Raw genomic sequence first — 143,156 nt, 5'->3', positions numbered from 1 at the left:
ATTGCTCCGTGTTTAGTTCTGAAGAAACAATTACTCTGTACAACGGTTTGGTCACATGGGCTTATAACTGGGACAGAAGGGTTTCTATGGAAAGCACTGTTCTCATTGTAGTACAACTGTAGTAGCAGTATTCCCAGCACTCCCATTCATGCCCTGCCACTCTGTCTCTGCGCTTCAGGACCTTCATGAGTCGGATAACTCTGCCAGTCCAGCCGACATGGACCGCATGAGCAGGAATAAAGTGGAGCATGGGCGACAAACACACCAGGTCTTACAGGTGAGGCATTTCTTCCTGCGGTGCCACTGACTGTTTATGGCAGACACAAGTGGGGTGTTAAGTTAAATTGTAACTCGTTTTACTAGCAGCATTTGTTGTAAGTCAGCTTTATTCAGCATAACTGAGAGGTTTACACGTTTAAAAGCAGGAGCATAGCAGTAATATCAGCTTCAGATCCATTAATGCAAGCTTTCAGCGCAGACATATCTGGTTTTATAGCACAAGACTATAAGTGTAGTAATATAAGTGTGCTTTTGCTCTGACTTTTCTGACTTTCTTTCTACAACTCTTTATTATTATTTTTTACAAATATGTCTGACTTTGCTAAATAAAATCAGTCATTATCCTATTAAAATGATCCCAGTGTCTCCCAGCTGCAGACAGACATCTGGGTTGCGCACGGATTTATTTCCAGCATCACAAAATGTAGCTGGCTATTGAACTAATGCCATGTACAACACATAAGATTTTGTCCATCTGTAAATCTTATTCATGGGAGAAAAAAAAAGCCACATTACTGGGTGAGGCCTGTAGTACAATCTAACTCAGGCTTAATTACATGCTATATGTTATATTGTGACATGCTGTTTACTTCATGCATACAGATCCAAATATTACCCACTACTATTGTCTTAAACAGATCCTTATGCTGTGTAAAAACAACTCTGATGATGTTTTATTGTTTTAACAGAGCACTCCACTGGACTTGATTGAAACAGGCAAATCCCTCAAAGTCCAGGCAGAGCGCCCCCACCTGGTCAGCCTGGGAAGTGGACGCCTGAGCACAGCCATCACTTTACTACCACTGCTGGAAGGTCACAATCCTTATGTGTGTGTGTGTGGTTTTGAGAATATATCTGTGTGTTTGGTTGACAGTTAGGGTCTCAACTGGAGAATTATAATCATAAGTGGAGTCTACTGTATTTTACCGACACTTCCTTAAGTGGAATTGCCCAACGTGAGGCAATTGTTCTTCAATAAGTAAGCGGCAAAGTATGTCGAGAGTAATGACGTGACAGAGACATGTTAACTTCTGAGCGTGTTGTTGTTACTCGTACTGAGGCACAGTTACAAATGCTGCCTGTGATTTTCTTGCACCATTTGTCTCTGTCTTCCCCTGAGCCTTAACATTTCACAGGGAGAGAGAGGAGAGGCTGTGGCACCCCAGAGAAAAAAGGGGATTTGTGTGTGTGTGTGTGCTCCATTTCCTCTGTGCTAAAATATAAATATAGTATGTGTTTGTGTCAGGCTATATTTACTGTACCTACAGACAAAATGTAACTGATAACCTAAGAACAACACACTAGGGTCAGCAGATGGGTGTATTAATTTCCACTGATGAGATCCCTGTTATCTGTCAGGCTAAACACACCTCCTGAGACCTACACCTGTTACTTAACATGAGTTCATAAGCTGGTTCCATTTGTGACTCCACTCACATCATCACTGGCTTTGAACTGCAGGTCTAAGAATGTTTTACTAATGTATTCCGAACCACATGACTCTCCAAAATTATTGACAGATGTTTTTTTTTTCTTGTTTCAGGGAAAACCACGCTGGGCAGTGAGGGGACAGATATCCCCCTACAGGGCCCCGGAATCGCAGCTAAGCACTGCTACATTGAAAACCAGGCAGGCAACATCACCTTGTACCCATGTGGAAACCAGTGCTCAGTAGACGGCGTTCGCCTCACCAAACCCTATCGGCTTACTCAAGGTAGCACCGTCACAGGCTTAAGAAACTAAAATAACTGCCAAAATACAAAATCTAAACTTGATGGTTACAGATTGAGTAGGGCAACAGTTGGTTTTGCAGAACAGTAGAAAATAATAAAATGTTGAGTGTCTGAATGTCTAAATTAAGGCTACGCTGATAAAAACACTGCCAGGCGTCATGATGACAAAACAATTCCAAGACCTTCCGGTAACATGCATAGTTGCTATAAAAAAAAAAAGAAAAGACATTACAGTCCCACCCCCCCTCAGTCCCCTCTCTATAAGATCCAAGCCAGCAGCTACACCAAAATGTCATTTGAAGCCGGTATGTGTGGAGGCAGCAGCTGCTGAACAAGAATACTTCAGGCTTTGCTTCATTCAAAGGACAACTGAAAAAGACGAGTACTCGTAAATGGAGGAAATGGCTTTGTTTATGCATCATAAGGAACAATGATGCGGGTCTATGGACTCTAAAGGATCAGCTACATGTTAAACTTCGTGTGGAATATCAGTACAAAACTTCAGGAGTATCAGGAATTCTTGAAAGGCTCCAGAAATGCAAGCTAATGATGAGGAGCTGATTTCACTTTCCGGTTAATTACATGTAAGTTGAACTAGTCGGCTCATGTTAGTTAACAAGTCAAAACTTTGTTTAGGAGGTTCAAACTCTGCATTTCATCATCAAGAAATAAATAAATCTTATTTTACCACCTCATCTGTTTATGGTAGTTTGCAATGACACCTCACTCACACCTTCCAGTGCACCGATTACTGAAAAAGGAAAGCATGAATTGATCTGCATACTGTAGGACACGTGCAGTGGTCTGTAAAAAGTATAAAGCCATAAGATCTAATTTAAATTATAATGTTTAAAAAAATATATAGATTAACAACAGTCCATTTTTTGGGCTGTAGATTTATTGTGATATGAATGATGTTCACTCTTCTAAGTGGACAGCAAATAAAGCTTTGTATGTCCATGGTCGCCTCTCCTGGCAGGGTGCATGCTGTGCTTCGGTCAGTCGGCCTTTTTCCGTTTCAACCATCCCGAAGAGGCTCAGAGGATGAAGAGCATGCTACCAGAGGGGACCCGCGGGCTGAGCGCCGCAAAAACTCCATCTGGTAAAGATCCCATTTTAATGATTATTAAATGCAAACACCATTCCAACATTTCCTGTGATCCTCATATAATCTTGTTGCAACAACTGTGTGTACGAGGGTTGCACAGTTTGCTCAGCAGCTATTCTGGGCAGAGCAAATGCTCTGGGCACACAAACCACTCTGGAGTCATAATTTCCTGCTGTAAAAGTCAATCAGTTCCTGATAATGTTGAATAGGTGCCTTACAATTTGACACTGTTTAGTTTAAAGTGATTAAGAGGCCGGATGTCTGGGTAGAATGACATTCAGACATCAAACTTTAGGTGGTTGCCTTTTTAAAATACCCACAGATCAAGGCTTAGATCCTTGTTAGTGAGATATTCAGCAGTAAACAAAATTTGCCTGAGATACTTGATGCAAAAGTGAAAAAGTCAAACATTTTCAGCCCTGCTAGTCTTGAAGTTTGACTGAAATATTATTATCTTTGACAGGATGCAGAAATAGCTTGTTCAGGGCTAATTATCTGTGGCCTACATTGTGATCTACTCCACTTAAATCTGTGATTCGCTCAGTGTGTGACCTCGTTGCACAAAAAGATTGCTGTAATCTTTTCTTGCTTCTAATATGTCAGCTTTTACACTTACATTTGTGTTATGTTATACTACTCTGGCCCACCGCCTACTGTAACTGCTGCCCTGTGCTCTAGGTGATATTTAGAATCTATTCTCCTCTGACCTTACTGCTTTGGCTGTCAGTGCCTAAACAGTAAGAGCCGCCACACCCTGCCCACTGTGTTCACTCTTTCCTGACCAAACCCTGATTTCATCTGCTCTGAATGAGGTACATGGCTGTCGATGTATATTTAGCTGCTTTGGATCCCTTTAGGATTGCAGCACAGCTAAGGAGCATCCCGACCACTGGTTCATACAGGAACCTATGGGCTCCAAGACATTTATCACTATTAAGCCACTATGTATGAATGTGCGTGTGCAACAACATGCGCAGGCGGGGTGTGTTTTTCCTTGCATGGACTGACCCTCTGTGTCCTGCAGCCGACCTGAGGCATGGTGGAGGTCAAAAGGACAAAGATGTCACATTGGGTGTTTATGTGTTTGCTCAACTGTCTTCTCCCTTTATTCAGCAGGAATGCTCATGCACAAGTGTTTCTGTCTCCCTCCTGCAGACCCCCATAAGGCTCTGAATGGGAACCATGACTCCAAAATTAACAGTATGGCAAAAACCTTGCAGGACTCTTTGGTGCTCAAGACTTCATCGTCACCGGGGATTGGTAAACATCCCGTTCCCCCGGACATGCGCAATGGAAGTAGCAACTCCAAAATAGATGTCTCAATTTATGAGAACAGCAGCAGCTTCCTGGGCCATAACCTCGACAGCACAACACCTCCAGTACCTGCCCGGTTACCTCATACCAATCACACCCCTGTCCCGCATCCACGGCCCTCACTCTCTGTGGCTGCAAGTGGTACCAGTGGAAGTCTAAAGGCCCAGGAGAGTCCAAAGCCTCTGAGGAACGCAAGGGCAGAGGCAACATCATGCCCCACACAACATCTCAGGGGGTCAGGACAGAGCGCAGAAAACCTAAGCCAAAGCCACAAACCATCATCCATCAAGTTTTACCCAAAGACTCCATCAAGCCCTCAATTAAGGGGTTCCACCCTACAGAAGAGATCCCAGAGCCCCATGCGAGAGCAGGTTCAGTCTCTTTCCCATGTAGACATATCTCAAAGGGTCATTACTCCAGACTCGTCTGGGTCCACCGCCCTGAGGGTGCCCGGCAAAGGGACCTCAGGATCGCAGGGTTCGGCTCTGCCCCTTACCTCACAGGGCTTCACTGCTAAACCCATCCCAGAGAGCCCCCAGGGCAACCGCAAACTCACGACTCCTTCAAAAGCAGAAGTCATGCGGGCACTGTATGCGCAGAGTCCATCACCACTCCCTGGGCTGGAGAAGGAGCAGGGAATCAGGCAGTCAAGGCCTGCGCCAGGAAATGCCACGGTCTCAAGCTTAGGCTCGGCATCTGGCTTGTCTCCTATCGCTAGCCCTCATAGCGTAAGAAAGACTTCTTGTGTGACTGCCAAGGGAACATCCGGCAAGGACCCAAATCTTCCAAAACCATACACCCGGGAACGCAAAAACAGCATCTCTGAGATCAGCGACAATGAGGACGAGCTGCTTGAATACCATCGCTGGCAGAGAGAGGAGAGGCTGCGTGAGCAGGAAATGGAGAAACTGGTAAGTGAACATCAATACTGGTTTGGAGTTGTGGAAACAAGTATAAGAGCAGTGTTCAATCTCTTTTTAGCAGTGTTTGAATTTGTTTGATTGTAGAAAGGAAATAAACGTATTTGGTTTATTTTCCACACTATGAAAAGAGATCTTTAGCTTCATACACAGCATTGAAAACAACACAGGACTATGAATGAAGACTAAGACTACAGGGATAACAAAGTGTATGACTATAAAGGGCATAAACACAGTTAAGTAGAAGAGGCACTGCTGGCATAGCAGACTCCATGTCTGCTTTCATATGTCTTCTCTAAATCCTGTGGCATACTTCCAGCAGCTCATCTCCTCTGAGCATTACTGGAATGGTCAGCCCATGTGGCCCGAGTGACACGGAGTGAACATTCTTCCAGAAGTGTTGGGGTCCAGAGCGGAGGGTCGGGCTGTTTATTTACCAAAAGGATGAGCTGCTTTTACTTTCAAAGCTATCTGCGCTCGACTCAAGGTTTTTTCCTATTTGTACCCACACTCGATCACAGATCGCATACTTGTAATCCATCTTCAGTCTACCCCTCACACACACCTCCCCCTACCCAACCCCCATACATCAGCCCCACCTCATCCTGCCGGCTTAGTGACAGCTGAAGCGACCACCCCAGCGGCTGGTCGCTGCCTGGCCTTCATGTCCGCAGACTATTTAAGGACCCAAAGGGTTTCTGGTAACAAATAAAATAGTTACTACTTGAGCTACTCTAGAACTGTGTTGAGTCACCTGCAGTGTCATGTGTAGACAACGTTGCCTACTACCCAAGGAGTTAAAGAACATATTTCTTGACCTAAGTGTGTGCTGATTTTTTTTTTCCCTTGTGATCTATATTTGAATTTATTTATTTATAAGCCTGTCTTGTCTGGCAGCTCTTGGAATCAGAATCGGCATCTGAATTCACTATTGTGTCAAATATGCTAACGCTGGTTTATTGTCTGTTAGGTAAATTTATGACTTGTTTAAGCAAGAATGGTTGTCTGTCTGTGTGTGTCAGCCCTGTGACAAACCAACTCTCTCCCAGTGTCAGCTAGAGCAGTGATTCTCTCCTGCCCTCTCGTTTTTACCACACAGACTTGGTTCTTTAGTAGAATGGTGCTAACAAACCCCGCTGGCATGTAGAGAAACATTTTCAGGGCCTATAATAAGTTCTTATTTTTTAGTATCATAATCTTGGATTAAACCCTCAAACACACAAATTGCAGACCTGCTGGGACAGACAAAAGGAGGATATCCTCTCAGTAAAATACATTCCTATATTTGGCAAGCCACACTTTTGGCACAGTTGGCACAGATGCAGAACCCACCTATAGTCGTGATACTGCCTGCACTTTAAACCCCCATTCTGCAGGTTATCTCTCAGGAAAAGCAAAGGGCATTGTCAGAGAGGAAGTAATGCAATAGAGAATTTAATTTTAGCACCACTTCCACTGAGAAGCGGCCACAGGGTATTTTTGAGAGAGAGCTGGAGTTAATTGAGAAAGTTTCCTTTATGGCAGACATGAAATTCATGTATTTGCTTCGTTGGTTATAGTAACAACTCATACAGTCACATGGAACAGAAAAGTACACACTCTTTCAATCTTAAATCCATCGTTCTACAGTGAGGAAGATTATTCACTAGTGTAAAAACATTCAAGACACTTGCAAATCTTCCCAGGAGTGGAGATCATTGCAAAAATTACCTCATGGACAATTATTGGATAAAATACTATAAAATATCACAATTATAAAAAACAACCAACAACCATGGCTTCTGACAGTGGCCCTCATTTACTAATATGTGTGTGGAAATGTTGTTATAAAGTGCATATGCTAAATTTTCTTCGAGTTTATGAAATGTGGGCACTACTGCCGCACTCCCCATTTTTTCTATATAATGAAACACATTTACCTTTAGGTGAAGCAGACACTGTAGTGAAGTGGAGAAACTGGTCGCTTGTGTACAAAGAAGAAGTTAATAAAAATCTAGATTCTCCAGCATCTGGAAATCTGAAAATCTAAGATATTTATGTAAATACATATTTTTCCGAATAACTGTGCTCCATGAGACAACATCTCAGAGGTATTAAAATACTTTGTATTGTGCCTACTGATACAAACTAAGGGTGAAACTAAGTAAGAATTAATGTTGAATATTCAGCTTAAAACCTGCTTTACTGTGGTCACTCGCATTAAAATGTAATAACATATAGCTTTAAATAATTAGCCTTACAATCTATTACACCATTTTATGGTTTACGTTGACTTTATATCTATATATTTAGCCCCTTTTCTTAATCTAAACTGTCATTTCATAGTTTTCATACTACTGCTTCTTTCCCTCAGACAGTCTGAGGAGTAAATCTTGCAGCAACAGAGCTGGTGGTTTTAACTGGCTGATTTTTTTATGTAGCAGACAAAAGCAGAGTACAGGAAGAAGCACATTGGATACAATTGTACCTCATATTGCCAGACTCCTCGCTGGAATGATGATTACATATTCCACATCATTTTAGTATTAAAGCAAACATGCTATTGTCTGCTGTAATGAGAGACAACACTGGGCCACAAGTTCAAACCATGTGAGATGATGCAGTAGACAAAAAAATAAGTTTGTAAAAAAGTGCAACATCTACCGCAATACATTCATCCAGCACACACAGATCTTGCATTTTTGGGGATTTCTCAGTTACAGCAGACTGTGTTTTCATAAACAACTCAAGCAGTTCAGACAGGTTTTACCATGAAGCCCCCTCCCGAGAGACAGACTGCATCAGCTTCAGCCCCGCTGCTATCGGGTTACTCTTGTCCCATGCCAGCGGCAGAGGGACAGCTGCCTAAATGGGACAATGTCACTCAAGGACACAAATCTATACAGTGATCTCTAATATCAGCCGTGCTTACATTTTGCATCTCTTCTAAAGGAGCGACAGAGACTGGAGACCATCCTGAATTTGTGCGCAGAGTATAATCATGAGGACGGCTCTGTGGAGCTGGTGAAGAGTGGTCTGCTGGGTTCTGGTAGAGGACTTTGTTCGGACTCGGGAGGTGGGATGGCTCTCCCGGGAGACGGCCGAAACCAGAGGGTGAGAGAGAACGACGAGGAAATCCAGAGAGAGGAGTCTAGCAGCACAGAGAGCACGCACCAAGAGGTAAAATACACATGCTAGCATTAAATGATGTGGCTGATTTGAATTGTGTTATTTTTATTAATATATAAATCTGCACTCAGTGTGAAGAGCTGTTAGCCGGACAGGAGGAGATTTACCTGGAGGAGGAGAGGAACAGGATCCTGGCCAGGGTTGATGATTTGAAGCACAGAGTCAGTGAACTGGAGCAGCAGCTACAAGAGACCAAACATGAGGTCAGCAGGCACACATGTACACTGACGCTTATAACCATTAATGAAATATTTCACCTTTTAGCTTGAGTGCTCTTAGATCAACTCACCAACGCAGCAAGAGGAGCAGAAGCTCTTTATAGTATTTGTTTAACTTGCAGACTCTGACTCCGTATTTGTCTGTAGGTGGAGATGGAGCAAGCCCTGCTGCAGGCAGAGCGGCGGGCAGAGCAGGAGCAGGTGGAGGCTGAAAATGAAATAATCTCTCAGCTACAGCTCAAACTTAACCAGCTGGACAAGGCCACCCAGAAAGAGAAGGACAAGGTGGGCGTAAATCCAGTAGGCGTTGGTTTTACATGTACAAACTGCACGTGAATAACATGTTCTTGAACGTCTGCGCCTGAACACGTGAATCTCACTCATTTATGAATATGCAAATATTCTAGATACACTAAAATCTACATATAGACAATCTTGTCAACTGACTTGCACTGCTTATGTCAAAAACACAAGAGACACATGCACACATCTGTTTAAAAAACACAGAGTAAAAGAACAACTTGAAGTTTTGCCGAATGTGATCAAAAGTGCTAAAATTTGCTTTTGAGATATGCAGAAGCTCTTTTAATTATATTTAATAATTACATTTTACCAAATGCGCTAAACATCACAAATGCATAACAGCTCTGCTTGGCCTAACCTCTGGTTCCTCTAAATCTTCTCTAACTTGCCTTGATTAGTTAGCCTCCAAGCCTAACTGCATGAATTTGAGTTACCCGTGATTTTATTTTTCTCCTTGGTGTTGTACGTGTGTCTGAATGGGGGCATAACTGTGCGCACATATGTGTGTGTGTGTGTGTGTGTTTCTGTGTGTTTTTAGGGGAGGGCTAATGTGTCGGCTGAGCGGAAGGCCCTGGAAAAGCAGAGGAATGAGTACAATGAGCTGAAGAGGCAGTTTGATAAGTGCCCCTTGTCTCTAAGGGAACAGTTACAGGAGCAGCTCAGCAGGGTCAGTGTTCTCACGCAGCCCACAGGCTGGCAACAGTGAGTTATAATATACAGAATACTGCAGTACTGCACAGAAACGACACTGACTCTGTCTTGAAGCACTCAGAACTACTCATAAGTCTGTGCATTTCCTCATTTTCCGCTCTTGTGCTTCATCACATAAACCAGGTTTATCATGTTAATGTTACCTGTAATCGTCAGTGCACAAAAGGAAACTCATCAGCAGGTTTTAGTCTGCTGCTTATTCGCTGCCATTCCCTCATTCTGGATGCTTGACAATGTCAGTCTCAATTAGTAATAAATATTAATATTATTAACAGCTTTGCTCTAAAAATGTGCTTGCCTTCTAGTAGAAAATGAGTTTGAAAACCTTGAGTCATTTTCACTCAAACCCAGTTTGTTTAATTTCAACTCCAGTGTGTCGCCTTGCCTGTGTCACTTTTGTCAATGAATTCAATGAAAAGACTAAAAAAAAAAAAAGCAGGTCCATGTATAAATATGACCTGACCGTGCCTGACCGTGCCACCATCTGTGTGATACTCAAAAAAAAAACTTTGGTACCCATGCTAGTCAGCTAATGAAGTGTAAGTTGTTTAAACTGTTCACTTAGGTCTGAGACGTTATGCTGGGAGCCCTCACCTGCCCAGGCAACCTTTAGTGAGCCAGCAGCCCCTTCTATTGGACAGCAACAATATTTAGTTGCTATCCTGCAAGAAAAGAAGGCTGCTAGTGCTAGCATTGCTAACTTTAGCCTTAATTTAGCAAACCAATATGGCGCTGTGTGTGGGTATGTGCAAAGTTATATGTGGAAGTATCAGCAGGATTTAAAATACAATTAGGTTTTTGAAGAATGTCGTTTAATAGTTTCATAGGAGAGAAGCTCATATAAATTTGCACAAAGAATATTTAATATTTATGTCCATAAAAACTATGCTACATGTTTTCTCCTGTATTGTCAGCTAGAACCTCCATAGAAAGAACTATTACTTGCACAAAAGTAGGCCTTATTAAGTACAGTATTAAATAGGCAAATAGAAAAGGTTAAAGGGGCAAAGACAGTTTCTGTACTATGGTTTTTTAGCAAGTGGTAGTCAGACTGGAGTACAAAGGGCTTCTGCTGTGGACTATTTTCAACTGCAGATTGATTTGCAGCAGCTAAATTTATTGCTTAAACTGTATTTAACAAATGCACCTAGTCGACAGGTAACACTGATTCCTTTATAAATTCCTGTTTCTGAAGCCTCGGCTTAGGAGTTTTAGGTGGTGCTATCTTAGAGATTTGAAAGCAGGCGTAAAGGAGGTAGCTCGCTGTGAAACAAAAAGACGCTGCATGCTGATACATTAGCGAATTGTCTACCACAAAGTAGCTCACCTAAAGCATACCTTGCATCATTGTCCCTTCTGAATCTAATTGGGGCTGTGTTGTTGTATTTTGCATTCACATGAACTTGAACCTAGTGATTGAGACCATAAACACTTAAGTGAAGTGTTTACTCAGGTTATTGATCATGTGAGCAGAAGGGTGGTTTCCGATAGATATACCTTAAATGAAGATTGTTTATATTTGCGGTTAGAGAAGTATTGGAAATATTGCAGGTTTAGACCAGAAGCTACATTTATCTTTTACATGCACTGGATTGCTGCCAGATGATGCATTGACAAATAAACAAACATGTTGAAAATAAAAAGAAATGTGTCACTCAAGGGAGTAACATGTGCCAAGTTGTGAATACACAGTTATTTTTTTGGTCTTTTCAGTGTCATTTCATTAACTAAAAAACTACATAGGATATGACCAGCCTCACCCTTTAATAGCTAAATTTCACAGATTTCAATAACTTCTCTGTTTGTGCACAGAAAGCTGAAGCTCTGGAGTCTGGGACCAAGCAGTTTGAGGAGCTGGAGTTCTGCCAGCTGGAAGAGGAGAGCCGTCTAGAGGAGAAGAAGGAAGCTCAAAGCTCACAACTGCTCCAAGAGCGAGCCGAGTATCACTGCAGGGTGGCCAAGAGGAAGGTGGGGATACATGGCAGAAAACATGCACAGTTTTTGTGTAGACGCTGACCTCCAGAAGAAGAAACTGGTTGTGTTGATTTGCAGGAAAAGATGGCTGCTCTGGAAGCTCAGGTAAAGCAGCTGGGGTTACAGGCATCTCAAGACTGTGAAAGGCTGGCAAAGGACAGGACAGTGACTTTGCATCTGTTACAAAAGGTTAGCCTGTCACTGTTCAATGACCTAGTCTAAAGTGCATTGCGTATACATCATATGGTTATTCAAACATGCAATTATAACTTGTTACGCAACACCTGAATGTCCATGTTGGTTCTGGCTTTCAGGAACAAGACAGGCTGTGCGCCCTGGAGAAGAAGTACCACATGCTGACAGGAGGGAGAAACTTTCCAAAGCCCGGTGGCAGCAGCAGCATGAAAGAGGTGAGCAGGTACATGCAGAGCATCATGTCACAACCGCCAGTGGTGTCTGAGCTGGAGGAAAATTACTGCAAAGTGGAACTTTTGTTTACTCAGGTCAACTTTTTAAACAGGAATTGCTTCACATCAGCGAGCCCGACCTTATTTATGTGGATGGTTCTCCTCATAGTCCCTGTCCCTCCTCTGCCTCCTTCTCCTCCTCTCACATCCCCTCCCCCGAGCTATATCCTGTCAGGCTACAAGAGGTAAATCTCGAGAGAGCCTAACAGATCCTAACTCTTGTGTTTCTGCAATTTAAAAAAATGGGCATGACGGTGTGTGGTAGCGTTTACTGACAAACAGCAGCGAGCTTGCAGTGTGTTTGTCAGTAGGTCAACTTTCTGCCTTTCTCTACATCTGCCCTGTGATTGTTTGAGGCTTGCAAGATAAGCTTTGGTGGTTAAACTGCATGAATGTTAGACATTCATTTCAAAGACAGTGGGGTAGTGGAGTGTGTTGAAACGTCCTCGGGTTTGCTTTGCGAGTCTGTTGAATTAAGCGAGTGCCGCTCCTTCAGCCTTCTTCTGCTGTGGCTGTCGATGCAGGAGTACCTCAGGATGTCTGATGTCTATAGGATGTATGGAAATGCTTCTCTGCAGCCTCACTCTTCTTCTCCTGCTGCTCTCCACTGCCTCTCCCTCACTGTAACTCCAGCTTTGCCAACTGAGGTAGATCCCTTTTCTCCTCTCTGCCATACTCTGATATGTTTCTCTGACATGTTGTAGTACTAAAACCAAACAAAGTATACTAACATTACCTCCAATGTCTATCCTCACCTTCTTTTCTGCTCTCGTTCTGATTCCTTTTGTGTCTATGTCATGCTTCTATGTCTGTGTAAAGGAGTACATCACAGTCAGTCAGTTAAGTCAGATCTTTGGGATGCAGCGAGTCGATCCCTCCTCTTCCTCCTCCTCTATGCCAGCATTCCAACTCGCCTCCTCTGAATCCACCTTCTCATGCCACACAACTGCACGTGGTCCTTCCTCCTTTCTCTCTGCACAGGTTTGTTCATTTGCAGCCATCCACCGAATTGCTGTGATCTTCGTTTCTGTCCTAGCTTGATATTATCACAAGGACTAGCCTGTAGTCTTTCCTACCTGCCTGATGCTTCTGTTAATGATGCTGTTGCTCTGCTGCTCCCTTTTTCCTTTGCCTGAACGCTTTACATCACCGCAGAGCCAACCTGAGCTGAGCAGGAATGCATTGCCTCCTCTTAATCTTGAGCGCTGGTACCAGGAAATCATGGCAGCTGGAGAGCCTCAGCCATGCCCTCCACCACTGCCTGCAAAGTCTTTTGCCACACGCAGACACGGGCAGGTAAATTCACTTAAGCTCTCTGGACACCTTTTAGAGTCTTGCTAAAGGGCACTAAAGCAATATAGATGTCATTAGTTACGCCACTGTTCATATATTTAAGGCTAGGAAGCCCTCTAGTGGGGAAAAGGGTTAAGGTAGCCAATGCTTTCAGGCAACATATAAGCTAAATTAGGATGGGATAGAACAAAACATTTATACACTTAATTTAATGAGTCACAACACAAAACACAAAGTACACCATGAAAATCAAAATCTTGTTCAACTGCAGGTCACAAAATGCTAAACTAAAATCAAAGCATTCTACATTTATGAACTTATTGAGTAAGCGGTTTTTCCTTTGTCAGCTGTCAAAGTCCAAATCAGAAGGTGAAGTTGGACAGGTTTCATCAAACAGAAGCACCACCATGTTGCCACACTCCAGTGGTGCTACACAGGAGAAAAATGCTTCCACAAAGGTCAGTTTCACACAGCTGAACTGTAATCAGTAAACTGTCTACTCCACCTGATGCTTTTTATGTGTTTCTTAGGGGTTGCACTTAGCGCTGAGAGAGATGTCAAACCCGCTGGAGATGGACTCCAGGAGGCAGTTGGCTTTGCCGAGCAGAGGTAACAGAGTCCATTAGCTTGTGTGTCCACTGTCATGACTTATTCTGGATTGTAGAGAAAGACTATAAGGTGTGCGTTGCAATTCTGAGCTACAAAACGTCCCGTAGCCACGTTTGCTGTATTCTGGGATGCAGCAAGGTACTATAGGTGTGCAAAGGTTGCAAAGCAATTAACTGTGAAGGTGTAAAAACTCCCTTATTGTTTTACGGGCGCCCATAATTTGTTTGTATGCGCCTTAATGTGCTAACTGATAACCTAGAATTACACCTTCTCATCCAGGTATTTTAATTTTTCTCTAAATAAAACAAACAATTAGAGAAAACTGATGAAGGCCATAACGCTTACATTGCTTAAGAACAGCTCTTCAGAAACCAGTAGATGACGTCACAGTGGCTATGTCCATCTTTGACTACAGTTTATGGTGGGGCTGTGTTTTTCTGTGTCCTTGCTGTCTGGATGCGATTTTAATTTAAAAGTAGCAATGACCTGTCACCAGCAGTAGAGGGTGGTGTAAGTCTGTCACACTTTACTCTGTGTCCTCTCTGCCTGCACAGATACATCTCCCACAGTCCATCACTCCATCTTGCATCACCAGCTGCCACCCAGTGGCAACCAGGCGTATGACACCCTGAGTCTGGAAAGCTCAGACAGCATGGAGACCAGCGTCTCCACCGGCAACTCCGCCTGTACCCCAGAAAGGTGAGAGGCTGGCACTGTTTCCATGGGAACACTCAAGTCTGCCCTGTCTCTCAGGAGAAGGGTCACTGCTGCTTTGTTCCCGTGACAACATGTTTTCTTACACGCCTGCTCACGTGTCTCCTAGGTACACTGACTGTTGCTATACCAGCCACCTCTAGTTTCCAGTTATTTTGTGAAGTTAAGTTTACTGATGTTAATGACTGTGTCTCGCTCTCCTGCTGTTTCCAGTGTTTGTTTCCGTGCGTGTCTGTTTACTTTTTGTTTTTTGTCATCAAATGCTCCTTTATTCTGTGTCTTGTAGTGCCTGTGGCTTAGAGGCCCAGAGGATAGAAGAGATGGAAAAGATGCTGAAGGAAGCGCAGCAGGAGAAAGCCAGACTGATTGAGAACAGAGTGAGTTCCCAACTTTTAGTTCTGACATAAAAAAGGCTCCATTTTTAACATGGCTGAACATAAGAATCCTCTTATTTTCAAAAGCTGGAACAAACAGTCACATCCATTAATCGTAGGTAATATGGTTTAAATAATCAGCTCTTTTTGCCATTTTTAAAACTAAAAATCTTTAAATCAGATATGAGGGAGTTATTATAGTTTTTACATTTTTATTTTGTTTATTTATTTTTTGTTTCCAGATATTTTTTTTTCAATTCAGTTGTATTGTTTTTACTGTCTAACGGTCTAGTTCATTTTTCTTTTAATTAAACAAGATTGTTAGTTTTCCCATACATCGAGATTTTTTTTTTTTTTAGTTTAGTTGTCTTTATAGCTCCAATAATCTTGCTTACACTGTTGCTCAAAAACAGAAAAAAAAACTCAGTGTCTGTGTCTGTCTTCGTAGCTGCTGGAAATTACATCAGTTTAAAAAAATTGTTATTATGTTCAATTACTGCGTAAACAAAATGATTAATTGATAAGAAAATAATTGGCAGCTGATGAAATTAATGACAACAGTATCAGTATTTACAGCCATTCTTTCAGCTGACAGACCTGAAGCAATCACCTCCTCTCTGGCATAATAAACACTGTACAAGTGAAGTGTATTTATGCTATTTTTAGCTATGAGCATATAATCTATCTGCAGTATGAAAGTAATAGTAATTAGTGTTTGGAACAACTATTGAAACATGACTTTACAGCCAGGGAAACATAATAATTTCTGGTTATAGCTGGAGTCAGTCCAGTGCTGTATGGATAAAATTAAAATAACTACATTTATATGGAGATTTTTCTAGTCCTGTTTACACTACAAGCCATGTTCCTTTTGCCTATTACACACAAACACAATATGTCAGGAGAAATTTTTCTCCAGAGTTACTTCCTACCAGCTGAAGGCTGGAGGAGGTGGATAGTAAACCGCAGCCTTTGTGATCAGTCATTAAAGCCATACCAATATTCTGAATATCACAATATAATCCTGAATAATCAAAACGACGTTGATACAAAATAATTACACAGTCAGCTCTGACACACTGTATCAAAATAAGAAGCGCATCTTGCACTAAATTAAAATTGTTTAAAAAAAAAAAAGTACAGTTCTTATGATATCACTGGCTCACAGATTTTGTAAAATAAATAAATGACTGCAATCGCCAAATATTCCAGTTCCACCGAGTGACAACACATCCCAACTTTGAGTTATTGCAAAACCTCTCGTGTGGCTCTCGCTCAGCAGATAAAAACCTGCCTGTACAAAGTGATCAAAGTCATCGGTGAACTTCAGATGTGGTGAAATGAAGTTGTAATTATTGTGTTTACCTTTGTATTATTTCCTCATGTGGAAACAAAGTAGACCCATATGTAAGTTTCTGAAAGCTGCAAAGGATCATTTTACATCAGCAAAGCTTACTTTTCCATACACAGACTTAAGGGATATATTTTACAAAACCCTGGATTGGGACTTGAATTCTCACGAGCATCTTCTGACAGTCATTTTCTTTGTATTGCAATATTTGCCTACCATTAACATATTCTCCCCGTCTCCCTTTTCCCCATTATTTTTTCTTGTCTTCTCTCCATCTGCGTCTCTTTCTCCTGCCCCGACGCTCCCAGGAGAGGGAGGTGCAGGCTCGGCGGCAGATGTTAGAGGAGGAGCGGAGGAGGCGAGAGGAGGCCGAGAGGAGGCTTCAGGACGAGACGGCCCACAGGCAGAGGCTGGTGGAGGAGGAGGTGAAGATGAGAGAGAAGCAGTTCTCCCAGGTCAGTGGAACAGAAGGAGGAGACGGGCGGCGGGAAGAAGAGAGAGGAGAGGAGACGAGAGGGGAGGAGAGGAGGGGTTAGGAGACTTGGGGGAGAGGATGAGAGACGAGACACTAAAGAGAGGCTGGGTATATATGAAGATCAAAGATTGTCAAGGAAGGGAGAGACGGGGGAAACAATGGAGGGGAGGGTGGAGAGAGAGAGAGAGGAAGAACAGAGGGAAAGTTATTATTGGAGGTGGTGTGAGAAAGATATACACATAATTCAAGCTTTAATCCCGGTTGATTATCAGTGTTTATCAGCGTCCGTCACAGCAGACTCGATAAGAAACACATCAAGATCAGCCTGTTGTGAGCCGCAGGCTTTGATCTAGCGTCACAATTAGAGCTCCTGTAATGACTATTTTTAAAAGAAAAACAGATTAAAAGCCAAACTACAAACAGTTATCACCCGGCCTGCTTATCAGCAGCATATTTACATGCATGAAACAGCTGTTTCAGCTAAAACAAAAGCTCTGATACTGTACACTACTTCCTCAGGGCTAAATGTTACTGACAGACAATGGTAGTATCCATCCAGTGGGCGATTTAGCAGCCAGATATTTCTTTTAGCAGTTGGTAGACGGCTAAAAAAGAAGTAGTGGATTTGCCAGCGGACGATCATGGTGCCGAATGAATGCTAATGTTGCCTTGAGTCTTCTGGATGTGCAAAGAGCCAACTATGTGTCTGAACACATTTAAGTTTGATTTATTTATAAAACCCAATATCACAAATTTACACACACAAACCTTCACTTGGAATTAAACAAGTTCGCTTGCAAAAGACCTTTAATGATAATAGTAGTTAGTATCAATGTATTGTTTTCGGATTGTGGTTATAAAAATCACATAAGCTGCAGGTTTAATTCACAATGTTGTTTAGTTTGATCTGAATTCAGGAACAACAAAAATGTAGCATAGCCTCACTCTTAATATTTGATTAGTAAGCAAATTAAGCAGGATCTTGTTTCCTCACAGCTTTAAAAGAAAATCTTCCAGTTATCTCATGAAGTCTTGGGTCACAGAAAGCAATTATGCTGATTATTTCCAGAATTTTACCAAGCAGCACTGACGCAGTGTCTGGGTTTTCTTTACAGGCCCGTCCAATGACGCGCTACCTGCCGAACCGCAAGGAGGAGTTTGACCTGCGTGCCCATGTGGAGTCATGCGGCCACAACATAGACACCTGCCCCTTTGTCATCCTCACTGAGAAAATGTGCAAAGGCCACTTGGTGAAGATGGGCGGCAAAATCAAATCTTGGAAGAAACGCTGGTTCGTTTTTGACCGTCTCAAGAGGAACTTCTGTTATTACGTGGGTGAGGACTGAACGAGGAGAGGTTTTCCCTCAAACAATGGTTAATTTTATTTTATTTAATTATTGAATAACATCACGAGAAAGCCGAGCCTCGGTTATTTAAGTCGTTTGCAAGAGAGGTCTGCGAACAGAGCACATGTATTCAAGATAAAGAGTCAGACGAAACCATCATCACTCTCCAGATATGATTTTAAAAATCACAGAAATGTTTGAAAACTAATATCTCTTTGTGTTGCAGTATATTCTAGTATTAAAGTACACCGGTATTTCCAGCTCAGAGTTGGCAAAATGGACTTCTGAAGCTCATCTGCCCTGCGATCTAGTGCCCTATTAAGCGTGAATTCAGCTATCCAATTTATAATGAAGCTTTTCTTCAAGTGCGCTCGCTCAGTTTCACACACGCAGTGAACGCAGGCGCCCTCAAGGTACTTTTAAAGATAAGAAACTGCTCAGAGAAAAGAAAACACTGAAAAAAGTGCACAAAGGGGAGGTATAGTTAAAGACTATTTTAAAACTTACAAGCTCTTCGTTAGAGCAGAAATAAAAAGCGACTGGTTACACCTGCTGCTCACAAAAGACAACACACCAAGACATTGCATCACATAAAAAACTGACTTACAGAGATAGAAAACACAGCTTTCAGTATGGCATCAAACTAATGAAACCATAAAAAAAATATAATGGCTGTACTGGCATCATAATGGTACAATGATACGGTCCAGTCACTGCGTGCCCTCTTAAGCTTTATACTTTCTGATTAAATTCCTCCCCTTAAAGATGATTTCTGGTCATGCGATGGTAGATTTTTTGTTCACTCACTATGTCTTCCAGTTGTCTTGCTGTCCATATAAATGGAAAACAGGAACAGAGACACGTGAGGTAGTTCTCACTGATATGCGGTGTTACAATTAACATGTTTATTCATGAGTTTTTTAAGCTTCTTTTTGCAACTGGCAGGATGTTTTAAAAGATGTTTTAGAGGTTTGAAAACAGCATGGAGTCACTCCTGAGTGTATCACAGCACCACTATTCATCACTTTGTTTTTTAAAAAACTCCAGTTGACTCCAGTTTTTCAGCTTCTTTTAAAATTGCAGACACAGCCTGCTTGTAGGATCTGTCCAATCAAATTGCACTTTGTCTTTCAAAGTCCACTTCAGTATCTTCATATAGCACTTCAAGAGCAACTAAAGTGAAAAACTTTCATCCACCCTTTCTTCTTGCTCCCTCTGAGCCCTGTTAAACACTACTCAGTGCTTTCATCACCAACAAAACTTCACAGTATGAAGGACTAACAGGATGACTTTATGTCTGCAGAAGGATCACATTGTGTCAAGTTAGCCTCTAGCCTCATTCACGGAAAAAACTTTCAGCATTAAGTGATCAAACTACCCCTCTGTTCCTTATTTGGTAGAAAGGTTCCTTACTGTACACCAGACCCTGACCTGATTTATCCAGTTCACCCCACAGCAGTGCAGAGGCTCCTCTGAGAAGCACACATGAGTGTAAAAGTGTCCCAAACACTTCTGTGTTGATTCACCTGCAAGCGAATGCTAATTAAACCCGCTCCTAGGTGGAGTTCTTTGCCTCGGTCCTGTGCGTTAAAACTGAAGCCAGTTTGTAATTGGCGTCTATCAGACTGCCCTCTGAATTCGAATTGAGAACAGTTAGTTTTCTGAATAATTCACAAGCGTTTTTGAGCCATTATTTTACAATCAAGTTCAAAATAGAACCCGAGTGTGTTTTCATTACCCCCGTTCTCTTTGCTCCTCTCGCTCTCCCCACTCACTTGCCTAGCCTTTTCACCCCCTCACTCCTGACGAAGATGATGGTGATGACGGTGATGAAATAAGATGCAATACTTTCTCTGGATGTGTTTTTCTTGGGGAGGAGGCTAGCTCCTGGCTTGTTCGTGACTAATAAAACGAAACTCACATTTCAAAAACATTTATCTCATTACTAAGCAGATTTGACTTTATGGAAAAGGAAAAAGCAAGAAGAAGTGCCGGACGCATTTCAAAAGACCGCTTTTAATTGTTGGTGGATGTTTGGTTCTCAGTTGGGCACTCCAGTTTGCATGAAAGAGACTGAATGAAATAGACCACTGTTTATTTGAACAAGACTGGAATCCAGAAACTCTTTTAGCAGATTTTATTTGAAGAACTCCTTCACACTCAACGGCGAATAGTTTAGCCTCAAACTAGAAAAACCCATCAACGTGCCGACTGTGTCTGATGAGCTTCATATGCAGGTTTCACTTAGTGATTTTAAAACGCTTAAAGCCATCCTGTGGGTACAGAACACAAATCCAAAGGACTGGACAGAAGGTCTGACCTGCTTCAAGGGAAATGTTGAACAGAAGGATCAAATGTAGTATTCAAAAGAGACTTTTCTTTTAAGATTTATAAAAATTCTTAACCTCGCCAGGAGGGAAAAATAAAAGAAAAACACAGAGACAATCCAGAAAGTACAACTGAAGAAAACAAGTCAAATTAATAGGATGGTAAAGACTTCAGGCATAGCTTGAAATAGACTCCCACTTTTAATTAACTTTTACTCTGATACGGCGCTGCTCATACCTATTCATGGATTATGTGTTGCTGGGAAAAAAAATTAAACACCTTTTTCCTCATTTTTGCCTGCTTTCTCCATCTAGATTTAAGCTATAGGACTAAGATAAGAGAAAAAGGGCATAATTTCTGTGTACGGTGATCCAATGCAACAAACAAACCCCACACTTTAAAAAATATCTGGCTTTTACTAATAAATCGCTTTGAGACTTTGAATTAAGTTCTATTAAGTCAAGTGATTGTTAAAAAGAAAGATGGAAAAATGTAACAAAAACTTCATAATAACAAAAAGGAGAATCATGCACATAAAACCTAAGGAATCAACATGTACATCTACACTGTGAATTTTCCATACTTTTGTATTTATAGTGTATTATGGTTTTATGTAATTTTATAAAATCAGCAATAGCTACAAACTCTCAGTTTCAGAAACTATGTTAAACTTAAATATAAATTACTAACAGATTAATTTCTGAGTTTTAGAGTGAAGACAGTCTTAAAGTCGCACTAGTGTTGTTTTTTGTTTGTTTGGTTTTTTTTACAGCTCAGTCTTAGCTTGAATGAGTTGCTATATCATTTAGCTTTTATGCTCCCTGATCCTTCAGCCATCCGCGTTTCTGCTCGGACTCACAGTGTACTCACCGCAGTTATTTATTTTATTTATATTTCGTCTTTCCTATATTAGGATTGAATGGCTAAAACATGAAAAATAGGCCACATATTAAAATGTGAAATGTATTTTGTCACCGAATGTCTGCCCTCGTCTTCAGGTGAGAATAAACACAATCAGTCCATTCATATTATCACCAATGTATCCTTGGCTGATTCTGCCGTAAGGCGCTTGGGCTGGCAGAGGTCTTGCATCAGTACAAGATGTAATGTAATGTCTTTTAATATATTTATTTTCCTTTTCTCTCTCTCAGACAAGCATGAGACCAAGCTGAAAGGGCTCATTTACTTTCAGGCGATTGAAGAGGTTTATTACGATCACCTACGCAGCGCCACTAAGGTAAACACTCCTTTGTCCATTACTTACAATTCAGAATTTCATTGACTACTCTATAATATTTTGCATGCATGATAATCAAGTATAAATTCATGAAAGGACTGGGTGGATTTGTGTGTGATGCGCTAAATTCCAAAATACGGCGTGTTTTTTAAAATCGCAGCCATCATTTTTAAGTAAAGATTTTAAATTAGATACATTACTTTACATTATGTTACATTATTTTAACAAGCAATACTGCCTTAAAAAAGAGACTGCAATTTTAGTATAAAGCAACATTTCTGTATAGCTTTGATTTTTTTGTGAGCAGAATTAAACTGTGACAAATATCTGCCTTTTGAAAATTTCAGGGCAATCCAAAGGTTCAGATAAGACTGGAATATTTTTGTTATTTTGTCATAGTTTCAACTTCTCCCACAAAAGGTTCAACATGCTCAGGTTATTTTTCTTTTAGTTTACTTTTTGTTTGAAACAGACTACAGCCAGAGTTTGGTTTAACAGTTATAACTCACTTTTATATTTTTTGTTGTTCTGAAAAACGTCTGGAAAAAGCGACAGGTGCAGCTTTCACTTTTTGCTCGATAAAATCCCCCTCCGTCTTTGATTTCACAGAGTCCCACTCCATCTTTGACCTTCTGTGTGAAAACTCACGATCGGCTTTACTATATGGTGGCCCCGTCCCCCGAGGCCATGAGGATCTGGATGGATGTCATAGTAACGGGTGCAGAGGGCTATACGCAGTTCATGAGCTGAGGGACCACTGGGTGAGCGATCTGGTTGATGTCGGAAACCGAGCGAGCACCCAGACACCTGCGAGCCAACCTGAGCTGCTCCCTGCCGCAGCCGGGACTGGAATCAAACAGCTTGACAGCGTGTAACGGATGGACTTTTAAAGGGATGAATAACCTTGGGCCAGATGCCTTTGAGCAGATGAGGGCTCACTCATGACAAGGGTGGATTTCAGTGATTATGAGAGTTGTATTTATCTTTCACCTAGCTGTGTGAGTAAAAGAAAAAAAATACTTTGAGTAGCCTGCCAGTAGATTCACGAGGGACTTCTCAGCAACATCAATCACATTCGAGTACCAAATGTACTGTTAATATTTACAATACGATACTTTATTCTTACTTTATATAAGCTCAACCTGTTTACACCTTTGAAGCCGATGTATGCATGCAGTTTTATCACTCTAACCTTTTTGATACATTTGTACTTTTTCCCTTTGTTAACTTTTCTCACATTACAAAATAGCCTCTCAGTATTAAAAAACGACAACTATACAGTAAAAACAACTTACAAGCAGCTACTCTGAAATATATTATTGAGACACATATTATTTGGTGCCAAATACTTGTAATGCTGTGCCAGATTTTTTTGTTTTTTGTTACACAAGTGTTAATACCACTTTATGTATTGTTCCAGGAGCTTCCCATTTAGGCTAATAACACAGCTTTAATATGTCTGTATTTTACATAAATACCCTATGTCAAGTGAAATTGTAATAATATGATTTTAATAAGAATCATAAATTATATAACAGGACTGTAAAACTACGTGTAATAAACAAAACTATATGATGTATCTTTTGTTGCTTTTTGCCTCATAAAGCACTACGCTGTTGACAAATTGCCTAAACTGGATGCATTCAGTTAGCACTTCTTCCTTAATTAGCGTGTCTTGCACACAAGTTAATTACCAGCTTTCTATGAATAAAACCTGCACGCCCCAATTTGTTGCTTACATTCACAAAGGTGATCATTTTTAAAACGTTACAACGGGTCTATTTACATGAGAACAATCAGGTGGTTTAATGAGTTAAATTGGCTCGTTAACACTGATCAAGTACAAAAGAAACACTGAAGCCATATTTTTTGTGTTTGTATTTCTGGGGCAGCGTAATTAATTATATGGCTCACTTTGCACTAGGTGGGAGACATGAAAATGAAAAAAAGAAAAAAAAACATGAAGGGGAATTACATGCGACTTTACATGCATGATTCAATATTAAGAAATTTCAAATCCCGTACTATAAAACCATGTGCATGAAGTTCCCACAAAGTGGGCGCTTAAGAGTAAAAATTCCTCACATCCACGCAGCGGATCTTCTCGTGTTCAAATCTTCTCAGTAAAGGTGCAAGTGCAGATTACTATTAACCTGTGACAGGGCGGTATGATTAACTGACTCCAGGGACCAGGGGGATATTCAGCAGATGTGCAGGTAATCAGGGAAACACACCTTGCTGCTGACAGGTACTGATTCGATTCAGCACTTGAAATGTTAATTCTTAATTTCTTGGTCTGAAGGGAAAAACATGTTGTGTGCAGCGATGTTGACTGAAATGAGCACCCTCAGTTTAATGCAGCCAATGATTCCTACTAATAACTGCTGCCGCTTCACTAATATCATTCACATCATTTGCATTTGGCTGACCTTGGGAGAGATTTTCACACATCGTGCCATTCAGTACTTCTGAGTCTCTGCTGTGCCCAGCTGAATAATAAACAGATCTTTAAGAGGGCAGCGCTCGCTCATTACCGTGGTGACGAGCAAGAGTGACACCCAGCCTTATTGTTGGTGAAATATTAATGAACCAGGGGGTGATCTCCCCACACTCTCCCGCTCACACTGGTCTTTTTCCCAAGGCCTTTATCACACAAATGAGAGTTTCGACGCTGTGAATTAGCAAAGGTCTTACACGATTTTGTCAATATTAATAGGAGATATTAGCCTCGTCTCAAGACAACCGAAAATATCTGACGAAATGAAAACATCTGTCAGCTCAGGGGAAAGGTTTTTTAGCATCTCCTGTCAACGATCTCCACTCTCACATCCTTCACAACACTTCAGCGCAGGCATTTGTAATTTATAAGTTTTCATATCCACATGTGAGTTCAGATTAATTTAGGAGATTAAAGCGAAAAATCTCCTGCCCAACCCCGAACACGCTCCCCCCTCTGCACACACGCAGGCTCAGACATCACACATGAAAGCATCCTTCACTAAATGCATCTGATACACTGGCGAAAGTTGCACTCACAGTGTTTACTGCTTTGAACAAATCATCTTCGCTTTCTTTGAAGGGGTTGTAAACCGACAGTCATTAATTCAAAAACAGGCTACACAATAGATACAAAGCATTCGATTACATTGTTGTTGTTTTTTTCTCTCTCCAGACTTCACAGCACGCACAACACAATGTGTAAAATATATCCAGAGGGGAAAAGCGCCAATGTTGACCTAATGAGAACAACAAAAACAGAGACACACCACAATGGCACCCCCACTGTGGGGTAATAATTCTTTGTATTCTGATAACTAAATAAAATCACACTTTACATGTGCATTGATTTTTTGATAATCCGAGATATAAAAGAAACTGTATATACACCCATAGATAACCCTTTTCAATTGCTTGCTAACCCACATATCTGATGAACCAATCACACGGCAACATCTAAATCCATTAAAACTTTTAGACATGGTCATGAGAGCTTTAAGTTTAAAGTGAGCATCAGAATGAGGAAGAAAGGTGATGTCAGAGGAAAACAGCCAGGTTGCTTCAATCTGAAAGGAAGGCAACGGTATCTTAAATAACCACTCATTAGGCAGATGGGTTTTAGCAGCAGAAGACCACGCTATGTGTAAGAACTGGAAAGTGAAGCTGTAGTTCACACAGGCTCATCAAAATTGGACAACAGAAGTTTAAAAAAACCCAAACTTGCCTAGTCTGATGAGTCATGTGTCTACACTTGGGAGACACCACAGAGGCCCTAAAGGAAATATTTGCTGAAGGTCATCTAGTCCCATCCACATTCCCTCCTTTAAAACAGTGGCCACAACTTTCAATCAGAATTTCTCTATTTAACAGACACATTATACTTCTCCCACCATAACGGACACATAGATTTTGGTTAAGTTTATCATAACTGTCATAACTGGTAAAGTTTTTGGACACATAAGCAGGCATTGAGAGAGGTACCAGCCTCACTAGTTTTATTACATAAGAGGTTTGAGTGGGCAGGTAGGCGAGTATCCACAAGTGAGTTTTCTTGTAGACAGGTTTTCTTTTCACAGAGACTGTTTATTCCCTTGAACAAGGGAATGCAGATGAGAATACCAGAGGGGATCCAAAGCAGATGGAGAAAATAGTCAACAAGGAAGACTTCCTAGAGCTAGACTAGCTATTGGACTGAATGCTGTAACAAGCTGGTGATGAGTTGATGAAGAGCTGGGTCTTTACACACAGGTAACTCCTGATTGAAAGCAGGTGTGCCAGCCAAGCTCAACGGGAAAAGTGAATCGACACACTCAGACAGTAAAAAGGGAGCGGGTGAGAGAGGGAGCTTGAAAAAATGCACTGCAAAGAATACAGAAATGCACAAAGAGAAGGAACAACAGGAGGAAATACACCGAGTACCGCAGTGTAAGCTCCAAGACATGGGGAAAAAAAGAAGAAGGGTTGCAAGTAATGTTTGATGAAGCACTACAAAGTAACACTGAAGCAGAAAAAAGAAAGAGAGGGAACAACAGGAAGAAACACAGAGAGAAATGCAGAGTATTCTCCAAGACTCTGAGAGGAAAAATACAGAACCGTGAGTATTTTATAACAAAGCAAAAGACAAAAACACTGAAACAGAGGAGGAGAAGGAACACCTGGAGAAAATATGGACAGATATACAGTGTAGGTTCTGAGAAATGGTGAAATGCATAAAGAGAAGTGATGGAAACACATAAAAAGCATGCACTTCAAGAAATGCTAAGGAAAAATCAGGAGTTACAAGCCACATGTGACAAAGTACAATAAAGGAATAAAGACATGCATGAGGTAAAAAAAAGAAGGAAGAGAAATATAATGACGTGAAAGAATTGTATGAAGAGAAGCAGAAAAAAATTAGAAAAAACTGAAGAAAGTGTAAAAACAGAATGAAGAAACCATAAAAACTGGTCATGTTGTGACAGTTAGGGTTAAATTATACAAACAAATGTCAGCATCTTAACCACTTTTAACAATATTTAGAAATATTACTGATGAAAATGACCATTAAGCAGAGAGTAAGAAAAACTGAATAAGTAAAACTGTGCGTTGTCTAACATGACTTCCTGTATTAAGGTCAGTTGACAGGTTTAAGTTGGATACAATGTACCGGTGTTTCAAGAATAATTCAATTTAATTTGAAATGTTCTGCACCTCTAGTAGTATTTTCACTACCTTAAAACAGGCTCTTTAGTGCTGTTGCAGGTATGAAAAAAATTCTTTTTAGAAAGGCAAGCTATTACATCACTCTTCATCAACAGGAAAATATCAGCACATACCAGGAACACGACATAAATTAAATATGCTGCTGCTCTGATTTTTAGATGCAGAATTAAACTCGCTGGTCACTTGTTTTTCTTTAAAGGTTCATTTGCTCAACTAAATGTTAACCCGCATATTTAACCAGCCAGGCATGTCACCATGGCCAAGACGACCTGCTGAAGTTCCAGCTGACCATCACAATGAGGGGAAAAAGGTGATTTAGGTGACTTTGAACGTGGCATGATTATTGATGCCTGATGGGCTGGTGTGAGCATTTCAGAAACTGCTGATTTACTGGAATTTTCCAACATCTCTCTAACCATCTCTAGGGTTTACAGAGAATCATCTGAAAAAGAGAAAACATCCAGTGAGCCTCAGTTCTCTGGGTAAAACTGGCTTGTTGAAGCAAGAAGGCAGAGGAGCATAATCTGACTGCTTCGTGCTATTAGAAAGACAAGAGTAACTCAAATAACCACTTGTTACAACTGAGATATGCAGAAGAATATCTCTGAATGAACATGCCAAACCTTGAAGCAAAGGGGCTACAGCAGCAGAAGACCGCACCAGGTGTCAGTCAGAAAACTGAAGCTACAATTTGCACTGGTTTGACAAAATCAGACAACAGCAGATTGGAAATGTGTTGCCTGATCTGAGGAGTCGTAATTTCTGCTGCCACATTTAGAGGGTAGGGTCATAATTTGGTGTAAACAGTGTGATAGCATGGAGCCATTATGTCCTGTTTCAACAGTTTAGGCTGCCTCTAGTGGTGTAATGAGGTAAACGCTTTCTTGGCACACTTTGGACAACTTAGTACCAAGTAAGCATGATTTAAACTTGACAGCTTACTAGCGTATTGCTGCTGACCATGGCCATCCTTTTGGGACCACAGCATACCCATCTTCTGATGGATGCTTCGAATGGGAAAACACACCATGAAAAATCTCAAACTGGTTTCTTGGACATGAAAATTAGTTCACTGTATGCAAATGGCCTTCACAGCCACCAGATCTCAGTTCAGTAGATTGCCTTTGGGCATGGTTGTGCAGCCTTAAAACTGCTAAACTGTGTGATGCTTTCATGTCAATATGTTTGCAGCACCTTGTTGAATCTATGCCACAAAGAATTTTAAAAAAATGGGGGTTCCAACCCAGGACTAGCAAAGTGCATCTAATAAAGTGGTCAGTGAGTGTATGCATTTCTTTTGTCTTTATGTTGCTCTAACTTAACACTTTGTCTTATGGTCCACATCACAGTAAAGGACTGTTTGCTTGCAAATTTTCTGTTAAATAAAGTCACTTTACAGAAAGCAGAGACCTTATGACTGAAATGTACAGTCAAACAATGGAAGATAACATCGTACACTAATTTTAACATGCCACACCAAGTTAACTATTAGAATTCAAAGTTCAGCATGAGTTAACTTAAGCTCTGATGAGCAAAACAGTTTAAGTTTTGTCATGAGCACGAAGCATATGGCCTGGATGGTTATCGGCTGTGTAAAACTCATAGGTGACAGACGCTGAGCCTCAGGGGTTTTAAATGTTTCTGCAGCGCAGCATCACACAGCCTGAGTGCTGTAAATGACACAGAGGAACCACTTGGGACCCATTTGCTTAAAGAGCTGAAATTCTGGAGAACACAAGTGACGCACGGACAATAAGTATGAATAAAAAGCTGTGATATGCAACAATTTGTTTACTTTCTTTGTTGTCCTGCTGTTATTGTAGCTCTGTTTTCTTTTACAGACCTTACACTGTTGCCACGCACGGCTTCATTCAACATGCTTTCAGAAGTTTGAGTTAGGTATGAGTGATCTACTAAAAGCTGCGAGATCCCACAGGAAGACACAGCAGATGCTGTAGTCCTTTACATCAAACACCTCTAATATACCACGAAGCCCTTGAGGAATAGCAAATAAACAGAACCCTATGACTGACTGGCTCCTATCTGTCACAGCTGAATGCAAATGAAGTTGCTTTAAACATCCGTGAATGAAAAATGATATTATGCTTGTCACTTTCCTGAGACTTGATTACATGTTTTCACGGCAAACCGAAAAACAAATTCAAGTGATCAGCAGGCTGAACACACACAGAAACGTCCACAAATCCCCTCTGAGAGGCTTCCATTCACAAGTCGTAACTGAATTCCATGTTTTCTTTGTATGTTCAAAGAGGGGCAAAAGTTGAGGACAATAAATTCTGAGAGAGATGATGATGAAATGATGGTGTAACCCTTACTAACGTGCCATACATGCACTTGGCATGCAGCATTGACTTTTCTGACTTCTCTGCTCATCCACAATATTCAGACAATGAATTTGGGTATCGAGTGATGGACTTCCAACTCCCACTATAGAAAAACCGACAATAAATATTTCAAGAGTATCTGAAGTCTAGTTTGATCCAGAGTTGTTTACTTTGGCTCGTTTTCATGTGTTGTTTTAACAAATCGGAAAGTTTATCTATTCTGTTTTTGCAAATGGATACTGAGCTTGTTAAGATTTTCCAGAGGAAGGAGGGGGAGACATGAAGGTGTTTTGCTGCGCAAATAACACATTTTACATGTCTTCCTAAATAGTGACAGAGGAAACTGTACTTAATAGTGGAGATTGCAGGGAAATCCAGCCATGCTGTCATGAGGAGCACCTTAAATTTCTCTCATGATGCGCAAACAGGAATCCCTCAGTGGACCAATTAATACAGACAGAGAGAGCAGTCAGCGATTTCCCCGGGAGACCTGCCAACTTCACCAGCTACTAGTATCTCAATCTGGTCTCCATTACGACCACATTTATCTCGATTGCATCAGGCTGCCTTTCTACAAATCTCTCAGAGCTCCACTCCTATGGTAACAACCACATGGTGGGCGTTTTGCTGAATAGCGCCGCTGTAACAGGGCCATCCTTTTAAAGGCATCAGATCGACACAGACGGACAGCGTATATTAGACTTGGGACATTTCACTCAAGTTCAATTTCATCTGGTCTTTTTCAAAGAACATGTTTCACTTGGTGTGAAAACAACTTCCCCTGGAGCCATCCTGGATAATGTGATTCTGTGCGATCGATCCGACTTTCAGATGTTCACTCAATGCACAGACATGCTTCTCTGTGGACAAATCTATTAGAGGCTAAATCCTAGTGCCTAATCAATTTATTAATTCAGCAAAGCTGGAAAGAAACCAGTTGGTTTTGGCAATATGATAGAGTAAAAGAAATGCAACTCAGCAAATAGGATGGAGAATGGCTGGGCAGTTAGGAGTGCCAAAACAAAGGTGAGGTAAAAGGAAAACAGTAGGGAGAGAGAGAGAGAGAGAGAGAGAGAGAGAGAGAGAAAGGGAGAAAGAGAGAGATGCAAATCCCATGGCAACAGCAACCAGACAACAAGTCTAAAATAGGGGGCAGTGTCCGCTATTACTATAGCAACAGGAGAACAGCACACTCGCTCAGCTTCGGGATTTGCTGAAAGGAGGAAAACAAAGCTTTATTCCTCACATAAATGTCATTGACAGTCATTACCAGTAACTTCATTTAGTTCCACCAGCTGTGTCTCACCAAATTAGTCACAAAAATAAGGATTCGCAAAGTGTATTAGGCTGACAGCCAGGCACAAGGGATGAATAATTTATCTTCCATTATTCACTGACTTAGTGTAATTTTGCACCTGGGAAGCTATGGGTAGACAGGTTGTATGAACAAGTCAACAAAATAAAAGTGAAATGAGACATAATCACAATAGAGTAGTTGCAAGCTAAATTAAAATAAAGACATTACATGTAGCAACAATGGTGATTAGCAATTATGTAATTCTAAGTAATTTCTTATTTAAATTATGTAATAAATGATATATGCTGCATGTTCATTAGTTTTCGCGACATAATCGGCCAGATTCAATCATTACAAGCTGAATGCTGTATCGGCATCAGTATCTGAGTTTGTTTAAACTGTATCACAAAGTGTCAACGCTGTTCTCTGCTTTCAAAACTGCAGCACCGACCTCCACCCCCGGTTTGTTGACATGAAACATGTGCACAGCCTGCACTGCAGACAGAGGGAGAGAGAAAAAAGATGACAACACGGTGGTGCTTTGCCTTGCCTACCACCGACCAATCATATTTCAGAAGTAGCCGTTTTGAGCCAATCACAGAACGACAGTCTGAGCCAGTGCAGCCAATCGCACTGTTCGTGGACCACTGATGCAACGGAGATGCAACAGACGTCTTCTAAACAACAAAGTGTGTTATGAGCCATATAGCGCTTTAAACAAAACAGCGGCACGCCTTATTGTAAAGTACAGTGTCTGAACTGTAGTTTTCTCGAAAGGTCGCGTTCGCGCAAACCAAATCCTCTCTGTACGTTATTTAATTTAAAGACGAGGTTATACACTTTAGAGCTTAAAAACTAGCACAATGTCTAGCTAAAAGGCTACTTTTCAGATTCCTATTTTAATGGTTATACAAATGGAAACCAGTTGTTACTTGTGTCTTGAATTGCACAGTTTGCATTTAGTATTTAATTTTTTTATTACTAATAAATACTACTATTACTCACCGAGTGGAATGAGCAGCTGTGTTACTTTTACAGAAACAACAAAAAAAGTAGCTCAATACTTTTTTAAAAGTGTGGGCAGCGAGAGTGTGGGACGTCCTTCGGTGAGCCGCGGAGGGAGGGGCGGAGGGATCTGCACGCTCGGAGGAGCCTGGTTTACCCCGGTGACGCAGTCGGTTGCTAGGTGTGAATGAAGTGATGCTTTGTCACAATTAAGCTGCTCCTCAGTTTACAGGTCGACCACAACAAAGCAGCATCTCTCTGTTTGCCTTGTCCAGGATATTCCGAGCTGAAATATGGCTCTTTAATCCTTTGCTAAGTTGTTGGACCCGAAAAGTCGTCGTGCTTTGCTTTAGCAACGCACCCCCAAGTGCTCTACAATTTTTTCTGCAAGAATGGAGTAAGTGAAAGTCTCTCTACAGCTGTTTTGTTGGTGCTGCTGCTGTTGTTGTTGTTGTTATCATTTTGGTGTAAAGTGGCTACATCTTGTTTGGCTTCTTCGCTTTAAATTAACCTTTTTGACAAATTCAAATTTTTTATGTTTCTTTCTTTCTTTCTTTCTTTTTTAAACTACGATCACTCCTGGAGTTTGACTGATTATGGTTGCTTTGTGGTCAGATTTAGTTTGATTTTAATTGATTTTTCCTCTACTCTAAATGTATTGCCTTCAGTCTGTGCACTAACTGGAGATACATCACGTCTGTCACTTCCAGCGTTTAATCTTTCAATGTTTAATTTAGCTCTCATTGCTATAATCGAGTCCAATCTGTTTAAGTGATTAAAAAAAAAGAAGAAGTGGTAATTAATTTTAAAAGGAACATGCGATTGAAAGCAGCTCATCAGCATTAATCCTCTTTGACCAGCAGGGCAGCTCACTTACAGAGAGGAGAGGTAGCTCTTGTGGTGCTTCTTGTCAACAGTTGGGCCCTTGACAGCGTCACTGGGTCCCACGTGTTTTGAGGACGTCAGGTTAATTTTGCTTTGAGCCAGATTAAAGCCCACAGGACACTGCTCCCACTTTTCTATCACCCACTGTGTCACGTCTGAGGCTTGGTTTTGGGAATAATGTACTTTTCTGCTTTTCAGTATTTGGTATTTACTGTAAAACCTTTTTGTTTAAAAGATGAAAAAGTGTATTTGTGTGAAAATGAGTTAAGTGAGGACCTGAAAGGGATTTCTTCGTTGTTGCCTCTCATTAAAACCATGCAGAGAAACTTGCAGAGGGCAGCACAGACAGACTCCCATCTCATGATCCCCATTAGTCGACTGAGTACGCCGTATCTTTCTCAGACATATCTGATCCCCCTTTTTTTCTCTCTGCTTACCCTCTAGGTTTCATTATGCTCACCCAGACCTGCTCACTGTGGCCCATCTCTCAGACCCTGCTTGCTCTCAGCATATGCTTGGACTTGGACTGAATCAAAGCACCAACAGACAAAATGATGGCAACATCAGCGCCTGTTTGGAAGACTCTTCGTGTCTGCCCGGCAGACCCCCTCGCTCTCTCTCACCCACAGGCTAACCACAGCCAATCACAGGGGTGCAGGGGGGAGGTGTCAGAGGAGAGTCAGCACTTAATTGGTGAGTTGCAGCGTGTACGCTTTTTTATATTTTTCCCCATTTCAGGTGGGCTCGGCACTGCAGCACATTCGTCCTTCTTGAGCAGTAAGTAATAAACTAGCTACGTCTGTTATATTAAAACGCTGCAACTTTATTGGCAAAAAAAAAAAATCTGATTTGCCTTTTTTATTATTATTATAAATCTGATTGTTATTTTGGGAAACTGCTACGTGCACGGATGGATTTTTATTTTTTTTTTGCATGAACGTTATTTTTTTATTTTATTTTTTTAGCAGCATTATTTCCCTCCGACAAACAGCTTGTAACCGATGCAGTTTTTTCCCCCTCCTCAATAGGTGATGGTCACACTGACTGGATGACGGAAGAAGTGGATTTCTCCTCGTACCTCCCAAACCCTCCTTCCCCTCCCTCCTCTACTAATGCCTCCCTTCCCCCTTCACCCCTTCAGAATGATATCCAGGTGCCCTCTGACTTGGAGGTCATGACCTCTCTGCTGCAAGAGGAACTCGCCCAACTAGAGGACTACTTCCTGTCTGAGCCACTGCCCGAGAAAGGGCCAAGGCTGGGAAAATGCGACAGGGGTCCACTGCCTGCGGGTCCTCCGCCATTCACTCAGCTGCCATACGCATCATACGCTACATCCAACCAATCGGAATCCAGCCCACTTCTTGTTACCTTGGCAACCGGAGAACTGGACCTGCTCAGCATCTGTGGCGGGCCCATTGGGCGCTCCAAAATTCCAAGACACGCCCCATATAGCTGCAGTCGACCCAGTGGGTGTGGTAGGAAAAGAGTTCCTGATGGTGCGAGGTTCAGCGAAGGCTATGACAGCAGTTTGTTGAGTTCCAAAGGAAGTAACTCAGGTAACTCAGCTGTGAACCTTACAGGTAATTATGGCTGTGTAGAGGACGACCAGGTGGTAGGGAAAAGCTACTGCTTGGGTAGTGCGGTTGAGCTCAGACGATGTGCCGTTATACCAAAAGAAGAGAAAAATTGCTGTTTCACTCAAGACATGATAGGCGGTGGGAAGATTGTTGGTGGTGGGTTTGGCTTTGGTGGATCATTGGAGGTCCCCCATAAGAAAGAGGATCTGTTGATGTATAGCATGAGGGAAGTCAGCGGAGGTGCTGGTAATGGTGATGTGCTGAACAGTATCAAAACTAGTGTGGAGGTGACAAAAGCCAGCGTTTCTTGGAAAGCTGAGAGCAGCGAAGGTTGTTATCTTCCAACGACAGCACAGTCTGAGGCCTATCATAGCTTCTTGGGCAACATCAACGAGCAGGTGAAAACAGAGAGTCTACAGATAGCTCAGCATGATCTACACTGTAATTTCCTTGAGGATCAGGGCCCAGAGTGTCTTTTAATGGCTAGGGATAGTTTGAACCTGGACTCTTCGGGGCACAGACAAGCATGTCGGCTGAAGGAAGACCACTGTGCAATGAAATACGAAGTGGACATCATTCCAGGCGAAGGCGGGGAGCGCAAACAAAAGAAGAGAGATCAGAACAAAACTGCCGCTCACAGGTGAGATTCTTCTCGATGAAATGTCAATGTTATCAAAATTTCACGAGTTTACATTTTCACAGAGTCTTCGTTTTTGGTCGATGCAGGTATCGCCAGCGAAAAAGGGCGGAGCTCGATTCTTTGGAGGAACAACTGCACTGCCTTGAAGGGAGGAACCGGGAGCTCCGGGACAAAGCAGAGTCCGTAGAACGTGAAATCCAGTACGTTAAAGACCTGCTGATTGAAGTTTACAAGGCCCGTAGCCAAAGGCTTAAGCAGGACACAACAGCGTAACACCAAGCTTCTGCGAGTACACTTAGAGAGAGCGTAACAGGGAGAATCAGGAGCTCTTTCTGTCTTTAAGTTTGTCCTGAATCAAATGTTAAATTTTTCTTTTTTTTTCTGTAGCGAGGGGTTAAAAGCATGCTTTGCTAATATGAAATATTTTTTACATTTTAAATCAACACTATCCAATGCTTCCATCGCTTTCGTACTCAAATCACTTGAGCCGGCACTGTGGCATAGCAATGCTTTAAAATGACAATCATTTTCAATAGCTCTCGCACTTCGTGAATCTACTATTGAAATAAGGTAATTTCAGAAGTAATGTAACTCATTATGCAGGTTTTATATTTGTAATAGCCTTACGTTAAAATTGATGTCAGCAATAGAAACTCATGTTTGTTTGGGTATTTTTTTCTTTAAAAAAAAATTATTTTCATGCTCAGTCGCTGAATCACCCTTATCACTAGTTAGTGGTGAAATGCGTTGTTGGGTGTTAACATTTCAGTGTGGACACATATTTCAAATCAACTGCGTGTATGCAACAGCAAAAACTGTAATTGGCATTAATACTAAAATTATTAGAACTGACCTTGAATGTCCTTTGACTTTTACAATTGCAGAAAGAGCGGCTAACGTACAAAAGAGTTGTGAAACTTTATTGTGTATTTTTTTTGTTTGTTTTTCTGTAAAACCTTCGATTTGCTTCCAGTTTATTTCAGTCAATAACAGAATTATTTTATTCGTATGTTTAGAGTATTTTAGCCAGCTTTGTTGGAAACATTACTTTGTCTTCTGTATTTACATTTGTTTAATTTTCATCCCTTTAAATGTAACAAATATAACCTTTGCTATCTTTCTTTTAGCAATGGCTTCAAATAATGTCTGCGTTATGCATTCTGTGACCAAAACATTTTTTTTCATATTATTTTTTAAATGTGTAACATTTTATCATGTGGTGGCAGTAAGATATTCTTCCCTCGCATTTTGCAAAATGTACAATCTGTTTTGCAGCTCAGGACACACGTTAATCCACCGGTTCTACAAACATCAGTAGATAATCATGGGAGGAGATTACAGACTTGAAGCTTGCAGGTTTTCCTCATGTAAAACTGTTTTTTCCGCCCAATGTGTACAAATATTGTAACTAGTATCATTCTAGCAGCCTTCCTCTGCATGCCTTTGCATAAATGTACTCTCTGTCTCTCTGGAATAGAAAATTTAGGGTTTCAGAAACAATTCTCTCTCTAAACTGCTTGTTAAAGCAATAAGTTTTATAGGCCTCTGGCTGATCTGCACTAATTTGTAACAACTTTTGTATGTTCAGGGAGTGGAGTGTGTTTACCTTTTCTTTCTATAAAATTAACTGGGAAAAAAATCCTAATTTTGTTGTTTCTTAAAGCTTTTGCAGCTTTAGCTTTGGTGTAAGAGTTCTCAATTCTTTTTTGTTCATATAAGCAAATAATCATTGTTACTGTCATTTGCTCCATGCTTATACCAAGGATAGTTTTTTTTCTATGCATATTTATTTCAAGACAATCTTGAATATAACAGCGAAATTATCGTAATTATTTATGGGGTTTATTTGGTGCTTTCCCCCCCCCTTTTTTTTAGCCCCCAGCGGTGTACTATCAATTCCGATGGTTAAACCAAAAGTGTGTACTAACAGCACATTTAGCGCGTTGTGTTTTTAAGGTAATTTAATCATAGATACAAATTAACTTCGTCTGATGTCAATCTTTTTGCTTTAAAAAAAATAAAGTGTATCATCAACTTGGCCCGCTGTGCTTTTTGTTTTTGGTGCTTTTACTGGGATTTATTTTTATTTTTTATCTGAGTTATCCGAAGTACAATCTGCGGCCTGAGCGTGAAAATAAGTCCTTGCTTTTTGGATTTAATAAATTCGCAGGGTTTTCATTTTATTTTACTTTATTATTATATTTTTTCAAGGCAAATCACAGTAAATCCCGGTCAGGGCCCGACGGACACTGACAAGCGCTTCTTTTCTCACCCAGCCCCGCCGAGCAGACAGCTGACAGACGGTTATACAGAGAGGACTGAAAACTTTCATGGGTATCGATCTCTTCTGGTTTAGTCGATACAACATTTAACATAAAACAACATAAAAACGCTTTCGACGTCCAATCCTCGAAAATTCGGCTTCGTTTTTTTCTACTTTATTTAGCCCAAATTCACAGACTTCTAGAAGACCTCGAAGGGCTTTGAAATGCGAAAGCCTCTAAATTCACATGTTGATCTGCATATGGAAAAATATCGCCTTAAAAATCCATCAACAACATTCGCTACACCTAAAGAAAAGCTTTTCAAAAATCGACAGCACGCTGCGGTGCCTGTAGAAATACTCATAACTCAGAAATGAATTAAACTCCTCATTCGCCACTTTTATACAGACTGAATTATTGTTATGACAATTTTATCGATGAAAAAGAAAACCTACCGTGATTTTTAAGAAGTTACATCGTTTCCTTTTCTCATACATTTAGAACAGCTCGCTGTCATGAACTGAGACGTTAAACAGTAAAAACAGTTTTATTTTGATTCATAAACGGGGAAACTGTCGTTCTCTAACATGGCTTCAGACAAATATGTTGTTGTAAAGTTAAACAGGGAGCAGGTTTTTAAGCTGCTGACTCTTCTGGTGGAGTCAGCTGTCCAATGAGCCGCTGATAGTCACACTGTGGAGGAGCATGGTGTGAAGCCTGATCAAGCTTCTTACTGGCATCAAGAGACATCAGGACCTTTGAATGAATACAAAAAAAAGCAATAATCTAAATAAATCAATAAATGTGTGATTCAAAGTGTGTTACTGACTTGTGAAAGATTAAACAGTGAACAAATTTATCTAAAGGACAGAACAAGCTCTGAGCGTAAGAGCACAGCTTTAAATTCAATACCAGGAGGTGTGAACTGTTTTCTGCTTTTCTAATTAAAAAGTCAAATGTAACTTTTTCAAAAGCACCAAATTCTCTAAACAGAGATTGTCTTATTGTAATGTGAGCATGTGGCCTGCTGTGACCTGCTCGTTACCTGACGCATGGCATCCTGCTGGCTGTACAGGTATAAAGATCCTATGGCAGCTTTTCTCACTGCACTATGGGAATCTGTGCATGCAGTTCTTAGAAGTAAGCCGGGCACATTTTCCTCCAGCAACAAGGATACGGCTCCATCAACATTTAGCAGGTTTCCCAGGGCGGCGCAGCAGTGACGACGTGTGAGGGCATCAGGATCACAGATTAGAGATACCAGCATTGCCACGGTCCTCCTGGCTTCATGTGTCCACCTCCTCTCCACCTCCTCCATTCTCTGCTCTCTTATTGTTTCCAAATCACTTGCTGCCTCAATATCTGAATACCTCTGTTTATTTTGATGCTTTCCTGTGCAGCATCTCCCTCTATATATCCCCTTCTCATTGGATCTATCCATATGCAGCCCAGCTGCAATACACCCTAACCAGTTCCCAACTGCCCGGCAAGCAACCTGCCGGACAGGCACGCAAGAATCATTAAGACAGTTTATCATGGCTTTGAAAATGTCAGGTTGGAGGGTGTGTTGTGTGAGAGGCCTGAATGGATCCAAATTTCCTAAAAATCTACACGTGGCAGCCCTGATCTGCTCATTCGAGTGAGCCAGTGCATGTTGCAGCACTGAGGTTTCTACATAAAGCTGAAAGGGACAGGAGGGACAACGGGCTATGCAAGACAATAGAGTGAGGAGCTCCAGAGCAGCTTCCCACAGAATTTCCAACTGCAGGAGTTTGAGGAGCAGAGAGCTGGCAGTTCTGGTTGGACGACTCTGACGGCTGGAGGCAGGGAGCTGGTCATCCCAGGATGGCGAGAAAAAGCAAGAAGCTGCTTTTGTGAGGTGGTCAATTGAGTGGGGGGGATCACACAGGAGCAAGCGGCTCAGAAGGGAAAGAGGCAGCTCCAGTAGCTGAAGAGGAAGGGTTTGAATTACCTGCCAAAGCACAAAAAGAAAATTCCTAAAATCACACAGACAACTCGTCATACATCAAACAGGCAACAACAAACAACAACACTGCTCTCAAAAAAGTACAGACACATCCAGGTGTACAGTACTGCATGCCAGACACAAAACTAGTGCAAGAATTATCCTGTGTTGCATCAGAGAATTATGTTTGTCGGCGAGGTCTTTATTGGAGCAAAATAAGGCCCTAACCTGCAGGAGGCTTGTAACAATACCACAGCTGTCATACAACTGGAGAACCGTGGACATGGTGTGTGGAGGCAGGTCCAGGGCGAATGGAAAACATAACAAGTGGCAGCTCAGTGTGGATAAAGTGTTGTGACTCAGATCCAACCTGGGTCTCCCAGGATTGCCCTTGGCAAACAAATGAAGACTGTAGGGTATAAAAGATGCTACTGTTAGCTCCTGGCATTGTAGCTGACTTGTAATACAAATTCAAATGTAGTTTAATTAAAACATCTCAACACTAACCACTCGGTGCCCAACAGGCGGCCGAGAGCGTACACACATTCTGATCCAACATCACAAAACAGAGGAATGCACAAACGTGGATCTTTGGTGAAGACAAACAGCAAAGCAGAGAGCAAGAAATACAGCCCTGTAACAGACACACACAAAGAAGCAAGGTTTGCTTTTTTCATTAGAAGTGTTTTAAAACGTCATGGGTTTCATAAGATGAGTATAATTACCATTTGCTGAACAGAAGTCAGAGTCTGATGTTGCACCTTCTAGGGAAGCACCGATCTTTTTCCACAGATTCAGAAAGAAAACTGGATTTAAACCCGAGGGCAAAGGGCCATTCTCATGCTGTTTAAACAAGAAAGCACAGACATTTAGTACAGATACATTGCTAATATCCACTCATTTACATGTTAACCAAATTTCATCTGCAGTCTGACCTCATTAAGTGCATCTAGGAACAAAGACAGCAGGCCATCACAGAGTCCCCAACCAGAGGGTGGAGAAATGTGGGGCTGATAATGTAGAAAAATAAATGGTTCACACATTTTCAGATCCCTTTAAGCTTTCATATTACTGCCAGGTTTACATGAGCTCAGTACCTCACATGGGTCCAAGACCAGAGTTTTCAGCAAGCATATTAGATGCTCCACATCAACTTCGACATCAACATTGTGTTGTGTGAAGAGAGACAAAACACAAGCAGCCAGAGGCTGAAAGACAGATAATCAAGTGTTTCACACAACAGACCAGCTCAATGCATATCAAAAAGCTACAGACACAGAATATTATATGTAAAACATGCTGAACATGGATAATGTCAGTGGGTACTCACGACCAGACGACTGAGATTTGGTTGACTAAGAATTGTTTTGAAGGACTTGGTGAACTCTTCCAGGCTAAAGTGTGAGAAGCAGATGGTGAGCTGCTATAGTTGGAATCTCGTGTGTAAGCACTGAGTATTTCACAAACAAACAAAATCAGCTTCAGCGAGGAACAAAAAAAAGACTCTAACCTTTGTTCTTGTTCCACCCAGGCACAGTTCTTCTCCCAGTAGATCAGGACCACTGTGATCATTTCTTGAAGGACAGGGATACTCTGCTGGTGCTGAACAGGTTACAAAGTACAAAATAAGTGAGAGACAGTGTTGCAGGATCAATTCATTGTGAAACACTGTTTCAATCCAGAGTAGCAACCTTAATGAAATCTGAGCTGTCTACAGTATCCTGGATCAGGCCAAAGAGGACGCGGGGTAGTCCAAGTTCAAGGCCAACATGATTCAACTTCTCAACCTCGGCCATCACTAGCAGATTATGTAGGACCCTCATTGGTTGCTGAATCTGCTGAACTTCTTTTACCACGCCCCCTTTTAGCTGTCCAAACAAAGAAAAAAAGGAGTAGATGCAAAACTGTTTTGAAGAAGAAAAAATTCACGCCGAGTGAAACGCTGAAACATTACCTGAGCTTTAAATGCCTGGATCTTGGATTTAATTTGAGATATAATTATGCTGTAATCTAATATCTCTCTCGTTTGTCTGCTGGGATCGGATAGTTCGGCCAGATTCTCCCAGTATTCCTTGTTGTTTACATCCTGAAAGAACAAGAAATGACTGAGTGTCAGGTATATATTAATTTAAGAAAGCAAGTTTGGGTTTTTTTGTGTTATCGAAGCAGATCCTCTACTGACAGAGAATATGTAAATAATTTCTAATGAGTGGAAAAGGCAGCTGTCTCTGACCTGCAATTGCAGTGAGGTGTGGCTTTCCTCCCTGCATCTCCGCACAAGTCGCGGCCCGATCTCTATAGAGGGAAATTCCCGTTCGTAGTCTATGCTTATCTGACCCCTGTAGAGAAAGGAACTATAAACACATTTGTTTAAAATAGCATAACTCATCGTTACTTTGAACCTTCATTAACACCTGTGCTTTGATGTTGAGCTAGCTTGAATCTTCGGTCCGAGGCTTTGATTAGCAGCCATCATATCCAGCTGACCCGAGGTAACAGAAACATTGTCACGGGAGGGCTTGGGATTGCACACTCTAGGGGACATTGCTGCTGCCATCGCACCATTTTCCCTTCCATCCTTATTTTTCTGTCAGTGCACACAATAGAGGTTTAGGGCCCTCCGCTGATCTCACCATACAAACTTTTACAAATAATAAAATAATCATAATTACTGATTACTTACTTTGTCACTGTCACTTCCTGGTGGTTTCCTCTTATTACAGTTTTCTGTTTGTTCCCTGACCTTTCGCAGCAATCTGCTTTCTGCAGAAGCTGGTACAGTCTTCTCTGCCACTTGCTGGAGTTTCAACGCCAGCGTGTCAGGGCTGGGTGTGACAGTCAAGGGCCTGGACACATTTGTGGCTGGCAAAACTGCAAACACATCACATGGGAATAAAATCATGAATGTCAGACATGAGAATGTGTCATTTACATTTGAAAGCTTTCTACTTCAGGAGTTTTAATAATCACCTAGAACACCATCAGCAACAAAGGGATGGTACAAGAGGTCAGGCCATGACAACCGTTTCTGGGGGTCTTTGGTCAACAAGCCTTTCAGGAAGCTCTGCAAAGAAATCATCGGATAGTAATAATATAGAAGACTGTGCATTAGGAAACAATTTGTGTTAGATTTGTCTCCAATAAACCCTTCAAGGGACTCATAATTGCAACATAATCTTTTACAGGCTTAACATTTTCCAGCTAGCCTTGCTAGGATATATTGAAGATTTTGGCTTCAATCTAATATAACATAAGGTGAGTAAAGTGTAGCTTTACTGTACCGTGCAAGTGCTGCTCATGGTGTCTGGCCATTTCACTTGGTCTTTCACAATGAGTTGCACTAGCTTGAAGATGGAGTTGGTGTAGAACGGAGGCGCCCCCGTGTGGAGTTCATAAAGGATGCATCCCAAAGACCAGAGATCAGCAGTGTGGTCATATGGTTTCTCCTCCACCAGCTCAGGGGACATGTACAGCGGCGTTCCCTTGATAGAAGTCAGCACTAAGGTGGAGACGCTCATCGCTCTGGCAAACCTACAGCAAGATTGCATCATGTCATTTATTCTTTTAGAAACGATTGAAACTTTTTTCTTTACAACTATCAACATACCCAAAGTCACAGAGCTTCACCACACCGCTTTTTTCTAGCAGGATGTTTTGGGGTTTCATGTCACGGTGAAGAATGCGATGGGAATGTAAATAGTACAGAGCAGAGACCAGCTGGCAGGCAATCTCACGGACCTTGAAAGAAGGGAAGGATCGTTTAATAACGTAACATTAAATAAAGCTTCACATCTGATGCAATTGTGTAAAAACAGTGAAAACCTGGCTCTCTGGTAAGTTTCCATCATCCTCAAGGATCTGGAACAACTGGCCCTCTGCGTACTCAGTGACAATCACAACCTGTCATTAACATATATAGGGGGTTATAATGATCATGGGATTATGTAAAGATAATAGCGACTTATTTGAGAGTTTTGAGAAAATGGGAGAATACCTCAGTTTCAGTCTCAAAACTGTCAAAGAGCTGGACAATATTGGGATGCCGAAGGTCCCTCATAATTTCAATTTCCCTTTTGAGACTTCGTAGCTGGTTTTCAGAGCGACCCAGCTTTGGCATGAACTTAAGAGCCACCACCTCATGGGACAAAGATGAAGAGACGATGTGAAGCAGTGTCGTTAAACAAACAGGAAACTAAACTGTGCTCCTGTAGATGCTTACCATGCCACTACCCTTTCTCCTTCCCTTGTAAACCCGTCCAAATGAGCCCTCTCCCACCAGCGACAAGACGTGATACGAGTTCATTTCGGCGGCAGCTGGTTCGTTAGAGCCAAAAAATCCCCGTAACTTTCAAACTGTGACCATTGGTAAATTATTGCTCTTATTAAAATAGACGCTTGGATATAAAATTTTTCACTTTTTAACTTTAAAACTCACAACTTATGACGGGTAGCAGAGGTTACTCTTCAGTAGTGTTTTTTTTTTCGGTGTGCAGGGTGTCAACGAATAGCACAGACGATTGCCAGTTTAGCTGCCGATTCAAAAAAGTGACGCAGAACATATAACAAAGTGTGATAAGTCGTCCGTATACACCCAGTATTCAAATATGCGACTTTTTTTTCGCTTATTTTAACAGCAAACGTGGTTTTCAACTGTTTTAACGATAGAATGCCAAAATCAAGACCGGCTTTTGTGCGGACAACTTAAAAGCAGGGGTCCTCAGTCTAGCAACGGCAGCTGCGTTCATAGCAACCACGTCGCAAACTGAGCTGAACCTTAAATAAAACCCTAACCCTTCCCTAGAGTATTATTACTATTTTTCACCCGTGTTGGTACCATAGTAGAAACTTTATACCACAAATTATTATAAATATATAATAAATCCTTATGGTTGAGCGTAAAGTCTGTCTGTAGATGCAAAGCTAATAGTAGACCAAAGTCACAATCATCATATTTACTACTACAGACGGATGAGATGAAGATTTCCACAGACTTTTACACGACAACACACAAAACTATTAATGATATTTAAGCTGTTAAATACGTGTATAAAGAGCACCGTTACTTCTTTTATCTACGTTTGACTAACAAAACTGAATTACATTAACTTTAGCTGCACTGTTTATATTAGAGCTCTGTGAGGTGTGTATAACGCATATAAAATGTATAATAGTAGGCTACAAAATATGTCTCACATAACAACTTTAATTCAAATGCTGATGCTTTTTGCAAATAAGATTTTAATCCGTAAAGAAATAATAAAGAACTATCATTTAGCAACAGCCCCCATCCTCCTGTACAGAAGTACTTATGCGCAAAAGCTGTAGCTGAGTAAAAATAATTAAAGTAGTTACTTTCTAACATTTTCTGGCAGTCTTAAAAGAATACCCTCGGACCCCTGCTATTGTTCTTATTCTGTCCACAAGATGTCGTGTGTGATTCTCTCAGAAACGAACCTAATCGCAACATGGAGAAAAAGTGATGCTGAATCCTTACAACTTATAATCTTCCTCAGAGGAACTTCAGCTGCACTATGATAGAGGCTTGTGTCATCCCTTATTTAACCATGCCTGTTATTTTCCTGCTGCCAGGGATTTCTGCTGAATATGCATGTGACATTAAAGATTTTTATCCACTCCATGTGACCAAAAAGCTAAAGATTTGATGGAGTAGTGGATTATGTGCAGGAGTCTGAGTGTAAAGTGCAAGATCTGCTAATTCATCATATTTTGTACGTTGTGACTTATTGATTGGGCTGTTTGATGAGTTTTAAGAGGCGGCCCCAAAAAAAAAAAGAAGAAAAAAAGGCTGAAGCTCATCCAATGAGCGCCTCGAAAGACTCCCCCCCCCCCCAGCAAAGAAAGGTTGTGTTTCCATATTTTTACACATGACCAAATGCATAAGCTCCACACAAGGCAGCAGTCGACTGAGCACACACGTGAAGAATGACCAGGAGGAGTTTTCTCTGAGTGGACTTGTACGACTTGCACTGTTTTAGAATCCTGCGCTTTGGATTATGCTCTTCATCCTGATCCTCTCGTCGCCGCCACTGAGCTTGTAGATTCTTCATCATTCTGATTTTCTTTCTTTCCCCCCCGTTGGTCATTGCAATCTTTGATTAATGCAAACATCGTCATGTTTATCAGATCAACTTTTCTCCTTTACTTTGTGGTCTCACTCTTAAAGCTTGCTCGTTGCATGGAGAGTGAACTTTGCTTCCCGATTAGAATGAATAGTGATGAGAGTATGGATTCTGATAACGACGTGGATTTCCTTAATAGAAAATATGTCCTAAAGATTAAAGCTTTCCAGCAGGAATTAGTGATCGATTTACAGCGAGACTCTAATTTCATTGCCCCTTCCATCTCTAACCAAGGCGCATTGTGGCTCTCCGATACCGATGTCACCACTGACCTGACCCGGTGTTTTTATTCTGGATATGTGAACGCTGATCAGTACTCTTATGCCGCTCTCAGCCTCTGCAAAGGTGTGCAAGGTGCATTTGGCTTCCACGGCTGGGAATATTTTATCAGTCCGGTACAAAATGACACCAGAAGCGCAGAGAGCGCGCACATCGTCCGGCGCAGAGCCAGCAACAACCTGAAGCCCAGCTCTACCTCCAGGTGCGCAGTGGACAGCGACATAAGCCTCCAGGCTGCGCAGTCCTTGGAGAAATACAAGCGACTGGCAGACCACAGCAATGTGACCGAAACGATGCTGAAGAGGATGGGGAGAGCCAAAAGGTTCGCCTCAATCCCCAGATACGTGGAAACGCTTGTTGTGGCGGACGAGTCCATGGCGAAATTCCACGGAGATGACTTAAAGCACTACCTCTTGACACTGATGGCAGTGGCAGCGAAGCTCTACAAGCATCCCAGCATCCTCAACTCCATCAGCATTACAGTTGTGAAGATCATGATTATATCCGAGGAGGACAAAGGACTCAAGGTGTCCGGGAACGCAGCCATGACGCTACGGAACTTTTGCACTTGGCAAAAAAAGATGAACAAAAACAACGACAAGCATCCCGAGTACTGGGACACAGCTATTCTTTTCACCAGACAGGTAAAGAAAACTTTTAGTATCGTTTATGTTACACATGTTTGGGGTAAAACCAGAGCGGGATATGTACTGAAAGCGCAATTACGCACAGAAAACGTAAATGTTTGTTTTTCGCACATGTATTGCGTCACCTTAATGAGTGACATACTGTAAAGAAACCTCTGATCTTGAGAAGGAAAATGTGCAATGTACTGTTATAACTTTGTGATAAGTAAAACTCCAGTTGACGCGTTTTTGGTTTGCTCTGAAAACACTCTCCGCCTCTCATGAACTCAGGGAGCATGCAGGCAGTCCACCAATAGCATCACAGCTTTGACACCAAGGCTGGGTCACACAGAGCTGAACAGAGCACCAGACTTGATTGCTCGTCATAGATCCTCAGAGGGCAGTTTTATAGACTTGCAAACCCTGCACTCCCAAATATTTGCAAGATGACACAAGGTCAGAGATGAAGTCATTGCTCACATTCATTGGTCAGTGTGATGTATGCGCTTCCATTACCACTGTGAAAACTTGCAATAAAGTTGACAAGTCAGCCCAACTGATTTAGTTACAGTGAAAGTGTTTAGCTTGCAGTCACAAGGTCGTCTTAAAACCTGTGTTATCAGAGTTATGGTAACATAATAAGGTACTATTCTGTCAGCCTTAGTAGCACATAATGATAAGTAAACTATTGCTTGTTATACCTGCAAATTTACTGAACATAATGAGCGTCAGTGCCCTTGGGGATGTACTGTGTGGATGTGTTATTTTTCTCAGCTGTTCCCATTCTGCTGCAGCTGTCTGCTCCTCATTAAACAGGCCCCTGAAGGGATGGGATGGAGGGACTGAGGGTGGTGGCGGTGGGGTCCTTCGTGGATGTCAGAGTTACATGCCTGCATGTTTTTGACTCACCTGTTCGCTCTATGTCTGAAACAAACTCCTCCACATCAGCAGCTGGACTGCATCTTTCCCTGGCAATTCTTCAGTCTGTCACATGCTTCCTCCTCCATTTCTTTTGCTACGGTGGTTCTGCACAAGTTTTTACAGTATGTCCTAGCTGAATAGATCTCGACAGCTTAAGACGGTCAGCATTTTCCATAAAAGTGTTCCAAAAACGAGGGTGTTACTGGGTTCTTTACTTAAAATGCAAAGCTGATGTTATAAACTCTGCAGCCACTTGACACGACCCAAGTCAGCTTTACTGGCTTCTCATGGAGAGTCACAAGGATGTAATTTACTATATAAAGCAAAAAGACAGGCATTGAGCAATCAAAGGTTTGGTGAAGTGTAACAAGTGCAGGGATTCAGAAAAAAGCCTCCTTTTAACACAGCAGGTTGAACAAAGAATTCTCACCTCTAACCACTGTGTGTTGAACAACAGATTCCTGGTGTAATATCACATATAAAGTGCACACAAAACAAAACATTGAGTTTATGAGCGAATGCTAACATAGCGTACAAATGAAAAGTCTAAACAGTGGCTTGTGGTGCTTAAACTTTCTTTACAGCACCATCCAACCAAACTCATGCTCAACATCAGGAATCTAGGGCATACAGGCCTTCACTGACCTTTTACAGTCAGTTTCATATTGAATCTATTAGCATAATCACTGTTTCCTGAAGCAATAAATAAAACTGTGGGGTTTGCAAACATGTACCTAACAAGCTCTAAACATTTCAAGGTCTAAGATCTCCATTGTACTGCATGAGAGGCCTTTACTGATCATGAGATTGCAGTTAAACCTGTCAGGCTTTGTTCACTGCAATTAGATTGACATATACTTTTTCCTTTTTTATTTTCTTCTCGATTTACGCCTAAGAAGTTTCCCCTCTTAAACTCAAGCACATCTAATATATATCAGTTTCAGATAAAACAAGGATTCTGCTGACATGTCTGCTAACAATTCTGCCGCATCATGACACAGTGACTTTAAGTCTGTCCAATTAGTGAGTAGTATTTTCCTTTGTTTACTACAGTTTTTAACAGATATTTCAAAGCCCATTCATTCTCCACTTAACACCAGCCCATTGTGTAATTTTGTAGGTTTTATGAAGACCAACTCTGTGTTGTCCGGAGGCAACTGCGGTTGTCCCAAAACAGTATAGTCAGCGTGATTTTTGTGCAAAGAATGCCGCAAAGTGCGCTCCGGTTCCTTAAGTTGCACAGAATGTTTATTATACGAGAGCAGCCAAAAGATAAAATCTGACCATAAATCTGCTAGAATGCAAGTTCCCCCGGGGAGAGAGGAGGTGACTGTACTTTAGCTCACAGCTTGTTTGCCTTTTCTTACATGATAGATAATGGGCTGAGAAAGAAAAGAGCTCACCAAAGAATGTCCAGATGTCATAAACTCGGCCCGGGATACTGCTGCATCAGACCTATAAAACTCTGAGAAGCACCTTTTTCAAAGCTTTTGAATATTGTTTCCAAAGCACAAACAGGTAACAGGCTGGACGGGATTTAAAAGCAATAAAATCTGTACACAAAACAAAATGGAAATTTTAGTCTGCTGAGGTAAGTATTGTTTTTCTATTCTTTTTTTTTTTTAATTCGCAGGAACACCAAAATTGCAAAGACAGATGACAGATGTGGGAAGTAGGTCATAGCAAACAACAAACTCATTGACTTGGGTGTTTCTTCTCCCCTGTTCATCTTGCAGTTCTTCTATTTTTTGTTTTTTTACTGAAATGGCCCAAACTTTCAGATGTCCTCCAAGCACATGAGGACATCTGGATTAGATTTGCACTGGTGTACAATTGTGGTTTTGTGGTTTATTCTAGGAATGATTTGTCATAGCACTCGAGGTCTTCACTTGGCCCCGTGTTTAATGGTTACATTAAGCACGGCTGAGGATTGCAGGGGCTGCGGGAGACTCAACTGGTGTTTTATCTGTAATAGCTGACCACCACTGGTTTTCTGTGTTTTGGGGTATGTAGGGACAGTGCTGTTTAGGGAACAGGCAGATGGGTGGTTCTTTGCAGCGGTTACTGCCGAAGTTGTCCTGTGATTAGGAGGTTCAGCTCCAAATGCATACTCGCTAAGACTGGATTTTAAAACCTGTGGTAGAGAAATAGGTCATCTGGAAACTCTGCTCTGGCATGGAAATGTTATGGTTGGGGTTATTTAAATTACCTCATAGGAGAAGGTGTGCTCTAAACACTGTTTCCCACTAAAAAGATTTAAAGACTGGGTGGTGGAAAGCAGCGCTTGACACGACTGAATAATTTCCCAATTTCTTAAAAGCAGATCTTGCTGCGATGACATCAAGACAACATAAAAGATAATTTAATAATTGTACTTTCATAAACTGGACATGATTTCAATCGGCCCAATAGCATCGCACCCAGACAAGTTAATTGCCGACGTCTGGGAACAAGGTGACATCACCACAAAAAAGCCAGACAGGGCAAGAATGAGGATAAGCTGCAGTCCAGTTTCAAACAAACTCCAATCATCTCTGAGAAAGAAAAATGCAGACCAATAACCCAAACTGTCTGAGGTCACGCTGATCACTTGAAAATAAATGTCTTGTTACAATAACCTTTATTGAGCTGTGTCACACTTTCCCATAACACTGCAAATAACTCAGTAGGAGCCATTCTTTGATAATCGACAGAAATCATTGTCTAATTTAGCTACAACTGGATTTTATGTTATCTTAAAAATACATCTAATGCCATTATCAAAACAAAGTGGAGAGTCTTAGGCCGCTGTGCTGTTTAAATGTTTGGCGCACAGTTGTTACCACTTTGATTTACTGTTAATCCGCTGCAGCCCATTTTGTTTCTCAGCATCACACATCAAAGACCAATAACGTCTTTTTTTCTAGTGTACTGAACAAAGTTGCCAAAAAAGCTGCTAAAAACACAAATATGTTGAGCTTAAACAGCACTTACTTCTTGTTGTTGTTTAACTCAATGAAAAAGATGTTAATATGTCAGCTGTACATTTATAAATAGTACCAACTACCCAGAAGTGACTAATACAATAAAAGAAGACAAAATTGTAACTCTCTTTGTGTTTCTGTGTCCGAGACACTTAGCTTGGCTAGCCTCAAGCACCATTGTGATTCAGACTTTGGTTAAGAGGAAGGATGGATGCAAGCCCATGTTTGACTTTGCCTTTAGCTGTCATTGTTTCAGATGTAATCATGCTAATGTCTTTTTTCATCCAGGACCTCTGCGGGGCCTCCACCTGTGACACACTTGGCATGGCAGATGTTGGCACCATGTGCGACCCCAAGAGGAGCTGCTCTGTAATCGAAGACGACGGCCTTCCTTCAGCTTTCACCACTGCTCATGAGCTCGGTATGCTCCGTCGACGTCATCCTTCATTCAGTCCACATTAATATCTCAGTGTCCCTGAAAGTGTATATGCATAATCACAGTCTGTGCACTCATGAAAGACATCTGAGATCTCACTCCCTCTCCACAGGGCATGTGTTCAACATGCCACATGACAATGTGAGATCCTGTGAGGACCTGTTCGGAAAAATGCTGGAGAACCACATGATGTCACCTACACTAATTCAGATCAACCGTACCAGCCCCTGGTCCCCCTGCAGTGCCGCAATCGTCACTGAATTTCTGGATGGCGGGCATGGTGAGTTCTCTTGACCTCTGACCTCAGTGTTTCCAACCTGAAAGCAGTCTCATAGCATCCTTGAAAAGGTCGAAAGCCAGAGTTAGATACATAGTTGTAAAGAATCTTGAAGCAGTAATGACTTACAAACATATAGCAAGGCATTGTCCTCACTGTGTTGGTCACATGGTGCTGTCTGTTCACAGCTGTGTTTTGTTCAAATCACAACCATGCTTTTGTTTTTGAAGAGCAAGCCCTGATTCCAAACATTACTGAAATCATTTTTGGATAAATGCAAGCGAGAGAATGGATTAATTTCAATATCCACCTATGCTTGATTTCTCACATCTGCCAAACCTCTCGTATAAAAAAGGCTTGCAATAGCCAAGAAGAAATTCATTCATTTGGATGCAGATTGTTTGCCAAACAGGACAGACCACAGCATTTGGCCTTGGAGCAATTCTAAACTTTTATTTTAAAACTGCCCCCACATCTGTCCCAAATTACAGGCCTTTTTTTCTGGGGAGAGTCACCACAGCGGTTTGGACCACTAAGTGTATCTGCATAATGTTTCCCATGCAGGTTTACTCCAAATAGACATTTTTTTGTTGTTGCTCCTCTCTATTCATTTTGGAAATAATCTGTGGACAAAAGTACTAGTTTAGAGGAAGATCTTTGACTTGACAGGGAGTGATTTCTGTGACAGCATCGTAACCTGGTTTCTCCTGGCCATCTGTCATAAATCTAAACTTCAAAAAGCAGTGGGGTGGAAAAAGCATGTTGCCACATGCTTGTGGTAATTTTCATTCAGCGCTGTGTCCAGACCTATTTGTAACCTGTTTAAACACACACACACCACCAGCTATTGTTTCCATGATTGCTCTTTGGAGAGAGACTAGGAAGGAAGAGATGAGGTTCAGCTTATTTGGCGTAGAGTGATTTGTTTGTACAGCATTGCCTTATCTGATAATCAGTGTGTTTTCTGCTACATCTGTGGGATTGTTACCACCGTACCGCAGTTCGTTTATAATGTGCTGCGAATTCACCACAACATGAATGGCATAATAAACAGTTCAAGTGGGGGAACCCAGTTTTTCCAAGCACGGATTAATGTGTTTGTATGTGAAAATTCCCCATAAGAGTGCAAAGTTCTGCATGTTTCTGGGGGATAAAAAAACTTCTCCTGGAAACCTTTTTCATCCACTCATGTTGGCCTTTCGTGATTCCATTTTGCACCTACTTGCAAACTCTTCCTGATATTAGTCTGTATTTGTAGCTTCTGATGCCTTTGACCTTTGCAGCACTATCTAGCTGCATATCCTTTTAATCAATATTCTAGTCTAACTGCAAGTCATTCAACAAGGCTGGGATGGAAAATAAGAGGAGAGGCTTGTGGGTTTTTAGTGGGAGTTTGAGGAAGGGACTGGGGTGGGAATGACTGTGTGTGGTGTGCTCATGCAGAATTCTGTGTGTGTGTGGCATACATTGCATATACTGCATCAAAGCCCAAATCACAAGGGCAATGACTGCTTCCTGTGCCCACCCACAATCCCACCCACCACAACACAACACGCAGAAAAAGCACACATTTAATGAAGAGGACCATATAAATATTTGAGAATAAGCATAAACACATTGTTTTTCATTGTGTTTTTCATGCATTTGTGTATTTTGGTTGCATCTGTTATACCTGTGTGTCATAGAAGAAGAAGGTCATACTGTGTTATTGTGTGGCTTACCGAATCTCCGTCTTCTTAGGTGATTGTTTGCTCGACCAGCCTCAGAAACCGCTAGTCCTACCTGACACGCTGCCAGGATCATCCTACCACCTCGAACGCCAGTGTGAGCTCGCCTTCGGTGAAGGCTCCAAGCCTTGTCCCTTCATGCAGCCGCCATGCAGTCGTTTGTGGTGCACTGGAAAGTCCAGCGGACATTTGGTGTGTATGACTCGGCACTTTCCCTGGGCAGATGGCACTCAGTGTGGGGACGGACAGGTCTGCGACCGAGGGGTCTGCACTGACAAGCAGGTTCACAACTTGAAGGTAAGATTCATGCAGTTCTTTCTGTCAGCACATACCTTTATGAGGATATGAATAATGATAGTATTTATTTGCATTTTTATTAATGCATTCTTATTTCCAGGTGGACGGCCGCTGGGGTAAGTGGGGCCTGTTCAGTACCTGCTCACGCACATGTGGTGGTGGTGTCCAGCTGTCAAAGAGAGAGTGTAACAACCCAGTTCCATCAAATGGGGGTAAATACTGCCAAGGAGTTCGGGTCAAATATCGCTCTTGCAACCTGAACAGCTGCCCTGACACAGGTACAAATCTCTCAACACAAAGAAGTATATCCAGTTACGTATTTAAGCTAGAGCAATCCCACCTCTCACCTTCTATGTCGTCCCTCCTTCTCTGTGTAGGTAAGACATACCGTGAAGAGCAGTGTGAGAGTAGCGGCCAGAGATTCAGCAGTAACCGTATCAGCCACTCTGTGGTGTGGATACCCAAGTACTCTGGAGTGTCCCTCAGTGACAGGTGCAAACTCATCTGCAGGGCTAATGGTACGGGCTACTTCAACGTCCTGGAATCAAAGGTAAGAATAAGGTGCACTCTAGAGATAGAAAATCTGATTGGCGATCAGTCAAAAGTCAAAATACATTAGCGCTTAAAATCCTTTTATTTTTAGAGGCAGCGATAGCAAAGAGAATATATTTCATCCAGCTGCCTCTGGTCTCTGAACAGAGCAGGGGAAAGAATGAAGGAGAGGAGGAGGAGGACAGTTTATCTTTTTCAGATAGCAGGGCGCAGAGTGAGCTTTTGCAGCAGTGAGACAGAGTTCGCACTTCAGTCCATCAAATCAGCTGAGAAGGAGCAGATAGGGAGAACTCAGGGGACACGTAGATCAGCTCAGCACAGGTCAGCTGGATGTTTTAACCACTGACTCACAGCTTTAAAAGTTAGCTGGCAGCAGGTTTTATGTAGAATTTAGTTTAAGACATGAGCTGAAGTTAATAGTTAAGGATGAAAAAAACCTTGCACACTTTTTCTATATCACATTTGGATACATACTGGAAATAGGGCCGATCTCAAAACATGCACTATACTATGACATTCTGGTGTGTACACTTACGAAGTCATGCAGGTAGTTTACCTGAAATTACAAATAGTTTATTGTATAAAAGGAATAAAAGGAACAAGTGAACTCATTTGTAACAGTTTTTCGATGTGTAACGCTTCGTGTGTTTTTACATCCAAGGTTGTTGATGGGACTCCATGTTCGCCAGATTCCACGGGAGTGTGTGTCCAGGGAAAGTGCATTAAGACCGGCTGTGACAGCAAAATTGGCTCCACTAAAAAGTTTGATAAGTGTGGAATCTGTGGAGGTGACAACAAGGGCTGCAAGAAAGTGTCTGGACTCTTCACAAAGCCTGTGTGAGTATCACTATGTCATCATGGGACGGGCTCTACAAAGCGTTGCTTAGGTCATTCTTTTTCCCCCACTCACTTCAACATTACTTTATCATTTTCGCTCCACTAGTACAAGCCCCCACTGACTCTAAAATGTTTTGGCTTGCAGGCATGGCTACAACTTCGTTGTCATGTTGCCAGTGGGTGCAGCCAATATAGACATCCGCCAGCGAGGCTACAAGGGAATGGTCAGTGATGATAACTACTTGGCCGTGAAGAACAGTGACGGCCATTACCTGCTCAATGGGAACTACATAGTGTCAGCTGGTGAGAAGGACATCTTTGTAAAGGGAAGCTTGCTGCGCTACAGTGGCACAGTCGGCCCTTCGGAGACCATACAGGCCACGAAGCCCTTGGGAGAAGCCCTGACGGTGGAGGTGCTGTGTGCAGGCAAGATGACACCTCCTCGCATCCGCTACTCCTTCTACCTCGCCCGTCAGGTCAAGGAAGACAAGAATCTGAAGAAGAATGAGAGGGTAAACTCTCAAAACAGTGTCCTGGATGAAGATAGTGTCAAGGAGAAAGACACAGATAGCCTAAAGATGTCTTACAAAAAGGAGAAACCCGTTATGGACAAGTGGGTTACCACAGGCTGGGATGATTGCTCCGTTTCCTGCGGCCGTGGGAGCCAGAGGAGGATGGTGCAGTGTTTGAAACCAGACGGGAAGCCAGGGTGGAACTGTGACACTTCACAAAGACCTCCAGCCACCAGGGTTTGTGAAGGGCCATGTCCTGAGTGGTATATTGGGCAGTGGTCACCGTGCTCCAAAACCTGCGGGAAGGGCTTCAAGAGACGACCACTGCACTGCCAAAGCCAAACTGGGCATCTTCTCACAAGAGATCACTGCACTGGCGTTCGTAAACCACAGGAGCTGGACTTCTGTAACATGACGCCTTGCTAGTAACTTAAACCTATAAACGACACAAGTGTTTTTTTCTGTTTTAAAAGGGTGAATTGATTCCATCTGCAAGTATCTTTTGTATCTGTCAGACATGGATTTTTCCACTTGGGCTGTTAGAGGATGATGGACACCTGCTTGGAAGAATATCAAAGCTCAAACCTGGAAGATGAATGCTGGAAGATATCTTTCACTGCCACTTTGTTTAAGCATTATTCAGGAGTACATTTTATGGCAATACAAGATAATCAAGGTCAAATAAAATTTAGTTGAATTCCTTGTACTGTCAGCAGATACAGAATGTCCATTTGCAAGCAATCAATCTAGTTTACCTTTTGAGTCTGGAACCCATTTCATGTCATAATACTTTAACTGTGCAGGCTGCAGATTAGTGAAAGCTGTGGGTAGTTTACAAAACGCCTCCAGTCATTTTTCAAATAGCAACTATACCAAGAGTGACATGTATGAATAACAGTTGGACTAAAACATAGTTCCAAAATGTCTCACGCATGTTTTATCGGTCATCTTTTTTTTTTTTTTGAATCACAAGGAATTTTAAAATCTTCCAGCTGATTCTGAAATGAAACTGGTATAATTTTCATTGTTGTGTTAATACTTACTGTTTATTCCTACCACCACGCGTTTACAGTTTGGTAGTTAACTCCTGCAGTGGATCAAGACTGCTAATACTGTGACGTTTTAGGAGTAAAAATGCAAAACACACGATAGTCATGTAGCCAGGATTTCTTCAAAACGTGAACAGAGATCACCTTCGTTGTACACATCGTGTTTCACTTTAAGCTTGAATATGAAGTCACACTGACTAAACAACACAGGCCAGGAAACACTGACCTAAGATAGAGGCCTAGCCAGATACTATAAGCACGCAAATACACACAGACTGCATTGAGATCCTCTCTCTCGTGATCACTTCCTTCATTTGACCTCAGCGACAGTATTCGTAGTTCATAGTGTTCAGCCAGTCGTGAAGCCTGTTAAGTCATGCCTGTCTGGCACAGTTAGCACAGCTAATTTATTATCAATAAAACAATAAATCACAGAGAGAATGTGTTTTCCTGGATCCCCATCTTCTTATGGCCTCACAGCCTGAGCCAAGCTGTTCTGTCGACAGACTCGGAATCCTGTAATCCATTATGTTCTGTTTTATTTGAAGGGGTCACATTCACCAGTCCAACATCCGACTACAGGGTAAGTCTCATGTTAGTTGGCTGTTTTTTGTTTGTTTGTTTTTGAATCTGCTTTTGCACTTTGTACAGCAAAAGAAACCAATGACTTACACGGGCTGTACTGTATACTATGTATACATTTATTCAGCTCTGTGCAAAAAATAATGTAAATACTCTTTTTTTTTAAAATCTTTTTTTACACAGGCATTTGTAATGGTCTTTGACACTAGTGTATTTATTCCAAAATAAAGTCATTACCGTTGTAACTGGTGCTTTGTTTTTCTTTTCTCAACTCTGTAGATATATAATGTTAATATCAGTCTTCATTCGGTTGCGGAAAGACATCCGCTTTTCACAATAGACTGTAAAAAGGTGGACATAGCCAAAGTCATCTTGCTTTTTTAGGGAAGGTGAATATTAGTCAGCTGCCTCTGGCTTCTAAGCAAGCTAGCAAGCTTATTCACAAAGGTGCTTCCACAGACTCTGTGGGTGCATTACACAGGATCCCAATTAACTAGTGCTGCATGGGGCCTCTCTGTGTGGAGTTCTGTTCTCCCTGTCCCTGCTTCTGGCTTCCTCCCACAGTCCAAAGACATACACGAGATGAGATAATGTGATAATAAACTGGCTGTAGGTGTGAATGTTTGTCTGTCTCTGTGTTAGCCTTGCGACAGATTGGTGACTTGTCCAGGATGTACCGTGCCTCTTGCTGTATAACAGCTGAGATATGCTCCTGCGACCTTGAATTGGACACACAGAAGATGGATGGTAATATACAAAAAAAATATACAAAAAAAGTATATATATATATATATATGTACAAAAGGCTAGGCTAGGCTGATAGCCTAATAGCCTAATAGCAGGCTATCAGCCTAGCCTAGCCCTTAAAGCTAGCCCTGAATTATACCTGAATGATAACTTTAATCCATAACAGAATTTAAATAAGTGACTTATAAAGCAACCTGAATACAGCTGTTAGCTAGAAAAGACTAAAACTATTATTTGTACCAAAGTGTAAATGTTTTTATATCTGTGGTAAATCTGAACACTTTAAAATGTGAGTCTATGAGCACTGACTTGCTTTTGGCTTCATTCTCTTTTTTTTCTTTTTTTTATACCCTTGAGGTTTTCACTTGCTGTTCAAAGTATTTTTATAGATGACTTTTCTTAAACCTGCCATGATATTTTCAATGCACACATTATAAAAAATCTATCAATGCTTTAATCACGGGCACTTACGTTCTCAAATGAAAATTACAGGCTGTAATTAGTTCCTCACAGAAATGTCAGTGTGAATAAATGGAGACAAAACTTAGAGTGGTAAACATATTTTGAGGTCAGTATTCAGAGAGACTGAGGAGAAGAAGCAGCTGGAGTGTGGCCTAGAAAAAATGAACAATAGCCTACATTTATTCTCTGCTTCCTTTTTGCTCAAATCTCTGCATTAAAGCCTTTCTCTTATGTGTGCAGCTGCAGTAATTGTAAAGATGAGGTATTTGTGGCCATGTAGCATTTCAGTGTAGCCTATAAACCACTTTGTCATGCATTTGTTTTGCATTTAACATTTCAGACATGCAACTATGAATACTTTCCACTGGTCGTGCACTGATGCGAACCTGTTCACATTCTCTGTGACCGGTCCAAGAATGCAGCTGTGTTGCGAGGTGGAAATTTTGAATTGTGTGATTTTGGCAAGATGACTTATGCATGGCTAGCTGTCTGACTAGTCTAGAAAAAGGTCTGTGGGCGGTCTTGATTCCGATGTTTTTTTCCCCCCCTCTTTCCTTTTTTTTTTTACTTACTGAGAAAGAAGTGATAAGTCAAAGAAAAAAAGTAGAGAAGTCTGACCTACATATGAACAGATAGAAGAAAGGCTGCCGGAGAGCCAATGGAAATATTTATTTCTTTCCCCAGCTGCCTCTTGCCTGGGTTTATAGTCATATCTAGTTGCCGTTTTCATGACTTTAATTGATTCAGACTCCTTATCAAACGGCTGTTTGGTTGTAAAAGTTTCTACCAAATTAAGCTTTTTATTTGGAAAAATCTATCTTAGAATTTGTGAGGCCTGTGTTATATTACAATTTAACACCATGGATTAATGGATGCAGTCCTTAAAGCAGTTTATATGGTACACACTCCGTGATGTTCACTTTTGTGGAAGAACAGAAACTTCCACAACAGGAATTCTGAGGTGATTAGATGAAGGGCATATTGTCACATGACTTAGATTCACAAGTTGCGTCCAAACCACTGGTCCTTATACGACCACTTGCTTTTGTTTTGGCTTAACATAGTGCAACTTAGTTGTGGGTTAATTGCCGTTATATGTTATAGTATAAGGTCAGATCTAAAAGGGAAAACAAAAGTAACAGTGTATACATACAGTTTTCTTGTATTTGAGTAAGCTGATAGATAGACCTCTACAAGAGATAAATCAGGAAATTTGGAAAGAGCAACATTTTTTGGAAAGACGTGGAAAGACATGGGCTACACTTCAAAATAAGGCAGTTAAGTTACTTTACCTTTTTTGTGTTAATTGCTTTACATTAAAGTTCCATTTTTTCAACTAAATGTTACCATAGACTGTCAAAACTATCAATTTTCTTAAACATCTATTCGATTTGGGATTGTGGGAGGGCAAGAACCTCCCACTTCTCATGGGGCAAGAAGCTGAGTACACCTGAACAGGCTGCCAGACCATCACACTGAGACAACCATACACTGAGGTCAATTTAGAATCAACAGTTTAGAATAACAATTACGTCTTTGGATAAATGGAGTACAGAAAAAAGCCACCTATCTATCTATCTATCTATCTATCTATCTATCTATCTATCTATCTATCTATCTATCTATCTATCTATCTATCTATCTATCTATCTATCTATCTATCTATCTATCTATCTATCTATCCCCACTCACTCATGCGTGCTGTCTTTACCCTTCAAGTTCAGGTCCTCTACAGGGATCTTCTTCCTGGAATCTGCTGGAGCCACGTGCCCAGTTTAGGCGTCACTGTTCCAAATTCTCAAATAGTATCGGGACCACTGTTGCCTTCACCATCCACATGTCGAGCTCCTCTCTCTGCCCTTAGTATATCTCCCTAGCTTCTTGTGTTCCTTCTCTCTGATGTTGCTATTACTTGGTATGCGAATATTATATTTGCCAAGTTTACCAGTTCCTGCTAATATACTTTGTTTTATTTCTGCAAACAATTATTTCTTATTTCTGCTTCAGTCGCCACTGCTGCAAGACCTTGACGCTGAGCCACTAACTTTACTAGCTGTTACTTTATGTTCCTATGTTTTCTTTTTGTAATTCACCAAAGAAGGGTTAACCCACAATCTGTGAAAAAAATGTAAACTGGTAAAGGGCTCAGCATCTCTGTAAGTAATTAGGGTGAAGAGCCCATTGGCTTTTTTTTATGTGGCGTCTTTTGTCTGATCAGCAGCATATTTTTTTGTTTTTGCAGCAAGTGCTGAGTCAGATGGATAGCACACCACAAGCATTTTTAAAGAAGTCTCAGAGAAGTGCTTTGTACACAATCTGAATGTACACATTGAATGTGAATGGGTACATGGAAAGGCCCAATGAGCCTCATTAATGCTCATCTCTGAGGAGGTCTGCTGACTGCAGCAGAAAGCGGATCAGTGTGCAAACAATAGTGATGACAGAGCCGTGGCTGACCTCTGCTCATGGAAAACTATTCGAATGATTCAGCTAAGTGTGGCTGAGTTAAACTGCATGCCACGTTTGTGACACAGTCATGTAGATTATGTGGGTGCAGCATCATTAGCCAAAACTCACTGTCAAAGTAGTTATGTGAAAATATCATTCAGTCTTTGCTGCCCCGCTGAACTAAATCTGAACTACACACCCACCAAAAAGTTAAAACTAGCTTTCAGAAATGCAGTTATTGAACCACGTTTTACTTCCTCGTCTATGTTACAATAGACAACGCTAGCAAAGCTGCCGGAAATATCCCCTCTGCATGTGCTTTGTAGAAAAGGGTTCTTGTCCATGAGTGATGGCAGACAGGATCAGTGGGCTCACAGGTGGATTGAGGATGTGTTTGCAGTGGTTTGGATGCCCTAAAACTCTGCCATGGTGAAGATGGAGGTGAGTGTAGAGAATCCACACAGGTACAGGAAGTGCAATGATCACATAGGAAAAACCCCAACTGGCCTGCAGGTTCAAACCTTGTTGCTGTGAAGTGACAGCACTAACCAATGAGCCACTGTGCCTCATTTAAAAAGAATACCATCGGGTTACCTCTATAGGGTCCCAGTGGTTGGAAACCAGTTCTTGCAGTGAAGATATGTCATATTCTTTGAGATCCTTCCGGAAGGAGCTGGAGGAAGCGGCTGTGAATCAGCACACCTAGGCTACTTTGCATAAAAGTCTGCCTCTGTGACTGAGTTCCAGATAATAGACAAAAGCTGTGTCCCAAAACGTCGGCTGCATCCTTCGGAGGACCCGGCCTTCGCGGTCTACGTGGGCCGGGTCCTTCGAAGACCGAGAAGGCCGGAAGTGCGAGGCTGTGAAATGGGACAGCCTAGCCTTCAGATTTGCGTCACCGCTGTCTTGGTGGAGTTTAATAAACTCAGCTGTCTGCTCCTCGCTATCTAAAATATAACAGGACACTGGCGTAAATTCTCGACCATCTCACACTTCTGTTTAATCAGTTTTCTGTTTGATGTTTATTCAGCTGTGTGAAAATCCCGGAGGAACCCACCCGATGGATTAATACAGTTTTATTTAATCTAATCTAATCTAATAACTTCGATCTCAGCCAAACCGATTTACTCCAGAACAAATAAAACACCGAAAAAAGCCAAACAATTAGATTTGAAGTTATCCGAGTGACTTATATATCATGTTTAACCTGAGTAGTGAAAGACAGCGGGGGTCTGAAAACGATGAAGCCGGGAGTCCGCTGCTCTCGCCTGCTCGAGTGACTATTGAACCCCCTGGCTAGCTATCGAGCTGGTGGGTAACAGACGTCTACGAAAACGTCAGAGCACTTTTGCAAATATGCAATGTCTTGATAAACCAAGCAGAAGTTTACACGGCTACTTTCTCGCCTGAAAATTTGTTAAAAGTTTATTTTGTGACCCAGAAAGATTAATAAGAGTAATATTAAAACTTAATAGCCGCCATTGTTGGAAACTGGAATCGGCTGGGCCGCGCTATGAATTCTGGGATATGGTGGGCCACGAAGGACACAACCGACCCATCCTTCAAATTCGGGGAAATGAAGGATGCATTTGAAGGAGTCGACGAATTGGGACAGCCTTCGTCACCTGGCTGTGACGTAATCGGCCTTCAAATGCGGCCTCCGAAGGATGCAGCCTACGTTTTGGGACACAGCTAAATAGTCAAGTATTGACCCAGAAGTGAAAGCATATTTTCCTTCCATGTTTTTTTCAATTCTTTAACCATACCATAGAATAAACGCTCCAGCTGGAGATCAGTTAGTTGGATGCCTTGTAGCTAACGGTATGATTTGTGTTCTCAAACTTGTAGAGACATTGCAGGAAAGTTTTGTGCACAACACAAGCTTCCTCTGATAATCCACTGTTATTGCAACACTGCTGTTGAGCTCCTTGCCTTACAAGGATGTTTTGGTCACCTGCTGCCTTACCCTCACCTTTGACCTTGCTTGAGGGGAAACACATACGCTGATAAATAGGAAAAGTAAGAAGGTAACATACACGGGAGTATTCTGGAGATCTGTAAGGAGTTAAACCCGTGACCACAGTGTGACCTTGTTAGCTCGCCACGCCTATGTGTGAACGGCTCTTTGAGGACATTTCTTTGGCCAGAACTTAATGTTTACTAAAATCTCAACACACTGAAGAGGAATAATGATCACTTTATGATCTTGACACTTAGGGTCAGTTTACACAATTCACACATTTTATACCAAATGTGATAAATGTTCACAGGATTTGTCCAGTAAAAATATAGAAATCATACATCAAAAGATGTTTGTGATAAAAATAAATGGAAGCTTCTTCTTTAATATTATTAATAAGACAGTAAGCACTTTTTTTGTTTGTCACAAGTTATGGAATCTACCAGGAAAATCTGTCTAAAGTGCACAATAAAAAACAGGAAGAGTATAATTATTAGGAGTGTTATTATCATATTTTATCATATCATATTTATTTCACAATTAAAATCATTCCAGAGGGAACAATTTAGTCCATGCACGCAAATACTTTTATTATGAAAGAGCTGAAAGCCTGTTTGGAGACGTGATAATGGTGCGATATAATGCCAAGGCAAAACTACCGCACTTGTTTATACTGCATTAAAATTTAGCCAGCGGTTCTTAGAATCAGCTCCTTATTGGGAGTTAAGCTATTCAAAAATATACTGTGAGCCAGTAACATTTTGCACTTTAGCTTCACTGGGAAGCATTGCTCTGAATGAATTCAGTTTATTTTTATCTGATCAAGCAGTGGATGGAATCGAGTTATTTGTGTGATTAAAAATGTTGGATTTTCAATGAGCGAAAAATGTTTTGAAGCCAATTTGAATACATCTGTGTGATAAATTATTTAACGTTTCATTCGGGTTGCTCTTCAAAAGGCACACCATCAAACATATTCCATTTACTCTAATCAAGAGGCTTTTCAGGTCCCAGAATGAAGAGAGAGATTAAGTAGAACCATGTGTGTGTTTATGAGAGGGGGTATGGTAAAGCACCCCAGAGTTGGAGGCTTGTTTTAGAGTTCTGGCATTTATCCCTCACACTGTAATTTTGATTACAAAGACAAACCCAGGTAAATTAAAAACGTGGCATCAATCAAGAGTCTCTACAAAACAGCGAAGGCGCAGAACATAAACTGGCTGCTTTGGCCAACTATACTGTTACTCATGACTGTTTTGGGTGGTCTGGCTGTGTTGGGTCCTTTGTTTAACTCAAGCTCAAAGCAAGCTTGGCTTTGTTATAAAGTGGCCAGGAATTGTCCAGTGGGTAGCTGGCCAGATAATGACAATGACTCACGTTTTTGCAAATTCGTTCAATATGGGGTTCAGTGTACGTCAGGTGAATGTTTCATTTCCAGCAACGTGGAGAAAACTATTTCTGCTTCTCTACAGCACCCCTGTATGTTTCTGGTTGGTTCTGCCTTCTGGTTTCAATAGGGAATTCTAATCACGTTAGAAAGCCATTTTAGGGAAACAAAACGGCAACTTTCCCCCCTAATGTGACAAGTTCCTGGCAGAGACAAATAATCTGCTGAATTTGAAAACATCAAGTATGCCTTTAACCTTGGCTCGTAGGAGAATTAAAGTCTTGCCGCCTGTGGTTAGTATGCATTTGGATTTTGGCCACATCTGTCTGGCCCTGTCAGTCCTTAAAGACTGGGCTCAGTGCACACTGGTTGAAGGGAGAAGCAAGGGCATGAAGTCATACGGTGATGCTGTAAACCTGTAAAACTTACTATTTAACACGAGTAAGGCCACTTTAGTCCATTGGATCTTTAGTCAATTAAAATCTTAGACAACAGTGTGAAAAAGCCTACGTGGCATTGTAAAAAATTATTTGCCCAATTTCAAGTTTCTAATTCCCCAAAAAGCAGTCGAGGGCTCTAATTAGAAAATATGATTTATGAACAAGAGGAATTAGGGCCAAGAGTGCACTAATTCAGGCCTGCTGTTGGCAAACACCGTAAAATGTGCCTGGATAATGCATCGGCTCTGCTCAGGAGACACACAGTAAAGTCAAATGCAGAAAGAATAATACTCATGTAAGTGGATGCATACGCAAAGTCATGTTCTGGTTAGTGAGACCATATGCTGGAAGGGATTCATGTTTGCTTAAAACTGATACACCTCAAATATTTCATTTAGGCTAACGCCAAACTACAAAAACATGAGGTTCAGGTCAAGATGGCACGCAGATGCGTGAGTGGATGTTTTATCGTCAAACATATCTTAAAGCCTGTGAATACAGAAAAAAAGAAGTGATGAAGCAGGGAGAAAAAAAAATTGGGAGACTTTCCAGAAGTTATCTTTTTCATGTCAGCATGGGGGTCACCTGGAATGCATATCAGAAAAGCTGTGCAAGTGACTCATTAATCATGGCAAAGGGAAATGTCACTGCCGGTCTATCGTTTTGCCAAGATGTGTGGCAAATTTTATGGTGTTTCTAATCTTATTCCTTCATTTCTGTCTTAAATTAGCTCCAGAAATGAATTCAGGAAAGAATTAAAGCTTTCAAGGCCTCCTAGTGTGAGTTGAAGAAGGGGGGGTTATGAAGGAATAAAAAGTATATTTGAATAGATTTTCCAGCTGAAATGTGCAAAGACTTTTCAAAGAGTGCAAAGCAGGTCCCGAGTTTGATGAATTATTCTCAGGTGCACCTTTTTTCGTGCCTCAGTCTGTGCCTCTGCTTCAGATATAACGACCAGCCACACATCATCATCCTGCAGCTGTGAAACTCAGAGATCGACATGAGCAATGACGGAGATTATCATAATGAATGTCTTCTTTTCTTTCTAAGAATCCCCCTGAACTCATGAAGACCAGCAACTGCGCCGTGACTGCGTGCCAGAATGCTCAGAGGCAGGTTGAAAATGACCTGTAAATGTTCATTTCCAGTGGGACCGAGAGTAAATTAGGAGAAATTAAGACAATTATTTTCAGTGCCTGTAGGATACTTTTGAGGAAAATGGGATTTTTCAGGGTCAGCAAAATGCAAATTTGTATAGGCTATTTGCCCGTGAATGAATGTCTTTCAACATACAACTTAGGAAAGCCTTGTAATATGACTTAAAAATAGCATAACAGTGCCAATTATCCCAGAGAAACACCGAGTAATGTGGTCAAGTGCCAAAATTATGTGGGTCGCTGATTTTTTGTTTTTGAAATGGATAGGTTTGAACCAATCATTTTTATCTAAACATTTCTATCATGATGCTAGATCGTGAAAGGCTTTACTTTGGGCCGCACAAGTGAGACGGGACTCTTCATCTAGTCATCTACTCAAATTTGAAATGATTTTAGATTTGGCATTGCTGTTTGATCTTGCGTTTGTATTTTTCAGAAAGTTCCATGTAATTCTCCCCAAGTATTTACATACAACTTTATATACTTAGTTTGTATTTTGTCTCCTCTCCCCACACTCTCGTGCTTTCCTCTTTCCCTTCCCACCCGAGCAGATGGCTGCCCCTCCCTGGGCCTGGTTCTGCTGGAGATTTCTTCCTATAAATTTTGATTAAGGGACTTTTTCCTCTCCGTGGGCTTGCTCATATGGGGCCGCTTTACTGTTGGGGTTTTCTCATGAATCCTTAAAGGTCTTTAACTTACAGCATAAAGTGCGTTGAGATGGCTGCTGTTGTGATTTTGAGCTATATAAATAAAACTGAATTGAATTCATTTGAGAATGTGCTCTGAGTAAGTCCCTGTTGTCACATTTGCTGGCGCTGGACTCTGAACTGTGCAATCAAACAAGTGGGTTTATTTACAACACTGATGATATGTATATACAGTGAGGATGGGAGAAGAGGGGTCCAGGGATTCCAAGGGCAGGTCCGGGGCTGGGGAAAAGGGGAACACACGCTCACACTCCAAATCCAGATTCCACACCATCCACTCACGCTCAACTGGGAAGGGTCCAGGGAAGACAGGTCCAGGTCCAGGAAGGTCTATACAAGGGAGATGGAGAAAGACATCAGAGAAACACTCAGGAACACAGGGAGCTCAACAAGAGACTAAGCCGAGCTACACTAACCCTAGTGAGTACAACGCTCCAGCGAGGAACACCACTCCAACCAGGCCTTAAGTATGGTTGGCGTTATTCAGCCGTGATGAGGCACATGCGCATGTGCGTGAAGATCTGTTGACCACTGGAAGGCAGGCACCGCACCCCAGGACAGCCACTTATGGATCATGACACCTGTGGTATGTATTGCACACTAATGCATACTTGGCGAATATGTATTTTCAGTACAAACTGCTAATAACTTTGGCTTTAAGTCACAAAAAAATTAACAAATGTGTATCTGGTTTATGTGTCGTTTTGGAAATGACAAAAAGACAAGAGGAAAAGAAGGAGTTCATTTTATTACTGCACTCAGCACAGGTTGACTGAACAATGATTTACACATCAGTTACTTGTAAATGAGTACAAACACAGTATAGATTATAAGATAATTGTTCAATTTCATGTGAATCCTGAAATTCTGAGGGAATCTGACAATTTGTTTTTGCCAGCTTGGCAGATCAAAACCAACTTTGCACTTATTTCCTTTAGATGTTGTTCTGATGTTCTGTTTAAATACTGATTAAGAAGAGAAAAGAAATTATGTTACGATGTTGACAATGTTTCTATTATTCTGTTATTTTCTGGCCAAATGATCACAGAGCTATGTTCGTTTATCAGTCACAACCACATGTTGATTAAACCATGCTGAATGATGCCAACTGAACATGGGCCCAAATATTATATTGTGCTTTATGAACCTATTAATCAAAGAGTGAATAATTGCTGGAGCACAGAAGACCCCGATTGCATTCCTCATGTTTTACAACTGTTGCGTGCTCAGAATTATAATTGAGAAACCTGAAGGAATTTTGTGGTTTTGGAAATAACACCGAATCTTTAAGTGGATGTATGTTCCTCTGATTGTTTTTAGGTGAATATTGTTTTATGCGGTCTTACGTTTTGAAGCAAGAAATTCCTATAAACTAGACAAAGTATGATATAGAAGTTTGAACCATTGCAACAGGAGAGATTTGGTTTATTCACACTGATCACAGACATGGAAAACAATACAGAATAGTGCAAGCAAACAGAACTCAGCAGCCTATTGTAACCGTTGATGCCATATATTGAACACAATGAAGCCAAGTGTCAGTTGGCAAGGCTGTGGTTGTGAGTCAGAGTTCCCTGGACCTCAGGGGGACCATCCAGAGACTAAAGAGATGCTATTCATTTGTTATGAAGTCTTTAGAGGTCTTCTGGCATTATGGGTCTCCTAATGGCAGCCGTTCCTTTGAGGCTCTCGTCTGCTTTCTGTTACTAAACAAGGACCAGCTTGCCCAGAGTCATGAACTGCATGTAAGGCAAGCAGCAGCTTTGTGCAGAAAGATGGCACTCATTAAATCAGCTATGGTAATGGCTGTGTGAGGCTGTACAGGCTAGTTACAATCAGTGGTTTCCAAAATTTTTTCTGCCCCTTTCAAGGCACACCTCCATTTAAATCTACATAAGTTAGCCTCAGTGTCATCTAACCGGAGTTTTGAACGCTGGACCTACTGTGATACCTGCAAATGTATCTCTACTCCAGCAGCATAGAACGTCACCCCATCACTTTAACGCCAAGTTTTCCTTAGACAATAATTTGCTTTCTGAGGGGTTTGCAGTATTAGCATTAGCCATATTATATTAAACGTTTTGGCTGCAGGCTGTTGACTTAAAACAGGGAGCGTTTGTAACAGACAGCTTTTCTCTTTTCTTTATATAGTTAATTGTCTGCACTGGTGGCCAACTGTTTTGCTCCACCACAATAAAGACATTGGTTTACCCACTTGTTAACCTCATGACTGTCAGCTAGGGTCTCTCATAAGGTCCTTTATACAGAAACATTTTAACAGATTCTTTAGGGGAAATGAGTGTATGCAAACTACTGATAAAGCAAATTAGGAAATCATTAAAAAGATTTTTGTTCATATGTCACTGCATCATGTGGAAACCACTGGGCATAGCACACGCCAACATGCTGATAATGATAGTGCTACGTGTTTAATAACTGACTCCAGGCACTTAAACTTGGCATTTTTGCATTACTGGTCAGTTAACAATGTCATCAAGCATAGATGACAGAACAGAAATTTACAGTGTTGACAATGTTTGTGCCGAATTACGGGCAGAAATTCTGAACCTATTTAGTAGAGATTGAATACAGAAATTCAGGAACTGCTCATCCCATAAATATGATATTTTTCTTTCAGCTAGAAAATAGTAACTCTAACAGATCCAAAGATGTTCGTCTTAGTTTACACAGTGGTTTTGTGTGACCTTATTTTCTGTCTCCCTGGGGCTCCATAGCGAGATCTTGACTGATGAATAATTTTTTCATGTTTGCCGGAAACTAAATCCCCCTGCTGACACAAATCATCTTTGGTGACTCAGCTGGGAAAGAACTTGTCTTAAACATTTGTTTAAAAAAAAAAAAATGCTGAACTGGTGAAATCAAAAAGTATTTGGGGTAAGGGGTATGTACTCTTCCATTTAGCCAGTACTAATTTATGACTATGATTTGAGGATCCCGTTATTAGGTAGTGTCCAGGCTCGAGGGTTTTTATTCATTACGACATCACTAAAATCTGCCTCACCGAGAAAAGCCCTTCTGGGATCCCTGCTCAGATAGGTGAGGGTAGCTTGGTTTAGAAATTGCTTTGGTCTTTGAAAGTTACACTTGATTAACTTCTGATTTGATTCAAAGGTACCAGCCAGCTGGCATTTCCTAATATTTCAATATTTCCAGCTCTTTAAGTTAAACTAGATTAATGTTTCATGTATTTTATTAATAAAAACACAGTAAAGACATTATTACAGTGCACTTAAACTGCATTCCTCAGACTATACAGTTTGCTCACTACTGATGCAGATGACACAGAGCAGAGCTCAGCTGTGTCTATTTTGGGTGGATACCGATAAAGATAAAGCTCTATGAGAAAGTGCAAAAACTATTGCACTGACAGTATTTTTTTAACCTCAATCCCAAAGCCAATTTTAAGGCAGTGTAGCCAAGCTATTACTGTTGGACATAAATATCAAACATATGCTCTGTTTAGTGTCGAGAAATCTCCTGACCCATGCGTGTCTTAATGCGAGTCTTGCCTAAAGTAGAGGAGTAACAACATGGTCCAAAACTTGCCTGGTTTAATCTTACGAGTCAGAAAGATTTATGTTAATTATCATGTGTCATTCCAATCGACGACTGAAAACATCACAGACAGATCTTTTTCAGTCTTCTAATCTTATCTAAATTGCAAGCAATAAAACCTCCATTACCCCTGGATAATTAAATTTAAAGTCAAATGATGCTTCAAAACATAAAATATATATTAAGATTTGATATTTATTATTAAAGTAATATTGCATGTGAGTGTTGGTGGGAACTTTTCAGCCACATGAAAAAATATTTAGGCTATATTGTGGTTTGGAGCTTTGCCCTGGTTGGCAAGTGTCCCATTTCTCGCTGATAAATGTCCCTGGAGAGGTAGGTGGTCGAGTTGTTGGAAAACCCACAACTTTAGCCAGAGTTCCTTCAACCCGTGACGCGTTTATTTTAAATAAATTATGATTGATGTGTTTTAGCTGGGAACCTGGGAATAGTCCTGGAGTCAAGGTCATGACTTGGTGCGCTGGGAAACAGTTTTGGGAAATGAATTTATGTGAAGACTTTGAATTCCAATAAACATCATTCCAGCTACATGGTGTGGCATGCCACAAAGACCAACAGGCTCACCAGTAAATGAACAAAAGTTTAAAGACTATCAAAAAGAGAGTTTCTAAACCTTAAACTTCTAAACAAACTTCAAAATTGGGAATTGTGTTTACAGTTGTGGAAATTTTACTTAAAAAACACAGTTTTTTCTAAAGAATTTCCATTCACTTTTTGGCTGACCGATTTTATAGCCAGTTGCCTTTCCAAAGAAATCACCTACTGTCAGCATGATTTCTGTTTAGAATTTATTAATCACAGACAGGATTTGCTGCCAATGACAACAATCAGTTTTGTTTCCTTTCGAAACAACCCAGCCTCCTCGTTGTGGAGACGACACATCTGTTTTAAAAGAATTTGAAAATGTCTAGAGGTGGGTGAACAGTTCACATTCAACCCTGTTACCGCAAAAAAGATCGAAAGCTAGAATTCACAGAATTATGACTTTTTAATTAATGTTGTTACGTCAGTGCACACTAGTCATTTATTTGTTTCATGCAGCCTGCTGTGCTTTGATTTGTTTTGACTGCACGTGTTCTATTTGAGAGAGGTTGTGCCTTGAAAATATTATATAACTTTATGAGCTATGGGAGTTTTTCCATAGCACAATTATGGTTTTATTGACATGAGAGAAAAAATATAACCATTCAATAATATTTTGATTTTAAAGACATTATGTACAGAAACAAAGCGAGAGAAAGGACTATATAGTATATACTCAGGAGACTAGGTGAAGACAGTTAGCAAGACAAGAAGTAAAAACTGAAACAAAACAAAACCAACAGTCGATGTAACGCTACTTTCAGCTGCTCCTTTATTCACAAGGGGCCACTAGAGCAGGTACATAATATTGCTGAAGGTTTTACTCACCCATCCAAATCACTGAATTCGTGATTTCCAATCAATTCTATGACCACAAGTGTATAAAACCAAGCACCTAGGCATGGAGACTGCTTTAACAAGCATTTGTGGAAGAATGGGTCGCTCTCAGGAGCTCAGTGAAGTCCAGTGTGGGACCGTGATAGGATGCCACCTATACCACCGTGATGGGATGCTCCTTCCTGATCCAGCATGACCTTATACCAGTGCACAAGTCCATAAAGACATGGATGAATGAGTTTGGTGTGGAAGAACTTGACTGGCCTGCACAGAGTCCTGACCTCAGCCCGACAGAAGACCTTTGGGAGGAATTAGAGTGGAGACTGCGAGTGAGGCCTTCTCATCCAACATCAGTGTATGACCTCAGAAATGTACTTATGGAAGAATGGTCAAAAATTCCCATAAACCCACTCCTAAACCTCGGAAAGAAGAATTAAAGCTATTATAGCTGAAAAGGGTGGGCCGAGATCGTATTAAACCCCATGGATTAAGAATGCGATGTCGCTCAAGTTCACATGCGTGTGAAGGCAGACGAGCGAATATTTTTGGCAATATCATGTAGCTCTGCATGTTTGATTTGGCTGACTTTTTTACACAGGATGTTCTTCCTGACACAACCCTAAAGGGATTTGTGTTTCCTCTTTTTCTCAAACTCAGGGCTTTTCACCTGTTAGGCAAATATGTAAATCATCACACTACTGAAAGCCAACTGTTAGACAAACAGGAAATAACCAACAACAAATACTAAACAGAGACAAGAAGACTCACATTACACTAATAACAGAAAGAGGGGAATGGACACTAACAGATGATATAGACTGGGACATACTGGGAAGACTAAAATAACAACAGAACTCATGACAAAGAGGTAAAAACGAGAAACCAGAAGGGAAAAATATCTGAAGCTTAACATGACTGGAATAAAAACACAAATAAAACTTAGCAACAATGAACAAAAAACGTAAATCAGACAAAACAGTGCGACATATACTTTCTGTTGTTCAGGCTTTCTGTTGAGAATTTTAATGAATTGTTATTATGTATTTATTAGTAAATTACCTGTTTTTATTGTGTCCTTTTATTGTCTATTATGGCATCTCATTTTCTTATTTACCTTACTTTGCTTACTTACAAAATAATTTTAGTAACTGCTACAATTTTGTTGCATCTTGCCTGATAAAGCTTGAATAGACGTGTTTATTGAGCCTGGACGTCTATCTGACTGTGAGTCAACTGCTTTCAAAAAATTATGATTTTTTTTATTGTAATACTTGTACTGATTTTCCTAAATCTTGCCTGTGACATATGCCCTCCAGAGGCAGAGCCAAAGGGTGGTAAACTTAACAGCTTCATATTTAGTCGCCCTTCTGGCCACCCTGTATCAGCAGTGGTAAAGAGTCTTACACGTGCTCATATAATAAAATACAACAATACAACGATTGTTGACTTTTTTGTTGTTGTTGCCTGCAGCGATTTTCCACACGAGACTTTGTGTCCCACCCTAATGTAAGTAATGGTATCAGACAGGATATTAATATGAAAGCAAACTGCTGTAAAAAATATGTGGCTCCTCAACTGAACCCCACAGGAACATGTAACAGACAACAAAACGTTTCATTGTAGCTACCCTGTTAAACTTTTCTACACAAAGACAGCGAGCTGAAAAACCACTTCTGTCATATACCAGTGGGGGGGAAAAAAGGAGAACTAAGAAATGAAATGAAGCATTGTAAGGTAGGACTGAATCCGGGAGGGAGCTTTGGCTCTGTCTTTTATCAAAGCCAGGACGCCCGATTCACAATGATTAATGTCTTCTTGCTCATGAAGCCATGCAAACATGGAACTTGGATACTATGAGTTGCTGCTCAAATGGTCAAAAAAGCTTTATGTTCTTCATTAGTTTTTATGACATTAACTGAACATTTAAAGGAAAACAAGTGTTTAATTATTTTATTAAAAGTGTAAAAGCAGATAAATACTTGTATACTGAGTAAATTACAGATGAGGGCAAACGTATCTGCAGGATATTCGTCTCCATTGTGTCCTTCACTCAACACCACTGCAGTGCCTACACCCGCAGGCTCTGTTGGGCTAGCTGCCAGAGATGTCAGTCACAGAGACCCAAGTTCATCCAGAACGGATGTGGATGTCTTCATTATGGCTGTCACAGCAGCTCAGGGACCTTTCAGCACACAGACATTTTTGTCTTAATGCAGGTGTGATTTTCACTCTGGTGCTGTGTGCCAGATAAGGGGATGACATCAGTGCATTAGTTCATGTCAACACAGGAAACAGCAGTGAGTGTCCGTCTATAGTGACGTCTTATGACTTATTTCCTCTAATGGGATTCCTCTGAGAGCCTGATATTCTTTGATCTAAGCTCTCTTTTCTTCTTTTAATGATATATGTAGAGTAGGTATATGTCAGGTTTTTAAAATTATGTGCTTGCTTAAGATGGCATGCAGAAGGGCATGTTTTCCTTGGCCAAACTTATTCGCAAATAGTAGAATAAATAAATACCATATATATATTTATGTTTGAACACAAAAATTGCTACCATATTTTTCGGACCATAAGGCGCACCGGATTATAAGGCGCATTAAGCCAAACAAAACAGTCAGATAAGTCAAACTTTACTCAACTCATCTTGCTTCCTCCACTTCCGTACCATTGAGTCTTTAATGTTGAATTCTCTCGCACCTGCTCTATTGTGTTGTTGCAGTATAATGGCTAACCTCGTATTGTGGATAAATTATCTCAGTTCATCTACTGACTGAGGTTTGGTCCGTTTACAGCATCCTGCCATGCATTGCATTTGCCCCTAACCATCTGGAACCCTCACGTTAAATTTTATCGAGTTGAAAAAAGTTAGCATTCATCCTCCAGCTTCACTGTGTTTGTTATGCTAACATACCTGTGTCGCTAGCGATCACGTAGCACACCATTATATACCAGCTACCCAACTTCAGTAACCCTACAAACGTCACTGCTGTTTAGTTTTCTGTCTTCATTTATGTTGGAAGTGAAAGCAGAGCTGTACGTTTTAATTTTTCTGAAATCTCTCAGTCAGAACATGCTATATCATGTTTAGGTGGAAACTAGTGAGCTAACTTCCTGCTAACTTCTAACTTCGTTAAATTTAAGAAATTCTGTTTTCATGGATGCCTGGATGTTAAACTTAATTGTTACACCTGTTAAACAGGCAACTTAAAGATGAAAGAATTTAGACAGTTTTTACCTTTCAGTGATGCCGCAGTGATCATTTGACTTTGGGACCTGAAGCAGACGGAGTTTTGGACCCACATTACTCCCGAGGCCACGAGGCTCCTGTAGTGTAATGCTCCAACAATCCATCAAGCGGTGCGGCTTCGTAGCTTACCGAAATCGTACTAAAACATTTTTGACAGATTTTTGAGCGCCGTGTACCACATAAAATCGGTTTGAGGTCAGGAAGCACAACCAGAATTCATACATAAGGTGCATTGGATTATAAGGCGCACTGTTGATTTTTGAGAATATTAAAGGATTTTAAGTGCACCTTATAGTGCGGAAACTATAGTAATAAGTACATTTAATGTGTTCCAAATGATTAAAAATATATGAAGACTTACAAAACTGTGCAAAACTATCACCCATCTCTCTCTTCTTTATATTTTGCCTCCAATGAGCCAAACTGTCTTTTAATTTTTTTTTAAAGTGGCCTTGAGCCTTCTTTGGCAACTGGCTGCTTTTCATTCTAGTCCATGTACCTGACCAATTTTAGAGGAATGTTTGCTTTTGGTTGGTTTTTAAGCCACAAACCAATGATTCATTCAAACATATAAAAGGCACCAAACTCAAGGACTGAACCAGTGTTGTGTCTACACGTAACAGCCAACTTGGAATCATAATAACATGAGATCCTGACCCGCTTCAGTCATGGTTTAAAGAGAAGAATTTTTCTGACTAGAAATATTGCCTCCTATTGTAATTGAACGGAAAGAAAAAGGCTACCATGATCTCCTGACCTTAGCAGCATGGGTAGCAGTGTAACTTGAACATCAGTTCTGGGAAGTGATACTGGCAAAGTCAAATTAAATATGTAACCATGTGGACCTACAAGTACAGTGGGTAACAGAGTTATGGAAGACTTTCCTTTTAATGCAACACATGGAACATATTTGTACTTTTTGCTCATGTTTTCACATTGAATAATAATTTAGAGCAGCGTACAAATTATAAAAGCAACTTTTCACCTTTATAGAAATGTATTGACTTTGGCACATGATTAAGTAGTTAAGAACATGGATTTACAGTAATTTGCATGAGTGTGGAGGTTGTCTGTCTCTCCGTGTTAGCTCAGCAATAGATTGGTGACCTGTCTAAGGTGCACCCCGCCTCTTAACCCATGACCGCTGGGATATTCAGCTGAACAGCTACCATGAATTGGACAAGAAAAAACAAATGAATTGCAGTTATACATTAATTCATTTTAGCATAAATGTGAGGTATTTTTGTGTGAAACAAATCCGCATCATTTGGTAGTGTTGAAGATGCTACATTTGTGCAAAGTGGAGTATGGTTAAGTAGAAAACCAGATACATTTTAACAGCAGGTCTTTGGATACACATTTCGAAAAACTGTACTGACAGTTGGTTGCTTTTCTCTGTTAAATAAATATTTTAGTAAATTAGTTGTAAGAGGGGTAAAAAAAAGGTTTAAGCACTGAGATAAAGAAGAAAAAGGTCAATGCAGACTACTGCTGGAGTTACAGGAATTAGGAAAGAGAGTAGCAGTGGAATTTAAGAGCAACTGTGAGACAGAGATTAAGGTGTCATCAGACTTCCTGTCAAAGTTGACACGAGGATTTGGGCAGAATGAGCAGAGGAAAACGGTTAGAGTGGTTAGAGGCTGAAAACCAATTTCTTGTGGGTAGAAACAAAATGTTCCTGGTTGTTTTACAAAGTTCACACCACACTCAAAAAAGAAGTGGGTCAGTTGAGAAGTGACTCATAGGCTGGAGTGGCTGTATAGGACTTCAAAATGAAATATCCATTCAAGCTCTCAATAGGATAAAAAAGTGGATATTGTAACTATTTTGTTTTGGCAGTGTCTCTATGCCTACAGCATGCAGTTATATCCTGGAGGATATCCTGCTTTTGCTGTCTTCCTATTATTCACTGGTAGTTTGAAAAGTGGCACAGACAAATGAACAAAGCATTTAGTGCTACCAGTATGTGGTGCTTGGATGTGTTTGAAATTGCTCAGTGGTTTGCTTTTATGCCATCAGTCATTTCTGGATTAGCTGATTTCAACATAACTATAATAGCTGCAGAAAAAGAAAAGATTTCAACGTCACCACATTACTCCACAAGAGGTTTATGAAATGGAGCTGTCTTAATGACCTGTTTCCACTGATTTGATTTCTCTACTGCTGAAATGTGGGGCAGCTAATGTTGCTGTAAAAGGTTGCTTTATATTTTCAGTGAAAGTGACAGGTGTGTATCAGCCAGGGCGACATTCTCCAGAAAATGACCAGGTAGTTTTATTTTTAAAATTTTCACCATCATCAGTATTTGTGTTTTAAAATAAAATCTGTGCAACTAAACAAGTAAAGTTTTGCAGTTACCTTACACTTACACACACACCACACACACGATGATTTATTCTGGAACTTCCTAACACATCAACCATCTGTTCGACCATTTCTTAGCCAGCTGACTTCAAGCAACAGCTGGATATGAATTTCATTCAAATAGAGTAAAAATTGTAGCAGAATAGAAAAATGCTTTCTTTGATCACTTCAAGGTGGAGTTAAAATGAGCTTTTGGAATGAATATGTTTTATATTGACAGAGAAAAAAGTGAGGATGACAATAGAATAGAGTTAACAGCTTGGCTTTGTGTGCTTCTTGTGATGATGTGGTTCCACAGAGTTTAACCTTTTTATATACAGCATGTCATGGTAACTGGGTCTGTGACCCGGGGTTTTGAGTGTTGGGAATGTTTAGGAGTTTTCTAGTTTGTTATCCTTATATTTTAGTTCTATATTTTGTATTTATTGTTGTTCAGGATTTTCTTTTTACGTGTTTAGTTAGTGGTCGCCATCCTCTAGTGTCTGGTTTTCTGTGTTAGTTATTTGTCTGTCTGTGATGTCAGTCGTGTCTCGTGTTAATTTGTCTGGTTCCTCTGTTCTCTCTCTGTCCCTCGCTCTCTCGCCCTCGTTCTGTGTCTTCCTAGTCTTGTCTCCTCCCTCTGTTCCCTGTGTTTACTCAGTCTGAGTCTGTGTGTGTGCTTCCCATGTTTTCCTGCAGCTGGCCTCTGTCTGTTTCCTGTTTTATTCTGATAGTCATTTGTCCTGTGTGCGTCATGTTCAGTTTTGCTTCCCCTGTCTCGTCAGTTAGATTATGTCCAGTCTTGTTCCACGGGTGTTACCTCTTTGCACTGATACATTGTGTATATAAATAGTCTGCATTTCCCTCTGTTCCTTGTCGCAATCTCCTGCATCCTCTGGTTTTGCGTTCTGTCTGCTTAGTCTATCTCGGTTTAAGTTCCTTGTGACATCATTGGTTAATGTATTCGGTAATTCAGCAATGAAGCTGCATTTAAGTTTAGTTTTGCATGTGAGTCCTGCACCTTTAGGTCTATTCCTGCTTGCCTTACACTGCACCATGATACAGCAAAATATCCAGTAATGAGTAACTGTATGAAAAGTAATACTTGGGTTCAAGAGCTCAGGCTTAAGACTGTTTTAAGCACTTAGCTTCAAAAAAATGTTTTCTTCTTATCTCTGCATGTCAAAGAGAGAGGGGAAGCAAGGCTAACGGTGCTTGCCCAGTAAACCTAAAAATGGGCATTGTCTCTCAGTTATATTTCTATTACCACATGACACTAATCTGCAGTAAGCTATTATCAAGCAGACCGTTCTAGCGGTGAGCTCAGAAGCCCCACCCACCTGTTGTTCAACCCTTTCATTTATGAGGAGGACCCAATCAAATTAAAACATGTCTTAAAACAAAAGGCGTCTTGATCTTAGTAACAGTAGACGAAAAGAGTGGCTACATAAAGGCTCAATATGAGATAAGGGGCGATCGTGGCTCAAGAGTTGGGAGTTCGCCTCGTAATCGGAAGGTTGCCGGTTCGAGCCCCGGCTTGGACAGTCAAGGTCGTTGTGTCCTTGGGCGAGACACTTCACCCGTTGCCTACTGGTGGTGGTCAGAGGGCCTGGTGGCGCCTCTGTCAGTGCTAGGCTGCTACAGTGTGGCTACAGTGTAGCTTGCCATCACCAGTGTGTGAATGTGTGCGTGAATGGTTGTGTAAAGCGCTTTGGGGTCCTTAGGGACTAGTAAAGCGCTATACAAATACAGGCCATTTAAATATATGGACCAGAAATAAGCACAAAAAGTCAGATACAGATTATATGAAAAGAAGGACATAAGTGTACCGAGAATTTCCTAAGCTTACCACTTTTATTGGACTTTTACTCACATTTTTACTTAACACGTGTCAGTTGCTTGATGCACCAAGATGAAAAACCAAACTCTTACATCCTCATTTGCAAAAGAGCTCACAGTGAGGCGTGACCCTGGACTGAGGACAACAGTCCACTCAGCAAACACAAGAAATAAGCAAAGAAAAGTTTATTTGAATTCTTTGAGAGTGTGTATTAAGTTGCATGCACGTGTTATTGTGTATTTATGCGTAGAACAACAACATAGGTCCAGAAGGCCCTACTGATCCTCGTGGTGCCCCGGTATCCCCACCCTCCACCCCCAACAAACAGACATAAACGCACTTTCTCTCTCTCTCTCTCTTTTTCTCTTGCACGCTCTTGCTCTCTCTCTCAGCTATGAAGACTAGGCGGACATCACCCCACCCTTCACCCAGTGACTCACTCACAGAATATTCCATTTTCCTCTTCTTATTTCTTTTTTCTCTCCCCAAAGCTGAAGCTAGTCATTTTATTTTGCAATTGCTTTCAAACAGCTGTGGTGTAACCCATTTCTATTCTGCAGAAAAATTACATCAGCAGTTCTGAAAATACAGCATGTAACACACTGTACGTTATATTCCCACTGTATTCAGCTTTGCCTCGTTCATATTTCTAACAGAATTCAGTGAAACGTAATCCGGTGAAAACATCACACCACAGATTTAAGCTACGCTTCAATTGCTGCTTCAATTTAGAGATCGCTCGATAATAAAAAACATAATCAAAGGTAAACGTGTAACCTAATACATTTGTGCCCTCAGTAACAATGTAGGCAACAGTAACCTAGCCTTGCCAAACTGCAGTATCTGCTCTCTGTTTCCAACTACAGTGTAGCACGCAACAACTTCAGCCACCTGTGAAACTCATTAGCTAGCAGCAAATTGGTTCCACATGTAGAGATGCACTCCCACAAATGGTGTGTCACATAAAATGGAAATCTTGGCATGAAATCATGTAAAGGAAAAAAAAACATCTACAAACTGTGTGAGAAACACAGTTGGACAGCAGCTCATGAAAGAAGCGAGCTTGGATTTTGTTCCTTCTCTAAGAAGATTTCCTGAAAGTCAGAACAGAGATAGAAAACAGGGTAACATAATCTACACCAGTCCTCTGCACTAAATTTCATTCATATCATCAACATCAGTGGATAAACAACCTGCAAACAGTTAAAAACAGCTTAATGTTTTCTGCGCACACAGTGCAGGTGCACAAGCTACAGTGTGTTATACTTAAAGCAGCTGTCCTTTAATTTTTTTTATTCTTTTTTTTAGAGAAACCCTCAATTAACCCACTGAAGAAATTCTATAGGACTGTCTTAAACCTTTCATCTTCGCTCTATGCGGGAGGTTTATCTTATCCAAGATCAAAGCCTTCATTATAGTGACACACTTCCAAGCTGCTGACAGACTCTGGATCCAGGGAAAGTTTCACCTCCACTATCTTTTTATCTGCAGGTGTGAAACTGCCATCAGGTCCTACAAGTCCTGCATTTAAAATAATGCCCCACATTTGAGTTATCAGCAAGCGTAGCCTCAAGCTGCAGCTGGAGCGAGCAGCAGGAGTCTGCTACAAACAATCAGACTTTGGTGAGTAAAATCACAGTTCCACACTAAACTATCTTAACCCTCTACAGCATAGCGTTGCCCTGAGGCAACAAACCACATTTTCATGCCTTACAGTGGCCCTTCAAAAAAAAAAAAAAAAAAAACACTTTTTTTTTTTCAAATAATGCTACCAGACACATCTCTTTCCAATAAAATGATGAGTTGAAGGTGGTGTGACTTTCATTTTGGGGGGGGGAGGACCCCTTTCTGCAAGCTGCACTACATGAGAGACATCTCCATTAGGAGGCAAGAAAAAGATCACTATTTTACATGTTTATAGTGAAATAAATGTATAATAAAAAATACTTGTATGTGCATGAATATGTTAAGAAGCATATTTGATTGTTTGTTCTACTTTTCAAAATTTATTTATACAGTAAAACTGTTAATTTTCATTCGTTTCCTCAAGGCAACACTGCGCAGTTAGCCCAATTTTTTTCAGGCAATATAATGCATTTGCATATGTGTGTACAGATGTGTTTGTGTGCATTTATATGATCATAGTATATGTTTTTTACTTTACAATCTACTCATAATTACAGGACATGGATGTAAATACCTTTTATGGAAGGAAACCAAGGGAATGTGCACTTTCTGTCCTCAGAAAGTGAGGACAGTGAACTTTCAGGGAGTGACAGTGAAGTAGAGGAGTGGATCCCTAAATGAGGTTTGAGGGACACTTAGGAGCTCAGGGGTCAGGGATCAGTTGGTAAAGTAACTGTGCCTGTGTGTGTGTTAGTGCCCACATAGCAAGCAGGTCTGGCCAGGATCTGGTATCAAGTCGGCACTGCTGGCTGACTTCTGGCATGATAAGACGTATGTCATCCAGATGTGGGCCAGGCCTGGCATAGATGGCACTGTCTATGTGATGGCATGCCATATCTGGCTTGATTGTGGCTTGGTTTATGTGGCCCAGGCCTACAGAAAACAGGTCTGGCCCAGATCTGGCATCAAGCTGGCACTTCTGACTGACTGGTGTTTTGGCAGAGTGTATGTCAACCGGATGTGTGCCAGGTCTGGCAATGACGCCACTGTTTAGGCAATGGCATGCCATATCTCAGGTTGTAGAGCAGGTTACAAACTGATCGGAAGGTTAGTGATTCGATCCCTGGCTCCTCCAGTCTGCATGTCAAGAGTGTGAATGTGTATGAATGTAGTTAGGAAGCACTCAGTTAAGCAAAAGTGGGTGAATGTGGCATGTTGTATAGAGCACTTTGAGTAATCTGGGAGAGTAGAAAAGCGCTATCAGTCCATTCACTGTCTGAACAGAGTTTCGGCATGTTACTTTTGCACTGTTTTGCATGTTCTGGCACATGTTGTTATCGCATGGCTTGATTAAGGTACACATTAGGCTGACATTTGGGGCCAGAGCTGAAACCGTTCTGGGCCAGCACAGGGCCACCAGTGTGTCTACAACTGGCCCGTGGCTACACACCACCTACAGATGGCCCACATACCGCAATGAATGACGGCCCTTTGGTGGCCCAGATCAGGTTTGCCAGAGGTAATCCACACATGGGCCAGCACAGGACCACCAGTGTGTCTGAAACTGGCCTTGTGCTGGCCCATGTGTGGGCCACCTCTGGCAAACCAGGTCTGGGCCACCAAAGGGCTGTGATTCTTTGCGGCATGTGGGCCATGTGTAAGCACATTGTGTGGGCCTGATCCGGGCCATACCAATTTTGCTGTGTGTGTGTGTGTTTGTGTGTGTGTGTGGTCGTGTATTACTTATTGTTGTGGGGACACAAATTTCTTTACACACGCACATTGTGAGGTCTCGCCTACTTTATGGGGACAAATTGCAAGGTAAATCATCAATTTTAGGGTGAAGGCTTGAGTCAGGGTTAGGGTAAGGTTCAGGCAGGGACTTGTGATGGGTAGAGTCAGGATAAGTCTCCAGGAAATTAATGTAAGTTCATGTAATGTCCCCAAAAGTGATGGAAACACAACACGTGCGTGGGTGTGTGTGGGTGTCTGCGCGTGTGCGCGTACATGGGGTTAGGGTCAAATGTTGGATGTATTTTGGTGTTTTATTGTTCTGTGAAATGTTTACATTGTTTATTTGTTGTTTATTTATTTGTTCATCCTTGTTGTACTAATACAACTTATTATAGAATAACTTGGCATTTTACTACCCTTGTCGCACAGTGTTGCCTTGAGGCAACAAACCAATATCTTTTTGGGGGGGGGGCAGGGTGTCAAATTTTATGATTGATATATTATTAGTGACCCTAAAGCTCCCCCAAAATAGGGAGAAATATTTTTTTCCCCCAAAATTAAAAAGTCATGCAGTAGCGGGCTAAGTTTGTGTTCTTCTTCTGCAGCGCAAGTATTGAGTCATGTTCCTCTCCTCCTCTTTGTTAGAACATATTGTATTATTTTCCACCCTGACACTTGTTCAGCCCACAGTAACTGTTGACATGCAGCAATATTTACTCTCCAACTAATGAACTGGCAGAACTCTGCCTCCACAGTTGACGTTAGTAAGATTACGGCACGGTCTACGGTAACTGCTCTTAGTCAGGATGTGACACATCAGCACAGATAAATAACGAAATATTTTTGGGTCGGAAAGAAAACTTTATTCCAACAGCTGCAGTGGATTCCCCACTTTATGCAAGGATGAACAGTTCAACTGACTCAGATTAATAAAACAGATTAATAATAATATGAGTAGATCATGGTGTGTTTTTGATGTGTTTATTTCATGTTCTTGTAAAACTTGAGGAAATTGCAGTTTTTTCACCTCCATTTGCATCAGATGTGGCTAGAAGCATTATGTATTTGAGTTGTCCAAAATATCTCTTGAAGCCTCTTGAATGTGACCTTTAAACTTAAAAATTGAACTGTCAAGGTCATAGGTCAACAAATATGCCACAGCAGAAGGTTTTTATTCAGTGACTGGTGTCAAGTATTCTAAATGCATTTTCAGTGATAACTCTCACACCTAACTCCACAGTTTCACACTATTGGCTGATTAGATGAAATGAAGAGCTCCAATTTTACATCCAGAAGGTCAAAAGTCAAGTTCACTGTTATATCATGCTCTTGAAAAATGGTTTTCTGCTTGTTATTCAGCATCAAAACTCAGGAACAGAACCATTCATGCTTACATTCACACCTATGGCCAATATAGGATCACAAATCAACCTAACATGCTTGTCTTTGGACTGTGGGAGGATGCTGGGGTACCTGGACAGCACAGGGAGAACATGCAAGGCTCCACACAGACAGGGCCCAGCCAGCCACTGAAGTTTAACCCAGGAGCTTTTCACTGAGGCTCCAGGGCTAACCACTGCACTGCTGTTCTACCTGAATTATTCACATTTGCTTATGTTAATCGTGTTTAGTTGTGTCTACTGTTTTGATTGTACTTAATCTACATAATCTGCATTTTATGGCTACGACGTCAATGGTAGCTGTGCAATTACTGTAAATAACCTATGAAAATGTGGTTTATAAATACAGTTTTGGTTGCTTTTGTGGATTTTTTGATTATCTTTTAGTGAGAAGATACTTTATGTCTCCTGACTCACACTGTATTATGTAAGTTTGTTTGGGGAGGGGGCAGTAAGTTTAAATTTTATGGAAATGAGTGTTAGCAGCAGGGAAGACTCTACTAAATGTAACACAGTGGGGCTTTAAAAAATTTAAATTACAGTGAGTTTGGTGGAAAAAACCCATTCTACACCTCTTGAAATCTGTTAATGTTGGAAGTTAACATTTTTATTTTGCTGCAGGGTTTCCATGCGTAAACGGAAAGCATTTGATCTTTAAATATTACCATCCCTAATTTAATTCAGTTTTGGCTTTGTCCCACAATGCTGCACTCAGAACACGTAGGATCTACTTTTTTCCTGCCAGATACTGCAGTATAATAAAGCTGTAGTAAACATACACATGGCTGAATTTGGACAGATAAAAAAACGTAACATCATCTCTGGAAGGATGACAGCAATATTGGATTCACTCTCATTTCCATTAATCCATTAATAACTACATTAAGAAAAAAAGAGCTGACAGTTAGCTGGCAGCCGGTGCTTCTCCCTTGAAGGAGACGTCTTCATTTCTTATACTTTGTGGTTCCATACAGATCAGAGCTGAGATGATAATTGAACTCCTTCCCATTGCTCTCAACTTCCACAACTGAAAGCGGCTCTAGATGGTGGTGACACTGACCACAGCTGTAATGAGAACAGCTGTGCTGAACAGACCTCTTTCTCACAGAAATTCTTTCACCGAAGTAAAACCATATGGATGCTCTGGATATGAGAAACATGGTAATGTCAGATGCAAAGGAGGCCTGAAATCATCGCCGTCATTGGTAATCAGTCAGCGTTAAAGGGGAATGATCTTCTGGTTGCTTTGTTGGAAAACAGCATTGAGAGATGTGTGGAACTACAGATGGCGATGACTTCTTCTGCCATTATATATGATCAAAACCTTATGATGTGCAATTGTACACAAAACGTCCAGGATTTCTATTCTGCTGCTCTGCACTTCAGCAGATTTCTTTGAGCACTTTTTCTTGCTTTATCAGTCCATAATGCAGTCTTACACTCCCTGCAAGCAGCACAATCTGGAGAGCTGGCAGAAAATAATGGATGTGGAGCTCTTCCAAGAATTTCTGCTGTGATATATCCCAGAGTAATGGTTAAACCAGGGAGCGGGTTTTACAATATGAAGCATAGCTGCAAGGCACGATGAAGGAGGCAACAATATATGCTAAATCCAAGACAATGAAGTGAGGCAGGAAATGTAAGATATACTGGTGCTGGGATAGACTTATGTTGCTTTCATACATTTATTACAAACAACAACATTTTGATGAGCTTAAAGTAAATCCATCAACTTACTAATAAGCATGTACCCTGTTTGTGCTTATGTAGGGCTATATATAGCAAAAAAGCCTCTAAATGTAATATGTAAAATGTACTAATTATAGTTGCACATCATGTTCTATCCACATTGTTCCCCTCCTGCTCATAACCTTCACATACTTTGTCATTTCTAATTATGTGTAGGAAGCTAGTATATATATTCCCTTAGTTATAGGTGTAGGCTGCTGGGGGATTCCCATGATGCATTGAGTTCTTCTTCTTCAGTCACCTTTCTCACTCTCTATGTGTTAATACACCTCCCTGCATTGAATCATACTTGTTATTAATCTCTGGCTCTCTTCCACAGCATGTCTTTTGTCTTGTCTTCCTTCTCTCACCCCAACTAGTCGCGGCAGATGGCCCCGCCCCTCCCTCAGCCTGGTTCTACTGGAGGCTTCTTCCTGTAAAAAGGGAGTTTTTCCTTCCCACTATCGCCAAAGTGATTATTCATAGGGGGTCATATAAATGTCGGGTTTTTCTCTGCATATATTATTGTAGGTTTTACCTTACAATATAAAGTGCCTTGAGGCAACTTTTGTTGTGATTTGGTGCTATATAAATAAAATTAAATTGAATTCAAATGTTTCAAAAAGTTCCGCGTTTGTCCCTTCAGTCTACAGAATATTTTCCCAGATGTCTTAGGAATCATCAAGATGTTTTTTGGCAAATATGAGACGAGTCTTTGTGATCTTTTTGGTCAGCAGTGGTTTTCTCTCTGAACTCTCTCATGGATGCCATTGTTGCCCAATCTCCGTGTTATTGTTGAATTCTGAATTCTGATGTTAACTGACACATGTGAAGCCTGCGGTTCTTTAATGTTGTTCTGGGATCTTTTGTGACCTCCTGAATGGGTCGTCGATATGCTAATTTTGGTAGGCTGCTCACTCCTTGGAAGCTTCACCACTGTTCCAAGTTTTCTCCGTCTGTGTATAATGGCTCTCACCGCGGTTCACGGGAGTCTCTTAGAAGCCTTAGAAATGGCTTTGTAACCCTTTCCAGAAAGACGTCACTGACTTTGATGTTGCTTGGTGTTTCTTTAGATCCTGGTACGATGTTGCTTTTTGAGATCTTTTAGCCTGTTTCACCTTGCCAAACAGGTTTTATCTAAGTGATTTCTTGATGTAACAGGTCTGACAGTAATCAGGCCTGAGTGTGTTTAGTGAAACTAAACTCAGCTTTCCAAAAACTGTGGTTAGTCACAGTTTTATGATTTGACAAGAAGTTAAAGAATCAATAATAAAATAAGAAAAAAACTCTGTTAGTCTCTTATTGTTGTAACGAGTATGGTATAAAGGCAATATTTTTTGGCATTTTAATCTCTTAGTTAACCACATTTACTTCCTGCTTATTTACCACAAGACATATTTTTACAAAGCACAATCACATCTGTTCTGGCCGCTCCCTCTTTAATTTGGTTGCTCAGAGTGTTGTTCTGCATCTAAACTATGTTGTGATTTTGTCTGGGGATACTTTTATGGTTATGTTTACAGAAAACTGGCTTTGTAATTAAATCATAATAACAATTATGGTAAATTTGTATATATATATTTCCTTGGCAGATGCGGTTTCCGTATGACCCCGTGGTACCAAAGAAGTGGGAGGATTAACAGATTGGAAGTCTTTGTGTCAAAAACAGCTGGTTTTAGGGTAAATATTCACACAGAGACAAACAACAGACTGCATGCCTCGAGGTCAGTGGCTCCACGATGCATGAAATAGCCAAGTTACAGTACAGATAATGAAGCTGAAACCTTTGTAGGCATATGAACAAAGATAAAACTGATGGACATGAGTGCTGCTTGGCTCAACAACATCTGTAAGCAGCAGCATTTGGTGCTTTAACTATTTGGTCTCTTTATGGTATGCTCCAGATACTCACAGATACAAACACTGTGTATACATATTCAGAGAAATAACAGCTGCTGTAAAAGTTTCCTTAAAAAAAGTTGTTTTTATTTATTTATTTAAATAAATAGCTGAAGATGTGGTCCAAAAGAGATGGACTGTCCCAATCAGGCTAATGAAACCTGACACAGAGAAGTCTGATTACTAGCATCATGGAAAGCACATCTGAGCCAACAGAGAGCACTAAAACTACCCCTGAGCTCTGGAACAATAAAACGTCCTTAAGCTGTGGAAATAAAAATATGCTTGGACAAGAAGCACAGAAATATCTGAGGTTACTTTTCAGAATAAGCCTGGAGTTAAGTCACGTCAAATGATCCCTGCCAAGACTTCCCAAAGACCTTCTCGAGGTCTTCGTCTCACTTCTGAGGGACTCGTTTTTTTCAGTTTTACTTTTCTCTGGAATATTAAGTCATGAGGCCATAAAGCTGACTTCATATGCTCTAGGTGTCAATAAAACTGCACATATCACGATTAATGTTAGTAATTTAACTTTTAATAAATTGATCTCATTCTACGCTTTTAAAAAACTGATAAAAAGACAATTCGTGTCTGCTTCTGTAGAGTTTTGGCAAGACATTTTTTGTTTTTGTTTTTATAGAACGTTTGTACAAAAACACAAGATTCTTCATCTTGGCTCATAAACACGACGCAATAAATCACATATCCCTCATATTTATAGAGGATTAGATTTGGCAGCAGCACCCCTGACAGGACCATGAATCTTCGCTCTCCTCTGCATACTTCTGACAAAAGGGATTAGGAATAATAATCAACAGCAATACATGTGTGACAGACAACAAAAAGTAGGGGATTAGAGACACAGGGCTACTTCCCGCTTTGCATCACAAGCTGAAGGTTAACATGATGGACATGCTTAGCAGTATTTGATTATTTGTCCAGTTCATCATGGTTTGTGTCTGTTGATAAACTGCAAAGACAGAAGAAGCAACCTTGTTGTTTGAAACATGCATATTTTTTTTTATTAGATCCTTTAAACGAGAATGTGTTCTTTTCCAATTCTTAGAAATATGGTCTGGTATCAAGATGCCGTTTCAAAACAACGTGGAACAGAACACTTTGTCACATGGAGCGCTTTGGTGAAGCAGAGGAACAATTTAGGGCTCTTGTTTTTGGAAAATTGGGTAATAGGCCTTTAAGGGAGAGAGATTATTTTATCTTAATTATGTTTTGATGTGTGGATGGGAAAGAGATAAAACTCTGCCAATCTAAGAAGTGAAATTCCATTCACCTCTGCGACAAACTGAGAAGCTTGCCCAGGAATAGCGACCACCGGCATGCCGTAAGTGGAAACACCTGATGTTATTTGCTCAGATTAAAACGAGGGATGGGGGATTGTTTAAAGAGGAAGCGATGTAGAGGTGTAAACAAATAGACACTATAAGTGTCTTAGGTCACCGCATATTTGTGCAATAAACCTGTGTGATGCAGTGCGGCAACGCTTAGTCATATACCAGCCGTAGCCTGTAAATATGAAAAGACAGAGTGCAAACATCTATTGTTTTCCTGTCAATGCATTTGATTTATTCCAGACCGATTATTCATGCTACTGTAAACCTATAACCTTTTCATTTAAAGCATATAAAGATATTAAGCCGTCAGTGATTTCAAAAGTCCAAAGAAGCTTTGACATAAATGTCCGTCCTGAGGGGAGAGTGTGGCTTTAATTAGAGCCAAAAGGCTTGAAAGCTGCCAGTGTTGTAAAGCTCTGGCTTGCCAAACCTTGGCGCCTGTCAGCTCAACACAGCCTGCAATTTGTATTTCATGTGCGCCATCAGAGCGAAATGAAAAACATTAGTTCAGGCATGTCGCATGAATAAAATCTAAAAGTTGGCTAGGAAGAAAAGGGTGTACTTGAAAGCATCAAAATGTTGGGGTGATGATTAAACCGAGTTACAAAGTACATTAAGTAGAGTAAAAAGCATGCAATTAATCTAACAAATGAAGCACAGATCTTTTTTCTGGACATAATGCAAATGCACGAAGACCGTGCCATTAGCAGCAATAGCATGTTAAACACAAAATGATGAGGAAACTGATCAAAGAACTGCATGCGCAAGAGCCATGGGACTTGTAAGGGTTTATAGCAGCGAGCGAGTAAAACAAATGCCTTATATGGTTGCTGATGACTTATATTCCACAACCTGACAAATGAATGTATTCATATTCACACTAACAAACAAGCTCCTCACGGTGATCTGGATAATAGTGTGTAAATCAAATAAAATCAACAGCAGAGTGAAGGTTATGATGGAATACAGACAGAACACAGGCATTAGCATGTCTTTATTGGCAAATAACCATGTTTTCACAGGGGACTTCTTCTTGAATAAATTATGAAACTAGCAGGTTATTTCAGAACTTTAGACAGACATTTTGTACATGATGATATAAGAGGTCGACCTGAGAAATGTGCATCTAACGAGCAATCTTCAGCATGTTCTGCAGGTGCTGACCCCCCCGACCTGTGTGCTGCTTCTTGCTCTGTAAAGGGCAGCCCCACACATGTCTGAGTCGGGTTTACTATTTACTTATTATTTGACAGGAAACCCTTCAGGTGATGCTCTGTGGGTGACCTGAAGAAGCCAGTGGAAATTTACAGCTCTGTGTCGATGTGCAGACTTGTTGCTGACTTTTAGCCCTGTTTGGGGTTTTTTGTTTGTTTTTTTAAATAAATGATGGATATGCTAAACAGGATTCTTTACTCTAAAAAACCCCACCTGGCATCTTATTTGTCACTTGAACATACAGAGAAATAGAAAAACAGGCTATGCTTCTTGTAACTATTCTTCGAGTTAGTTAAAGACAAAAGAAAAGGACAAATTATACGGCAAGATTCTACGAATAAATTAAAGTTTTGGTTATAAATGTTTTTGTTACAATAATCTTTTATTCAAATAAACTGATATCAGTAAACAGAATTAGCAACACAAATTGTGTGTTATATGCTGTTACGCGCTTATGCTTTATGACGTGTTATTTAACAAGGGACTTAACTTAAAAGCTGAGAAATGTTAAACCTAAACTATCGTTACTTTCATGTAGTACACTATGTTTTGCCGTATTTTGACAGGACATGGTTAATATTCTATTAAAAAGTAGTGTAAGGCTTTCTTTTAGGGTTAAAGAACAAAGACAAAGCAAAAAATCAGCCAAAAAAGCAGTTCACAAGGTAGAAATTAAGGCTACAATGCTTTAAGGATTTTTTAAAATCTTTTTACCTGCTGAAGATCAGACTGACTGCTAGGCTGGGCTAAACACTCAGCTTTAATATCACTCTTGGTATAAATAAGAAAGCATGTGATCTGACACACTGAACTTTTCAGGGAAACTTTCCTCAGTAAGTGTTCCTTACGGTTTGTAAAGGAAGTCCTTGGCAAATATAGAATTTTATAATATAATAAAACCAATAATTTTATGAAAATGTACATTAATAGTATGAAATAGTATAATTTACAGCAGTGGTCAGAAGTTTACATGTACTCATTGTGCCATGAATTTGATGGTAACTTTGAGCTTTTTATGATTTGTTTTGTTTTTCCAGGGTGGAGCGTGGAATGATTGTACAGCATAAATCTTTAATGACTTCTTTAATGACTTTCAAAAAAGAAGAATTGACTGCAAAATGTTATATTTTTTTGATTTTATCTAATCTACATTGGATCAAAAGCATGAATACAGGCTCAAATATATACATATGCTCAGTTATATTTGTTTATATGTCCATTAGCAAATTGCACCTTGACCAGGACACTTTTGGTAGTCATCAAGAACTTTCTGGTATAATTGTGGGTGCGTATTTGACTGCTCTTCTTGGCAATATTGGTAGGGTTCATTTAAATTGGTTGGTTTCCTGGCACAGACTCCACTTTTTAAGTGTGTTGATTGTTCAGCTGTCTGTTAATTTGAAGGGAAGTTGAAACCTTGCAGGTAGTCTTTATTTGTCATTATTCTATCCACTTTGTTGCAGTGTACCAGTACCACTGGCAGCAAAACAGCCCCAGAGCACCACGTTTGACAGCTGGTACAGTGCTCTGAGGTTTTAAAGCCTCACCTTTACTTCTCCAAACATACCTCCTGTCATTCTGTCCAAATAGCTCAATTTGCATGTCTTCTCACCATAAAACTTTTCTCCAGAAAACATTCCGCTTGTCCATGCGAGCAGCTGCAGATTATAGGCGAGCTCACCGTTTCCTTTTTTTGAGTTTCTTTCTTGGTCGGCACGGTCTCAGTCCATGAAAAAGACTCACTTCACTGTGGACGGTGACAGTGCTGTTCTTGCAGTTTCCAGTTGCAGCCTTGGTGGTTCCTGGGTTGTTCCTGAACATCCTAACCATTTCCCTCACATCTGACAATGACAGTTTGGGTCTTCCTCTAGACCTCGGCAAAGTGGTGACACATCAGAAAAACGTCTTCTTCTGTACTCTTGTTTGAACTGATCACAGGTTTTAACGATCTCCAGTTGTTTAGAAATGGCTCCAACAGAGCTTCTTCTCAGTTCTTCTTCTTAGATCTTCAATGAGTTCAGTGTACACTCCTCTTGTTCCGAGTATTGGTCAATCCATTGGGTGCTTTCAAGAAGTCCTTTTCACGATGGCATAAAGAAACTACCAGCTGTAGTCAATTACTAACAAGAGGACCTAACAATGCCTTGGCCTTGTCAAGTTACAAGATATTGTAAACCAATATATTTGAGCATGCACTGTATATATACTTCTTACCTTGTGTGGGTTAGAGGAAATCCAAAATAAATTCAAACCCATGCATCCAATTCTTGTTCTTTAAAGTCATAAAAGATGTAGACGTAGAATCATTCCACCCTGGAAAAAAGACCCAGTTCAAATAAATCACGCAAAGCCCCAAATTACCATGACATTCATGCCATGATGGGTGCATATAAATTTCTCACCACAACTGTATGTTTTATGTGAATCTTGCCACAGTGAGAAGTGATAAATGCTTAAATCCTAACTATGTTTCCAAACAAACTACAACACTGCACTCTGACATCTAACAGTAATACGTAAGTGTAGAGCACCAGGAAAAAGCCCAAACCCTGCACAGTAGTACTGCTGCCAGTTTTAATCCCAAAGACAGCCACCACCCTGCAGGCCATTTCCTGAATTACCGTGGTAACTGTGTTGAGTGTGTAAAATCTATTGCCAAACTCAGGCACTTACTGATCTCTTACAGTCAGCAAGAAGCAAAACCCAGCAAGTCATCTGCAAGGCCCTACATGCTCAGAAACCAGCACTGCCACTACTTCACATCAACATCTAGGTCACTTCATGACACAGTTTAGAATTCCTTTTAACAGCCATTGAACTGGGAATGAATACAGCTCATGTCTTTTTGGCTGCAGCTCATTCGTTTACAGGTATAACTTGAGCAATGGAAAACATACATGCCTGCATGACCCACATCCTTTTCCTCCTACACGTCCTGTGAGAAAAGGAGAGTGAGCAGCCGGACTCAGCTGCAGGAGGAAAGTGAATACTCTCACAGGTGTTGACAGAACTTTATGTGGGGATAATATGAGACAGAAAAAACAAAGCACTCCTTACTTCAAATCCTCTACATTGCAAAGTTAGCCGTGTATTAGTTCATGAAAGAAGAGTAAACAGTGCTTGAGCTCTCATATTTATATGATGCTAAGAGGATCTAACTTTTAAGGTTTCGTATTTGAGACGAGATAGCCAAGGATGAGAGAAGAGTTATTTCATTATTGGCGTCATGGGTGTTGTGGAGGTTACTGAGCCCAGAAATTACATGAGCAGGAAATGGGAGGCCTAACAAAAGATGATGGTAAAAATGATAAAGAGGATGGAAGGTGTGAGCATAATACTAGAATCCTCAATGGACATCCTCCTTAGGATCAGGGTGTAGGCCAAAATAGTGGCTCCCAATCCTACTCTAACTCAGTTTTCAGTGTCTAAACAACATTAATGGCATAGAGAGAGAATTACAAAGGACAAAAGAAACCCCCCCTCACCATTATTGTCTGTAAGGAAATGCCTATAAAAGTCCATCAATTTTAAATCAATGACTATCATACCCTTGTATACAGGATATCCACATCCCAGATAATGGATATCCTGTTTAAGACTTCCTCTTACATCTCCCACTCATTGTTTAGGAATGCAGATACATTTAAAAAAGCTAATAAAATCCTTTAAAATTGTTGTGGGCTAATAGCTTAGAGCTTGTAGTTTTCCACTGCAGTGTTCTGCCTGTACACAAACTAAAGCCTGCTCAGACATGATTGTTCAATAGACGCTGGAGTATAAACGGATTATAAATGGACCGTAAACCATAAATCTTTCTGTATCAAAATCCGTGTCCTTTTCCAGCGGATTTATCTATAATTATATGCAGATATCTGTTGATCCTTTTCATAGTGTTTAAATACTTCCCTGACTCCCTGGGTGTTTTTCAGTGTGCTTCTTTTTCTAGTTACTTTTCTGTTTTATTTTAAAGGATTTCTTCCATTTTACCGCTTTCCTTAAGTTAAACAAGTGCTTTTTTTTCCTGTTGTGGAGAGAGGCAGTCGATCTGTACATGACTTGTACATCTCTGGTCCACTGAAAAATTTTGGTTTGGACCTCTTAAGAATGACAAGTCACATTTTGCCATGCTTTCAAATGGCCCCCAGCCCCTGTTACTCCAGCTGCAGCACCCGCTGAAGAATATTGATTTCTTTCACAACACATGTGATTATATATGAATTCAAACAATCATTCAATGTCACCACATTTGTCTGGTTACTGCCCTTTAGTCTCACATTACACTTCAAACCTACATTTTCCCTTTTTGTTTGTCAAACAATATCTGACCAGCATATCAAGCTCCTATAGTGGCTCACGCAATGTAAAGAGTGAATGACTTTAGTCTGATGGTCACAATGCGATTGAAAAAAATAACTCAAATTGAACAAAAAGGCTTTGAGAACAAAGAAGAAATTCAATCTGAAAATAGCATCCAGTGTTTCGCTGTAGGTCATGGGTCACGCAACATGTTTCCTCCAAGTGGTGTGAAACAGTGTGCAATCGGCTTTGAGATGTGTTTTCTCACCTTTAGTCATGTGTCAGAGGTATCACAGTGTCAGGGGTGATGCGTATTTATAACATTCAAATAAGTACACACGTCATTATTTATATAACTAAAACTAAACCAAAATGAAGAAGCAGTGTGTGAAAAACTAACAACAGCCTGTGATCCAATAACTTGTAGAACCACCTTTAGCAATAGTTTTCTGTATGACTTTATTAGTGTTTCACATCATTGTGGAGGAATTTTGGCCCACTCTTCTTCACAGCATTGCTTCAGTCCACTCCTGAGGTCCCACCACAGCGTTTCAGCCAGTTGCGTTCTGGACTTTGACTGAGTCATTGCAACACCTTCTGTTGCAGATTTTCTGCTATGCTTGGGATAATTTTACTATTGCATGATCCAGTTTTAAATAAATAACGATGCTATAAAACACGGTGTAATATGTCACGTCTTGTTGTCCATCCCTGGTTGTATTTATCTTATTTTCACACCAGCTAAGGACAAGATGATGGTTTATTATGTTTTGATATGGCAAGCATTAATTAATTGAAAGAGGATCTACTTTCTTTTTTTTACTTTTTATAAGATTGTGTAAGACTATTTCTGCACAACTGCACTTCACTCTGACCTAATCAGCTACCCTTGGGATTCCTTGTCTGGGTGCAGTATGTTCTGTTCTTGTACCTGGGAGCTTGGAGGATTTCATGTTTCATGTAATATATCCGAGTCGTTTTTTCCCTGAGTTTGCTCACTCTCACGCTTCATGTTAAGCCTTTCTCTCCGTGTTTCTATCATGAAGCATCACAGTGGGTTGAAAGTCATTCTGAATGAAACTTCCCCACGAATGCAAAGGGAACAGGTCACCTCACAGAGGAATTTTAGAAACATCACTTTGTAATGATTACTTTCGGGTATTGCTCATCTCCTCATGAAAGTACCACCACTGACAGTCATAACTCCAATTTAGAAACATTTTTGTGTGCGATTTATTTCCCTGCAGAGTTCTCACACAAGGCTAATGGAAACATCTGTTTGCCTCTCTGCTATTTGCCGATGATGTCGTCCTTTGGGCCACATCTGCAATCTCTGGTGTACACTTAAGAAGTTTACTGCTGTGTGTGAAGTCAGAATCACAATCACACAATCCGCTGTAACTATTATTGCCACAGTGAGGTAAAGAATAAACAAAGGCGGCAGCTGTGACCCGTTTGTTATTAGTTTGCGGCAGGAGTCCATCATCTTCAGTTTGACATGTGGCTTTCCTCTGGCTGTCTTGGCTAACAACAGATTTTTAACGTATTTTATGTAAAATCATAAACTGTTGGAGCTTATTGGCTCTTACATTATAGCCGATGTGCCAGGCCAAGTGGAAGTGCTTCAGGGGCGCCGCTTAGCCCTGACATAAAGCTGAAGCAAAATGCCCCGTCATGTTTCTGAGGTGCAGCACGTTTGGCAGCTGATCCACGGTGTGCACTGGCTTTCTAATTCAGCACTGGTTTTATAGACGTATCAGTGCAATCAAGCAGTCGACTGGGAAAAAAGTCAGTTGGGGTTCCACATTTTTTAGGACTCACGGTGATTAAAGCATTTTTGTTCAGAGCGCTATTTGTACTCACATCGAACCTGTATATTTAAAAAAAAAACACAAAAACAAATCTCGATGTTGAGGTTTTTCAATCTGTGGAAAATTACAGAGATATTTATGTCCATGTAATGAGAATGTTTTGTGTAGTAATTGTTTGAGTCACTGAATCATTCCCTAATATACTTTTTTTTTTAATTTCAAGCAGTTACAGTTATTACAAGTAATTAAACTGTTTATTAGCTGTAATCTGCAACTTCGAAACCTGTTCGACAGATGGGCTTTTAAGCAGCAAGTGTCTATAAATCTCCGTCACATAAACGTGATGGTTTTGTCTTAGAAAGGATTTGTTTTCATTTGTTTATGAGAGAAGTAAACCAAATTTCTAATGCCAACCTTATAAAGTCTGCGGTCGAGTAGTGTTTCATTATTTTTTCCTCTTTCAGCTCAGACTGTGAGGCAGGCACTGAGAAAAAATATTTATCTGTGTAGGCTCTAAGATAAAGTTTGATTTGCCAATTAAACAAATAAGCCAGGACCTATAAATTCTGAATACTGCTGATGAAAAATCCATTTTACTTTGCTATTCTGGCAGAAAATAAGTAATTTGATGGCAGTTTTTAAGCTCTGCAGAGAACCATGTAAGGATATTTCAGTCTGAGAGAAACTGATTGGAAACACCTGGTGGTAAGTGTATCAAACAGGCAGGTTGTCAGACTGTTCTGTTCTCATGGATGGACATGCCTTTTCTGAATAAATGCAACATGTGTATGTTATTCAATGAAAGTATCAGAGCTCCAGCTTGGGTCTCATTTCTAATGTCTCTGGACAAAGCCTCAGTCACACAGGCCCAGAGAAAGGAGGCAACCAGTCATTAGAGAATGTATTCCCAACCGACTGGCGAGTGGTTGCTGGCTGTCACCTGGTGAAATCAGCAATAATTAGGCTGCTACATCAACTCCAATTAAATTTATACAGCACATTTCATTACATGTAAACTCAATGTGCTTACCAACACTTAGATCTATTTCTGGGAACATTTAAAAGATCTGCACCTGATGGCCTGAGAGGTTTGACTGGTTGTAGAAACTCAGAGATGTACTTGTGAACATTCAACACTCGCCATTTGCTCTCCGAACTTGAAAAAGTGCAACACAAACTGGAAACAGAGAATGTTGGCCATCAAAATAAAAGTTTTTCCTTTAACAGTCTGTTTTCAATTTGAGCCCCACTTTTCACAATTTCACACAGTTTGCAGTCAAGTCGGTGTCTTCTATACAAACTGACAGGGATTACAACAACCTACGATTGAGCCACCGAAGCAGTTGCAAGGTGGTTTTTGGTGTAGCACTGTATACCTCTTTGCAACCAATTTCAAGATAACGATTCCAGCAACCATTCTCCAACTAGTTGCAGATTACACACCATTTCTTAGATGCCAGCGGTTGCCAGCAGGTCTCTAGGACTGGATGAATGGGTCTTTAGCAAGTTCGAACATTTAATACAAATCTTTAAACTGGATAGAAATTGCCTGCCTACTGCTTTTAAAAACACGTGCATATATGATTACTGTTTACAACAATGGAAACTGCATTCAAGTTGTTTTACTGTCTGGAGAATCTATGCATTTAGATCAAATTGTAATGAGCAATTAAACCGTCCTACCTTAAGTTTACATGCTTAACATCATGGCAAACTGGCAATAATAACACCAACTGAAGGATTGCTTGCTGCCACTGAGAGCTGAACTTTTAAAAACTTTTACAGTATAACGTTTATCATCAGTATTATTTCATAAGCAATTTGTCTAATGAATAAAACCTGAAACAAAAGCTGATACAACCGCATAAAAATGGTAGGACGTTGTAGAAAATGTGAATAAAATCAGGAAGCAATCATCTGCAAATCACTAAGACCCTATATTTAATTGAAGACGTAAGATTTAAATGACGATAGCACACAAACAAGATATTGGTTGCTAAAAAAAACAGAAAATCTTAATCTTTATTAAAGTGCAGCTGTACCTGTTAAAATTGTATTCACTGTAATACTGTGTGTGTGTGTGCGTGCTTTAAGGTGCAGATTCCTGGAAGACAGCACAGACAAGATGACCAGAGAGCCTGCACTTCAAAGCACAGAGAGGATGAAGTGTTTTGTCAACGAACTAACAGAGGACTCATAAAACCACAGCACCCTGCAGTGCGTTACTCAGACTGCTCTGCTGGTTTACTTCATAAAGCAGAGCTGCCTGACTGCATATGCTGATTAATGCCGCACGACGACTCTGCGAGCACATCAAAAAGGTCAGCTTTGTTTAAAATACTTCATGTGAACCCTTTCAGCGTAATCCATCATTGAAATGGTATGATGGTATATTGGGACCACTGTATATTCCCAAAGAAAAACTCCTTCGTTTCCAAAGTAAGGCTGTAAATTATTTAAAAACAAAACAGCCTCTGTGTATTTTCATCACTGAATGAATATAAAAGGTAGCAACAGTATCCTCACCTGTTGCCTTTTGAATTCCTGTTTTCAAGCCAGTCTTTCTGAATTTGTCCATTGCCGTGTTGCTATTGCTCGGTTAAGCTCATCCATAGACAGTATGGCAGCAATACACACAGATACATGCGAAATTGTGCTATATAACATATAAAGAAAACACTAGAATTTCACTCACTTCACTGTCACCTCTACAGCCAAGAGACTCCAGTAGAGCTGAGGCCCAGCAGATAGCTGTAAGTTGGGCCTACGAATGACCACGCCCTTGTCAATCAAATCTCAAAAAGTTGATTCAGTTCATCTGGATGTAGCGTTTTCAGTGGGAGAAACGTTTCATCACTCACAGAAGTGCTGAAGAAGTCGCATTGGAGTCGCATTGGAGGCGCATTGGGCGGCAAGTGTCTGCCAACATACTCGATCGGCTGCGGCTGCTTCGGCCTCATCCCATCGATGAAGGTCCTCCGCCATGTTGTACGGGGGCGGCCTGGTTTGCGTCTACCATGGGGAGGGTTCCATGTGATGGCAATCTTGGGCAGTCGATGTGGGGGTTGACGTGGAACATGACCTCCAAAGCGCACACGCCGCTCAGTCACAATGTCCTTGAGGGGACGTGTGGCAGTTCGACGGTGTACTTCTTCGTTGGTGACATGGTCCCGGTAGGAGACCCCCAGGATCCGTCTTAGCCATCGCTGCTGGGCCACATTGACTCTTTTGGCATGCATCAAGACTTGTCAATCAAACTTGCTGCAACCTTTACTTTTAGGTTTGACACTGACTAGATGATCAGTGTTACTGTAATGTTTGTAGTCTAGGCATATATACATATATATATATTTATATATATGTGCCCTCTCCTCCTCAACAGGTAGGCTGATCTGTAGGAAACTGCAAGAACATTGTGACACATTATTAACCTATATGCTTAAAAAACCCATTTTTGTATGTATCATCGTCCCCCTGCGAATGTGTTTGTTTCATGTCTCACTTTCATCATACACCGCCTGTACATAACTTACATTTTTTTTTATCCGCGATAGAATTTTGCTCGAATCACCACTAAATAGAAAATGAAAAATTAGAAATTAAGGCTTTAAGTATCACAGACATATCGCTTAAATGTACTATGTCCTTTTATTAGGTCTTTTAATGTTTCTTTTTAAATGACAGGTTATAGATAAAGTTTTTACCAGTGGTAATAAAAGGAAAACAGTTGTTTCACACATCCATCCATCCATCCATCCATCCATTCACTTCCGCTTATCCTTTACAGGGTCGCGGGGGCGCTGGAGCCTATCCCAGCTGTGTTAGGGCGAGAGGCGGGGTATGTATGACTTCTCAGATAGCAAATGAGTTATAGGAGATCTTTTTTCTTTGTAAATGTCTCATTTTAAGCTATGTGTTTTTTTCAGGTTTTTGCTCCATCCTTCAGGGATCTATAAAAATTATTTTAAACTACAATGACCCTGATATGCAGCCCTATAAAAATCTTCATTAGACCACAAACAGGCAGACCTCACTTACTAGTGTTTGTGAGTTGGATGACCTGGTTGCATAAACACCTGAAGAACATGTTTTAATTCACTTACAGTGAACACACAATCTTTATGTTGTAGTATGATTAGTACAGTTAGCCCCCCCCCCCAATTTAATACGTAAGTCCTGATTCCTTTAACACCATCACATAGACTAAGAAAAAATAATATAAAAAACCAAGCTGACGTGTAGAGACAAAGGAAAGCAATGACGACATCCATGTTCCATATTGCTGTTAACTTATTCCAGTATGTGTAGACTCGCATCGCTCAACATTTCCACTGCTATCTCCCAGGAGAAAAGCTGTTGTGTTACTCAGCCATCAGCGTGCTGTTGTCATGGACTGACTGGCCCAACGCTTCAACAACAGCCTTTCTGGAGGTTTACTCACAGCCAGATTGTAAAGGAGTCAGCAATCCAGCCCAGCCCCACCCTACTGGAGCCCACCATGTCTTTGATGGCAGAAAAACAGCCATCAAAGCAGAAAAACCACATTATCTTTCTCAGGCTTCCCTTCCAAGCTAGTGAGAGAGAGAGACTGTGTGAAGAGGGGAAAAAAGGCTGGGTTGTTACTGGAAGCAGAAAATAAAGAAGATACTGGAGGTGAGGTATCAGTGCTAGGACAGCCATCTGGGTTTTTTTGTTTTTTTTTTAAATTTGGTTTGTTGTGGCAACAGTAATCCAGATAGCTGTACCCCATCTAACATTTTAGCTTGTTAATGAAAAACAGGGTTTTTTTTGTCCTGTTGGGAATGTAGAGTTGATGTCACCTGGGTTTATCTGTTTTCAGCGGACAGTCTGGGTCTTACCTTGAGTTTGATTCAGAAACTGCTGTTGTTGAAAAGTACCTTTGGTGAAGTTTTGCTGAGTAACTAGAGCAAAGTAATGGACAACATGAGTATTTACTGATATTGCTGAGCAATTAGCAATAATGTCACTCTTACTATGTGTGGTTATTGACAGTTTACACCAATGAAAATGTCAGAAAATCCAGCGAGCAGTTCCTCTGACTCTTATAGTTCTTCTTTGTTAAACTCATGAAAGTGTAAAAGTGGCGCGTTACTGTGCTAAGCTAAGCTATTTGGAAAGCACGCTTTTCTCATCGGGTTTCTCTGTCACTGATTCCAGCTTTGTGGTATATTTTCGTAGGTGATTATATCAAGTTGTGGTCGCAACTAATGAAACACTCATGATAAAAGTGAAGTAACTGCAAGCATTCTTGCCTCAACACTCACACGTCTTTGAAAAAGTGAAATGATTCATTGACGTGTCTTTAGATCAAGGACCACATATTCACAGTAATAAAGTTATGTTTTCCAGACTTTCACTGAAGAAAAAAAATCGAAACACGAATGCAAACCTCTGTTGAAGACTTTTTAAATTTTACAGTATTATGCCAAAGTTTTAAAGTAGTCTTGAGCGATAGTTCTCCAGATCTTTCAGTGTTTTGGGGGGTTTTTTGGACATTGGTTGCTTTATCAAATATCACAAATTTTTAGCCCAGCCCATGTACCTGATCATTTTCAGGATAACATTGTGTGTTAAGTAACTTAAAACTGATGTATAAATTATTCAAGCATTACAAAAAGGCATCTAATTCATCTTCTTTTTTTAGGTACTTTGTTAGCCTGTTCCATAAAGACATATTGCTAACATTTCTTTAACTGAATCTGCAAAAAAAAAAAAAAAAAAAAGTTTGACAGACATAAAATAGTATAGTTTGAACTTTTGACAGTGTACCATCTATTCTTATATATATGGTAAGTTCAGAACAACAGTCTGATGGAAATCATGTTATTACCAGTCTGAAATCTTCTCCCTAATATTGCCTCTCAAATCCCTTTCACTCACTTTCAATCCAAAGATTTTCCAATTCAAATTTAGTTGGGGCTAAAACATAGAGTCTTTGCCCAGTTGCACAATATTTTGCAAAATGGTGCATGCACAAATTGAGAAAATGTGTTACACAACTAAGAGCGCTTTAAATTATCTGTGAAAATAAACTGAGTGCACTCAGGAGCAATTTGTGAGCTTGTAACATTGGTGGAGAAGTCCACCGATATTTGCGGTCCCTACTTTGGCTCCATCTGAGGAGAAATTTGAAAGAAGTAGCACAGAGTAAAACAAAATGCGTGACAAATGTGGCTCCGCACAAGAAAACACTTTACATATTTCTAATGAAAGACGATCTGCATTTGATCAGTGTTATTACTTGATAGTCAGATATATCACAAACACATGCTACTCTAGAAGGCATATGTTCACTCCAATATATGCAAAGAGCCTCAGCTTGACATCCCTCACTGAGCGATCAGAGCAGTTTGTTAACTTTAATAAAAGCCTTGGAAAATACAGAGCAGAGAGACATCAGGGGTGTTGGCTCTACATAGTTCAGAGTTTTCTCATTTGAAGTTAAGCTGAACTTTGTTCTCTAACTTTATGACTAAACTGGAGTATTTATCTTCATTAACACCAACTACATTTTTAATTAGGGACCTCATCTAATATTTATTCTGTAATAATCATTAATTAATATTTAGATCCATCAGTTAGATGTCTTAAAACTACTTGCCAGTCAGTTTTTAAGATGCAAATGGTGTATGGCGTGTATCTGTGTACAAAAGAATCACATGACCTGATGCATTCATTTATCGGATACTATTCAGAGGAAAAGAACCAGCTCACAGACACATGCACACTCTGTTTCTGACAAAGAAGCTAGTTAATAAAACAATTTGGAAAGTTTGCTGTTTCTTTAAGATGCTTGCTGTTGTCACCAATAACCACGAGTAAATCAACCAACAAAGAAAGCAAAATAAAGCTGTAACTGCAAACAGTTACAGTGTTCATATTAAACATGGTGAAAGTATGTGAAAGATCACTGTGAGGGAAAACCTCAGGCTTCATATTGCCCTAAAAGCTTGACTTCCATTGTTTTTTTCTACTCTCGAGCCAAGTTAACATCAGGCCGCCACAGATGAACTTATATGGTATTATCAAATTCCTTTTTGCAGGAACCAGCCATGGGCCAGCGAATCAGAATAAAACAGGCGTTTGGGGTGGGGTAAACACAAGCTAGAGGGAGAGAAGAAACTGAGGGGCTGCAAAAAGGGCTGTTAAAGATAAAGATACTCAAGTTGAGCCCAAGAATTTAAAAAAAAATACAGAGTTGGAGCATACTAGGGTACTTTTAAACTTTACCTGCTAATGGTGTAGTATTCACTAGATCTGAACAGATCCGCTCAACTGTGAATACGTCATATGGTAACTGTGCTTTAACCCAAACACACATTTTTCTTGCCTCCCAGCTCCCAAAAGTCTGAATCCACTATAGATCATTCAAACATAATCTTTCATTAAATACAAACCCGTAGACACAGCAGACATTTCTGTATACCAACACAACACCTGGCTTTAATAAAAAAGTTTAAGGCAAGAACCAGAAAGAGCACAATTGTCAAAAAAAAATGTTTGAACGTGTACTATATGAACATCTGTATGAGAAGGAAGGCTGACGTGCATTTTCATGTGTACGCATGGGCACCTTGACCCCGACTGTCAGTAAACATGCTCCTAGTATTGTTTTATGACTGGAGCTCCACAAGCTCAACACCTGTACAATAAATCACTAACTTCCTCGCGTAGGTATCACATAACCCAGCAGGACTTTACTGACATCCACAGAATTACCCATGGTGGAGGGCCTGACATGGGTGGCAGGAGTTGACTCACATGCTTGTCATAGATGGTGCTTCTCAGGTAAGGAAAACATCCATCCACTGTCTGTTGTCTATATAGGCTCGAGACAAAATGCTCCGAACCCTCTTCTTGGCAACTTCCTCAGCTCATCTAGGGGAAGACCAAGGAATTCGCCAAACTAGCCAAACGAGAGACATAATGTCTCCAACATGTCCTGGATCTGGCCCAGGGCTTCTTCCCAGTAGGTCATGCCTGAAGAAGCTCACCTATAAGCAGTAGAAGAGGCATCCGAGGGAGGTACCCGAACCATCTCTACTTACTCTCATTTTAAGTAAGTAAAGTAAGTTTTATTTATATAGCAGCAGTGTTTTTAACAAGAGGTTAAAGTATATATTTTGGAGCTTGCCAATTTAGTGCTCTGTATGTCAATATAAATTTTAAAACAAATTCTAAAATCAAATGGGAGCCAATGTAAAATGGAGTGGTGCGAGCCTGCTTGCTAGAGTGCGTTACGCCCCTTGCTCCAGCATTTGGTATCGCTTGGAGGTGCGAAAGAGATGATTTATATTAGCTAGTAAATAAGGTATTACACTAACGTATGTGATAAATGATATGTATGTGCAGTGCTTTTTTTTTTTATTTTAAAAAGGCAATTATTGGAGAGCCAGTCACTAATCCAGGATAAACAGTCAGCTATGGTGGAAAGGCTATCCAGCTGCTGAGACTTAAAAAACATATAGGAGAATATCATCGACAAAGAAATGGTAAGAAATGCCGGAAAATGATTGAATGACACAAGCTAAAGGAATGATGTAGAAGAGAAACGATTACGGATCGAAGACTAAACGTTGTGGAACTCCACATCAATAATATGTCTTTGTCAGGTTTATTGCTTCTGCTCAAATAAACCTATGGTATAATAACATTTCCCCCTTTCCAAAATAATGTTTTAAAGTAAGTTTAAAATCATGCTGATAGTGTTTATTTTAAAAAAAGGATAATTTTGCCTTTACGTTCATAAATGATTACCCCTTTCATAGTTAGTATTTACAAGGGTTAACCACAGCAAATAGATCCACATATCTGATTTAGCACAGATTTTTACACCAGACACCATTTGTGACACGACCTTCCCAGAACTTTTTTTGGCCCCGGTCTTAAAATACTCCACTGAAGCCTGTTTCATTGTTACTAAACCTTCAAAACTTCATTCAACAGACTGAATCTAAAAGCTGTAAATAATTACCACCTGACCTTTTTATATATTTGGTTCTAGTTCACTAGCTGAGCTAATTTGCCTTGTTGTTATTTTAAACCAGTTTGTAGTGTCTCCGTAGTGTACTGGTTTACACATTTGTCTAACACATGAAAGATTCCTGCTTCAAGACCTGAAGCAGACAGAATTGCCTGGAAGGTTTGCAAACTATATCAACTCAGTTACAGACCAAAGATCATTTTAAATTATATCTCTGCAGCTTTGGATACGGTGGCCCTGAGAGGCCAAACGGACTGCAACTTAAGAAAACACCAGCAATAAGAAAAACGCTGCAAAAGCACACAAAACACAACGGAAATAGGAAAAATGAAAACAGAAATAGGAAAAAACTGATTTCCAAAAGCACAAGGGAAGTGTTTCTGAGGAGACAATAACCCGACGGACCAGTTGCAGGAACCCAAAAAATGGTAGGCGTGTTTTACCATGATTCATATAATACTGATGATGGATTTTTAGGCTAATAGTTAGGCTAACACACTTACCTCTCATCTTTTCTTTCCTCAAAAAAACGATAGATCCTCCACTTCTTTTAAGTGTCTCTCAGCGCAATTCTTAGCATATTGTGGTTCCTGCATCTGGTCCGTCAGGTTATTGTCTCCCCAGAAACACTGGTGCTGGTGTTTTCTTAAGTTGCAGTCCGTTTTCACCTCTCAGGGCCACCTTATTTGTAACTATTCGGTATCTAAATATATAATATGTAGGTTAAGTGGCAACCAAAAACTGCAGTTCTCTAAATGGCCACTTGAGGCTGACTCCAGGCTTGTGTCAATCACTACAGATGGCCGTGTTAAAATGCCAAATTTTACTGTAGAAGTGATGACTTCATGATAACAGCACCGGTTGGGAATGTTTTGATAATTCACCCATTATTAAGGATGTATTAAGGAAAAAGTATTGCATGACTAGGGGTGTGGTCACTTGAAATTAAAGGTGGGTGCTGTTTGTCATGACTTTGCTCTTAGGCAGTTTTTCACTTTGTGGACTGTCTCCACTGAGGAAAAGTTGGCGTCACAATGGCTATATCCATTTAATTTGCTGATAAAGGTTAGTTTAAAACTATGCTAAGAAAAGTGACCGTATTGTTGTAGTTACTGAATAAGAGATGCTGTTTCTGGCCAAATGGATATGACAGAAAAAGAAACGTGTGAGTTTGATTCTGATTGCACAGAGTGGAGGTACACCAGTTCTTGTTTCCATACAGACAGTAGAAAGCATCCAGGGAAAAATGTATGTGAACACTTAAATAAATCAGACCAAACTTGAGGGTGATATGAGATCATGAAGTTTTATCTCAGCAATCACAGTCCAATCAGTGCCATGGGAGTGGGTCAGAGACACTTAAGGAGTGAAGACCAGCTAAAGCCTGCACGATAACATGAGGGGGAACACTGCATCCACTGCACTCATGTTTCTGGCTGTTTTTGCTTTGTTTTTGCAGACCCCATCCCTTCAGCTCAGAGTGTTCTGAATCGTGGCATGGAGCAACCTTCCAAAAAACAGGAGAAACATTTCAGAAAGTCCCTCTGTTTGGAGCCAAGTGTTAATGCAAACCCTTTGACTCTACAGGAGGCAGTGAGGAGGAGGAGGTGAAACCAACCCAAGCTGAAGAGCAGCACAGGCGAATGATATCACTTCTCTCTTCATTAGTCCGGCTTGCATGTGATCTCACCCTATATTCACAGAGATTAAATATCTATTTTGCATTAAGTCAGAGCACAACACATAATGTCAAAAGTTACTCTTTTAGAAGAAGCTGTTTATATACTCAAGTCTAAAGTGTAAAGAAATTAGCAGAAAAGAGAATCTTTTTTTCATCTAAAGTTTCATCCTAACCAAAAAAGGTAGGTTTTAAATATATTTTCTATTGTAACAGAAGAGCTAAAGGTTATTCCAAGCAATTTGGACAACTTTGGTGTTTCATCTGCTGCCAGAGTTTTCCAGTCAAAATGCTGGTAGCACCCACAAAGAGCTTTCTTAGTTTGGTCATGTCAGTATAGACCATATCTGTGAATTGAAGACTTACAGAGAAAAGGGGGACTTCAGTGCTGTAACACCCCACCCACTCCCACGCCCCTCCACTAGTGTGGTTGTTCTTTCTCATGTCAGCTTAATGTTTTGCATTCAACAGCTCTTGGCTGCTGCATTTAAAGCCAGAAAGATCACATGCGCTGTCATTTTCAGTAATAGATTTTGCCACTTTACTAAACACACACATCAGTCTGTTTATCATTGCAAAAGAACAGATTTGAATCATTGTAGTGTCCCACAAAGACTTGTGATCAAAATGTGATTGCTTTTTGCAAAATTAGACAGGACTTTTAACTTTATTCAAACTGCAGTTGCCATTTCGTTTGTAGTTTATTATGTCATCTGCAGCTTTTCAGGGGTTTATTTCTTGTTCAGTGAAGAAAATTTACTCTGTTTTGTCTTAGAACAAGTCAGTTAAAGTCAGGTTCAATGTCTGAAGTGGAAATGCAACAGCAGACATGTGATCATCACTGACCAGTTGAAGTTTGATTTTGTTAAACTTCATGATTGAGACTGTTTCTTCATATGAATGTAGATCCACAGAGAGGCATTTTCTCAGCATGTCTCATTATTTGTGGAAAATCCTCCTCTTTGAGAGAAGAATAAAAATCCAGCAGGCATACTGACTTGAAGTGCTCTGCCAGTGATGTAAAGTAAAAGTAAAGTGAAACAAACCGTCTGTGATTCAATGCGCGTGTCCTGATGAAGTTAACTACTACATGGTTAGTTTATTAACACTTACACAATATCTCCTCATGTATGAAACAATGCAAAAATAACAATTTCAACCACTTTATCTTTCATTCCCTTCAAAAGTCACTATTTTAACCTTAGATGTGAAGAGCTATCGATGGTTACACCTGCCAGTTTGTCCCATTTTAGCCCAAGACTATCCAAGCATGCAGTTACATCTATGAACAAAGTCCCTTTCATTGAGTGTATTGCTGCCAGCTTCTCTGTAATCAAAAACTCTAGATGAATAACTGGTCTCTGGTGCATACATCACAACTCTGGTCCAGAGCCAAGGAGAAAAAGTCAAAATTGCCCACTTCATTTCTCGATTGAAGCTCCAGATTTCCTGCAATGTCCTCGATCCATTTTGTTACAGACTTACTGGAGTTTCTGTAGAAGGGCACATTTCCAAATGTTTCTTTTTTCGGTGTATATTAGCACAACAGAGTCCACCAAACACTTTATGATAAACTCCTCGGGAAAAAAGTGGCTTATGGTTTACAGTAATTTTGTGGGAAATCATGCAATTGGTCTTGACTGCACCACCCCTGGATGTGTACAGCTCGGTAAAAAGCCCTTGTTGCTTTTGCAGATTTTTTTTTTTTTTTTAGCAAAGTTTCAGATGTCAATCCCCATTGTGCAACAGTCACGTTGTTGTGTTTCTCTGCATGTTTAGGTTCATAAAGGCAATTCAAGCTGTAATCTCTAAACACAGCAATCTGCTCTCCACAAACTAAGGTCACGGCTTTAGCTCTGACTTCACCACATAAATACTGAGAAGTCCATGTTTCAATAAAAACTCGACATTCTCAGGCTTTTTATTATTTATTTTTTGCATGTGTGTGATTTTCAGCGTTAGCGAACTCGCATCTCTCATAAATGTGTTGGCACTGACATCACAAACCTCAGACCCAAAACATTCATGGTAAAACTGCGTTCACTTGCACACATCTACATCCATAAATTGAAAAAAGCAACAACAACAAAACAGCAGTCATCTTAAAAATAAAAGAAACAAAGTAGTGTTGTGATTTACGAAAAATTGAGAAAGAAAAACAAGAAGTCATTTTCTATTGGGGAGTTTATCAAAGAGTGTTCTGTGGTTGAAATGGGACAAACATGATCTATAGCATTACTATCCATTTATGCTTATATCCTAATTATCCATTGACCTTAGGCAGGTCGGTCAGAGAGAAACAACTGACTGAATGTGACCCGACTGAATGTACAATGGCCACTTAAATACAATACAGTTTAATGTTTAGCTTAATGGCTTCTCCATATATCCTAAGAAATGCTATACAGCCAAAGCAAAAGTACACGTGAAAAACTAGTGATCAGATATACAAATAAGACTGATAAATGAAGTTCATTTCAAGACAGAAATCTTGGCCAAAAAATAAATAAATAAAATGAAATAACATTAATTATACAGACTGTGTGTCAATCATATTTGCGGGAAAGTTAAGAAATAGCAGGATCTGAACATAATTGTTTGCAGCCTTGTTCCAGGTATTTCATAGTGTTTGCCTCACACCTCAGGAGAGCAGTCACAGCCTAAATCCAATTATAACCATTTTCCAGAAGTCTCAAAGCCCCCATTAAGCCATCAGACCTCATTTGACGCAGGTCACTTAACAAACAGAAGTGTCAGGAGCCGACTGCTTGACTTCCACTCAGGTGTTGATAACGATATGATCTCAGCCATTTCTTGGGGTTACTGCAGATGGGTGAAGGGGTGGGCGTCAGGAATAGTCCTTTAATTAATGTTTAAACAGATTAAACAGGCGTCTGCAGCCACTTTTCAGATCACAGTGAAATTTTTGAAATGTAAATGAGTTTTAATGACAGCCAGACAGAATTTGTACGGCTTTTGTCTTTTTTTTCTTGATTGATATGAAACTGACTTGTTTGTCACCATTTACCAAGATGACCTCATTTCTGCTGTGCAGCGTCGTGCTGAGCTGCCTGGGGAAGGCTCAGGTAACAACTCCAAGGAAGTACCTGGGGAGCAATGCAGTCAAACGCCAAATCCAAGCCCAAAGAGGGGGGGGGGGTCTGTTTTGTAGCTGTCTTATCTGACTGATGACATTAAATGAAACTCCTAGATGTACTATTGCAGATATATTTTCACAGCATAAGAAGAAGTGTAATGCACAAAAGTTTTGGAGTTTCTGTGCTGCAGCTAAACAAGAGAATTATTTCATGATCAACTTATCTAAACCTCTTCTAGCCCCTTGTAACACTTTCTCAGGACATCTTACTCTGCACCACATTTTTGTTCTTCTAAACTAGCTGAGTGCAAGACTCCAATCTCTCATAATGTTAGCCCGAATCCCCCATACACTGATTTACACACTGTCCACACAGCTCGGTCTGCTCTCTGTCTGCACAGAGATCAGAATAATGACTTGCTGTGATTCCTGGATGCAGGTCAAATATGACTGCCTTTCCTGGGGCTGATATAGTGTCTGCCGTTTCAACACTCCTCATTGACCTCATACATGGCAGAAAAATAACAAGATTTCTTCTCTGTGCAGTGCATGTGAATTCTGATAAAGTGCAGAGTATTTTCTGAAGTGGCTACTGCGAGCATGCATTAAATTATAGAGCATTTTAACAAAGATCGCCTACTGAGAATTTTCAGTAATATTTGAAATCTTATTAAACTAATTCTATCTTTCCTTTTATATGGTATAATGAGCCATGAAGCGTTTTCACAAAAACTCAAAACCAGGCCTCTGTAACACTGTAACACTCTCTGTTTAAACAGAGAAGACTGCAACTATGAGCCTGGTCTTCGCCCAGGGCTTAAAAAAGCTACTTATTAAAATGACAGGTTTTACACTTCCTTTGAGCTACAGGCTGTATACTCTTAGGTAAAGAAAGTGTACTGAGGTGCGGTAAAAAGAAAAAAACTTTACGAGCATGTTTCATAATGTTCCGTTTTCAGGGGGCACCTTTTTCCCCCATCGAGCATTTACAGATGAAAAAGAGAATTCAAACTGACATGTTTCGTTTCATCGCCATGAGACCGTTGCAGTCTTGAATCTGCAATGTAATCTCCACATGAAAGCTGCAGTTTTTCTCTTTAATCTCTTATCAGCAGTTAAGACCATAATGTACAGATGTATAATTTTATGGCTATAGATGTGTAGCTATAACAACTATACATCTATCTGTATATCGAGCACAAAAGAGCAGATGGGCGACTAATGTTATGCACCAAAATACTGGAATACCAAAAACAGCACATTCTTTCACTGAGATTCAGAGAAATGGCTCTAGCGATCATTACCTTTTCAACTTGAAAAATTATAAGCATTTCCATTTCAACTGGGGAGAGTAATGACCTCTTAAGAAGAGCTATTCAACTGATTAGCACAAACAAAGAATTGCCTAAAGACCCCTGTTTGGCATGTGCCCCATACCCATAATTTCAAATCTCTTTCAAATAAAGACGATTGATCTTGGAGTAAAAGAGCTTAGATTCAGGATTCTAAGAAAGAAAAAGTCAACATAGGAAGCAAACGGAAGTAGCAGAAAAGCATGTAGTTTATTAGAAAATGTTAACTATAACAGGGGGGCAGGCTGACACTGACTGAATATAATGGGTAGTAATTATTTTAAAATGGGTGGAAGCACTATTTTTATACAGGTTGGACAGAAGGAACCATGGATACAAAAGCAGCTCTCAAAAGCTTTAACCTAGCTCTGCAAACTGTCCAAGGTGTACCTAAGTTGGATAAGCAGAAGTGGATGGATGGATGGATGGATGGATGGATGGATGGATGGATGGATGGATGGATGGATGGATGGATGGAGGGATGGATAGATGATGGATGGATGGATGGATGGATGGATGGATTGATGGATGGATGGATGGATGGTCGGATGGATGGATGGATGGATGGATAGATGGATGGATGGATGGTCGTATGGATGGATGGTCAGATGGATGGATGGTCGGATGGATGGATAGATGGATGGATGATGGATGGATGGATGGATGGATGGATGGATGGATGGATGGATGGTCAGATGGATGGTCGGATGGATGGATGGTCGGATGGATGGATGGATGGATGGATGGATGGATGGATGGTCGGATGGATGGATGGATGGATGGATGGATGGATGGATGGATGGTCGGATGGATGGATGGATGGATGGATGGATGGATGGATGGATGGTCGGATGGATGGATGGATGGGGTTGGTGGGAATAATCTTTTTGGCAACCATAAACCTGCTCCTGATGAACCTCCAGATAAACCACAGATAAGGTCAACAGTTGTTAGAGTTACCAGAACTCAGTGATAAATGCTTTGACTCACACAGTTGTTTCAAGTTGGGGTCACTATGAGGTCAACATCACCCTTTTCACTTTTCCCTTATCCATCGTATCATATTTCTCCTTTTTAGCCTGTTTTAAGTTTATAATCTCAGAAATGCATTCACAGCATTGTTGCCTACCACTATGACCGCTTCCATGCAACCTCTTTCCTTCTACTGGTCAAATAGTCAAATAAACTAGAAAAGGGGTGGAGTACAGGCAGTAGAATTGCTACTGGATAAAGTCATATAGCAAATGCAATTCTTTTCGAGAAAACAGATTTTTTTTGTAGTCTAAGTAGATGGAAGTAGGGCAGGGTGTGGGGTGTAAGAGTTCCTTAAAGGCTTCACTGCACATCTGCACTGTGCAGCAGAGGACACACCACTAACAGGAACCAGATTGGCTTCATTGCAAGGTCACGTACTACAATCAGCAGTTAGGCTTGCTCACGCCAAAAGATTAAATTCTGTGTCATACAAGACGTATTCTTACGTCATTGGATGTACGGGAAAATGGCAAAAGGAGTGATGTACAAAGATTTCACAAGAATGCTGATTTTAATTACAGATTGAGTTTGAAAACAAAGATTTAGCTTAAAGGTCAGGAAACACATTTGTTAGCTGGTCGTGTTCACCTGCTGTGGAATGTGGAATGTTTGCACAAATGTCCATGAGACTGTACATTAATCATTACAACACTGAAATTCCACTGTAAAACTGAGACAGTTCATGATGCTTCAGCAGCTGCTGGGCTTTTCTAACACTTTCTTAGCTGCGGTTGGTCATGCCTCATGTCACAACTATTGCAAACTCATAAAGAACATCTGTTATTTGGGACCATGGTGAATTATAATGAAGCTAATTTAATACATCGTCATTATCATCGTGTTACAGATATGAAACTCACAGCTTCTTTCTTAGGTACACCTTGCTGGTACCAGCTTCTACCTCATTTTGCCTTCAGAACTATGTTAATTTTTCATGGCATAGATTCAACAAGGTCCTGGAAACATTCTTTTTGGTGCATATTGACAAGATACTATCACGCTGCTGCACGTGCATGGTGTTAATCGTCTGCTCCACCACTACCTAACGGTGCTCTATTGGATTGAGATCTGGTGACTGTGGACACAACTCGAGCACAGTGAACTCAATGTCATGTTCAAGAAACTATTTTGAGATTATTTGAAATTTGTGACATTGACCACTGTGGTTTAAAGGGATGGACATGGTCAGCAACAATACTCAGGTAGGCTGTGGTATTCAAGTTGTACTCAGTTGGTTCTAATGAGCCTAAAGTGTGCCAAAACAGACATCCTGCACAACATTTTCGATCAAACACTGATCATAACATTATGACCACGTGCCTAATATTGTGGCAGTCCCTCTTTTGCTATCAAAACAAGCCTGACACATTGAGGCATGGACTTCACTAGACCCTGAACGTGTGCTGTGGTATCTGGCACTAAGAAGTTAGCAACAGATCCTGTAAGTCCTGTAAGTTGTGGGGCCTCCATGAATTGGACTTGCTTGTTCACCACATTCCCCAGATATTTGATTGGATTGAGAGCTGTAGAATTTGGTCAACACTTCAAATTTGTTGTGCTTCTTGTGTCTTTGTGACAGGGCATATTGATCCTGCTGAAAGAGGCCACAGCTGAAGGGGAATACAGCTTCTATGAAAGGATGTACATGGTCTCTAATAATGTTTTGGTTGATGGTATGTGTCAAAGCAACATCCACGTGAATGGCAGGACCCAAGCTTTTCCAGCAGAACTTCCATTTCTCTGTGGTCCAGATCCCTGACTGGTTCCTATGCAGCCTCATACCCAAAAAACTTCAATGAAAAGTGCAGTGTGTATTCTGATAACTGCTACCACAACCAGCATGAAATTTTTCAGGAATTTGTGTAACAGTAACTCATCTGTTGGATCAGAGCATACTGGCCTTCACTCGCCATGTTCCCCACAGTTTCATTTTGGAGGATAGTCATAAACCAAAGCATTGGACAAATTGACCTGATGAACATCCAATGAAGATTTTACCAGTCACCCCGAGGAAGCCCTACAACCGTGCACAACAAATTTCACTGTTTTCACTAACAATTAAAAAACTCTAAGGGTGGGGGGATGACTTTTATCAGATAAATCACAATATTTTACAATATACTTTAAATGAATAATAATGCTTATTTGGAATGATTCAGCAATTCCTGTAATGGATCTAAGTTGTGAACTTCCGTGTATAATTGTTGCACTAAGCAATTTGTGGTTAAAATACAGCTGTTCCCACTCATATGTGGCCACCAGCAGTGCAGTTTAAGCATTTAATCCCCCCTGGTTTCCAGTCACAAGCAAGTCCCAAAGCATGAGACAGGAGGTGGGGCCCCACCAGTATCAGACCATGATCTCATAAGAAAGGAAGTGAGATGTGCTAAATGTTCCTAACATTAACTTTATGAAGTCCTGCTGACCAGCAAGTGGAAACAATAGGAGTGGATTTACACCCTGACGACTGACAGTTTATATGTGAGCATATGTGAACAACTCCCCTGTTGTTGGATCTGAGCGCATCCAATATACAACTTTTGCTCACACTGTGGTCTGAGAGCTTTATAACGCTTGCGTGTGTTACAGGATTATTCCACAGAATTGTACTCGTACACGTATATGGTTTTTCATCTCGGATTTCCACCACAAAGCACTTCTAAAACAGAAACAGAGCTGGAAACACAATAAATTGGTAGAAAAGTGTTTTACATTGGAAGAGATAATTGCAGAGCAGGGAAGAGCGCGCATTTTTGAGACTTTTTCAATCACCATGACAGAACTGCCAGATTTTTTTTTTCTTTTTACAGAAGAACACCCTCTTTGAACTGATTGTAATTATTTCAGCATTTCAGAGATTGTTTGCAGTAGGCTGGCTTGCTGACTATTTAAGGATGCTTGACAGTTGTCTGAGTACCAGCCACCAGTGTCCCTGTTTCTGTCGTGCTTAACACGGATAATAAAGCTTTCAGTTCAAGTACAGAGTGCATGCAGATACCAAGTGATGCAGATTTTTTTTTCCCTCAATGAAATATTGAAAAATTGCAGAATTTTCTTTTTAAATATTTAATAAAATTATGTTGCCATATGGAAGCACTTTATAAAAAGTGGTGATTTTTTTCCTTACTTTTTTTTCAATTTACCATTCAAGCAAAACATAAAGTGGTTTTTGTAAATCATGCAGTTAATTTATCCCTCATCAGGGAATTTGGCTGTGAAGAAATTGGTATTTTTTTAACTGCTCTCCGGATCAAAAGATCATGGGAAGACTAAAACACAATACTTATCGATGAAATATCAGTTGATCTTTAACTCCTTTCACACAAATAGTGTTTGTACAGTGAAAGAATGTGTGAGAAGAGCTGGATTATATGAATAAGTGACCTGACACAGAGGAGTAATCAAAGAAAACCTATCAACTAGCACAAAATCATCTTTATGACTGCTAAAATCCCACAAGTTCACTCTTTGTGTTGAAGACAGGGGGATTCCCCAACAGTGCTCTCAACTTCAAACATTTATTGATTCAGTCAGTACACCTGTCTGAAGTTCAGCCCTAGCTTTCATCTGAGCACCTCCTTCACACTGCTGATATCACTCAGAGATGTGAGAGGGCTCAGCTGAAGGCACTAAGTGCACTGGGAAGCACAGTGAGACCTGTAGCAATCATTAGATAAAGGGCGACAAAAGACAGAATAAAACTTTATATAAAATCCTGGAAGAGCCTCCTTAATTTCCTTTCAAGCCCCGGCAATCTGTCGAATCATCATACTTCAGGTAGATATCATGAACATATGCACTCATGCCAGCTGTGAACTTACCAGGCTCCAAAGTAGGAATGTGCACGATTTGCAACCATATCAGAATAAACAAATGCATCAAGAATAAAGACAACAGTAACAGTGCATGTGTTTTACACAGCGAATAACTGTGTATTTGTTAAGCATATCAAACAACGTCATATGTTGTCTGCAACAGAGCCCAAAATTTGTTTAACTGCGTGACATGTTAACCAGACGTCAGTTTGCGTGATGATATAACTATGAAGCCAGGATCACTCCTTTTTCTCATTAATCTGCGTGATTGATGCCGCTTTGTTGCGCCATCACCCTATGGACTCCATTGACTACAAGCTTTTATGAATATGTCACATCCTGCACAAGTATATGGCAAGCTGCATCTCCATGAACTGCGTCCACCAACGAGGCATCACCTAATCATCTTATCACTCCCCAAAAGACTAAAAATGGGGCAAAAGAGTAGGTTTTGGATAATGTCGGACACTTTCTGAAACGTTAACAGATTTAACTTGAAAAGTAAACAAATGGAGGCAGAGGACAAATACATTATATTTTACTTGGATGCAAACTTTTTATAAGGTGAAATGGAAGCTAAAGCTTGTTTTATGATAATGAGATAAGATGAGAAATCCTAAGTCTATCACACACATGGGAAGTTAAATGATCATGAAATAATGATAGGAATTAAACAAATATTATCTGGCAGACAATCATTTGTCAGACAGATATACAATGTTATAGAGGGTGATAGCTGGCTCACAGAGCCAGCCTTCCTAATCAGTTTCTTCAGTCTGTTGTTGTTCCCAGCTCTGATGCTGCTCCCACACAGACCACAGCAAAGTACACTGTGCTCGCCACAACTGAGTGACAGATATTTGTTTACCTGTGTATTCCATTTATCTATCAGACAAGCTGCTGAGAGTTGTGACTGTTATTAAGACCCGAGTCTGTCTGGTGATCAATTCTGGGCTTCAGCAGGCACATTTTTGTAAATCATCATGACAATCATTGTTGTCTCAATATGTGTCTTTGGTCAGGCTCTGTAGCAGAGAATGCTGGAAGTTCTTATCACACGACTCGGGGATCAAAAATTCCAGCAGCAGGTCACAGATGCAGTAAAGCAGATGCCTGCAGAAAAACACAGATGTAGGAAAAAGACATTAAGAATCTGACATTCTTAGATTGATGATATAATAGTATAAATATGAAAGGTAAGAGGAGTTTTCAGTTCTATCTGAAACATTAACATTGTGGTTGTACTGTTTAGTGATAATCAGAGACCAGCACTGATACAGTTTCTGTTCTCCTTTGTTAAAACACAACAGTCAGACTTGTTTGCTCAGTGGTTTTGGTTGCTGACTCACTTGTTTATCTGGTGGTCCTGCAAAGACTCCAGCATAGTCTCCAAACTCAGTCTGTACTTCTCATTACCCAGCATGTCAGTGATGAGCTCTGCTCAGACACAAACAGTGAAACATACTGTCAGAAGCTGTGAAAATCAGGGCAGCATTTAACAGCTGTAATCTGATTTGAACAGCTGTTATTCACCTGGGAGCAGCTGCATCAGGCAGTCCAAACATTGCTCCTTTGTTTTCTCCTTTTGTGCAGCACTTCGCTCAGGCTGTGGTTGCGCAGGCAGAGTGCCACCGGGCCACACAGCTTCCTGCAGCACTTGTAGGTAAATCACCCAGCAAGGAGCACTGGTAAGGTGGGCGACACCTACATCCAACCATCTGATACAGAAATCAGTTCAGTACTTTAGTGAGTGCGTCCATGTTCAGGACATGTGTCAGTGTGTCAAACAGACAGAAGGGGAATTAAATGCAAGCTCATGAAAAAGCGTGCTTTAACCAATTAAAGGAGAATGCAAAGCATGAACCTTAAGCCAGAAGTGAGGTCCCAGAGGCAGATATCAAGCCAAAAGTTGTGACCAGTATGACCATTTAATGATAGCATAACATTAGGGGTAGGAAAAGCCCATTTCCCACACACCATGTGGTAAAGTGGGTCCAGCAGTTATTTAGTTTAGCAAGTAAAGCACAAAAAACCCATAAGATTTATGTGTGTGTGCTAAAAAAAAATCCTGAAAGACAATCAGAGAGAAGATCGTGCACCATTAAAATCCAACTAACCACCACTGACCTGTCCTTGTGCCCTCTAGATCTGGCTGAATGAAGGACAAATAAATGACTGTAAATATGTCACTTGCTCACAAAATAGACCCCATAGCCAACTGTTGAGGCCTTGCTGTGATTTACTGTAATAAATAAAAATTCAATAATTTTTCCTGCAATGTGAATAACAGAGAATGACAGTACAAAGACTGCAAACAACCAAAAGGACATCACACAAACTATGGCAGAGAGTAGACAAACACCAGTGATAATAGTGGCAGATAAATGTAGCAAGAGTGAAAAGAGAGTAGTCCTCTAGCAGAGTCACCCGAGGTATAAGTTTTATCAAATAGGAAAGTTTGAAGTTTCGTGATCAAGGTAGAGAGAGTGTCAGTGTCCTGATCCCTAACTGGGAGCTGGTTCGACAGGAGAGGAGCCTGATAGTCGAAGGCTCAGCCTCCCATTCTTCTTTAAGATACTCTACCCATATAGTATGATGATCATTTAGGACTTTGTATTCAAAGAGAAGAATTTTGAATTAAGTTGTGGTTTTAACAGGCAGCAAATCAAGAGAAGCTAATATATTAGCACTCTCACTGTGGCCTTTGAACTGAAGGTTTTTCATGGAGATTTTACAATAACGTGTTTACAGTAACCCACTCTAGAAGTAACAATCTCAAACTCATTTTTCAGCCTCACTCTCACAGGATGTTTTTAAATTTGACAATATTGCTCAGATGAAGTGAAACAGTCCTAGAGATTTGTTTAATGTGTGAGTTGAGTGACATATCCTGTTCAGAAATGGGTCCAAGATTCCTCACAGCGTTACTGGAGGCCAAGGTAATGCCATCAAGATTAAGTATTTGATTATACGCCATGTATCTGATAGAAATAACACAATCGTTTCAGTTTTGTCTGGGTTTAGAAGTAGAAAATGACAGGACATCCGGTACTTTAAGACTTGCCTGTAGTTCAACTAATTGCTATGAGTCATCTGGCTTATTATCACAGGGTGTCCCAGGGTGTCAGAAGTTATTCGCCCATTGTGTAAGTGAAGTGGGAACAACAGTTCACAAACAGCTGCAGACGCTGAGGAACTCTTACCTCTCGATGAAAGTCCCGAAGAGCAGTCGGATGGCCTTCTGGATGTTCTCAGTGCACAGCCAACTCCACTGATCCTTCATCAGCAGACACAAGATGTTCAAAGCGACATCTGCCACAGCTGTGTCTGCAGTGCGCACACGTACAAACAAACACACACACAAACCCCCAATAACTATACGTTTATTTCAGCACAAGGATGGGAATCTTCACAAATGAATTAAAAAAATATTTGACTACTTGTAAAGGTAGAACACACCATTAGTGGTAGTGGGCAAAAACATGGAGTTACCTTTGTGTTGTTAATAAACAGTCAGACAAAAAATGTTTTTAATCAGAAATATCTATTAACAGATGCTGTGGTCAAGATTTTTCACTGCAAGTCAAAAACAATTCTTACTAAATGTGGATTCAAAAAGTCTGTGTATTGTGCCCTATTGCTGCAAATCTTCTACTGCTCAGCTACAGCCACCACAGACATTAGGTTTTGCTGCACCCATGTGGTAAAACTGTGTCAGTGCATCTTGCCAATGTGGATAAATCTACTTCAGACAAACTCAACCTGTGCCGTGAGTTTTCCCTGAAGTCTTCTTCACATCTTGCTCACACCTCTGCTTGGTCTCTTTCCCATTCTGTCCGCATAACAGTCTTTCCTGCTCACCAACAAAATTCTCGAGGTGGGACAGTGACATGCCAGTGAGGACCTAGAAAGTCAGAATAAGCAAATGATTTCTGAAGAAAATGTCAAGGCTCTCCCACATTAGTCTGAAACACATTTGTGTTGATAGTTAATGAAGAATAATAACTTACAGTGCTGCCTTCACTGAAGCAGTATGTCACTTTAGGATGTAGATCAGGAATGTTGGGTATATTGAATGCTGGGGAGATTTTGCTTGGGAAAAGCCTCCTGAAGCACAGAACACAAAACAGGAAACCCCAGGTTGCAAAAAAAGTGAATTAAATCCAACACAAAAGAAGCTGAGAATTAACTCGCTGAATTAATAATAAGGAAGAAAAGTCGATCTGAATGTGTGTGAAGATTGGTATCGGGCAGATAGAGCTCTTACCTGTATTTTCTGTTGTCCATTGTTCTTCCATCAGGATCTCCGTCGATGTCCTCTGTTGGGCTGAGGGGCTCTGGATGTGGGAAAGCTGTCTTCAAAGTGTCCAAAGCATTTTCCATCATCTTTCAATCAATCAAACATATGTGAAATAATTAAATTCAAGTTGTAGAAAAAAGAAAAAGCATCCAGTTTTTGTCTCATTCTGAACATGATTAGCTTCTTGAGTATTTTTTCTTCTCTATTTTGTGCATTCTTGAGTATCACAATGTGGAATTTTTTTTACAGATTTACACAAAAGGTCCAACTCTATCCTCAAGATTGAGGCATAAAGCTTCTTAGTTAACTCTTGCAGTGGAGTAATAGAGTAAATTTCACAAAATGCAACTACTTATTAGTTTAATTTTCTGTTGGCTCATTCCTACCTTATCAATTCTTGACTTGGCAAAAGGTTTTCTTTCAAAATATGCACAGACACCTGAATTGAGATCAAGGAACTCCTGCATGTCTTCGTTGTTGGCTATCTCAGGAATGCTGCTTAATTGCTAGAAAACGATAACAATTATAGCACAAGAACAAAAAAACCCAAAACCCATGTAAATCCTGCAAATGCAAAAGTTATAATCCAGACGCTTACTTTAAGGAAGGCATCCAGCTGGCTTTTACGCACTTCAACCTTCTCACCGTCTGGACTGCTGAATGAGAGATCAGGGAAAATCCTCTTTGGGCCCTTGACATCTGAAATGCAATAAATAAATAAATGTGGCATTTCTTCTTGGACTACTAGGGTTTGGTGATGTCTTCAAGCAGAGGACGACGTCTTACTCTTGATTAATTTCTTCATTTCGGGCTTCTCCTCTAAACGTGTCTGCAAGTTGAGGAACTCGCTGTATCTGCGATTGACGGCGTGACAGGCCGCAGGCTGTGGAGTGGCGCCGCCGTCACTGGTCGGTGTCTCAAACTGTTAAACAGAAAGAGGTGTGCAGTATGCAATCATCAATAATCCAATTTCATAAGCCAGCTTCATTGTACCAGGCTGTGGCATGACTGTACCTTTACAGTGTAAAGAATATAGGGATGTGTGCCGGTGCCACGCTGCTCTTTTGCGGTGACGGTGCCACCAATTCTGACATTCTGGATGTTCACAGGTGCCGCTGCGTTGTTGGGGGAATCCAAGCTATAAGAGGGTAAACAGAGCTTTCTTCTAGGGCAACCTGGAGATTTCTCTTGAGCTATGCCTGCCGGCCACTGGGAGTCCACCGGCACCACCACCTTCTGTCCTAGATTTCTCAGAGGACCAAAGCATCCATAGGCTTCATCATCTTTTGAAGTGAGCATGCTGCAGAAGTTGTTTGAAGGACCACACTCGCAAAAGCCTCCTTTCAGATCATCATCAGAGTCAGCCTGAGTTAGCGAGTCCAGTGAAATTATTTTGGACTCTGACGAGTTGGAGTGGTGGGCAGATGTGAGCGGACAGCAGTTCACTTTGTATGGTGTGAGCAGACCTGGGCGGCAGCTTTGAAATTTCCCAGCTGACGCCAAGCTAACCATGCTGCTCAGTGAGGACTCCCTCTCATGGATCGTGCTCCGGCTCTCATTCAGATCATCAAGGTCAGAGGTGCTTTTGCTGGCGAGACCAGCTTGATCGGAAGAAGACAGTGACTTGCAGGTGGCCCAGGACTCCTGGTCGATCTGACATTTGTATAGGGGATCTACTGGGAGGTCATCCACGTTGATTTCCTGCTGTGGTTCTCTGCATCTGGTAAGTATGTCTACAATGGTCTGGTTGAGCCAGTCAGGATCAGATATCCTGCTTATGAGTGGTAGCAGCACGTTGCAGGTAATAAGTTCTGTAACCATGTAACCTCCTGTCCTGGTTTCCATCTGTGGGTATGGAACCAGCACATGTAGTATAAGGTGAACTAGAGCTCTGGAGTAGCTGAGCTCAGCAGCTTTGCTGCTCACAGCTGGATGAGGGGTGTCTACCTCACTGTAGAGCTGCCAGAAGCTCATGCTTCCCTTTTGTGTCGACTGTATCTGTCTTACTGTCATATAGTTCTGCAGGTGACCCCCGTACACCTCCAGCAACCGCTGAACCATGGCTTTTCTGTCCACTCGCCGGGCACGCTCCTTCAGTTCCATCACTGACTCCAGCATCGAATTACGCACCGCACGCTCAAATTCGCCCTCCACCTCGGGCAGCAGAGTGCGATACCACGAGGACACGAAGTCACGCACTGCTTTGTGGACAGCGCTGTGGATCTCATGGTTCAATCTCCACTCATGCTCAGGTGAATACTGAGGTGGGTTAATGTTGCCAAGAGGCAAGAAGTGCTCCAGGTGGAGAACGCTGTTGGCATCCAGCAGAGCCCGTGACCCAAGCCAGCCTCCGAGAACCACCAGGAGACTGGTGAAAACGCAAAGGAGCCAAACATTAACAAGAAGGTGGAAGAGGACGAGCCACACCAGCAGAGCTCCGACCCCCAACAGCTTCCCCTGCCCAAGAAAATCCAATAAAGACATTATGATCGGCAGTGGAGATTTGTCCTGTTGAAAAAATATATGCATATACTGTTAAATAACAGGCAATAAGAACATTATAGTAATGACTAAATTTCAGTATAACTGTTTAATGCAGGGGCAGGGGAACTCCAGGCCTTAAGGGCCGGTGTCCTGCAGGTTTTAGGTGTGTCCTTGATCCAACACAGCTGATTTAAATGGCCAAATAACCTCCTCAACATGTCTTTAAATTCTCCAGAGGCTTGGCAATGAACTAATCATTTGATTCGGGTGTGTTGACCCAGGGTGATATCTAAAACCTGCAGGACACCAGCATTTAAGGCCTGGAGTTCCCCATCCCTGGTTTAATGGCTTCTATTCTCACATGATAAAGCCAGCCAGCTACACTCTCACTCAGATCTGTGTTTACACAGTGTTTGTGTCTATGCTGGGGCTTTTCCATATCACTTTATAGGCCTGCCATTAACAAATATTTGCATTATAATGTAATCTATTTCCCTCAAGTTTTTTTTTTTTTTTTTTTTTTTTTTTTTAAATTTCCCCTTTTCATTTGATAATTTCTTGTAAGTTAAAATCTAAAAAGAGGAAAAAAGAGAAAAGAAATAGGAAGACTAGTCTCTAGTTTCCCACAGTAGCAGAAGACAATTAGTTTACTATTCAAAACCAAAAAGATATTCATAATACATTAATATCCAACAGAGATAAGAATCTAAATCCTCATAATTAAAACGATAAGACCAGAATATGCAGGGAATTAGAAAAATAATTTAGCATTTCATTAATTTTTTTATGACATAAAGAGAAATTGTGTTGTGTTTACTGGAAATGCACCACATAATTTGGAGGATGTGTTATTTAATTCCACTGATCATAATACATGTTAAACTTTAGATGGGTTAAGTGCTGTACTGGATTCAAAACACTGACCCAACAAAGTTACTGTTCCAGAGTACAATCACTTATACTGAGAGACTGTTTTATATTTGCTGCCTTCATGAGAATAATAAAAAATGAACAGATAATGTCCGAAGTCATTTGGAAGCAAAAGGTCCATATGACAGCTATAAACCTATTATGTTGTTTGTATGGAGTATAATGTTATACTCCATTAACTGCCCTGTGACAATATAATTACGCTTGAACGCACCATCTGTTACAGTATCATGTCAGAGGACTTTCTTCCATGTCAACAGTAAATTGATATAAACTTTAATGGACAGCGAGTCTTGCGCTGCCTGTTGTTGAACTTTTTTCTGCTTTCTATATTTCACATAACAGTCGAACCTCAAGAGAAATCCAGAGCATGTTTACAAAAGTACTGTGGGCTAGCAGCAACTAAGGTCAGAGCAGAGGTCAGTGAAGCTCACCTATTATATGCAGCTAGCCTGCAGCCTACTGACAGTGGATTTCTATTAGTTTAGGCTATGAAGCAGAAAAACACACATTACCTGAAAGGTTAAAGGACCCTCTTTGGACAAATGCAGGTCGTGTTGAACGTCTTCCTGCTACGGTCTTAATCCTCCAACAAAGATTATCTGGATAGAGACACAGAGCCCATATGGACAGCTCCCTGGCTGCTGGTTGTCTACTTGAGACAGTTAAAGAGCAATACGGTCATTTATGTGCAGCTGAAAACAAATGCTAGCGATAAGTATGCAGATTTTAGAGAATAAAACTATGTGACCATAAATAAATGAACAGACACAAAACAAGCATACAAATGATACACATTTAAGAGCTAGTAGCTAAATCAGCATAAGTTAAATTCCTTTACTCCATTTTTACAGTTCCACACATTTAAATATATTTTTAAATTCATTATCTTTACATTTCTTCTTGATTTAATTGCGTACTTCTGTGTTTTCACCAGTGTTTTCTGCAGAGTAATGAGAGTGACTTGACCACCAGTGCTTTTGATCTGCTTTACAAGTTGATCAAAAACTATATATATCTATCTATATATATATATATATACATATATATAGATATATATATATAGATATATATATAGATATATAGATATATATGGATACACATAAATGTAGGAATAAAGTGATCGGCAACCCATAACTGTAAAGTAAAGTTTTGAAGTCCTGATTCATATATTCTATATTGCTCTTATTGGTGTATATTAAAGTAATATTTTAGTCATGGGGGACATTGGGGGACATGGAGTAAGCACTTTCTTTGTCTGAGCTCCTTAAAACATTATTTTCTCTATTTGAGATTATGTCACATCACAATGACACAAAAGATTTGAATTTACTACAGTAGATTTATATATTACCAATGCTGTCATCAGCATTTTTATGTAATAAAAACATCAAGGCTTTAGTCCTTAGCCCTTGACCTTCAGGGGGAGTTGCACTCTCTGAGTGGTCTTGTTTTATGTTTATTATCCTCAGTAGCCTACGATATTCTATTACACCTACACTATGGTGTAGGTGTAAATGGCAAACCTTAACTTGGAGAACAGTTAAGATAAATTGCATTAACATAGATGCTACTGCCATAGTTTGTCAGTTGCTTGCTGCCAAAAACATTTGGAGGTAAATAAGTTGTCTAAAGTGCTCCTAAGAAGTACTATCTCTCTTCTACTCATATCTTGGTTGTGCAATATTTAGTGATTTCCCTTCCTGTTTCCTTTAACTCTTTCCCATGTGTCGTCCTTTAGTGTCTCCTTGTAAAGTCAGTCATGTCTGTTTGTTTACTTTTCTTTATGTCAGCTTCCTGTGTCTTTGTCTCTGCCTCTTGTTTTATTGTAGTAGCTCCTGTCTTTTGTGCACTATTTTCAGTTTTGCTTCCCCTCTCTCTTACTCTTGATTTGTCCTTGCTGAGTCCTCATCTGTCTCCACTTTCCTAATCACCTTCCTGTGTATTTGATTCTCTCAGATTTGCCTTTGTTGTGTTTGTTGTGTGCTGTCTGTGGTCCGCGAGTGCTGTGGTTTCCTCCTTATGGCCTTAGAAACACATTTATACAAAAACAGAGTATCAGCAGTATAGCTGTTTTAGTTTATCCTTTGTGTTCTCCAGTAAATTGGTTCTGCCTGCCACACAGAGAGCCAACGCAATTTATTATTTTTTGTTATACAGTAATCTCTTTGCAAATCCTGTTGACTACAGCTTATTTACCAATATAAGCAAAGATGTTAGACATAAAACATAGAAACCTGGAAAATCACCTGTTAGCACACCACGTGGTTTAAAGCAGGTGTAGCTGGCCCAGAGTGTAGCTTATGATTGTATAGGCCTGTATGTATGGAATGCCAGGACTGCCATAATGAATTACTTAAATACACCATTAAATAATTAATTAAATGTGGCAATAATTAATTAAAATGGGAATTAATTAATTAAATAAATAGTTATGACACATGTAATTAATTAATTATTGACACATTTAATTAATTATTTATGTATTTCATATTTTAATTAATTATTGACACATTTAATTAATCAATTATTGACACATTTAATTAATTATTTATGTATTTCACATTTTAATAAATTATTGACACATTTAATTAATTATTTAATGATATATTTATTTATTTCATTTTGGCAGTCCTGGCGCCTGGCTCTCATCATGAATTAATTTTATCTGTCAGCCTCACCCATCAAACTCACGGGCGGGGTTAACGCTGCCCATGCAGCTTCTCTAACATTTGATTGGTTGCCGTGCAATGTAAGTCAAAACAGGTCGATCCTAGATAATCGATTGCTTCTGTAGACTTGAGGCAGCCAGGTATCCCAGAATGCGTTTCAAATCACAGGCAGCAATGGTGGTGGTGTAGTTTTAAAATACCCGTTTTCTCTGTCACCAACTACACTTTTAACAGTGTTTTAGCCACGAATGTCGCGCCCGTAATCTTCACATGTCTGGTCAGGTTGTCAGCATAGAACATGTTTGCAAAAGTGCCCAGATGTTTTCAGAGATTTCAGTAGCTCTGCTAACAGTCAGCATGCAGAGTGCACCGAGGGGTTACGTCAACCGGTTTGTTTACATATTCCACTCTCCGTGTTCCACATGTTGCATTCGCAGATTCGCATTTTCACCGAACGATCGTCTCTTTCCGCCTGGTCTTGTGTCTCTGTGCTTCTGTAACATAAAGAACGAGCTGACATGTTTCTCAGGACACCAGCGATCAGCTCAGCAGGCCCTCAGTTTACCTGCATGCGTCCTCCTCACCTGTCAGCTGTTTAACACCTGCTGCTAATTCAAGAAACACGCCCACGTTACCTGGTGATAGTCACAGTTTAACTGGGCAGCCGGTGCTTGATATAACGCAATGTCAGCGCATTTTTCTGCACAACATAAGTAAATATAGTATTTTCCCGAGCGCAGAGCTGCTGGAGCTTGTTTCCTTACAGAGGACTTTATAGGCGAACCCACTTTATCGGCAGCTGATGTCCAATCTGCACACAGCTTTGAAACCTCACCTGAGTTTTAGCTCTCAGTGGTTAAACGCTGGACTTAATTCACTCAGGTTTTGTCTGTCGGGTCACGTTTACTTCGCTGTTTTATTTACAACTGAGCAAATCGGTTTGGCTCAAATTAAAGTTATGTTTCATAACTGCAGAGTTTTACAGACGTTTAATGGTTCACTGGCACATGTGTTAGACTGAACTATTCGCTTTTCTTTATCTGGTGTGTTTCGGATTTAACAGTGAATTTTGAGATTAAACTGACTTTTAAAATGTTTTTATACAAAGAGGAAAGAGAAGGCGATTTCCACCGAGAGGAGCAGAGTTTGCAACAGCATGTTCAAGATGAAGACTGCAACCTGGACAGAAATATTATATCATCTGTTTTTAATAGTTATTTAACTGTATTCTAAGCACGTAGTTTATGATATAGCACGTGTATTTCAGTAATAGCCTACTGATTTCAGCAGCTCACATGGGCGTTATCTGTGATACTCCTAACTATAATTTATCCAAGTTAACGTCAGTTAACCATTCAGACAGTTCTTTTGCAATGAAAACATAAACACCCATGCTGCGTAATGTTTACATTATAGCTGCTTATGCAGTAACCATGGTAACCACGGACTCTGAGCGGCTGGATCGACGGAGGTCAGACACCAATTTTACATGTAAGATCTTAAAACAGGACACAGCCAATATCCGTGCTGGCCTCATATCAAATGTGACCGCAGACTGAGTCTATGTTTGATGTTTGCTTTATATCTAATCTTCCTCTCAAACATTTAAACAGCAGCGAGTCTGCAGCTGAGGGAATACAAACTCAAATTGTCGGAACAGGTTCGATCGTGGATTCATTTGGTAATTTATTAAATGTATAACTGTTAGTCTAATCTGCTGCTGAGTCTCTTACACTGATGAAAATGCAGATAACACAGATCACGAACACCTGTTCAACCAATCACTTTCATTCCACTTTGATCTGCGACAAACTGACGGTTCATCTCTGTTACAGTGTTTCGTTAGACTGCTATATTTTTGTGTTCTTTATGCTGTAGATTTTCACGCTCTGGAATAGTTGGCAGTATTAAGGATGCTTTTCTGTAAAATCATATTGATATGACCCGTGACATATTCGTAGATGACAGTTAGATAGTCAGCTGGGAAACTCTGTGTTAACTCAGAGAGCTGAAGATATCGTGGAGAGATGCTGATCTTGCTCCGTGGTGTACAGGTTACCCTCATGATCAATATTCACAATAAAAATATTAGCCGAACATCATGAAGTCTGTATGTGTTTCATAGTGTCGAACAACCTTTGTACAGTTAAAGTCAGCAGTTACTACATGACGGAAACACCAACGTTTTCTCTTTTATGCGTTTATACGCAGGTCACGCAGATTACTGAACAGAAACCCAAAGATCAGCTGTTAATCGAATTTATTTGCTCTCTCTCCTCCTTAAACATGTTTTAATGTTAGTTATAATTCAGAATTGGCGACTGAAACACGTAGGACACATAAGAACATCAGGAAATAAAACCCCGATAAATATAACCTCAGTAAAAGAAGTCAGTGTCAGCGGGGGTTATTACAGCTGTGTGCCGGGGCCTGCGCTTTGTCGGCGTTAACAACAGCTCGATTGCTTGCGAGGCGAGCGGGTCTATCCCACGCTTTGCCGTGAGACTGGGCAGACATCTCCGAAATCATCGAAGCACTTTTGCAAAGAGGCTGTATCTTGACAAACCGATCAGACATATGAAGATTAAACCACTACATTCTCGGCTAAAAAATATTAAACGGTATTTGGTGACACACAAACAGGCTTTTTCAAAGTTCAGTTCTGCCGGTTGTTGTGGGCTATAAACAATGGCCACCAGGCCAAAGCAATGGTTTTGAGTCGATCAGCGTTAACCCCGCCCCCTGAGTTTGACGGGTGAGGCTGACAGATAAAATTAATTCATGATGAGAGCTAGGCGCCAGAACTGCCAAAATGAAATAAATAAATATATCATGAAATAATTAATTAAATGTGTCAATAATTAATTAATTAAATGTGTCAATAATTAATTAAAATGTGAAATACATAAATAATTAATTAAATGTGTCAATAATTAATTAATTACATGTGTCATAACTATGTATTTAATTAATTAATTCCCATTTTAATTAATTATTGCCACATTTAATTAATTATTTAATGGTGTATTTAAGTAATTCATTATGGCAGTCCTGGCGTTCCATATGTATGTAGCTGCTGTTGTAAATGCTTATTCATTTTTCTGCCTACCTTATTTCATAACCTCTGTTTTGTGGGCACTGTGTGTGACTGCAAGCCCAGGCGGGCACAAGTGACTCTCTCCCTCTCTCTCTCCCTCTCTCCCTCTCTTACAGCTTACATAACGCAGTTTATCGCTGCAGGCGGCTGTCACAGCTCCACGCACATCACCGAGTGGGTTTCTGTGGTCTAGCAGGACACGGATATAGAAAACAGGAACTGCATCCATCACCTGTCATGTCATCTGTGAAGCTCGAGCGTCCAGGTAAGCTTCCTCCTTGCTGTGAATACTGTACAGTAATACTTTTCAGAGGACACAGAACGGTGCGCTGCAGGTTTCATAACTTACAGGAAGCAGCACGTTTTACAAGCCACGAGCATTTGAAGAGCACTTGATAAAATCGCATTTATCATATTTGCATCTCTATAAATCAGCGGGACTGTTGAGAGCGCGGCGATGGGCGCTTGTGACTGTATGTACAGTAATATCAGTACAGAGTGTTCTTTCAGCCTTACGTTGGTATGTGTGGATTTCACAGGCCTGTGGATATGAAAAACTCGACAGGCATTACACTACCAGCAAAACAGAGTAGAGCTGAGGCTGTACTGGGAGACTTGGATATCTGCTGTTTAGCTACAGCACAACCGCCACGTTTATGGGGATTTTGTAACAGCCCGTCTGCTGTAGGCCAAATATAATTAGCCATAACTTATAGCAGAAAATTTCCCTCCACATCAAACTAATCGTTTCAACACAGGTTTATTCAAGGTTTTTCTTTGATTTGTCACCCCCCTGTAGTACAGTACAATATGATAGGAAAGGGGCACTGGGTGTATTTGGATAAACAAGCTTAAAGCGACATGTTTGTCATTGTCTCAAACTGCAGAAATTAAACTTTTGTATATTGTAATTTGCCTGAGTGGATCTCCAGAATATACTGTTGTTTAAACAATCATGTGCTTTTACTTTTGTAAAAATGAAGCCCTTCCCTGTCAGTAGTGGCAGGGGTGGATGGTAACTGTACAGCTGACTGTTGTGAATAATTTAAGTCATGCGTCTTTAACACTGGAGTCAGAGGAGCAGTTGCTGGCTTTTTCACTGAGGATCTGAAGCGGTTAAACAGGGTTCTCTCTAAAAGATGTCAGCAGGGCACTGAGCTGTTTATTGTAGCTTTTCTGCAAGTACAGGACGCCCTAAACTAGAACAGCAGATTTCAATGTTACTGGTTATTTTATACTTTATATTTTATGTTTTAGTAGCTGTAAATGAACTGTAAGAAAGTAAATGAACACTTGAAAAAGTAATGGCAGGTTTTAAATGTTTCTTAATCATGGTGAAAGTTTACTTTATTTTTTATTTTTTTTATCCCCCAAATGCTGTTTGTTTGTCCTGCTGTCTGCATTTCAACAGTGTTACGTAAAACTTACCAAGCCAAATGTCATTAAACTCTGCTCAGAAGCAAACCTTGGGCAACTAAAGAGCTCTAATGTGGCACAGACCCCGAGTGCCTGTTTTCATTCCTTTTTAAAAAAAAATTTATTGAGCTGCATGCAGAACTGTTTCACCACAAGAAAAGTAAAGTTTATACTTGGGTCGTCAGAACTCTGTTGTTTACAGCAGTTACTAAATAAAAGGGAAATATTGTCCATCTGTAAGAAGTGTAAAGCAAAAGTTGGACTAAAGAAAGGTCATTTCTGTCCATTCTTTCATTTAGGTTCAGATCAGGCAAAAAATGCCCACAATGGCAAGGTACTGAAGGGGCTGGAGACAATTGCTGCCCTGGTCCGCTCTGTAGAAGAGACCCCTGAGCCAGTAGCTACCAAAGTAGAGGGAACCATTCCCTCCTGGATCAATGGCAAACTCCTCCGCAATGGCCCTGGGAAGTTCGAGTTTGGAAAAACACAGTGAGTTGTTTAGACCTGCTGCAAAGCACAAAATGAACGTGTCTATAACAATGGAGTCGAGCCTTAACAGCTGTGTTTCATGACAGCTACAACCATTGGTTTGATGGGATGGCCATGCTGCACCAGTTCAAGATTGAGAGAGGCGAGGTGACGTACATGAGTCGGTTCCTGCAGAGCGATACCTTCAAAAAGAACAGCGAGCGGGACCGGATCATGATGTCTGAGTTTGGCACGCTCGCCATGCCTGACCCCTGTAAAAACTTCTTCCAGCGTTTCCTTTCTCGCTTTGAGAAGTTTGGTGAGTAAATAAGACAGTGGGATGAAGTATATGTGCATAATAGATCAAAAAGCTGGTTTTCTCCTGCACTTTAAAAAATAAAAAAGAGCAGAAGAGCCACGACAGCTAGAGATAAAATCAAGTTTATACTAACTTTGCTTTGCTAAATCCTCCTGGGATGGAGCCTCTTAAGTGTTCTGTATATACCCAAGTTACATAACAAGGCTTTACAGTGGGGAACCAGAGGGGGAGCACAAAATGTTTTACATTCCCACTGGACCCTCCAGTATAACTACAAACTGTAAATCGTATAGTAGACCAATTTCTTTAAAAGGAGAAAAGCTTTCAGTCCTAAAAAAACATGTCATCCTTTGTTTGTCTTTGCTACAGAACCCACAGACAATGCAAGTGTGAGCTTTGTGAAATACAAAGGGGACTACTATGTCAGCACAGAGACAAACTTCATGCACAGAGTGAACCCAGAGACCCTAGAAACTTTAGAGAAGGTAATGTCATTTGTTATGTGCAGTAAACACATTTCTTTGTCATTGTGTAGTCTGGTATAAACACAGTATACATCCTTATCATTCTGTTGTTTTGCAGGTGGACTGGAGTAAGTTCATTGCAGTAAATGGAGCCACTGCTCACCCCCACTATGATCCAGATGGTACCACCTACAACATGGGCAACTCCTATGGAAGAAGAGGTTTGTTCCTTGAGTCAAGTATCCACACTTAAGTCTGCACAGTTACATGGCTCTTTTTTTTTTTTTTTTTAAATATCTTGATTTAGAAAAAAGAAATGAGCTGTACTTTGTTGAAAGAAAGGAGGTGCGGCAGTTATCAGTGTCAAATCACAGCAAGTGTCTGGATTCAAATCCACTGGCCGACTTGGGTCTTTATGTGGAAAGTGCGTCATCGCTGCCTCTCCAGGCATTCCAGCTTCCTCCCAGAGTCCACAGACATGCACATTAGATTAACTGGGCTGGGTTAATTAGGTTGATTCTAAATTGGCCATAGATATCACTAGTTGTCTGTCTCTGTTATCCTTGCAACAGATTGGCAAACAGTACAGGACGTACTGAAAAATGGATGGATGGAAAATGGATGGAACTATGTTTTGTAAAACACTTCTCCTTCCAGGAGTCCTCTACAATATCATCAGAGTACCTCCTGAGAAGACGGAAAGCAAAGACACTCTGCAAGGAGCCAAAATCCTCTGTTCTATTGTGCCTGCAAATAAGTCCCATCCCTCCTACTACCACAGCTTTGGTAAGCCAGCACACCAGGGTAGCACTCATTATGCTTGATTTCTTTTCCATTTGCTGCCCTCAGCTGCAAAGCTTGCTAAACTTTTTCTTCCTGCTTCCAGCCATGTCTGAGAACTACGTGGTGTTCATCGAGCAGCCAGTCAAGATGGACCTGCTGAAGATAGTCACATGTAAAATAAGAGGAAAGGCTCTGAGTGATGGCATCTACTGGGATCCCAAACAGGAGACAGTCTTCCACCTCGTGAACAAGCACACAGGCGAGGTGAGATGTGACTGTTAATATTTTTAACTGCACTTCAATATTATATTTATATACAATAACAACTGATGTTCCTGTTGATTGATTATGCAAGAACTAGCAAGCCTGCATGTAATGTAAATGTAAAAAGAGGCAAAGTGTGGGCAAAGACAGAATCCATTTAGATTGGGTGTGGATTTGAAACATTGGTTGAATTCCACTCCAGGCCATTAGGGGGCCACCTAGGCTGAAAATGTCCATCTCTGCGCCACAAATTTGCAATGACATTGCAGTAGGAAAACTCCCTAGAGTGGCCCCATTTAAAGGGCTACACAGAGAAAATTAGGTGATTCAGAATGTAATGTAACAGATGTAATAAGCATTTTGTGTATATATTAAGCTTTTATTACTCTATGTTGATTTTATTTTTTTCTAATTTTTAACCTAATTTGTCTTCTGAATAAGTGATGGTGATGTTGAGGAGTACTGTCCTTAAAGGAGAGTGTCTTTGTAGTTTACAGCTAAATTAAGTACTTGACAGAAATTTTGTAACTGTATACACTGTACCGCAGGTCAGCTCAGTGAAGTACCACACCAAAGCCTTCTCCACCTTCCATCAAATCAACGCCTTTGAGGAGGATGGATTCTTGATGCTTGATATGTGTTGCTCCGACGACGGCCAAGCCATCAACAACTACCTCATCCAGAACTTGCGTAAATCAGGAGACGCACTGGATGAAGTCAGTATAATTGCATGCACACATGGTTACAAAATAAATGTTGCAAGAAAAACAGATTTTTATTTTTTTTTCACTGTACTTAAGTTTTGGCGTAAATATTTATAACGGGGGAAGACAATATTGGCTTTGCTAATTTACTAAATGATTTAGTGAGAAAGATGTTCAGTGTTAGCTTTATGGATTTCAGTCTGTTCAGATTTGAATTAACCAAATATCTAAAATGTACAAATATTGTCCCTCTCAGGTGTACAACACCTTGTGCAGGGTTTTCCCTCGGCGTTTTGTTCTGCCACTGCATGTGACCAATGAAACCCCAAAAGACCAGAACCTGAACACTCGACCCTCCAGCAATGCATCGTGTGTCAAAATCGGTGACGACAAGGTGAGTTGACTTCTTGCTCATGCTTTCATTTACACTTCACCTGTAGCACACATGCTGGAGGCAGTGACTAGAAATGAGTTGTCTTGACAACTCATACAATGTTGTACAAGTCAACAAGCAGGCAGTGGAAATATTAAGCTTCTTATTTTGAAATTAATCTAAGTGGCAGAAGTAAAGCATTCCCTTACTTGAGTAGAAATGTTAACACTACACTACAGTATTAACAGATGCAGAAAATTAAGTTAATAAAATGAGTACTAGGTTTTGTTTAGTTTTTTTTGTTTTTTTGTAAAATTTGTAAGGTTGTAGAAAAGCCTACTTAGAAGTAACCGCTACATTTGTAAAACTAGTGGGATTGTTGGATATGTGAATGTAATTTGGGATATTTATATGTAACATCAGCACAAAATCTATTCTGTTATCTTAAGAGATGTTTCTGTAGTGATTTTTATCATTTTTACAGTTTGTGTAGTTTTTGACCTGTGTGGATGGAAGTTTACATAATTTCTAGTATGTTAGAACAAATGTATGCAATCAGAGTTCACATAACTAGGTTGCAGAAACATGAGCCCAGTTAAAGGTGAAGCTCGTGGTCACAGAGCTCGCACGCTCTACTGACCTTAGGTGGTAGTTCATCCTCTTTTTCAATAGGTGTTCTGCCAGCACGAGGATCTCCATGGAGATGACCTCCATGAGTACGGTGGCCTGGAGTTCCCGCAGATCAACTACGCCAGATGTAACGCACATCCGTACCGTTATTTCTACGGCTGTGGCTTCAGACATCTGGTGGGAGACTCTCTGCTCAAGATGGACCTGAAGGACAAGACATTCAAGGTGTGTATGATACTGTGCAAAGGGCTCCACCTCATTTAAGCATGAGAGAGCGTTAGTGAATTTGATCATATTCACTGCTATTATATTGTGTAAATTATTAGTTAACATCATTTAAATGAATCATCTAAATGGTCTATTGGCTTATTGCAGCTTCTTTCTGGTTAATATCAACTGTCTTCCTACACTGCTGCAGACAATTGTCTATAAATTCAACCACATCTGGGCTGTCACAGTAAAAGCTCATGATCTTTCAGATTTAAAGTTTTATGTATTGTTACTTAGTAAAAAATATTTAAAACTAGGTAAAGGATGCCTCAGATGAACTACACGTGAAATATTAAACCATTACTTTTGTTAAAATGTAGAAGTAGCGTTTGGGAAAAATTAACTACATCCTGACTGCTTCCATAGCAACTGTGATTATGAGTGCGAGCAATTTGCTGCTCTGGGAGCATTCAGGTGTGTGTTTAACAAATACCAGACTGGAACTGAGCCAGTAGTTGAAGAAGCAAAATTAAGATGCTGCTATTGGCTTGTAGTATCATTCTGCTCATGTCTTGATAAGAACAAGATCAACTTTAAAATCTGGAGTTAAATTGAAAAACACTGACACTTGTGAAAATGATAATCCACAGGTCTGGTACCAGAAGGGTTTCTACCCCTCAGAGCCTGTGTTTGTGCCGTCACCTGATGCTGTGGAGGAAGATGATGGTGTCATCCTCTCGGTGGTTCTCACCCCATCACAGGTAAGACTCTCAGCTGCACAGACGTAGCGAATACATCTGCCTAATGTGCTGATAATTGTGCAGCTGCATCAATTTTATAGTTTACCTCTTTGCTTGTATTTGACTCAATAAAAAAATGTCCCTTCAAACCCTGTTGTGTCTCATGACGTTATCAGAGGTTTATGGTTTCCTGAATTTGAGGTACCAGCATGTCTGCAAGTCAGCCTAAGCTTGATTCGTTTCCTCTTCCAGTTCTTTAATCAGCTGGACACGATCTATCATAAATATTCATGTGGGCGACGAGCAGAGTCATAAATATTCATTGCTGAATTTACGCGAGTGAATTTTTGGAATTAAAAACAGAACTTTCTAAAGCCTTCAAGATTAATGGCAGAAAGTGCACTTGCTGGCGACATTAATGGTGCCAGTAAAAGGTTTTCTGAGTAATATAAGATTTTTTTTTTTTTTTTTCCACCAAAAATGATGTTCTACTACATCCCAGTGTCCGTCTTCCTGACAGCACACTGGGCAGCCTGAATCTAAACTGAGCATTGTGCTATTGTGTCCATCTCCCCTATAGCAAATGTTAATTGTTCATTTGCCCTGTCTGTTTATTTTAAAAGATCCTAATCAGTTTTAATTACCCCTGAAACACTGGATGAGGACCCTTTTAATATTCTTTTGTACACACAAAATGCGTTCTGGTCCTTGAATTTAATTAAAGCTGCTTTTCTAAAGACATCCACACCTCTCAAGCATACCTCCACCTGGTGTATTGAACCTAAGTGAAGTCTTTCACCATGTGGTGGTGTGTAGAGAAGTGTGTTGTTTTGTGTGTGTGTGTGTGTTAACGCCATCAAACGTTTCTCTCCAGGATAAAGGGACCTTCCTCCTGATTTTGGATGCCCAGACATTTGAAGAGCTAGGACGAGCCTATGTGCCTGTTAACATGGCTTATGGCTTCCACGGTACCTTCAGTGCCTCTGCATAAACTTTTTGTCTTTTAGACTCCCCATGAATACAACGCATCAATAAGCATTAGACAGTTATATTATCAGATGGTACTGAGTTGCTGCTGCTTTTTATGCTTATGTATACTGTCTATAGATATTCACTACAGGTGGGGATCACCACACATTATATGTTATCACCATATTTCACTGACAATACAAGCATGTTGCAATTAACATTTTGCAGTGTGCTGAATGTTACAATAATCTGATTTATTAAATCCAGTAAGATTATCTCTCTTAAGTAGTTTATTGCAAATAGACGTTGGAGTCCCGTTTTTACTCTTATGACTGAGCTGTTAGCTTGTTCTGAATTGGGAGGTAGGTCGCTTTGTCAAGCGAAGTGTGATCAGTGTTGGACGGTTTTTCGACTTGGCTGATTTAATGCAAGTTTGCTTGGCTAATGTCATCTCAGGAAGGCGGCGCATGAGATGGTAGTGTCTCCAGAGTCCTTTCATTTAATATCGATACAAGAATACCAAAAATCCCCCCCCCCACTCCCTACTATTCACCGTGTGTTTCAGAGGGAGGACTCGTAAGGTACAGTTGGAGGTAAATCTGTGGTCACCCAAGTGCCAAAAAGTTTTTTGTTTGTTTGTTTGTTTTTTGTTTGTTTTTTAAAATAAATTTTAATATTCCACTAATTTTTACAAATCTCACTTTTGTACTGTTTTTTAAATATAATTTTTTAATTAAAGTTTCAACATTAACACTTTTCAGAGGTGAAGTGTCTGGATTCTTTTCACACACAGAATCGGTGAAAACACACGGTTGAGAATAACGTGCATAAGTACGATTTCTCACATCAAATATTCTTTTACAGTCTTTTACTGGCAAGTGGTACGTTTAAAGTCCCAGGCTTTAAAGTCAACATGTGTTGCTATTTATAACAATTTGTATAGCAATCAAATTTGCATCCTTGACATGAATATATAGATATTAATCATTAATTTCTTATTACCTTTATTCAAATTACTTGTTTCACGGCATAAATTAAGCCCAAAAATAGACTGAATTGCACACAATAAATCACTTAAACTAAACAGACCCCATTTTACATAACAATGGGGTCTTTTTAATTGAGAATTTAAAATTGTATTAAACTAAGTGGCATTTCTTTACCAAACAGTTTTTAATTCTGTTAACTTCTGCTCCACTGTAGGGAGAAATATAACTCTTAATCCACAATTTGACAGCTTTTAATTTCCAAATTACCCTTTTGTATTACAATAAAACATGCTACAACATGTTTAAACATTTAAAAGACACATCGAGGTCTCCAGCTCCTCAAAAGTAAGGATCGTCTTTAAATAAATAAATAAAACACACATTTAAATTCCATTAGTGATGGTATAAACCTTAAAATTATTTACAAGGGCTCAACTAGAAGGCTAAAAAAATTGGTGCTAATAAAATAATTTTGTCACAGTTAAATAACACGTTTCTGCATTAAGTGCCTATTCTGATTATGTACATCTTATGTAAGCACATGTATTTTACATGTAAGTGATAACTGTGTGTGCCATTTGTACTTCCTCCACTATTCTAATGCATAATACACATTTATAGTGGTCTAAATTTGAAAAGCATGCTTTAATAAAGTCTGGGTGCTCTTCACCCAGATTTCTGAAGTATACAGAATATCATTCACAGATGTATTTCTGGGGTAAATCTAATGGGCTAGGAAATGGTTTTACTGTGTAGAGAATTTATTAGAGGTCCTCTCTAAACTATGACTCAATAGAGGCTATTTTTCAAAAACCGATTAAACTCTCTGCACTTAAACTAGAAGATGGATTTGAAAACCCATGAATGAAAAAGCTCTACATGGTTGTAACTGAGGTGTGGCTTTTTGGAGGGTTTTTTGGGGGTTTCTTTGCTGTTTATAAGAGATCCACACATCATCCACTAGAGGTCAGCATGTGATGACATTTACCTCCCTTCAGTCACGTTCTGGATCTGCAGAGTTGGAACAACAACTCAGTACCTGACCAGGATTTATTTAAATTAATTTATAAATTAAGAAAAAAAAAGTTGTATACTACTTTGTGTCGTGTGTGTTTTGTAACCATGTTCGCTCTCTGTATTGTAAACCTCATGAACAGCAAGGCTGTTTTCAGCTTTGTGATTGTGAATCGTAACGGACCCATTTTCTGTCTCATACAACAGTCTGAACAAAGGGGTGAGGCAGGGGCGACGTCTCTGAAGGAGGTGGGCTCAACATGGCCACACGGGCTATAAGAGGGATCAAACCTGTGACCCTGTGACAGTGGGACAATCTGTAACTGCCAGCCCACCCTGCCACTTCAAAAAAACACTGCAAACAGTGGAGGAGCCCGGCATTGAACTTCACAGGGGTTATTTCCAAATCTGTGACCTTAACAACTGTATTTATAGGACACTTGGAAAAGAGTGCCTCTTTGGGGGGAAAAAAAGATAAGATAAAAAAAAAGGGTAGAACTTTTTTTTTTTTTTTTAAAGAGGGAAAAAAGGGATTTCAAACAGACTATTATCGAAACTGTGGATTAAAGCAGAGTAACTCAAGCTGCACTTTTCAGTCTGCGTGTGTGGCCACAGAACAGATGCGCATTTTCATAGAGGAGTGTACAAAGGGGAAAAGGAGAAAAGGGAAAAAAACTGTTCCCAACAGCCGGTTAAAGCAACAGGACCCAAAAGTCTCAAAAAACTACACCTCCAAATGTAGAAGTTTGGGTTTGTTTTTTTCTCTAAATAGTTTTTAAAGTTTTGGGATGCTTTTGTAGGGCAGAACATGCATTTTTAATATCTGCAGGAGGGCTGCAGATGGCACTTTACGTTACAACAATGGTGATTTAAAAAAAAACTTTAACAACAGTGCTGCGGCTGATCAAACCTTCAATCAGTGCTCATCACTGGTGTGTTGTTTTGGTATTGTTTTATCTAAATAGAAAAGTTAGAGACTAGAATAACGATGGCACTGAATAAATGCTAAATCAGAATTATGTGATTTATTTTTACATCCATCCTGTTTAGTCAGAACAGCTCATGGATCAACTGTTTTAGATTTTTTTCTGCAGGAAAAAAAGTGCTGACAGATACAGCTGCTATCGTTCCTGTAGCAAACCCTCGTATTAATCACTTCAGTTAATCAACTTTCTCCTCAAAGTGTCCTGCTGTCTTTTCAACACACAGCAGACACTCGCAATAGAAATGTATACCTAAAGATTCTCGCTGAACTCATCTCGGTCTTTTACAGCACAAACATTAAGCAGACAGCAAGTAACATGAACGACTGTGCTCATATGCGCTACCCACTGTTTGATTTGCTGCTACAAAGCAGCGGCTTCTGTGGAAGCAGAATAATATCTATTGAAGCAGCCGGTAGAGTCTCGGGTCACGAATTGTGATTTTCCTGGCAGGAAAACAGTTTGTGATCAGTCGTGGCATAAAAAGCACAACATTTATTTTTAGCTTGTTTTTTTGATGGTGATATGAATAACTCTAAAAAGCTGCTGCCTTTTGTATAAAATCACAAATGTGTGAATGTCTTCTCAGGAGAGTTACTATGTTATAGGGAAGCTGGATTTTAGTCTGGATATTGTTATATTATGTACAGCAGACTACAGACTGACTACAGAGTGTAATAATGTAAATATAGTTTAACTGCATGTATTACGATTTTGTTTTTTGGGCTTTTTTTTTAAATTACTTTGACTAGAAGATGAGCCCTTAATGTGCATTATTGCAATACATTGGTTGTGGTAAATTTAGCCGGTTATGCAGGCAACATCAGTTTAGATTTTAAGCTCCACCTGATCAACAAAGTCCAATATTCTTTTTTAAAAATCTTTGGTCTACTCTTCACGTCTTTGTGTTTCTACCATTTAGTCTTCAGTAAGTACTCGTGCTTTGTGGTGAGTTTTTGTCCATCAATGGCTAAGAGCAGCATCTGGAATCAATGCAGAAAGCAGTGAGGTTGAACTGAAAGAGCAAAGTTGCCATTTGGGAAACCAAAACAATGCGCTGAAAGAGACTAAAAATCCCAGAGTTCAGGAGAACTGACAGACATCATACCAACCAACCTCATCGATCTTTAAGCTGTTAAATATATAGAAAGTCACTATGCAGGATCATTGTAGCTGTTTGCTTTGTACCAACCACAAACTCACTCACAAAATAAATATATGAAAATATGCTGTGATTTACCATAAATATTTCACTCATAAAAATGAAACCGGCAACATCATAGAGAAAAAGAGCATCTCCCAGTGTGTTTTGATATTTTTCCCTACACGTGAAAATTCAAATTTGGCACTTTCGCCCAACCACACGATTGTTTTCATGTGTTTTGATGGAGCTCAGCTCAGTCGGACATTGGGTAAAGATGGATGCTACATTAGCTCAACAAACACGCCCAGCAAACATTTTGATAGTGAATGTCACTGTTCTCTTAGTCAAAATATAGAAATGAAAGTGGTAAATTGGCTGTTTTGTTATAAAATGCTTTTCTACTCTATGGGAGCCCTCGGAGAGCTTTATACAACATGCCTCATTCATACAAAAAATAAATACAAATATTTCCCTACATATAATTGCTTTCAATCTCCCATTTACACACATTCATACTCTGATGAATGCATCAGAGAGCAACTTGGGGTTCAGTATCTTGCAGCAAAAAATCCTGGCACAACTTCACCTGCTTCCAAGGTGCATGGAGAAGATGAAAGAAATAAAAAAAGCAGGAACTCCAGCAACACTTGAGAAACGAAGAACAGCTTTAATAATTGACCAACGCGTTTCGGCTTATGGCCTTCATCAGGGTCAGTATCTTGCCCAAGGATACTCTGGCATGGAGACTGGAGCAGGAAGGGATTGAACCACCAAGCTTCGATTTAGGGGATGACCTGCTCTACCCCCCCGAGCTTAAGCCATCCTTGAGCTTCATGGACTTTCAATCAAGTCTACAAGAATTGTTTAAAAATCCTCCTTTCATCAAATGTGAAAAGATAAAATTCTCACTTGAGCGAAGAGCAAATGTGTGCAAAGCAAATACCATCGCAATGGAGATTTAAACTGATGACCTCTCACTTCTTAGCCAACTTAGCGAGCCAACGCACACCACACCACAGATTTATAATGTTGACGTGGAGCAGAGAGATGGCTCAAGCAGCCAATGAGACAGAATGTCCATGTAAATATATGTAAATGCAAAAAAACACGAGAGAGTCTGACTGGGATGTTACTGTACATGAAAACAACATCAGCGTCTGTCAGTCTGTTTACGAAGTCATGCTGTGACCACGTTTGAATCTCTGCTCGGCGATTTACTAAATAAAACATACAACAAAATCAGATGTAAAAATACAATAAAATCTGCAAATCCTTGACCTTTTTTTGAGTGAAGGCGGAGACCGCTTCCAGGCGCAATAAATAAAACTAAGGAGGGATGTCAGTGAAGCAGTGGGGACACGCCCACACAGCTCTGAGCAGGGGTCTAATCAGTGAAAGTGAAAACACCTGTGTAACTGTACCGTGTTCGCGCTTTTAAATCTACATAAACCTGCAATGATCTAAAGGGGACTAATTTCTGGTGTGCAAAAGGAGGCTGCAGGAGGCTATTTAACAGTAGGAGTAGGAACTACATGTGATGCTTAAAAAAAAAGACTACAATTACTGCTTTGTGGTTGTGCACCTTTGTAAACCCATCAAGCTGCAGACTCATAATATCGTAGGAGTCTGAAAGGTGGGCACAAAGATTACTGTAACCAATTTAATATCTAAAATATGGTCCCAATCTGCCTTTTTATGTCGATATCACATCGTATCAATCGCATCGTTTGTGTGACTTTTTTCTTTTCTTTTCTTTTTTTTTGACTTATGAGACCACAGTGACCTCGGAACACAATTCTGATAAGTTCATTTTCAAGTCAAAGGAAAAGTTTGTGCCAAATTTGAAAAAAATTCCCTCAAGCTGTTAAAGACAAGCTATGTTCAGGAGACTGGGGCAGACGTAAGGACAGAAAATGCACAAAACATATAAATATGGTGTTACTTGTGCGTTGTTTAGCTTACACAAAAAAATAAAAGGTAATTTGATAAAAAATGATGCCATTATGTTTATGTATGTCTGCCTGTGCAGGTGTAGCTCATGAGAATCTTCAGCTCCAGGATGCCTGAGTAAGAATTTAGTAGTCAAGGGTCATTTTCATTGGGTTATTATGACAGAGTTTCATACAAATGTCTAACAGAATAACATATTGAAATGATAACTGAAGGTCAACTTTGCTGTTACATCATATTTTTCTGCAAATAATACACTTTCCTGGCCATCGTTCAGCTCCATAACTCAGCAGCAGAAGGATACGTAACGAACATATTTCACATTTTGCAGGTTACGGAGTTAACTCGGAGGCTGAATGAGATTAAAAGGTACGGTATCTCTAATATCTCTTTATGAAGGATAAATATGGTGTGAATAATAAAAGTAATAGTATCTGAGTTTCTATGAAGCTCCTTTGATTTCAGGATGCCGGTATAGTGCGTGCACCGTCATGGTTCAGGTGTATTATAGCAGCTAAGGTCAAGGGTGGACTACTGCAACAAGAAACATGCAAAGAATTACTGATTTCTAATTCAAATTTATGAAAAGTTATTTATTATTTATTTTGCATTTCAGTTACTACAAAATGTAAGTAAGTATTTATTTCACTCTGAAAAAGCTGTTGTTGTGTTAAGGTTAAGCAAGTCTTGGAGTTAAATGTGCCTACCGTGAATAAAAAAACTGTAGGTTATTCATCCAACAAAAACAGCATCAGAGAAGTACAGAGAATTTGAACTTACTGACCCTGTCATTGAAAAGAAAAAAGTATTTTGTTCCACCTGTCAGGTAAAAAAAAAACACACACACAAGCTATTTCCCGACAGATTTGTTTTGAGATGCACGTCATATTAACAACTGTACAGTGTGTTCCCAATTCGTAACACCCGTCTTTTGAGGAGCATCTGACTGCCGAAACAGAGTTAAGTTTTTCACTTCTGCTCCTCCTTTGTGCTGCATTCTCATGATAATCACGCACAGGTGAGGAACCCTGTTTCCAGTCTAGTCTGTTTTCAGTTAATTCATTAGTACAGTGAGTGTGCTGTGTATGTGTGCGTGTGAACACTATTCAGAATCAAGAGCATCCTTTGACCTCAGAGCACTGCGTATGATTTGTCA

General features: G+C 40.3%; 6 protein-coding genes and 2 long non-coding RNA genes across 18 annotated transcripts in view; 5 read left to right on the top strand and 3 right to left on the bottom strand.

Annotated features, from left to right (window-relative positions):
* Nucleotides 1-23,501, top strand: part of phldb1a (pleckstrin homology-like domain, family B, member 1a) — a 27,951-nt gene extending 4,450 nt beyond the window's left edge. For 4 of the 6 annotated variants that reach the window (XM_039618140.1, XM_039618141.1, XM_039618142.1 and 1 more), the window contains exons 2-25: nt 179-277; nt 969-1,092; nt 1,823-1,993; nt 2,992-3,114; nt 4,276-5,345; nt 8,286-8,513; nt 8,594-8,725; nt 8,888-9,025; nt 9,582-9,710; nt 11,567-11,722; nt 11,807-11,917; nt 12,043-12,138; nt 12,249-12,380; nt 12,720-12,842; nt 13,015-13,176; nt 13,351-13,491; nt 13,836-13,946; nt 14,019-14,097; nt 14,652-14,796; nt 15,098-15,188; nt 16,845-16,991; nt 18,127-18,346; nt 21,837-21,922; nt 22,532-23,501. In XM_039618140.1, the coding sequence (XP_039474074.1) occupies nt 218-277; nt 969-1,092; nt 1,823-1,993; nt 2,992-3,114; nt 4,276-5,345; nt 8,286-8,513; nt 8,594-8,725; nt 8,888-9,025; nt 9,582-9,710; nt 11,567-11,722; nt 11,807-11,917; nt 12,043-12,138; nt 12,249-12,380; nt 12,720-12,842; nt 13,015-13,176; nt 13,351-13,491; nt 13,836-13,946; nt 14,019-14,097; nt 14,652-14,796; nt 15,098-15,188; nt 16,845-16,991; nt 18,127-18,346; nt 21,837-21,922; nt 22,532-22,672 (4,116 nt within the window). In that variant the 5' untranslated portion in view covers nt 179-217 and the 3' untranslated portion in view covers nt 22,673-23,501. The remainder of the gene's footprint in view (nt 1-178; nt 278-968; nt 1,093-1,822; nt 1,994-2,991; nt 3,115-4,275; nt 5,346-8,285; nt 8,514-8,593; nt 8,726-8,887; nt 9,026-9,581; nt 9,711-11,566; nt 11,723-11,806; nt 11,918-12,042; nt 12,139-12,248; nt 12,381-12,719; nt 12,843-13,014; nt 13,177-13,350; nt 13,492-13,835; nt 13,947-14,018; nt 14,098-14,651; nt 14,797-15,097; nt 15,189-16,844; nt 16,992-18,126; nt 18,347-21,836; nt 21,923-22,531) is intronic. The other 2 variants (XM_039618143.1, XM_039618144.1) reach the window with 2 other exon arrangements.
* Nucleotides 8,373-31,816, bottom strand: LOC120442213. The gene is made up of 4 exons (XR_005614575.1): nt 31,769-31,816; nt 8,812-8,948; nt 8,630-8,704; nt 8,373-8,484 (listed from the first exon to the last, which is right to left on the bottom strand). It is a non-coding gene; the product is annotated as an uncharacterized LOC120442213 (long non-coding RNA).
* A 231-nt stretch (nt 31,817-32,047) lies between these two features.
* On the top strand, nt 32,048-37,583 carry atf5a (activating transcription factor 5a). Its single transcript, XM_031760078.2, has 4 exons — nt 32,048-32,165; nt 33,098-33,346; nt 33,682-34,870; nt 34,957-37,583. The coding sequence occupies exons 2-4, from the start codon at nt 33,205-33,207 to the stop codon at nt 35,141-35,143; spliced, it is 1,518 nt and encodes a 505-aa protein (XP_031615938.1). The 5' UTR covers nt 32,048-32,165; nt 33,098-33,204; the 3' UTR covers nt 35,144-37,583.
* An 82-nt stretch (nt 37,584-37,665) lies between these two features.
* stk36 (serine/threonine kinase 36 (fused homolog, Drosophila)) lies at nt 37,666-43,785 on the bottom strand. 4 transcript variants are annotated; one of them, XM_039618146.1, is made up of 20 exons: nt 43,320-43,782; nt 43,095-43,235; nt 42,923-43,000; nt 42,708-42,838; nt 42,382-42,631; nt 42,071-42,164; nt 41,784-41,971; nt 41,515-41,687; nt 41,334-41,439; nt 41,055-41,186; nt 40,792-40,968; nt 40,611-40,696; nt 40,431-40,494; nt 40,198-40,308; nt 40,036-40,110; nt 39,826-39,943; nt 39,608-39,734; nt 39,329-39,509; nt 38,180-39,106; nt 37,666-37,890 (listed from the first exon to the last, which is right to left on the bottom strand). In XM_039618146.1, the coding sequence occupies exons 1-20, from the start codon at nt 43,401-43,403 to the stop codon at nt 37,771-37,773; spliced, it is 3,363 nt and encodes a 1,120-aa protein (XP_039474080.1). In that variant the 5' UTR covers nt 43,404-43,782; the 3' UTR covers nt 37,666-37,770. The 4 variants fall into 4 exon arrangements, with proteins under 4 accessions (XP_039474080.1, XP_039474081.1, XP_039474079.1 ...); XM_039618147.1 differs by having other exon boundaries at nt 40,611-40,693; XM_039618145.1 differs by having other exon boundaries at nt 40,611-40,702; nt 43,320-43,781.
* A 1,223-nt stretch (nt 43,786-45,008) lies between these two features.
* Nucleotides 45,009-55,634, top strand: adamts15a (ADAM metallopeptidase with thrombospondin type 1 motif, 15a). The gene is made up of 8 exons (XM_031760058.2): nt 45,009-46,163; nt 50,318-50,450; nt 50,578-50,745; nt 52,483-52,766; nt 52,867-53,044; nt 53,144-53,316; nt 53,980-54,155; nt 54,301-55,634. Exons 1-8 carry the CDS (start codon nt 45,234-45,236, stop codon nt 55,091-55,093), a joined length of 2,835 nt encoding a protein of 944 aa, XP_031615918.1. The 5' UTR covers nt 45,009-45,233; the 3' UTR covers nt 55,094-55,634.
* Nucleotides 55,635-97,239: 41,605 nt separating this feature from the next.
* On the top strand, nt 97,240-106,834 carry LOC120442378. Its single transcript, XR_005614692.1, has 6 exons — nt 97,240-97,437; nt 98,904-98,954; nt 99,462-99,769; nt 102,851-102,925; nt 103,011-103,196; nt 105,580-106,834. It is a non-coding gene; the product is annotated as an uncharacterized LOC120442378 (long non-coding RNA).
* A 6,998-nt stretch (nt 106,835-113,832) lies between these two features.
* On the bottom strand, nt 113,833-134,146 carry snx19a (sorting nexin 19a). Of its 3 annotated transcripts, none has more exons than XM_039618361.1 (13): nt 134,012-134,146; nt 123,327-123,466; nt 120,412-121,905; nt 120,184-120,319; nt 119,996-120,096; nt 119,784-119,903; nt 119,365-119,483; nt 119,108-119,204; nt 118,860-119,001; nt 118,301-118,424; nt 116,631-116,815; nt 116,447-116,534; nt 113,833-116,210 (listed from the first exon to the last, which is right to left on the bottom strand). In XM_039618361.1, exons 3-13 carry the CDS (start codon nt 121,879-121,881, stop codon nt 116,099-116,101), a joined length of 2,694 nt encoding a protein of 897 aa, XP_039474295.1. In that variant the 5' UTR covers nt 121,882-121,905; nt 123,327-123,466; nt 134,012-134,146; the 3' UTR covers nt 113,833-116,098. The 3 variants fall into 3 exon arrangements, with proteins under 3 accessions (XP_039474295.1, XP_031615806.1, XP_039474296.1); XM_031759946.2 differs by having other exon boundaries at nt 123,327-123,463; nt 134,012-134,133; XM_039618362.1 differs by lacking the exons at nt 113,833-116,210; nt 116,447-116,534 and having other exon boundaries at nt 116,679-116,815; nt 118,907-119,001; nt 123,327-123,463; nt 134,012-134,133.
* On the top strand, nt 126,814-136,419 carry LOC116336183 (beta,beta-carotene 9',10'-oxygenase-like). Its single transcript, XM_039618363.1, has 13 exons — nt 126,814-126,974; nt 128,697-128,845; nt 130,296-130,485; nt 130,572-130,783; nt 131,153-131,268; nt 131,366-131,468; nt 131,905-132,033; nt 132,134-132,294; nt 132,843-133,010; nt 133,255-133,392; nt 134,044-134,226; nt 134,862-134,972; nt 135,826-136,419. Exons 2-13 carry the CDS (start codon nt 128,818-128,820, stop codon nt 135,940-135,942), a joined length of 1,656 nt encoding a protein of 551 aa, XP_039474297.1. The 5' UTR covers nt 126,814-126,974; nt 128,697-128,817; the 3' UTR covers nt 135,943-136,419.
* The last annotated feature ends 6,737 nt before the right edge of the window (nt 136,420-143,156 follow it).

Source organism: Oreochromis aureus, linkage group 10 (assembly GCF_013358895.1).
Source record: "Oreochromis aureus strain Israel breed Guangdong linkage group 10, ZZ_aureus, whole genome shotgun sequence".
Lineage (NCBI taxonomy): Eukaryota > Metazoa > Chordata > Actinopteri > Cichliformes > Cichlidae > Oreochromis > Oreochromis aureus.
The sequence above is the reverse complement of the archived record's forward strand: the minus strand, read 5'-3'. Positions and strand labels throughout refer to the sequence as shown.

Bases quoted from the DNA above. Each gene is read 5' to 3' on its own strand.
- atf5a (XM_031760078.2), top strand. From the start codon at position 33,205: ATGATGGCAACATCAGCGCCTGTTTGGAAGACTCTTCGTGTCTGCCCG. The intron at 33,347-33,681 runs GTGAGTTGCAGC...CCTCCTCAATAG, and splicing joins GGAGAGTCAGCACTTAATTG to GTGATGGTCACACTGACTGG. The intron at 34,871-34,956 runs GTGAGATTCTTC...TGGTCGATGCAG, and splicing joins AACAAAACTGCCGCTCACAG to GTATCGCCAGCGAAAAAGGG.
- stk36 (XM_039618145.1), bottom strand. From the start codon at position 43,403: ATGAACTCGTATCACGTCTTGTCGCTGGTGGGAGAGGGCTCATTTGGA. The intron at 40,969-41,054 runs GTAATGTTTCAG...TTGTTTGGACAG, and splicing joins TCCAGGCATTTAAAGCTCAG to CTAAAAGGGGGCGTGGTAAA. The intron at 39,107-39,328 runs GTTAGGGCCTTA...GTGCTTTGGCAG, and splicing joins TTGTTACAAGCCTCCTGCAG to GTAATTCAAACCCTTCCTCT.
- adamts15a (XM_031760058.2), top strand. From the start codon at position 45,234: ATGTTTATCAGATCAACTTTTCTCCTTTACTTTGTGGTCTCACTCTTA. The intron at 52,767-52,866 runs GTAAGATTCATG...TCTTATTTCCAG, and splicing joins AGCAGGTTCACAACTTGAAG to GTGGACGGCCGCTGGGGTAA. The intron at 53,317-53,979 runs GTAAGAATAAGG...TTTACATCCAAG, and splicing joins TCAACGTCCTGGAATCAAAG to GTTGTTGATGGGACTCCATG.
- snx19a (XM_039618361.1), bottom strand. From the start codon at position 121,881: ATGTCTTTATTGGATTTTCTTGGGCAGGGGAAGCTGTTGGGGGTCGGA. The intron at 120,097-120,183 runs GTAAGACGTCGT...ATTGCATTTCAG, and splicing joins AATGAAGAAATTAATCAAGA to ATGTCAAGGGCCCAAAGAGG. The intron at 118,425-118,859 runs GTTGAGTTTGTC...TGCGCACTGCAG, and splicing joins AGGGAAAACTCACGGCACAG to ACACAGCTGTGGCAGATGTC.
- LOC116336183 (XM_039618363.1), top strand. From the start codon at position 128,818: ATGTCATCTGTGAAGCTCGAGCGTCCAG. The intron at 133,011-133,254 runs GTCAGTATAATT...TGTCCCTCTCAG, and splicing joins CAGGAGACGCACTGGATGAA to GTGTACAACACCTTGTGCAG. The intron at 134,973-135,825 runs GTAAGACTCTCA...GTTTCTCTCCAG, and splicing joins TGGTTCTCACCCCATCACAG to GATAAAGGGACCTTCCTCCT.